This window comes from Protopterus annectens, chromosome 1.part2 (assembly GCF_019279795.1).
Source record: "Protopterus annectens isolate FY-2018-M chromosome 1.part2, PAN1.0, whole genome shotgun sequence".
NCBI classification, from domain to species: domain Eukaryota; kingdom Metazoa; phylum Chordata; order Ceratodontiformes; family Protopteridae; genus Protopterus; species Protopterus annectens.
Genome location: NC_056727.1, coordinates 837,844,502 through 837,988,680, shown reverse-complemented (window position 1 = coordinate 837,988,680; position 144,179 = coordinate 837,844,502).

Sequence of the window (144,179 nt, the reverse complement as noted above, 5' to 3'; positions counted from 1 at the left end):
ATTAACCCAGACACCAGTTTCGGAACAGTTGCATAACAAACAGAACACATGCATATATGGGACCACAGTGGTAATAAGAACAGCATGCAGGTACATTAAAGGCAGCATGCCACCAATGTTGGAATAATTCAATATAGCACATGCATGGGAACAATTAAAATATTTATCAAACAATTGGACATTATCAGAACATAGGTGTCATTACATACCAGTTGGGGTGGGTATGTTGATTATTGCTGGAGATATGGTGGGGGGCAGAAAAAGATGTCAATTAACAACTAGTATATTTCCTAGCCAGTGCTGTTATCTGTACCTTATAAGTCTTACTACACTACCTTATAGCCTTAGTTTGGACAGTGATATGGCTGTCATCATCATTACACATGAACTGGTTTTACATGCAGTATACACCTCTTACCTGGTATACCTGTGGAGGGAATGTTTGTTAACACTAACTAACTGTTTCTACACATACTCCCAGATTCTGGGTTGATGTTGGGCACATAGCTATCCAACTGTTTCTGCACAGACTCTGGCCATGTGTTGACCACATGCTTGTGTGCCGGGACATATCTAGAATATTGCTCTCTTCCACCTTTAGTGATCTGACATACACATATACATGCTTTCTTAGACAGTTATATTATGTAGCTCAGTGTGGGTGACAGTTATCAGTGATACTTTATTATTCATAGAAACTGCAACACTCACAATTCCCTACAATACCAGAGTGAACAGTACCAGTACACTTTATAATGGTCTTTATTTCTCAGCACAGTGTTCGTATCCGACATACCTGTGGGAGCAATGTTTGTTAGCACTACCTGACTGTTGCCACACAAACATCCAAATTACAAATTAGTATTATGTACATACATCTCACTCTGTTACTGTATACACTCTGGTCACAGCTTGACAACATAGGAGGGTAGATAGGACATACTTGAAATATTACTCTTCTAACAGTTTCAGGGGTTGTTACAATGACAGGTTTGTTCTCATAGATGGCTGACAATCACCTGTATTCCCTGTTTGCTGGCTAAACATCTGGGATCATCCCACAGACTTACCAGAGGGACAGGGGGACAGGCAGCAGATATGGGTCCATATAATGGACATTCTGGCCTCATCTGTACAGTTGTGGGGTATGATTCTGTATGCAGCTTACATCCATTCCCAGGATTCAGACCATGGCTGTGTCTGCTACAACTTAAACATTGTCCATCACAGTTGTGTCTGCTATATAGATATTGCTGTATATCTCCTATCTGCTTTCTGTCTTATTTATCCCCTGTGCTTTTGTATTCTGACCTTGTATTTCAACACTCTTATACAGATCTGCTATAAAGTAATATTCTGTCTGACAGTGTGGGTGACAGTGATGTGTAATACCTCATTATTCAGAGCAACTGCATCAGTCGCAATGCCATACAATACTAAAGTAAACAGTACCAGTACAGGGTATCATTCTTGTATTTTTGGGCACAGTGTTTGAATCTGGCAGACCTGTGGGAGAATTATTTGTTAGCATAACCTGAATGTTCCCACACAGTACCAGATTCCACACTAGTATTATGCACATACATCTCACTCTGTTACTGTTCACACTCTGGCCACAGCTTAACAAGTTGGGGTGTAAATGGGACATACATGGCTTCTTAGTCTCATAAGGTTTTGGGGAGTTGCTTGTGTGCCAGATTTGTTCTCATAGATGTGTCAATCAGTTGTATTTTCTGTTTGATGCCTATATGTCTGGGGTCATCCCACTGATTTCCCAGGGGGACAGGTTGATAGGCAACAGATATGGGCCACTTTACTGGACATTCTGGACATATCTGTACAGTTGTGGGGTATGATTCTGTATGCAGACTACTACCACTGGCAGGATTCGAACCATGTCTGTGTGTGCTAAACAAAACAACAGTTCACATCTCAGTTGCATGTGCTATTTGGGGTTTGTTATCTGCATTTTCCATGTTTTCTGTCTGTGTGTCTCTCAGTTGTGCTAAATGGCCTCTGGGGATTACACCAGTCATATACAGGCATTCCTACACATTCATTTTATGGTGCATGGTGTGGATAACAGTGCTTAATACAACAGTACTATTACATGATTGCAAATCTACATTGCCATATGATACCAGAGTATACACATGCAGTCCAGCAGTTAGACCTTTAGTGTCAGGCTGTTACTCTTTTACTTATATACATACTATATGAGACTTTTCCTGCTATATTCTCCAGTGTATGCAGTACTCACCTTGAACAATACTGGTTTTATACAGGTAATTAATTTACTACTACTTTTAGTTTTATTTCCTATGACAGTAATTGCATGAGTATTACTGACCTGCCTCACATCGCAACCTCGCCAGGTGACTGATGTGGGCCTCCTGGCTCACGGCCTGCTCCATTGCAGCTGTGGGGGGCATAAGAGGAATATTTAACCATACCTATCCATGATATACCTGAGCTGGCAATTATTACACACATAGTGGAGTGATACTTATACACAACTGAAACATCCCCTACCGCTCTAGCCTCTTGGATCCACTGCTCAAAGAGGTCCCCCTTATGCTGCTTCAGGTCAGCATAGTGATGCCTGACCTGCTCACCAGTTCGTGGTATGCCAGTGGCACTGGTGAGGTCAGAGGCGAGATAGTCCCAGATCTCCACCTTATATTGGGAGCCCTGGTACTGGCCCTGCTGCAGTCTTTGATCATGATCTTTGACAAGGAGCCCTGCCATGACTCTGGACCCCTGGATGCACCAGCGCTGCGCCCGAAAGTGCACACCTTCTCCCCTTACTGCCATTGTGCCTGCAAGGGGAAGCTACAACCAGTTATGAGATGTATTCATGCCTCTTGAGTTTAAGTAGGGCCGATTTCCTGCACTTTTCCATGATTGGCCAGTTTTGTAAAGGCTAGGCTATTGGCAAACCTGCTTACCTAGGGTTGGCATTGTTTAAAGGGGTATAACGCTGGACACATTGACTTAGCTGGCCTACACATTGCTTACACCTCCTAAGCTGGCCTGTGCAATGCTTAGCGCTGCTTACATTGGACTTTGCATTATAATTCCTTTTTGGCATTGAGTTATTATTCTTTACACCTTATATGTATGCCTGGTATCCATGATTCATGTGTGCGTACACTGTATAGGGTCCTTGTGTTTTATTGGGGACTTTAACACTCTATTACAATTACACCTGACTTCTGGGCTTACTGCTTTACTCCAGTTCACATATTTATGTTATGTAGTGTGCTAGGGCACATATGTCTGTATACTGATTCCTTTAACAGGTTCAGTTTGGTTTTACTATGGTGAAGACTTGTTTGCTGATGCCTCATGCTTCTGTACTTCTGTGATGGCTTGGTGGCTACCTACTGTGACTCTGGTATATAGGGTCCTGGGTTTGAGACCTGCAAAGCTGTTCATTTTGTTGATGGGCAGAACAAGGGCCATTGGATACAGAGTGATTAAGGCACTTTTGAGCAGTTGTAAACTGGTTTGCACAGGTTGGCGCAAGGGTAAGCAATGCTAACCTTCAGTTACATATGCTTACAGAGAGTTAGCTTCAGAATTGCTTAACCTGTGTGCCCATTGCTTACCCCCATGCAAACAGGCTTAAGCTCGCTTACTAGTGCTTAAATATGCTTACTACTGCTTATTGGTGCTTAAACCTGCTTACTAATGCTTTATTCATTATGACACTGACACCTCACATGTGCATTGACTGCAGTACTCCAGTTCATAAACATATGTTATTTTGTGGGTTATGCAACAAAAGTATTAGTCATAACATTCTTTGCCATGGAAAATGGAATGTGCTGCTGTGGGACTCAAACCGGGAATGGCTGCTCATAAGGCAAATGCTATGCCCACTACACTATTGCTATGCTGCTTCATTTTCATATATCTTCCTTGTTATCCTCTTCAGCCATTTAACCTGCATTAACCATAGCTAAGCGATGGGCACACCCTCGCACCTACGGTTAGCTTTAATTGGGTTTAAAAAAAATGGGTTTGTTCATTTTATTTCTCTATACTTTTGCTGTTGTACACAAGGGGGACAGTTGGTAGGGATATGCGGACACCTATGAGCGGTCTCACTCATTTCTTACCCCTTTCTGCTGTTCTTCATTGCAGGGGCGTGTATATTCTGAGAGCTCTGCTTTCAGACACACACCCTGAACTCTTACATGCTCGGTGTAAAATTAGGAGCTCAGGCAGTGCGCTTCATTACTATGCATGACGCGCTGCCATCCTGCTCCTAAACAGCCGCTTCCGTGCAGGACTAAGCTAGTCCTGCACAGAGGAATAGTAAATCCGGGGGACTGTGTGGATTATTCCTGCATTTATGTTCTTGAATTCACTTCATAAAGCCTGCTTTCAACTTGACTGTTGTTGTCAAGCCTTCCTTCAGTGCTAGCTGGTTTGTTATTTACCTCACAAGCACCTTTATGTACACTTCCGCTTATGAGATGTATTTATAGTGTTACACTAGTAAATCTTAGCATCAAAAAGGAAATAATATTTTGGCTACAATAAATACATGATTGCTAAAGATGGCAGAACTGATAATAACATGTTACATGTTCCTTCTTTATTTCTGGAATTGGTTTTAAATAATAACTATTTCCAATTTGAAGGGGAATTTTTTTTAAGAAGTCAAAGGGTGTGGCTAAGGAAGAAACTTCAGCACTTAACCATATATGCTAATTTAGTTTTATGTGGTTGGGAAATTAATTATTTACTAGATTTTATTTATTGGTCAAACATTTATTTATATTTATGCTACACTGATGACATTTTTATATTGTGGAAAGGCAATAAAGATTGGAATGATGACTTTTTCGCTTATATTTGTCTACTACTTTTTAAGTTTTTGTATATTACTGCAAGAGATTATATATTGACTTTTTAGACATTAGGTTATATAACTATGCAACACAACAAAATTTCAATCATTTCCCTAAAATTAATATTTTGCAATTCTTAATTACAGTATGATAGCCATCCCCTAATAAATTTAAACATGACATTATTATGGGTCTGATGGTACATCCCTTTAGATTGATTTCAGAACATGAAGTTTTCATAGGTAAACTAAATTGCATGGTTAATGCATTTCTGAAAAGTGTCTGTCCTAGATATTTGATTAGTTACACTGAAAATGAGTTTTTATTGGCAATATCAAAGAAACGCATTTGTATTTTATTGGCTCCATTACAAAAACAAATCACTGGTAAGAATGATGTTGTTCATTTTAACACCACTATGATCTTATTTTATTCTCTGGATAGTGTAAGTATTAAAAACATATCAAAAACATCCATGAATTACAATACTGTCCACAATAAGAATTCAAACTCTTAACACAGGTACTTTTCAATGTCTTTCTTGTCAACAATATAATTACATTCTAAAAATATCAATCATAGTTTTATCCAGTTATAATAAATCTATAATGTAATAGATATTTAAACTGCATGATTTTAGGGATTATCTATATTGTTGTTTTATATAGGAAAGACAATAAAAAATGATATATTTATGAATACTTGAACATCATTAATGCTGGCAATTTAAATAATGCACTAAATAAACACAGTGCCTCTTGACTGCAATTTAAAAAGTTTGCTTTTTTTTCTTTTCTGGAATGTGTCTTTAAAAATAAGGTAGAAACTGGAAAGTTTTTTTAAGTACAAAGAATTACATTTATCAAATTAGACTTAAGGCAAGTGTGCTTCCTGGTATAAATTAATGTGTTTCAATTAATCATATTCTGTAATTACAGCAAAAAAGTAAGTAAAAATAAAACATTTTTATTCTATCAGAAGATGCCATTTCTGTAGTAGTGGGTATTTATTTGGTGTATTTTATGTTTACCTTTATTTTGAAGAAATCCTGGTTATACAGGGATGAAAGCATTCAATAAACATGTAAAGAATGTTTATCTTTGTGTATTGATGATCCTTTTCAATGCCACATGGAAGTTTGTGTGGTTTGCATGTTGCTTGTGTTCATATGGTGCTCAAGTAAAACAACTTTTGGAATCCTATCAGTAAATGGCCAATCTATCCTAAATTTAACCCTACTTACTACACATGTCAGTAACTTAATACTTCTTAAATAGGTTTCTATGAAAATTTTAAAGTAATACACAAAATGTTTACAATGGGATATATGAATGGTTAGCATTCGAAAGTTTGCTGCATGAGCAGCTCACTGGTACGGTAACAAGTACACCTGAAATATGTAGATCAGTAATGACTACTAAAATATGTGTATTAACATTTAAAATTTAGAAAAATCTCTCTTCTTCCCAAGAAGAGTATTATTATAATTGTTAATTTCTTAAGAAAAGTCAGTGGTTATATTATTTGGATATATACTGAGTTTACCAACCTTAAAACACGAGGATAAAACGTATCAACAAATAAGAACAAAATTGTTGCTACCTAGCAATATAACCCCCACCACCACCATTTCAAACATGCTTTATACAATTTAAGTGTAAATGGAATGAGAAAAACTTTCTTACTGGAAAAAAATATATTGACAATGGAGACATGCAGCACTCATCTCCATTAACAGATATATTCAGTCAAATTGAAAATTATGTATAATACAACTTGTCAAACTGGCATTGTAAAATTTAAACGACACACATACACACACACAAACATTCAATCACAAAACACATAGACATGTGCATATAAACTGCTGTCCCCTTTATTCAGCATTGTAAAAACTTGAAGAAAGACCCAGCCATGCTACACTCTTTACTGTGCACTATCTTAAATCTCCTATAATAGAGGCCATGGGATATATGCAAATGACCCTTTCAGGAAATGCCAGTATTTCAGCTATATGGCTTCTGAATGCCCATGATTTTTCACTTTTTTTTTTTTGTGAATCTTTATGGCGCATCATTCAGACTAATAAAGCAAAAACCAAAAGTTGGAGGCATGTGGCGCATCATTCAGACTAATAAAGCCAAACCCACAAGTTGGAGGCATGCCATGCTTGCCACTTTTCTGAGAACATCAGTACAGCATAAGTAGACTGTTTGGCTGTAATATGTAAACAGAGAGCTTGAAAACAAGCCTGATATCCTTAAGCCTTAGGATGACAGCAATATTTCACAAATACCTTTATTTTTCATTATATGTATGACTACAGTAAGACCACATTAGTAGACAACATGCACAAAGTATCTCATCTGCTGTAGATTGTGCTTCAGAGAATAAAGCTGTGTCCACTCAAAATGTAGTGGGTGGCATTTCAACAAATTGGGTAAGCATAACTCATACTCATGATATAGTTACTCTTGAAAGTTACACCTGTATTGCATACTACACTATCAGCTGCGTTACTTCAACAGCATACCTGCACAACATTTGCCCCTAACCACATAAAAACTCCAATTAGGAAAAAAAATTCTACACAAAAATGCTGTCCACTGCACTTTAGTTGGACTAAAGAAATGATGCGACCCCAATGCAAACAGGAGTGCACTGCTTGTAAATCAAGACAAAATAAAGCTTATTGAAAAATAATGAGAATTATTGTTAGCCCTTTTGTTCAGAAACATGACATCACTCAGACTGTTGTTTTTTTCCTTCTTTTAATTAGAATATTCATCAGATAGGTGTATTTTGTGTAACTGTGAGATATTCTTTTAATTATACTATCAGTAATACTCAGTTATGGATAGAGACATCTAAATATGTGACACCATACTGTCAGGAATAAAAATAGTCAGCCGGCAGTACTCACATGTCTGTATGCTCTAAGTGAAAACATGGATAGAGAATGACACATTCATACTACTAGCATCTGTAAAACACTTAAGCAATAACCCACGCCTGGGTGTGGGTAATACTGGATTTACCCACGGTTGGTGTGGTTTGGTCACGAGGGTGAAGCCCGAGTGGCTGAACAAAGACAACCGTGGGTAAATCCAGCATTATCCACACCTAGAAGTGGGTTACTGCTATTATACAATGACATTATTTAAGAAAAAAATACTTACTTTCCTTAAATAATAGCATTGTATAATGCCTCCGTGCTGCCCTTCAGCAACTGTCCAGTATTCTGCAGCAGTTCTGATGTACTGCACATGCATATGCTTATGCAGTACATCAGAGCTGTGTGTGGAAGCAACGGAGAAAGGAAGATCTCCGTTGCTTTTTAAAAGGTGTCCCACTATGTTAAAAGAGTTTAACATAGCGAGATAGCTTTAAAAAAAAGTAACAGAGATCTTCCTTTCTCCGTTGCTTTTTTTAAAGCTGTCTCACTATGTTAAACAGGTTTAACATAGCAAGACAGCTTTAAAAAAAGCAACGGAGAAAGGAAGATCTCCGTTGCTTCTTTTTAAGATATCTCGCTATGTTAAACCCATTTAACATAGCGAGATAACAGCAACGGAGCTCTTCCATTCTCTGTGGCTGTCTAACGCACACACAAAAAAAAGACTTCTACTAATGGAAAAAGTCCGGGCGACCGGACCTTTTTCCATTAGTAGAAGTCTGATTTACAATGGGCACACTGACCAATCAGCGTGCATGTTTTGGAATATTAATGGGAGGGGTTCATTGCATAATTGCAGATTTCCTTGTGGTATTCAGTCTCAGCCGCAGATGGCATAGTTGAGTGTAAACTTATAGCATGACAGCTACTATGACTTGTGTAAAGTAGACATAAATCAAATGATTATGTCGAATTTGCTGTACCCTACTCTTTCCACCCTTTTTTCAGAGTTAAAAATTCTCTGATGTAAAATGTTGGTATCTCTGTACTGTAGTAAGCAAAATATATTATGTGAAAGACAGTACAATGGTCATGTACAGTGTTGTTAAGGCAATATGAATGTGTTTATTAAATACTCACCATTCCATTTACAAAGTATTACTGCAGGAAATACTTTTCTTGTTATATAAAACACACACACACACACACACACACACACACACACACACACACACACACACACACACACACACAGCAGGGATCTTGTAGCCAAAAATATAATGAATGCAGATATCTGAATATTTTGAATCTTTTCTTTTAATTATTATAAATCATTTAAAGCTATACATTTCCTAACAGAAATCAGCACTATCCTTCATCATATTATCAGCATCAACCTTCTTGAGGTAAGTTTATACCATTTCACATCATATCATATCATGTTACTCACTACATTTTTTATTACATTTACACACTTATTGCAACAAATGTGACAACTGTACAGAAACCAGTAATGGCACAAAACTGGAAAAGCAGTGTTGCAGATTATCAATAACATAATACATTATCACTAAAATAATATATTGTTCTACATAACAATTATCATTAAGTTGTACAACTGAATGTGAACTACTTCAGAAAACAGCTGTCAGAGAACAAGTTTACGTGCAAGAAAATTTATTTGTGCAAATGCATTCCACCTTTTACCTGTTGTGTGCACTCTTACTTTTTAAAGTGACATTCCAAAACTACATTTAGCTGAGCCACTATCACAAGCCTGCAATATTCACACAAAAATGGGTACTTTTGAAAGGCAGCTTACACACTACACTATACAGATCAGGAAGCATGCAAAGCTTTCTGAGGTTGTAAGACTTCTGAAGTGGTACAAAGTACAGTCATGTAAATTAAAATTACCACAACAGTAGATGCTCGAATGATCACTGCTTCAGTAACCTAAGCTATATGCGGTATATCCTCCAAGGGAATAACAGCTGGCCAGCTTCCAAAGCTTCAGGGCACCTTCCATGCTCCAAAAGCATTAGTCAGCTTGAGTTGAACAGAATAAAAACACAGGTTTGGGCACCAAACTCTTTAGAGCTGTCATGCCATCACAGAGAGAGAGGCTGAGTCCTGAAAGGACAATGCTAAGAAGAACAAACAATAAAAGTCCACACAGTGGAATATACAACACACTAAGAAACAAAGGAGTGGAGGGAGGGAGCAGCTACTGCAGCAGTGGTCATTTGAATATCTACTGTTATGGTACATTTACTTACCCAACTGTACTCTGTTACTCATATTGATCATTGTTGCACTTCCTTAGGCTGTATGTACTCACCAGAAAAGCTTACAAATTTTGGGAGTTTGATGTAGAAGTATCCCTGAGCCCTTGGAGAATGATCCTAGTAAAAGCCTAGTCTAGACTTTAAGACAGAATCAAGCAATTAGTGTTGTAAAAGTATGTTTAGAGAACCAACTTTCTGCTTCTAGAATACTTCTAGAATCCAACCCTTTCCAAAAAGTCATATATGAAGCCACAACACTGGTAGTGTGGGCCTTGATCCTGCCTGAAATAATTTTGTTGTGATGAGTATAACAAAAGGTAATACATTTAGGCAGCCATTTACAAATAGTCTGCTTTGGCACAGGTTGTCCCTTCTTATTACCTTCACAAGAAATGAACAATTGATCCAAAGACATGAAATTTTTAGTTCTATCAAGATAGCAGCTGAGTTGTCTGTGGACATCCAAGGTATGGAGTACGCTTTCTCCTTCACTTTTACATTCACAAAAGAAAGTGGGGGGATGGATAATTTGGCTTAAAGTAAACTGACACAACTTAAGGTATAAAAGAATGATTAGTTCTCAAAGAAGCCTTGTCCCTGTGGAAAATGAGTTTGGGTTGTCTCAACATAAGTGCTTGCAACTCAGATACCATTCTTGCAGCAGTCAGAAAAAAATTGTAAAACTGTTTCCATGTTAAGAACTGCAAGTCAGACAAGTTAGGTGGTTCAAATGGAGCAAGTGTTTGCTTCTCTAACACAAAATTAAGATCCCAAGGATGGGCCACTGGTTTTCTTGGAGTCCTGCTATGCAAACCCCATTTTAAAAACATTTGACATGATAATGTATTTAAAGAGGAGACTTAATGGGCAGACATGCTGAAATTACTGATAAAAGAACCTTGAAGGAGAAATAAGAAAGGCAAAAGGATAGTAACTCATACAAATATTGCAAAAACAGAGAACAATTAGCCCTGAATGAGTGCTGGTTATGTTTTTGCACCAACTACAAAATCTTTTCTATTTGCTAATATATAGTTTTTTAGTAATAGGCGTTCTTTCCTGCATTAGAGCCTGCTGCACATCCTCAGTAAATAGATGCCTAAAGGGAATTAAAACCCTATCATCCTGGCAGTCAACTGAAGTTGATTGGGCTCAGGATATATCAAACACCCCTGATCTTGTGTGAGTACATCAGTGTGCAAGGAAGCTTATAGTAATTACTCCTGGCCATTTCCAAAAGAAGGAAGAACCACTGTTGCCTATGCCAGAAAGGAATAACCACAGTGATCCTTTCAGATTCCTTCTGAATCTTCAGAAGTACCATAAATATCAGTGGAAAGGCAGGGTAATTATACATGAACATTCCTTCCCAAGGAAAAGAAAAGGCATCTGTTTCCAGACCTTCTTGCATGGAGTCTTGGTGCAGATTCTTGCCAACTGATTATTCAGAGAAGAGACAAGTAGGTCTACTTGAGGAACTCTCCAGAGATGGAACAAATCTTGAAAGGCTTCCAATTTCACACCAAAAGTATCTGGCACCCATTCTGTGTTGGGGATTTTTGAACTGATATCCATGATAAATCATACTGAATCATATTCATTCATCAAAAGATCTCTTTGAAAGTATAAAGTAACACATTTCAGCTTCCTAACAGAAGTAGTTAGCAAGATGTTAAGTGTTCCATAGTTTGCCTATTTGCTGTACATTTTAAAAGGTAGTTTTCCACATTCTGCATCTGAAAGGTTGAGCACTATACACATACACACACACATATATATACACACACATATATATATATATATATATATATATATATATATATATATATATACACACACACACACACACACACACACACACACACACACACACACCTAGCTGTACTTCTTCAGAACTCTGCTTAATTGTCTAGTCCCTCAATATGGCAGCAAAAATGTAGCAGCACTTAACTGTGCTTAACTGTGCTGTACTGTCTCCCAGTCCTATGATATGGCAGTAAAAATGTAATGTCAGCCTAACTGTGTAGTACTGTTTCCTGATCCCTTGATACTGCAGTATAAATGTATCTTCAGCTTAAATGTGCAGTACTGTCGCTTAATCCCTTAATACTGCAGTGTAACTATAGTGGCAGTTTACCTGTGCAGTACTGTCTCTCAAGCCTTCTATATTTCAGCATAAATGTAGTGGCAGCTTAAATGTGCTGTACTGTCTCTCAATCCTATGATATGGCAGTAAAAATACAGCTGCAGCTTATGTCCCCTGATCCCTCAATATCACAGCAAAGATGTGTTGGTAACTACAAAGGAAAATTCCTCCATACGGCAAAAGCAAATTTATCTATATGACAGAATGAAACATGCACTCTGTCTCCTTGATGTACAAAAATATTGCACTTCTCTAAGCTTCAGGAAGTTTCTTTCATTGTCTCAAAACTGCCTGGAGAGAAACATTGCACAGCTGCCAAAATAAAACAAATACTACAGTGGCACTAGTATAATATATATATTATTGGCAGGTAGGGGCCCCAGAGCCATGACCAGACCCTAGGCAACTGCCTTGGTTACCTTGTGCTGGATCTAGCCTTACATGTGACCCAGAATCCTGAGGTATTACCTCGCAGTAACAGAAGTCTGACTCGAAAACCAAAGACATAGACATAGATCTAGATATAGATCTATTTTTCCTGTGGAAGAAAAGCTCTTTGAACTGAGGTATCAAGCTGACACCATACGAATACAGTGATGTGTGAAGAAGTCAGAAAAGATTTCTGAGTGTACTCTTGGAATCCCAGCTTATGTAAGAGATCTCACACCCAAGTAAGAGATTCCTGACACTTTGAAAAAGACTCTGTAAAGATAAGAAAGACATCTAAATATAGAGAAATATGGATACCTGACAGCATGCAATGAGCTATAACTCTAGCTAAACACTCTGTGAACCCTCTTGGTGCAGTGGATAGTCCAAATGGTGAGGCATAGAACTGATAATGTGATCCAGAGATACAGAACCTTAAGAAATGCCTGATCTCTGGATGAATAAGGATGTGATGATAAGCATATTTTAAATCTAATGTTACCAAGAAACTTGAATGAATAAGAAAAGATAACAAATCGTGAAGTGACAGCATTTTGAATTTGTGCACTATCACAAATAGGATTCAGAAAAAAAAACTCCAGACATGGTCTCCAAGCATTTTCTTTATTTGGCACTAAAAACATCCTTGAATAAAGACTTGTTCCCAACTTGGGAAGGATAAACTAGTTCTCTCACTCCCTGAGACAGCATGTGATGAAGAACTGGTAGAAATAAAATATTCTGGCCTACTGGATGAGAAATTTCCTTCTGGAAAGGAGGAATTTCTTGCTACTACCATCTGTAACCTTAATGAATGATCTTAAAAACCCATTTGACTGAAAATGTCTGGTGCCTAAGAGAAAAGTGGAAATTCAATGATTCTGGAAGAGAAAATCAGCTGCCAGAGTGGGAGGGTGGACAAGGTCCCTTAAATAATCATTCTGACTTTTTGAACTGTGATGGATTTTGAAGAGTTCCTGAATTCATTTTAATCCCCCATTTTTTCCTTAAAAATCTATTTACTTATATTTTTGTTGAAGCTGTTTATACATACATACATACAGATATATATATATATATATATATATATATATATGTATATAGAGAGAGAGAGAGAGAGAGAATACATTCATTTGATCGAGCACACATTGCTCGATCATGCACAACACCGACTTTAAACCTTGAATTTTGGAATGCCGAATGGTCAGAATGTCAGAAACAACACAGAATTCAACAATTCCGACTGTTCAACCACCTAAACAAGTGCTACCATGGGTCAAAAAAGGGGCAATATTTTACGATTTGCAACTCTTACGATCGCTTTTTTGGGATTTTGCCACACTGCTTTCGACATGTTATACATCTGTAATATATCTGTTGGCTAAATGAATGTTTACCAAGATATAGATATAGATATATAGATTGTTTTAATCAAAATTGGATGAGGGGTTAGAGAATCCTTTAGAAAATTTGGAAAAGGAGGACTGAAAATCTTGGAAATTCCCTGTATCATATTACTTCTTTCATCACACTTTTTGAGCTCTACCCAAAAGGGAATTTATAACCTCATTTTTCACAACATCTGTGAGGTTCTGAGAGGGCATCCAGGCAAATCTTCACAAAAAAAAATACCAGTAGTCATAACTCTGGAAGAAGTATCAACTGAATCATATACACACACTGTAAACAATAAGTAGTGACTTGTAAAATAGAAGCAACTCAATTATTTAAATCAGATTTTTTCCTCACAAGAAGGAAATTCAGACAAAACATTCTTCATACTTTCACAATTAGTAAGAAGAAATTTTAACATATGAGCCTGATAATTCAAAAAAATTGTCAATCAAAGTTGCAGAAGCATAAATTGTCTTTCTATACTTATCATTTATCTTCCCATCCTTATCAGAAAGAGCCAGATTGGAATCAACCAAACATTTAGCAGCTGTAGGATTAAATAAAGCTATAGCTGCTTGGTCAGGTTTGGGAAGATTATAAAAACATAAAAGACAAGGGAACTTTATACATCCTATCTGCATTTTTAGGAGCAGCTGGCTGATGTCAGGAAAATAATAAGCAATAACACACGGTAGCTGGAATAATAGGTGAAAGTTCTGGACATTTCTTCTGTAACAGTTCATTGCATTTTCTGAGGGACTGAGAAATCTCAGTGTGTTCCCACTCAAAACATTGGGATATTCTGGAAACAGGCTCAGAGAATGATAAAACCCCCACAGTGCGAATCAGAAACTGAACTCTTCTCTGAATCAGAAATCTGAGGAGATAACCCATATTTGTCCCTTCATCTTCCTGTCCATATTCAGAATCTTGAACCTCTTCATGAAAAGAGGTATTACCACTTTTTTACCAGAAACTATTTTATACGAAGGATCAATATTCTGAATTTAACCCTGAGCCAGACCCGGTAAACTACTCCTTTCCAAGAAAATTTGAGGAAGAGTACATACATACTTAGTTTGTTTCTTTTTGCTAGAAAAATTGGGGCCAACAGTGGTATTAAAATAAAACTCCACCTTCTCTTACAGTTTAACTCAACTCTTAGATTGCTTTTCTCCCTGCAATATGATTCCAGTACTGTGTAGGTACATGAAACCTGCTTGTACTTTATAAAACTTTCATTTAATCACTTTGGTATCAAAGAAGGGAAAGACCACCCACTTTTTTAAGCTTAACTTCTCACTTGAGTTGCAGAAGAATTTGTCAATATTTGCATGACATTTAAAGACACAGATAAATTTGTATCAGGAGCTCAGGCTGCTCTAAATAAAACAAGGAGGTGTGAAACTGTTTTCCATTGTCTTTATTGCAGAGAGAAAGACAACTTACACTGATTCACAGCTGCTTCTAATGTAGCCATGCCTTTCATAGCAAAATAGAGAAATTAGATCAGTCAGTGGTTCAAAGGCAGTTGTCACCTCTTTTGCCCATTTTACATAAGCAGCATCACAGTATTGAAATGCTAAGCTTTAAACTTTAAATGTTTGCTTATACTACTTTACATATTAAGATGACTTGAATGTGGTATCAAAGATGTCTGTGACATTTACAGAAAAGTCAGAAAATATTTTTCCTTGTAATTCTTGTAAATTGTCAGCACATTTACCAACGTTTAGAGGGAAGGGCTCTCAATTCATCTTGGACTACAAAAATATACGTTGAACAAAAGCCTGCAATTTAGCAACTGTTGTGTTTGCAGCTGTATAATTTCTTAGTATATTGTAAAACAAGTCTTGAGACACACACAAATAAGGGCCACTCAAGAAATAAAAAAGCAGTCCTGTTACAGACAATATATAAGATGACAGTGATTGACACTAGTCCCATTATATGTCAATGGAATGGTAATACACCACTATTTCCTTGTGTCTAACATGACTCATATAACGCAGTCTTGAAATGGTTTATGGGAAAGAGAAAAGCTCAAAGAAAAATAAGATCACATTGGTATGTCAAGCCCCATTCACAGCCATTTTGCAGAAAACATTAAAATTCTATAGGAACAGAGTGATTTTGCAATATTAAAATAAATCAGAATACAGAGAAGAGTGAAAAAATGTTTTTTTTTTAGTTCTGAGTTGGAGTTTTCCTTTAATGGATGCAGCAGCTTCCTCAGTGATGGGCACCGCATTCTGACCAAACAGAGAAAACTTCTCTGTTCCTTCTCCCAGGATTGACAAGATTGTCTCTTCCTTGCCATCTGAGGTCCCCAAGAGCTGCAGAGAAAGTGACTATCCCCCAGTCAATATTGATTGGAGGTGCTACGTCAGAGAGATCCAGGGTAAAAGATGAGTGGTCTGAGGTACAACTAATGGCCATAGCAGAGTCACACACCTGTGGCTGAATCAAACTGAGAGCCTGCTGTGGCTGCAAAGGCTGCTTGCTTAATTTTTTTTGGCTGGAAGAAGGGCCAGCTATGGGACTAACACTTTGTTCCAGGTTCAAACCAAAATACTTTAAACAACTTTTAAACTGACAGGAAATAAAGCACTCCCATCCCTTTTCCTAGGGGAAAAAGCAATTTAAACAGAAATCTGCATTGTGCCATTAGAGTCAATGGCATGCAGAATAAAAACAAACCCTTGGAATAGTGGTTGCTAAGGGGAAAGGCTCAGTGTAAGTGCAGTAACAATGGAGTAAGGCAGTGGTGTATGCAAATGTGTCAGACTGCACTTAACCATGTAGGTGCTCCAACACGATTGTGTAAGCAGGAGAGCTAGATGACATACAGTCTCACGACAGTCATTAAAGCACAAATTCTTAGCTTTAAAATAATTTTCCTAAACAGGAAAGTGTTATTTATTTATTTATTTTACATTTGTTGACTGGGCTAGTCTAACTGGATACATGTCTATTTTCAACAGAGGCCCGTGGAGAAAAGCTCCAAGCATCTGCAGTGAGTAAACAATACAATATATAGTAATAGTCAAGTGGATTACAGTACATTAGCTACATAGTACATTAGCTAGATAGTCAGAACAAATGTTTACAGAATAAATTAGTAGATTTAAGCTAAGATTAAATACAGAGAACCAAAAAACATGAAGTTTTTTTTTTTTTTTTTTACTACAGCTAGTTGAGATAAAACAGAAGAGTAGAAAAGTATAGAGAGAGTAGGAGGTGAAAGAGATATCTGTCTGGGTTAGAGCAGGGACACGGCCAGTGAGTTGTAAGATATTCTTTCGTATGCTTTTTAAACAGAATAGTGGAAGCAAGGGAGGAAAGTTCAGTAGGAAGCTGGTTCCAGATTTTCCCTACTGTGTTGGTGAAAAGTGAGTCTCCTGCTTTGTTATTTGATTTAATAGTGGAAACTAGAAGCTTATTGGATGAGCGTAGCATAGCAAGATTTTTGTAGGGTGAAATCAGGTTAGTGAGGATAGGGGTATTTTTAGGGTGGTAAAGGATTTTTTGGGTGATAACAATTTGTTGATAAAGTAGTTGGTTCTGCAGTTCTAGCCATCCCAGTTGTTTTAGGTTGAGACAGTGGTGAGTTCTAAAGGTGGTGCCAGTGGCAAATCTGGCTTTGTTATTGTAACTGGTGGAAAGTTTGGTGAGATTGTTTTTTGATAGATTGGTATATATTGCCGAAGCATAGAACAGGGTAGTCATAAGGTGGGTCTGGGCAGTAGTTATTCTGGCTGAAGAGGAAAGGAAAGGTTTGATTCTGTAAAGAGTGCCTAGTTTTTTGTTGACTGACTTTATAGTAGAGTTAATGTGATAATCAAAAGTAAGGTTATTATCAATTGTTACTCCTAGAAGACGGGTTGAAGTATCTGGGGCTATGATGGTAGCATTGTTGGAGGTTAATGAGAAGTGCAGTTGAGGTGATTTATGAGTTGGAGCAAAGAGTAATAACTTTGTTGTTTTGGGGTTCAGGAGGAGGCAGTGTTGCATGAACCAATTTTCAACACTGCTAAATACTGTTTGGGTGAGAGACTGCAGAGAGGTTATGGACTTAGCTGAACAAATTAAAGTGGAGTCATCTGCATATTGTATGCAGGTGGCCTGAGGAATATTGGTATGTAGGTCATTGATAAACAATGAGAAGAGTAGAGGTCCTAAAATAGAGCCTTGGGGTACTCCAGTGTTCACAGGAAGGGATTTTGAAAGATTATTATCCCACAATACTGCTTGTTGTCTGTTGTCCAGATATGATTTAAACCAATTTAATGCTTGTGGGTCAAGAGATTGGGCTTTTAGAATGTCTATAAGGATATTATGGTTGACCATATCAAAGACTTTTGAAAGGTCAATAAATAATGCAGAGGAAAAAGTGTTATTGTTACGATTTTTGTTTATGGAGTCAGAAATGAACAGAAGGGCAGTTGTTGTGCTATGGAAAGGCCTAAAGCCATGTTGGCAGTTGGCAAGTAGATTATTTTGGAGAAGGTGGTTAAGTAGTTGTCTCTGTATGCACTTTTCCATTATCTTAGCAATTGGAGACAGTAAGACGATAGGCTGAAAGTTGGAGAGTTCAGTAGATGACCCACCCTTATGTAGTGGGATGATGTGGGATACTTTCCAAATGGAGGGGATTTTGCTTTCTAAAATTGTTCTATTTATAAGGATGCAGATGTGGTAGGCAATAACTATTGCTGCTATTTGCAGGTATTCAGCTGGAAGACAGTCAGCAGAAGGGGTGCATGGTTTTAGTTTTTAAAGGAATTTGCAAATGAGTGATATAGGTATCGGTTGTATTTGAAAAGGAGGAGATGGAGTCTTTGTGGTATTTAATGGGGATGTGGTAATAGGTGGTAAAGTACTGGCTAGGGTTTGAATGGCTTCAGTAAAGTAGTTATTAAAGGCATCAGGAATTTGGTTGGAGTTATTATGGTTGAAACCTGTTGAGGCAGGAGTTTTAGAGAGCCCTGGCTGAAGAAGTTTGTTTATGCCAGACCAGAATTTTTGTGGTTTTTGCTGATGAGTTTGTTGGAGCTGAAGATAATAGTGTTTTTTGTCTCTGAGAATATCTTTCTTGGTTGCATTTCTTACCTGTTTATAGTAAAGGTGATCTGATGGACATTTAGAGACTCTCTGTTTGGCCCAAATTTTATTTCTGAAAAGGATCTTTTGCCTAGTTTCTTTAGTGAGCCAGGGGGCAATTTTGGTCCTTATTCGGGAAGAACTATAGAGGGCATGGTAATCTAGGATCTGAAGGAATCTAGTGTTAAAGTAGGTCACTGCATCATCAAGAGGAAGATGAGACATAGGTGACCAGTCACATGCTTTCAGTTCATTTTGGAAGTTCTCTTGGTTAAAAAATTTTTTGGAACGAGAGGTTTTAAAATTATTAGTAGTAGGGCTATGGATTCTTTGTTTAATAATATAGGTTAGCATGTGGTCACTAATATCGTCAGGAAGGGTTCCTGGTTTATAAGTATCACGGTGGCTGTTTATAAGTATCCAGTCTAGAGTGGTTTCCTTGCTGCTTGGCTTATGGATTCTAGTAGGAGTGGTTATAATTTGTGAGAATCCGTAAAGATTTATATGATTGGGAGGATTAAGGGAACTGCAGGTAGCCCAGTCTATATTAAAATCACCTAATACAATGGTTTCCTGAGGTAGGTGGGTAGAGAGGTAACTAAGTAAGTTTTCAAGAGTGTTGATATTGTTTCCAGGGGGGAGATATGTGCAGATTAGATAGATAGATTTGGAGTTGTTGATTTGAAGTTTGGCACTAACAGTTTCTGAATTGGTATCTGATGGTAGGAGCACATTGAAGGGAGAAACTTGGAGTTCAGATTTATATAGAATGGCTACACCTCTACCCTTTTTGGTTTTAGTATTATCAAATAATACCAGTTTTTAAAATTAAATATTTTATTCCACAAATGGAACTTATCTGATTAGCAAAGGAACAGTGCAAGCAGACTATCAATCCTTTAAAGCCTCAGAGAAACCACACACTTTGGTGGCAGGAATGTTCTGAAGGATTTAGTGCCTAAAACTGTGTTTTTGTTAAGATCAGTTCAAGCTAACACTTTGGGCATGTGGAAGGTGTCTTGAAGTTTATGAAGGCAGCCAGCTGTTTTATGCTTGCAGGATATACCCAATGTAGCTTAGGCTACTGCAGCAGTGATCAATATGAAGAACATTTGTTATTCACAGTTGCAAAGAACTGAAGGAGATGCAGCACTCTATGTTTGCATAAATGTAAATTGTGGAGACCATGCATTTGGAAACTAATGCACTCTCACATATCCCACCAATCTAATGGTGTATCTCAGCACCGACAATTTTTCATAGTATGGAAAGTTGTATATACAAAATCTGAAAGATGCAAAGTGTGTGCTATGCATTACTGTATGATGGAATGTGGGTTATTTTTCTGCAGCACACACTATTGTGCAATGGTGTTTACTGTGGTAATTGTAGATGGCAAGTCATTTCTGTTCTATGCAAGTATACATCCGAGTGATACCTCTAGTGCATCTGCAGTTAACTCCTACTGATGGCTCTAGGCATCTAATATTGCTTGTTCATATTTGCATCAATAATTCCAAAATCATGCTATGTGCAAGGTTTTAAAAGATTTAATTTTAAAGCTTACACAATGTCAAAATCAGCTGCATTAATATTTGACCTCTGTCCAGCGCAGGTAACTAGATATTAACCATTGTTTTTATGATATTAATTTATACAGATATAATTTAACACTTTTCTAAATATCTCAACAACCAAGTAACAAAGAGGGAACTTCTTAGCCTCATATGAAAGCTCACAGCTAGATGAATAAAATGCTGGTTAGAGTATGTGTGTTTTTGAGTGGTTATTGAGATGCTGTAAGATGTTTACAAAATATTACAAATGTAATAGTTACTCCCTGGGATTCATTAAACTCTACATGGAGTGTAGGAATAGTGCAGCAGCTGCTGCATGGAATATGACCACCAAGCGATTCATTAATGGGATCTTGGGATGTGCACGAGTGCTCCTACACTTTTCCTACACAGACACCACTGTCTAATGCTAATTACCTCATTTGCTGGTGAAAACCATGCGAATGAGGTAAATTAGTGATTCAGCAAGCAGGCAGGTGTCTGTGCAGGAATAGTGTAAGAAGCAGAAATGTATTCAGCTGCCAGCTGAATACATTTCTGCAAAATAAAAAAACGGAGGGATGACAGCTCGAAATCAAGTATGTATTATAACTGTTAGCATGCACAAAATATATGACCACTGGCATGGTAAACAGTTTAAATTTTATGAAATGAAACATTTTTTTTGGCTAGTCTTGGCCATTTAAGAATAGGGCATCGGAGTGCAAATGGGATTGTGCCGAAAATTAAAAAAAGGGGAAAAAGTAATTTTAACAGAAATCTGCATTTTGCCATTAGAGTCAATGGCATGCAGAATGAAAACAAGCCCTTGGAATAGTGGTTGCTAAGAGGAAAGGCTCAGTATAAGTGTAGTAACTATGGAGTAAGGCAGTGGTGTATGCAAAAGTGTCAGACTTCACCTAACCATGTAGGTGCACTAACACGATCATGTAAGCAGGAGAGCTAGATGACATCAAAAGGGTGTGTGTCATGCTTGCTGTAAGCACATTGGGGCTCTGTGGCCCATGTTTGCCCTTAGCTATGCACAGGTAAGGAAGGAGGTGTGTCCAAGGTTGCTTAGTACTATTTACATTGCGTAAATGGGTGAGCGCGGCCGCACCGGGTTTTAAACCAAAACAAAAAAAAAAAGAGGAAATAGCAGAGCTGTTTACACTTGAGCACTGGGTATGCATGACATGCCTTGGTGCTTAAATGAGGAGGAAATGGGAAGGGAAAGCAGCAGAAGGAAGGCAATCAAGAAGAACTACCATAGCTGGCAGGTGGAATGTATCAGAATCAGCCAATTACGCAGACAGCAGCACAGCACACTACTATAAACTATGCAAACACCTTTCAGTCTGTTTTTCCCACAAACTCTACACCACCGGTGAACATATTCAGGGGAATTTTAAACTAACAAAACTAACAAAACATGTTAGGGACTGCTGCTGCTTTGATGTAGCAGTATGTGCTAGAGACTGAGGGTGGTAAGGAGGATAATGCTGACAACCAAAACAGACCAAGGAGAAGGAGAAGAGTGTTCAGACCCAGGGTAACCTACCAGGGACTACATGATATGGAGATAGTAGAGTGCTACAGGGTGGACATGGACATACTTCAGCAACTTGTTGAGCTGTGCCAGCCTTGCCTCAGACCCAGAACCAACAGAGGGGAGCCCATACCAGTGGATACCAAGGTATGTGTATCCTTAAGAATACTAGCTACAGGTACTTTCCAAAGACTATCTGGGGATATCATGGGGGTCTCACAGGCATCTGCATCCAGGATACTCCACCAGTTCCTGGATGCCATGTGACCACATGTCGCTGAGCACATTTACTTCTCCAGCACCTGTGAGGAGAGGGCCAGCAATATGCATCTCTTCCACCATGTAGCAAAATACCCGGAGGTACTGGGTGCCATAGACTGCACACACATCCACATCAAAGCACCACCCAGTAACCAGGGTAGGGTGTATCTAAACTGTAAGGGGTTCCACTCTATCAACTGCCAGGTCATGTGTGAAGGCCAGGGCATTATCATGAATATGTGTGCTGGCAGCTCTGGAAGCTATCACTACTTCTACATTTGGCATTCGTCACAGCCTTTCCAGGTTTTTGTCAGTGGAGACATCCCATATGGCCATCTGGTGGGGGATGCTGGCAATGCACTGCAGCTGTGGCTGATGGCACCCATCAGAAATGCACCCACACCCACACAAGAATGCCATAATGAAGCACATGCACAAACCAGGATTATTGTAGAGCATATGTTTAGGATGCTCAAGTCATGGTTCTGATGCCTTAACATATCTGGTGGAGCCTTGCACTACTCTCCAGCCACATGTGACACATGTTAATAGCATGTGCCATACTACACAATATGATCCTCCAGAAACAGCTGCAGCAGGAATAAAATGAGGAAGTGTCACACAGCCCACCACCATTGCCAAGGTCTCCACAGACACAAAGGGACTCGGAGGAGGAACATCATGAACCTGCCCCTGTAAGAAGATGGAGGCATGCCCAGTATGCCCTGTCCTTGGCAAAGAGACAATACATAGCACATACACTGACACTGTAGGGCCCCAGGGACTGATATCTCTTTGACTTGCACACACAGTAAAATGGATCCCAAACATCAAACCACCTATTCCTTACCATGTATAGGCAGTGTACTGCATGCATCCGACATGAGCAGCCAACAAGCGCCATCCATACAAAAGCCTCAGGCACAAGGTAAGTCAGTCTCTTTAACAAAATAAATGAATGGATTGGAATGTTCTAATAGCATATCTATGGTATTGATTCAAGCATGCAAGGTAATGGGGTGGATTACTGGGATAGCACCAGACAACTGACAGCTCTGTGGGACAGCAGGAAGTGTATTCCCAGTACTGGCCTACCCACATGTGCATTGATGTCAACGTGGGGGTCCCATACCCATCCCCCAGCCTCACCCAGCAGATCAGTTGTAGAAAACCATACAGAAATGCCTGGCAAAGGCCCCCACATGGCGACATCCATGAAATCCCCACACACAGACTTTTACACAATGATCTCACAGCAGGTCTGGCAGTGGCAGTATGGCTTTGAAAGGTAACAAGTCTGAAACTACAAATGTTTATGCCAGAACAATCCAACCTGTGGTTGATACTGTTATGCCTGTAGTCTCAAAGACTGGGCACACCACTATGCTAAATTGGGACCAAAATGTTAATCAAATATCAGCACAGTCTCTGCAAATGTTTATTCTGTACAGATGTGTCACTTCCCCCATAGTCCCATAGAAATGCAGTAACATGTCCCTAGCCTTAAGCAGCTTCCAGCTGTCAACTAGAATGATGGTTCAACACAAACAGAAATCAATTGTAATTAACCCCCACAGTCAACTTACTGGTGCCATCCCAGGGTTGTCCACTGCTGGCAGCCTGGGAACATATGATCATCAGAATGCACTGCCTTGCTACAGATGGCCTGCATCTGTCAGACCTGGCCTACATAGGTTCGTAGGTTCATAGGTAGGTACTAGGCTATCGGCCCTGGGGCCTACACAAGCCCAGCCAAAAAGGTACCCTGGCTTTTGCCACCCAAGAAAATTATTTTCCTGTGCCACTGTTGAGCAGAGCCACAAAGGTGATCCCCGGGTGAATTTCCTATTTCCCATCCAATCATCAAGATTTTTCTTGAAGAGTGCTAATGAGGAGCATCGTTTGATATAGATAGGTAGTTTATTCCAGAGTATGGGAAGTCTCTGGAACAGGAATCTACCTCTCCGGCATGTTCTGTTTATTGTGGTGACAAGGTTTAGGTCCCTAGAGCATGTAGCTCAGAGGGATTGGGATTTTTTTACGTGAAGCATGTCCAACAACTCTGGGTTTGACATAGCTTTGTATGTTAGGCAGAGATCACCTCTGAGTAGGCAATATGTGATGGTACCTGTGGCAAATGCCCATGCCTCACCCACAGTGTCCTGTTAGAGAGTGTCATGGGGTCCATAACACCAACATAACACGGTCTACAAAATGCAAAGAAAGGCCATGTCGCTAACTGCTACTAGAAAACCTTCCAGTGTCAGAGAGCCTAAAATTTGGACAAAGCCATTAATAATTGGGTTAAAAATGTCCAAAGAGAAGGACACCTTTGAAATACTGCTCTAATAATGTTGCAAAGTTGATGGAATGATTGTAGTAGCATGAAATGTCTGATGGGTGCAAAGTCTGAAACTGCAATGTCAGCTGTCAGTAATATCTGACTTCAACCCTGAGTGACTTGCAAAACACTTTTCCTTGAACACTACACTCGTTTGGGTAACCAAGATATGAGTCATGAATGTGTACACTCTGTGATACTCTGTACAGTCGACAGGCAGGGCTAGGAGTCTAAACATGGGAATGCACTCATTGCAGGCATCCTAACCCTGGAAGATGGTGACATGTCTGCACCCACAGAACCCTGGCCTGCAGTCATGGGGAGTAACACACCCTTCACTGATCACTCATCCTATGTAACATCCTGACCCCAAAATGTGGCCATCCAAGCAAAATGAGGTGGGCCATACATATATGTGAGACAAACACACACCTCCAGGCTGGTCAAACAGTATGACACACACAAGACCCTCCAAGTGCAGTCAACCTTTGAGAAGACCCCTGTGCAAAGTACTGGTAGCTATAGGCAAACATATCTGACCCAGGACACCCACCCACATATCTTACCCCCTACAAATCTATCTGGTCTCTGCCTGGCACCCTCATCCTGTCTGACTTATATTACCCAACTGTGAACTGGAAATCAGACCCGGCCAGGACAGAAATGCACAGAGATTCCACCATTGTAATATATCACCAAGGTGTTGGACCATTTCCACAGCACCAGCAGTCAATTACTTGTAGGTACATCTCTCACAAGGCTGGATTGTGCAAGAATGCATAGCATTTCACCCATAATTTTGATGTGTGCATCATCCATCCTGTATTCCTCTGGTAAATCACTGTGATGATCTGAGAAGATATGTCATGAGGTACTGAAACAATACATGACAGTGTCAAATGGCATATAAGTCAGATGTCTGCTAAAACAAACCCTGTAACTCTAGCAACCCATACATTACTGAGAGAAATAGTCACAACAATCACTGTATGGGCTATTGTCTCCCCATTTTGATAGGCTATCTCCAGATATCCTGCACCAACAAGTTGAGAGGTATGGCTGTAGCACAAAACAAAATGGACTGGACTACAACAATCACTGGAATAGAGTCCCACATGTACTATAAAAGGTCACACTGGGCATGGTCATACACTTAGAGAAATGTCTGTAGGATCTAGGAATAAACAGGCCTTCCTCACCCAGTGCTCTTCTTATTGCTCTACTTTAGTAGTCCTGACAATGTCTGTCACCATAGAAGTCCCTTTTGTCAGGCTTCAGCCCTATAAGCTCTGTGGCACATGTAATAACTGTGTAATTCTTTAGTACAAATAACTAGTTAGGTAGGAGTTTTAATTTCAGTTTTGGAAAATGTCAAAATCTGTGTGTGTTTACAAGTTAAAGCTTTTGGGTCCATTCAAACCCAGTACACTTCCCCTTTCCCTACTTTATCAGTCCTGCAGATATCAGTCACATTAGAAGTCCCTTTCATCAGAGCTGAGCCCCATAAACTCTGTGGTGCATGTGATAACTGTGTAACACTACAGTAAAAATAACAAGTTAGGTAGGAGTTCTAATCTCAGTTTTGGCAAATGCCAAAGTGTGTGTTTACAAGTTAAAGGTTTTGGGTCTATTCAAACCCAGTACACTTCCACTTTCCCTACTTTAGCAGTCCTGCAGATATCAGTCACCTTAGAAGTCCCTTTCATAGAATGTCAAACCCATAAGCTCTGTGGAGTGTGTGATAAATGCTTAACACTATAATACAAGTAACGAGTTAGATATGAGTTCTAATCACAGTTTTGGCAAGTGTATATGTGTAGTTTAAAGTATTTTGTGGCCTTTCTCACCCAGTACATCACCCAGTGCCATACTTTACAAGGCCTGGTGATGTTTCTCACCTTAAAAGTACCTTAGGACAACCTTTATGCTATAAGCTCCATGACATGCGTGATAAATGCATAACACTGTAATAATAATAAATAGATATGTAGGGGTTCTAATCTCAGTCCAGGCAAGTGTGTGTGTGTGTGTGTGTGTGTGTGTGTGTGTGTGTGTGTGTGTGTGTGTGTGTGTGTGTGTGTGTGTGTGTGTGTGTGTGTGTGTGTGTGTGTGTGTGTGTGTGTATGTATGTGTGTGTGTGTCTGTGTGTATGTGTGTGTGTGTGTGTATGTGTGTGTGTGTGTGTGTGTGTGTGTGTGAACAATATCCTGTCTGTGGGGGGGGTTGTTGTGTTTGCATGAGAACCATGCCATTGGATGGTGAGTTTTCCTACTTTTTGCTGTGGCTCACCCAGTACATGTCCCAGTGTCCACATTACAAGTCCCACAGTTGTCATCCACTGTATTGGGACCTGTAGAGACTCTGCAGTCTTAGAAGCATTGTGCCATGTGTAATAACTATGTGACAATATGGAATAGACAACAAGATAGGCTTCCCCTCTAATCTTTCGATATCACGCCCCACTCAGGAATCATACACAAACACACTCAGGTAGGCAGCCACCCCTACATCCGTAGGTGGCCTGTAAACCAGATCACAGATAGTACCCACAGTGTGAAAGCAGCGGACTCTATGTCAGACTGATGAACAGTCGTGACTGGAGTCCCACAGGTTGTGGACCTGGATTCCTTAATGTTTGAGATCCACAATTCTGAGGAACACCCCAATACAAAGGCACCTTAGCTGACAATGTTTGCAGATGACTACAAGGTGGATGCTACTATTACCCCCACGTGAGGTTGACATCCTTGACAAAGGCCTCTCTGAGACCTATGACTGTTGTCAGAACCCTGGACATAAGCTCAATGCCAGATGATGTCTTGCCATCCCCTTTGGGTACGATATGGTTCCCATAAAGTTATACATTGATGGTAGTCCACTCAATGTTGATGTTGGCATAAAAGAACTGGGAACACAGGTTGACAGTGAGCTCTATGGTGACCACCACAGTGCCACTGCCTTCCAAAAGTCCTTCCATGTGTCACTTCTCCTGACTCAGGGTGTTGAATACAGGAAGTAAAAGGACAGTGTTTCCGTGTACACTCCCCTCAGTAGGCCACTCAATGTGTACTATGGCTCATTTTCCATGTACCCCACTGGACACTGGCAACAACAGGAGAGGCTGCAAATGTGCCTCACAAAGAGGACCTTAGGTACTACACACTTGCCCCATATGGATGGACTCTAACAACTGCAACCCATCTCTGTCTCGTATTAGCTACTTAGGTGTGATCTCTGCCTGACATACACAGCCATGTTTGATCCAACCCTGTCAGGAATGCTACATCTGAAGAAACCAATCTGTCCACACAACATGCACCAGATACCTCAACCCCATCCTCACAATCAACAGGACAGTCTGGAGGGACAGGTTCACAACCCACAGACTGGCCACGCTATGGAATAGATGCCACATATATGTCAAGCTGAGCACATCACTGGCCCTCTTCAAGAGAAATCAGGAAGAGTGAATGGGGAATAGAATACCTACCCTGGTGATCACTCCAGTAACTATACTCAGTAGACACACAGGGTAGTATCGTCAGGTAGCATGATGCCAGTGTATTCCCGTGGGCTAGTCTTGTAAAGCCTCCATGGCCATTTGCCACATACACATTTATGACTCTTTGAACCTATGGATCTCAGTACTGTCAAATGTGTGTGTGCATTAGTGCATCTGAAAGTGTCCGTGAGTGTGCAAACATGGGTGAAAGTAGTTGGTGGCCCGTCTCACCCAGTACAACTACCATTGCCATACCTTACAAGTGCTGTAGATATTATTCACTATATAGGTACCTTGGGACACTCTACAATCTATAAGCTCTGTGGTGTGTGTGGTAACTGCATAACACTATAATACCAATAACCACATAGCTAGGGGTTCTAATATGAGTCCTGGCAAATGTATGAGTGTGTGTGTGTGTGTGTGTGTGTGTGTGTGTGTGTGTGTGTGTGTGTGTGTGTGTGTGTGTGTGTGTGTGTGTGTGTGTGTGTGTGTGTGTGTGTGTGTGTGTGTGTGTGTGTGTGTGTGTGTGTGTGTGTGTGTGTGTGTGTGTGTGTGTGTATTATCGTGTGTAAGTTTATATATGTGTAGGTTACAGTATTTTGTGGTCTCTCTCACCCAGTACATCACCCATTGTCATCATTTGCAACTGCTGGTGATGTCCCTTGCCTTAGAAGTACCTTTGGAGAAGTCTCACTCCATAACCTCCATGGTGCATGTGATAAATGCGTAACAATGTAGTAAAAATAAATAGGTAGAGATTCTAATCTCAGTCCAGGCAAATGTGTGTGAGAGAATAGTATCATGTATGTTTCTGTGTGAACAACATCCATTAGATGGCATGGATTCATATTTTATGCCATGGTACACACAGTACACATTCCTAACTCTGCTGTATGAGGTCCGCTGTTCACATCAGCCATAGTGGTATCTGTAGACACTCTTCAGCCCTATAAGCCCCGTGCAACGGTATGGAATAGTATGGTACAAATAACAAGATTGATTGGTCTGCTAATGTCAGTACTGGCAATTGTGTGTGTGTGTGTGTGTGTCTCTGTGTGTGTCTGTGTGTGTGTGTGTGTGTGTGTGTGTGTGTGTGTGTGTGTGTGTGTGTGTGTGCGTGTGTGTGCGTGTGTGTGCGTGTGTGCGCGCGCGCATTGGTGTGTATAGCAGTGGTTGTGAGTGCATAGACTTGTATGCAACACTATTATGAGTACTCTCACACCCAGTAAAGCCACCATTGCCATACCCCTCAAGGCCACATGATGTTATTCACCTTACAGGTACCTTGTAACACTCATCACACTTGTCGACCTGTGCCATCTGCAATAATCCCATAACAGTGTGATACCACAACTTGATGGGTAGTAGTTCTAAACACAACACTGGCAACTGTGATCCTGTACGTGCATATGTGTGTGTGTGTGTGTGTGTGTGTGTGTGTGTGTGTGTGTGTGTGTGTGTGTGTGTGTGTGTGTGTGTGAACAGTATTCTCTGTGCGTTTGGTAGACACAATATCCACTAGGGTTGAGGGCGTTAGCAATCTGAGGTGTGTTCCACCCACCACATTTGCCATTGTCCACTATACTAGAGCTGATGTCAACCACCATAGACTGAGATACAACCCCTCAGCCCTATAAGCTGTGAGACACGTAAGAACTGTTACACAAACCTGGGAAATGTGTGCAAATACAGCTGTACCCAGACAATGACGTGATTGATGTGTTACTACACCGCCTTACCCTGGTTGGTGATTCTGCACGGCCACATCCTGCTGATAAACAGACACCTGGAACACAAACAGAATACAGCATGTGAGAACAAATTTGCTTAGTGTTACTAACACCAGTAATGCATCATGGTTGAAAAGATACACACACACTCTGATGTGTACCCATGACAAATGTTAGATGACAGCATTAAATAGCTACACTCTATTAAAGTCACCCTGTGCTTCAGACCCATATAAGTATGTCCCTGCTTCGATGGTATGGATGGCATGGATGTGGCCCATGTATTATCATATGCACAGGGTGTTGTGTGGATTTGCCAGAAGCCTAGGCTGGGCCACATAGTTGACATCACGTGTGTGTGTTTTGCAGATGTTCATTAAATGGGCAGTGCAGGGGTGGTGTGTGTGTGTGTGTGTGTGTGTGTGTGTGTGTGTGTGTGTGTGTGTGTGTGTGTGTGTGTGTGTGTGTGTGTGTGTGTGTGTGTGTGTGTGTGTGTGTGTGTGTGCGTGTGTATGTACACAGTCACGCCATGTGGGCACCCTACACAGGGGTATTTGAGACAGCTGTGGGCTGTACATGGCAGGGTGTACAGTTCACTGTCTCTGGCAATAGAGATGGGAACTGGGCCTGCTGAGGGTATCACTAGCACCACCAGGGCTGAGTCTAGATGCAGTACTACTCCCTGCTGGTGACTGCTGCCTGGTGGATCAAAGTCTCTGTTGGGACTGGTCAGGATCACATGCCCATGGCCTGCTGCATCATGGCATGGACAGCACACCTCATTAAGTAGTGCTGGTGGTACTGCCAGCATAGGAAGGTGATGATGCATAGCTGTGTAGACCCTCAGCTGATTGTGGTGCTGCCCTACAGCCACATGGCTGCTGGCCAGCTTCCACCAAATGGTCAAGCACAGATATTCCATGGTTGAGGAGTGCCAAGGTCTCCCTGCACCATCTATCTGTGACCCAGTATGCTCACAGATGGCTGCAGTGAGTCCATATTGCTACAGACACCAGGGACGTACTCATCCATGACCCTGCATATATGTCTGGTATTACATTCATTGTGTGTCTATGCCCTATCACAGCCTGAAACATGTGTCAGGTGACTTCTGCCATGGCACTTGCAACAGGGGCATGACAGGCTGCAATCCTCCCATCTGCCTGTGTGGGACCTCACCACCACTCTGACTATGGCTAGTGCTTGCAGCCTCACTTGCCATAGTCATCACAGTAGCCTGTTCCGTGCCACCACCTGCCAACTGTCCATTATCTGTGGCCACTGGTGATGGAGTATGTGTGGGCATTGTGACTGTGTGCGGGTATGGGGTTGACAATAGTGGGATGCCAACCAATGGCACAGTATCAGCTCTTGACAAACTCACCAGTGCCTCAATATGAGTATCATCATGGTCAGATTCTGCAGGGACACTGACATCAGCATCAGAGTAGGAGGGACCACCATGTTCACCTGTGAGGGAAAAGCAACATATGTAAATTGCTACTGGCACTATAAGGTTTGCTGGTACACACACACACACACACACACACACACACACACACACACACACACACACACACACACACAGGTGAGGTGACTCAAAGGCATTACACAGACCTTACATTAGCCAACTGGGGGCATTCATGACACACAGACAGATAATAACATACGCACTCTGGATGGACCCTCAGCATCATGCAGTGCAGCCCTTTCCAATTACAGTTACTACTAATATACACCTCTAGGATATGTGAGTGGTGTTAGTAGGTGATGTCCCTTCACCTAGCACACACTGTAAAATTATTGCTGTTCACCTGTTTAGCACTGTGGCAACTCCTACAGAACATACCCCCAACTGTACAGGGTTTTGCTAAATGTCTACATGTGTGGCTCATATGTTTGGTCTGTTCCTCATAACTCCTGTGTTTGTCTAATACATTACTGGGTTGGCCTGTGTATTGGTGCCAATAAGTAATGTCCTAATTGGAGGTGGAGATGGCAGAACCTGCAGTGCATGTATTTTAAAACAAAGCCGGTTACTCAAACAACTTCCCAAGCTTACAGTGGATATAGTAAGTATACACACACTTGTTACCATGCCAGGTTTTCATGATATATCACATGAGACCTCAGAAATCAGGTCATAACATTTCCATCACTTCAGATGACATGTAACCTGTGCAATCCAACTGAAGAACATACACATCAGTTACAGCTAATATCTGGTAACTGAAATAGGTAAAATAGGCTGGTTGCATGAGTGTGCACACTCTTAAAGTAATACTCTGTTACAGCAACTTTTGATTTAATCACAGCATGCAGTCCTCTTGGAAAGGTGTCTATCAGCACGGCACATCTTGACTTGCCAATGTTTGCACACTCTCCCTTGCAAAACACCTCCAACTATGTCAGATTGCAAGGGCATCCCCCATGCACTGCCCTCTTCAGGTCACCCTGCATATATCCAATTGGACGTAGCTTTGGGCTCTGACTCGGCCACTGCAGAATGTTGCATATTTTTTGGTGAAGCCATTCTTTTGTTAATATGGATGTATGGTTTGGGCCATTGTTGTGTGGAAAGGTGGAATTTCTCACCATCTACAGCTATGTGGCAGACACCAGAACATTTTGGAGCCACAAGGGACCAGTGTTTGGAACTGTACATAATCCCCTCTAACTTGGGTACAGCCCCAGTTCCAGCTTGTGAACAGCAATCCCAAAGCAGGACACTGCCATCACCATGCTTCACCTTGAGGGTGATGGTGTTGTGGTGATGTGCAGTGGTGCTATTGCGCCAAACATACCTGTCAGAATTGTGCCCAAAGAGTACAGCTGTGGTCCCATATTACCATAACTCATTTTCACACTTACTTTTTGGAGACCTGATGTATTGTTTTCAGACTTTCACCAGACCTGGATATTGTTTGGTGTGAGGAACATCTGCCATCTTCCAACCCTATCCTATAGGCAGGACATATGAAGACCATGGAAGGTTGTTGTGACATGCAGTACACACCCAGTACATGCTGGAGATTCCTGCTACTCCTTCACTGTTGCTGTAGGGCTTCTGGCAGCCTCACTGGCCAGCTTTCATCTTGTATTCTCATAGACTTTGGTAGGATGTCTACTCCTTCATAATGCACTGTAGCCCCATATTTTCACCATCTTTTGATGACTGTCTGCACTGTGTTCCATGGTATGTGCAATACTGTGGAAATGTTTTGGTACCCTTCTCCAGGCTGATACATCTCGGACATGTGGTCTCTTAACAGCTTCATCAGCTCTATGTGAACCATAGCTGTTACTGTAGCAAGCAACTGGGTATATGTTAGGATAATTCTGGTAGGACAGCTGACCATTAGTTGCTGTTAATCAGAGTCTTTGTGATTGATGGCTGTTGTGTACCCAATAAGATGTACTGCTGTAGTTATATCAAAAGCTACCTTAACACAGTACTAGCTTCACCCTGTGCACACATATGCATCTAGGTTGTTGTACTATTGTTATGTGTCATTATTGTCCCCCTAACAGATTTGTTTGCTTTGCAATTGAATTGTACAGGTTATAGGTCACATGAAAGGTTGGCAGTATTCTGAACTTGTCTATTGTGCTCTCGTGTTTGTATATCACACATTCCTTACATTCTAACAGGTGTGTACACCATTTATATGCACTGTATACCACTGATTTCCACAATATGTTCCTAGTTTTGGGCCTTTGTCCTCCCATTTTGTCAGTTTTTCTCCAGGTGTCCTGCAGTGACAGGTTGTGAGGTATGTTATAGATATGTTACATCTCCTGCAGATAGGCCCCTGTCATGACCACCGTGATGCAATGCAGTAAACATCACCACAGGTGAACATGTTGATATTTCCAAATGGCTGATTGTAAGTTGTGTGCATGGTCACATGCATTAACTTTAGCATACCTGAGGTACTGATGAGCCACAACAGGGAAACCCCAATACTTACTGGGTTCAGGCTGCTGTCCCATGTGCAGACTAGAGGGTCCTATGTAGTTGTGAGGGAGAGATATTGTCAGCAGATTCACATTAGGCATTGGTACAAGATGAATGCTACATTTCTGCACAGGTACAGTACACACTATGATATTAAAAAAAATGCTGTCCTTCACCATAGATGTGCACTTGTGTGCATGACTACACCACACCCACTAATCCATTTTGCACTTACATATGCATCTGGAGACTCTGTATAAGACAATTTAAATGCTACCTCATTACATTGATGTGCACTTTGGCCTTACCTAGATGCTCCTCGACTGTTGCCTGAGTGCCATCCACCAACACAACTGCTGTTTCCCATGTTTGAGTTTGTGTAGGAGCTACCCCAAGGTTGGCAAGGAGCTTCCCTGTCACCGTAAGTGGGGCCTGTGTGGCTGGCCCCACACTGGTAGCAGTAGAGTCCCTTGCTGCAGCAGCAGCCCTTTGCCAGGCATGACGTATCAGGTCAGTTGCTCTATGCCTGACCTGATCGTATGTGTGTCCATGTTGGCCCAACATGTTCACTCTGTGAATAATCTCATCCGACAGGGCAGTCTGCTCCTGCAGATTCTGCTGGCTACAGCCAGAAAGGATGGCATAGTTTAAGACTACAGCTTCTGTGATGGCTGCTGTCTCAGCATCAGTGTAAGGCGGTTGCTGCTGCATGGCACCTGGAAGAAATACACAGGGGAAACACATCACAGGACCTCATACATTGGCCAGAGCTCTTTACAGAGCCAGCACATGCATATAGAGTATCCTTAGCTATAACTTACAAGCACATCATACCCCTGTACCTGGCAACACTGTATGAACATGCACTGTACTCCTGGTTCTGATGTGTCATGTTCCCCAGGTGAGGATCATTACATTGCATAAACCAACATTCATCATTCACATTTGTGTAGAATGATGAAAGTGGCTGTGTTCCTTGCAGATGGGATGTCAATTATGCTCAGGTTTTGCTTGCATACAGTATGCAATGGAGCTGGAAGCATATGGTGTGTGAGTATGTGCTGTGATTGACCACCATTACAGAGTGGGTTGGGTTGGTCCCTCTGAGACTACAGACATATGTGAAGATGGCCTTGTGATTGCCCTTAGTGGATGTGTCCAATTTGTACTCATAGTTAGCCTTACAGTAATCCACCTGTGACCTAATATGCTCGTTCAGACAAAGGTTGACATGCCACCCAGTTGGTGCCTGCTCCTACTTTGTCTTGTACAACGAATATAGCATCACTTTATGTGCTTTTTGCATTATTGCTGTCCAGAATAGGGGTTTTCTCTATTTTGGTGGAGACAGGTTTTACCAATAAGGTATTGCTGAGGCCATACAGCTATGTGGGTGGTCATATACCTGTTTGTAGTAGGCATGGACACAGGGTCAGAACACAGCTGGCCACCTCTACAATTTCAATGTGATACTCATGCTTATTATACCACCCATGTCTGTGTCATGGCAGTGACACAGCCAGTAGCTGTAGAGGTGCAACTCAGATGCACAGAAACTGAGGATACACACATGTACAACATGTACAGCTTATTCACCTGGCATTTTGCATCCCATGTCAGTTGTTATGAGGTAGCCAGGTACACCTGCCCATACATACATATGTACAGGTAATACCTGCTATACATGTCTGTTCTATGTCAGTATGGCACACTGTAATGACAGTTGTGCTGCTAGGTCAGTCATGTCAACCTGTTAGGGCAGGACATCTGTAGGACAATACACATACATGGTGGGCTATGGGCCACAATTACTGACACTTTCTGCATACTGCTGTAACACACATATGTCATTCGATAGAGCAGTAGCTTTTGCATTCACATACATATCCTGGAGGATGTCTGATGCTCATATGGCAGGCAGACAGGTGAAAGGCTAGGTGTGTGGTAGTGAGGGCAGGAAATGTTAATGTTGTGAGTATGACTGGTATGGGGACAGAGCCAGCTGATATGCTGGACAGAGGGAAGGTGGATATATTGAGTGTGCCAGAGACCAGATGGAAGGGGTCTACAGCTGTGTGTATTGGAGTCAGGTACAGATATTTCTATCATGGTGTGTATGTGAGTGGAAATGTTGTAGAGGTTAACCTGAAGGAACATTATGCCAAGAGTGTTTGTGGAGGTGATAAGAGTGTTGTGTAGAGTGATGTTCAAGAGGCTGGGAATTGATGGTGTAATGCTGACAGTTGTTAGTGCATATGCTCCTCTAATTGAGTGTGTGATGGATGAGACAGACATACTTTGGTGTGGTTGGATGAAGTGGTGATGCATGTACCCAAGGGTGAGTGAGTGGTGATTGGAGCAGATTTCAATGGACATGTTGTTGAAGGGGACAGAGGGGATGCAGAAGTGATGTGTAGGTATGGTGTTAAGCAAAGGAATGCAGAAGGTGAGATGGTGGTGGAGGATGTAACAGAGGTTGGACATGGGTGTGGTGAATACATAGTTTTACAAGACCGAGGGGCATAGGGTGACATACAAGAGTGGAAGAAGATGTACACAGGTGGATTATTGGTGTTTGAAGGGGATTAGTAACTGTAAAGTGGTGACAGGGGAAAGTGTGGTTAGGCAGCATGGAAGGTTGATCTGTGGGATGACGTTGGTGATCAAGAAGAGGGGGAGGAGTGTGAGGTCAGCACCACATATCAAATGATGGATACTGAGAAAGGGTGATTGTGAGGGTGAGTTCAGGGAAGAGTTAAGACAGGCAGTGGGTGGCAGTGAAGAGTTAGAAAATATCTGAGTAACTGCATCTGAGCTAGTAAGGGAGATGAGTAGAACAGGGCATGGTTTGACATCTGCACAGAGGAAGGAGGACAATGAGACCTGGTGGTGGCATGAGGAAGTACAGGGGAGTATACAGAGAAAGTGATTCGCCAAGGAGAAGTGGGATTGTCAGACAGATGAAGAAAGTAGACAGGTGTATAGGGAGATGGGGTGCATGGCAAAGAGAGATGTGGCAAAGGCTGATGATGGGGCATCTGAAGGGTTGTGCATAAGGTTGGACAACAAGGATGGAGAATAGGACCTTTACCAATTGGCTTGACAGAGGGATGCAGCTAGGAAGGATGTGCATCAGATAAGGCTGAGAAAGGATAATGGTGGAAGTGAACTCACTAGTGAGGAGAGTGTGTTGAGCAGGTGGAAAAAGTACTTTGATGGGCTGTTGAATGAAGAGAATGAGAGAGTGAGAAGTTTGGATGATGTGGGTATGGTGAATCAAGATGTTGAACAGATTATCATGTTGGAACTAAGGATTGCTATGAAGAGGTTTAAGAATGGAAAGACTATTGGGCCAGAAGACATACCTGTGGAAGCATGGATGTGTTTAGGACAAATGACGGTGGTCTTTTTAACCGGATTGTTTACTGTAATCTAGGAAAGTGAGGGGATATGTGAGGAGTAGATAAAATGTGTTTGGGTACTGATTATGAGAATAAAGGTGGTGTGCAGAGCTGTAGTAACTACTGAGGGATAACACTGTTCAGTCCCAGCATGAGGTAATGGTAAAGGGTGGTGGAAGCTAGGCTTAGAAGGGAGGTGAAGATTACTGATCAGCAGCATGGTTTCATGCCAGGAAAGAGCAGTACAGATGCAATGTTTGCTCTGAGAGTGTTGCTGGGGAGATGCAGAGAAGGTCAGATGTAGCTGTGTTGTGTCTTTTTGGACTTAGAGGCAGCATATGACAGGATGCCTAGAGAGGAGTTGTGGTATTGTATGAGGTGGTCAGGAGTGGCGGAGGAATCTGTAAGAATGCTACAAGATATGTACAAAGCTAGTGTAATATCAGTGAGTTCTGCATTGGGAGTGACAGGTGTGTTTAAAGTGGAGGTGGGAGTACATCAGGGATCAGCTATGAGCCCTTTCCTATTTGCAGTGGCGATGGACAGGTTAACAGACATGATCAGACAGGAGTCCCCCTAGACTGTGCTGTTTGCAGATGACATTATGGTCTGTAGAAAGAGTAGGGAACAGGTTGAGGAGACCCTGGACAGGTGTAGATATGTCCTAGAGAGGGGAGGAATGATGGTCAGCAGGACTAAGATGGAATATATGTGTGTGAATGGGAGGGAGGATGGAGGAATGGTGAGGATGCAGGGAGTACAGTTTTCAATGGTGGATAGGTGTAAATACTTGGAAACAACAGTTCAGAGTAATGGCAAGTGTGGGGGAGAGGTGAAGACATGAGTACGGGCAGGATGTGAGTGGTGAGGAAGAGTGCCATGTGTGATTTGTGACAGACAAGTACCATTAAGAGTGATAAGGAAGGTCTACAAGGGGGTAGTGAGAGCAGCTATGTTATATAGCTTGGAGATATTGGCATTGAAAAAAGAGGCACAAGTCAGAGCTGGATGTAGCAGAGTTACTGATGGTATGATTTGAACTGGGTGTGGCCTAGCAGTGTAACAGTCAGTATTATGCAACACACACTCCAGTAGTGGTCATATGTGAGCCATCCTTTCCTGGGGTGACTCAGGGCCCTGGGCTGTGTTCTATGTCATTGCAGACAGACAGTTTCTATGGCCATAGGTTCTGCTCAGCAATATACTGCATCAGTACAGCATGTGTTGTTGAGACATAATATTGTTTGAGCTTCCTATTTTCCACATTTACGTGCCCCCTACTACATTTCATTACAGGTTTAATTGTTTGACATAGCTATGTTTTATTGTTTTCAGTTCAGTTGGTATACTCCATCAGTCACAGTGTGTATGTCTCTCTGTTTGTTTCTGTGTGTGTGCATGTGTGTGCGTGTGTGTGTGTGTGTGTGTGTGTGTGTGTGTGTGTGTGTGTGTGTGTGTGTGTGTGTGTGTGTGTGTGTGTATATCTCTGAGTCAAAGTTTCTGAATTGGGTACTGTATGCATGTGTGCCTCTCTCTCCCTCTCTCTCTTTCTGACAGATGTAGGATTTACATCTGTTTTGTATAGGCGGCATCTTACCTTTAGTAAATAATGCTCATGAGCAGCATATGGCCTGTGCACCCACTGGAGTCCTCCACTTGCTAATTGCATGTAGAACAGCTGTGGTATCATTCCCATACCCAAAAGCATGGAAGCACACTTGTATAACTGAGTACTTCATGCGGGCGTTGCCCCTTTTCCTTGCCTGGGAGGAGTACTTCATTGATGTATGTGATGAACAGCATCACAGAGCGTAGTTGGGAATACCTCCTACAACAAACACTGTGGAGACAGCCCAACAAACTGAGTGAGAATGTTCTAGACATAGGGACAGAATGTAATTATTGCTGTCATACAGCTGAACTAATGTTAGTTTGCAGGGTTTGTGTGGATATGGCTGCCGTGCATGAATTTAAGTCTGATAGTGTTATGTGGTTGACATAACTTCCAGATGTAGGGCTATCCGCAGAACTGGCCAGAGTCTGGACTCTTATATTTGGTGTGTTACTTACATATTTTCTGGCCTTGCAAATTCAATAGCATACTCTAAGGATTGCAGTCAGTAAATGATAACATCCATGTGTGTTTCTGACTTCATATCCGTCATAACAGATATGTTATAATAACACTGTTACACTAGCAACTTTCTCAGTTTATGACAGCAAATGTCAATAATGTCCTTGTGTTTGGGCCTCTGCTCTCAAATATGTCAGGATTTGCCCAGATGTCATGCTGTAACAGGTGTATAGGTATAGTATAGCATTATATAGTAACTTCATTCCAGATATCATACCAGTGATGTATCAGACTGCCAGACATGTTACGTGTAGAAGGCCTTATATATGAGGATAAAGCCGGGACATTCTGTGGGACTCTATACAGTTGAGAGGACTGTGTATTTCTGGCAATTGCTGACAGACTGTCAGGACTGTGTAGCAGTGTATTGTGAATGTGTTATTTGGCCTGTGTAGGGAGGGGGGTAGATGTAAGTGTTGAGGGTCCTTTTCTATTTGACTTTGCATGCTGCTCTAGCTTACAGTGCTCTATCAGCTGTACATGTTGTAGGGGCAGACTGAGACATGTCCCATACCACAGTGAGGAGTCAGACTGCACTGTGAATTGGGCCAGTATATATAGGGATAGTGTGTAAGTAGAAAACATGCTGATGATTTTGTTCACATAGTCCATATACTCTACTGTTCCTGTGGCTTACCAGTATGTCACTTTGAATGTGGTGAGATTGGTTCTGGGTATGTACTTTCATGTTGGTGTCTGTTGGTCAGTGCTGTTACATGGCTGTAGTGCCTGATATATTTGCAATTGCATGTGTATTCCCCCATAGCAAAATTGGGTTTGTGTTGTGTCATCCTGCCTATAGTTTAGACAGTACTTGGTGACATGCCAAGCAGCTCAGTGTAGTTTCCCTACTGTGATGTTATGTCCTGATATTTATCAGATGTACTGTTGCCTGGTTCCCATACATGCTGTATATTTCTGACACATCAGTGGAATGATGTGAAGATTTATGTCAGTGAGTAGTGGGAAAGAAATTTGGTTTTGGACTTGGGCTATTCCAATAAATATATGGTACAACAGACAGGAGGGTGTTTCTGCATCATCTGTGTCACGCTATCTACTCCAGTATTTGGGGTATGTTCCAGTTTTATGGCTTTACAACCCCCCCAGTCAGGCTTGGTCCAGATAGGTATGCTCAGAACCCCTTAGTGCAACAAATTGTTTCAGACAGTCCAGGATTATTGCTCATATGTATGTTCTGTCCCACAGAATCATTATTTTCATTTCTGTGGTAAATCACTGTGATGATGTGAGGATTTCTGTCAGTAAATGATGACATACATTTCCAGTTTCAGAACTCAAATCCTTCTGAACATGTATGCTGGCACAAACCCTGTTACTGTAGGAACATTCTACATTTATAACGGCAGAATGTACATTATGTCCCTGTTCTTGGACCATTGCCCCCCCCCCATTTTGACAGCCTTTTTCCAGAATTATTGCACTAAGAGATGTAGAGGTATGGTGCTGGGTATGACTCCACTGCATGTTATGGAAATATATATATGGGTCTAGGATGTTTGCTCGAATGAGCAAACGTCCAAAACCCAAATGGCTGGGCATACTTACTCGAAAGTGCTTTTCACCGAAGAAGCACTTTTGCGTAAGTATGCCTGTTGCCAAGGCCGTACTATGGTGCAGATAAGGGAAAATTCCCTTTTTCCCAATGTAGTGCAGTCTCAGAGGGAGAATATTAAAGTAGGGGGTGTGGGGGGGCACAGTATCCCACATAGGGCGTGCAGGGGGGAAAGCCCCCCGCTAAAACGTTAATGTAGTGTTTTTTTTAGTATCATGCTTTAACGAAAGTGCTTTTTCGATAAAAGTGCTTTCGTTAAAGTGTGTTTGGTGGTTATGGATTCAGCGCAAACATCCTAGATCCATATATATATATATATATATATATATATATATATATATATATATATTCATTTTTTGATATCTATATATAAATTTATATAACAATATATATGTATATATTCTATATGTATTTGTTTTATATGTATAGCTCCTTATATCTGATGTATATACTTTTTTATATTTATCTATCACCATACACATCTATATGTGTATATTTATATATACTAAACACAACTTATTCCACAGTATTTGTTCACTACTATTCTATACCTGTACTGAATGATATATTTGAAAAAAACAGCATTCACTATTACATCTCAGATGGTGTAGTGGTAAATTGCCCGGCAGGGCTGATTCTTTGTTGCTGGGTAGAACAGTGGCTGATGGAGACAGGGTGATTAAGTCTGTTTTAAGCAGCTGTAAGTGGGTTTGAATGATGGTAAGTGATGCCAACACACTGTTAAACGGGAAACTGCTTAATCTGTGCAGGCATCACTTAGCATCATGCAAATTAATTTACTGCCACTTAATGCTGATTACTGCAGCTTACTCCCACTTACCTCATGCTAATTTCTTTAAAAGAAAAGAAGAAAGGGGTGATATGATATTGGTAAAAAAGGGGGCACACATAGGGAAAAACATTATGAAAGATAGCTAGGGATGTGCTGGATGGGTGTAGGGAAGGTCTATAGCTGTCTATTTCTGATACAGCAACAGCTGTGCATTTGTACAGAATTTGGAGGGGAATTTGGACACTCAAACACCTTAGAGAGAGGGGTGAGGAAAACAGTAATGTGTTGTTAAACCAGTGTGCGAAATGGACAGCTATGTATGGGGCAACATTTTTTTTTTTTGTGGGAACAGATTGCCCTTTTTTTTTATAAGATGGGAGTAGGATGTTGGGGAAGGATAGTAGGTATATTTGGGGAGGTAAGTTGGGTAGGAAGACAGACAAGACAGGCAAGACAGTAGACAGGGGACGTATATGACACATGTGGGGGGTAAACATCTTGGAAAGAAACGTTGGTTGGGAATTGGATGCACACGAGCCCCCAAATGGATACAGTGGGATTGAGGCCCCCACCCATGGGCAATCACCATTGCGACTTCAAGGCCCCAAAGGTGGCTGTGCTGTGGGCTGAGTAAGAGTGTAGGCTTACCCTCAAGATGTGCCACGAGGCCCTCAAGCTGGCATAGCAGATCTCCAAACTCCTTTTGACGCTTGCTACGTACTAATCCCAGGACCTGACTTCGGGTGACGGTGTCCTGTCCACGCCCACTTCTGGGGGGGCAGGCCCCATCCCCTGAGGCAGTTCCACCTGACGGTGGTGCAGGACCAGTGGATGAGAAGGTCCTGGGCTGGTTCCCAGATGGGCTGGGACCCAGTGCCATAGCCAGTTGAGGCAGGACAGGCAGATCCACTGGGATCGGCCTTCCCAGATGTGCTATGGTGTTGCAGTTTTATAACATATGTTGGTTAGTCAGAAAAAAACACATTCCAGGATTAGTTATATCAGCATGCATGGGCATTCCCATTAACCCAAAACAACAGATTTGGAACAGTTGCATAGCAAACAGAACACATGCATATATGGAACCACAGAGGGCATTCTAATGGCATGCAGGTTACAATGATAGCAACAGGCCACCCATGATAGTATTTGAACAGAGAACTTTAATAGTCAAATATTTATAGAACAGTAGGACATATGTCCCAACAGTAGGTTTGGTGAAAAATATGCCTATTGATTTATGTATTTAGATTATTGGTGCAGATAGGGTGGGGTAGAGAGAGAGATATATGTCAATTAACAACTGTATAGGCTTCAATTGCTCACAACTTTAATGATCATTGCTCTAATCATTACTCTCCAGGTATTACCTCACTTTACATTGACCTATGACCTTGGATTGGGCAGTGGTATGTTTGTATACAGTGTATAATTACAGCCTTCTTACAGCAGAGGAAGCTTCTGTTAACACTACCTGACTATTTCTACCCATATTCACATGATCAGGGTTACATATGTGCACTCATAGTGTGTGTGTGTGTGTGTGTGTGTGTGTGTGTGTGTGTGTGTGTGTGTGTGTGTGTGTGTGTGTGTGTGTGTGTGTGTGTGTGTGTGTGTGTGTGTGTGTGTGTGTGCTACTGCCATACTCTGCCTTCATTTCTATTGGTCACCCTGGGTGTTGGCGGCAGTGACCACTAGCTGTGACAGTGTGACACTTGAAGGACATTTCTTAGGGGAGACTACTTGGTGTATGTAATTATCTTCCTGTCATTTGCAGCCCTGGAGTTGGACAGTGAGTGTTGTACACAGTGAATAAGTACGGCCTTCTTACAACTAAGATATACCTTTTCTTACTTGGCAGACCTGTGGAGGAAATTTCTGTTGACACTACCTAAACTTTTCTACACATATTCACATATTCTTGGGTGATATTATGCATACATCTTACTACCACTCCCAGGATTCAAACCAAGCCTGTTTGTGCAAAAAATACAAGTTTGTGTTTCATCAAAATGAGCTATTGGTTAACACAACATTATTATTCCAGTATCAGATCTTGGTGCATGGAGCATTTCATATAGTTAATCTCCTGTTTTACAACTCCACAATCTTTCTCAGATGAGCCTTGACTATTTAATGCTTTTAGAGCTATAGTGGCTGTTCAGAAACTGTACACATTTCGATTCATGCTACCACATACCAAAGTAAACACAACCAGTCCTGGGTTTTGACTTTTATTGACAGGTACTGACACTTTTATTGATATATGCCCTGCAATTCACTATTACTTTGCTAATGTCTCGTTTATTTTTTACAAGCCATACCCATTTTTAAATATTGACAGGTGACATTCTACTCCTTTCTATTTATTGCCCTGAATACTACAAGCTAGATTTGTACTTGCCAGCATTGCGATGCAGCCTTAGCAGCCTGCTGGAATGGGCACCCAAGTTTGCAGCCCTCTGATCTGCAGCTGTACAGGAGATAGAGAAACATTTATGCATATCTATCCATCACATACACAGGCTGGACTTTAGAAAACACTTATTGATACTGATACTTACACACATCTGGGACATTCCCTGCCTGTGCATCTTGGACCCACTGGTCCAAGAGCTCCCTCTTCCTACACTTCAAGTCAGCAAAGTGGTACCAGACCTACTCACCAGTCCAAGGGATGCCAGTGGCACTGGTGAGATCATCTACAAGACGGTCCCAGGCCACCACTTTGTATTGGGAGCCCTGGTACAGGTCCTGCAGGACTCTCGCTTCATGGTCTTTTACTAGATGTCCAACCATGACCCTGGACTCCTGAATGCCCCAGCACTGCACCTGAAAGCACACATCCTCATCAACGCCAGCCATAGTGCATGCAGTAATGAGCTACAACTGGTTTTGGACTGTATTCCTGCCAGAGAGGTTTAAATAGGGCTGATTTCTCATCCTTTGCCATGAATGGATGGCTTTGAATGTGCTGAGCTAAGCTAAGTGACAGGCAAACCCTCATAGCACAGATAAGCATTGCTTAAAGGGCTTACCAGTGCACAAATCCACTTAGCTACGCTGATTATTGCTAAGCATACAAATTTAAGCAATGCTTACTCCGGCTAAGCATAACTATGCACAATTTAGTATTGTTCACATTTCATTTTATGGACTATCAAGATTGTGGGGTTGATTTCTTCTTAATGACACCTTATGATATGTATGTTTCCTTTCCATAACATCCCCCTATGTGCTTTCATTACACTATAGCCTTTTGTGGCTATACTGTATGGGACACTTGTGTTTATAGGGTCTATATTATATCATCGAACTCTTAAAAAAGTGAATGATGAATAATCGACCCCATGTAAGCAAAAGCTTACAATCTCGAAAGCTCAGAACAGCGATTTTATTTAGAAGGGAAAAAAATTGCTGTTCCAAAAAAAAAAAAAAAAATTGAAATAATACATAAAGTGAGGGACATCACCACCCCCACACCCCACACACCCCCTACTTAAATATACCAAATCCAAGATCGCACTACAGTGCCAAAAACGGCAAAATAACGGAAGTGGCCAAGCAAACTCTTTGCCTGGGAAAGAATTCACTTAAATGCTGCTTTGCTATTTTGCCTTTTCATTGTTTTAAGTTTGACCAAGACACATCCCATAGAATGCGTCTTCAGTCATCTAATAGGAACCCTGTTTATATGGGGGTTTCATATCTGTACTACACTGACACCTCACATTTTGACCTGCTACACTAATCTGGTGAACAAATATATATTATTCACTACCTATTTATAAAAAGACACTTGTAGTGCTGTTTTTACATATAAAAATGAATGGACTGCATTTGGACTCATACTGTGAATGACTGCATGCTAAGCAATAGTTCTAACCACTACACTATTTCACTTTGACTATTTTTGTTGTATATTTCTAATTAGCTCCTTTGGATGTTTAAGCTGTGCTTTACACAGGTGCACGACATGCACACCCACTCATCTATGCTTAAACTTTAATAGAGATGGGAAAAAAATAAATGTGTTTTATTTTTATTTACTTTTGGGGTATGCACATTGCTTTTCGCCTCTTAGGGCAGGATCATCTGGACAGCTACATCATACAGGGGGAATTAATTTACATGTTCCTCTCAGCAACATGCTTACTTATTTGGTATGCCAGCATGTACACTGGCATACCATCGTGGACATTATTTGTGCTGGACTATTGTGGGGGGCTGTGCTTCTGTGTGTATTCTAATGTATTTTGTCCGTGGATACTGTTATGTTGTGATATACATGCCCCTGCAATGAAGAACAGCAGAAAGGGGAAGAAATGAGCGAGACCACTCACAGGTGTCCGCATATCCCCACCAACATTCCCCCTTGTGTACAACAGCAAATAAAAATAAAATGAACAAACCTTTTTTTTATTTTTTTTTAAAAATCCGATTAAAGCTAACCGTAGGGGTGCGGGTGTGCCCATAGCTTAACTACGGTTAATGCAGCTTAAATTGCTGAAGAGGCTAACAAGGAAGATATATGCAAAAGAAGCAGCATAGCAGTAGTGTAATGGGCAGTGTATTCACCTTATGAGCAGACATTCCTTGTTTGAGTCCCACTGCAGCACATCCCGTTTTCCATGGCAAAGCAAGTTATGATTAACGTTTATGTTGCATAGCCCACTAAATAACATATTTTTATGAACTGCACATGTGAGGTATCAGTTTCATAATGAATAAAGCGCTAGTAAGCAGGTTTGTACACCAATAAGCAGTAATAAGCATATTTAAGCACTAGTAAGCAAGTTTAACCCCGTTTGCTTGGAGGTAAGCAATGCCTACACTTGTTAAGCAATTCTAAAGCTAACTTTCTGTAAGCAGTTGTAACAGCAGGCTAGCAGTGCTTACAGTCATGCAAACCCACGCAAACCCACTTACAAATTATCAAAAGTGCCTTAATCACTCTGTATCCAATGGCCCCTGTTCTGCCCATCAACAAAATAAACAACCATGCAGGTCTCGAACCCAAGACCCTATACACCATAGTCACAGTAGTTAACCACCAAGCTATTACAGAAGTACAGAAGAATGAGGTATCAGCAAACATGTCTTCACCATAGTAAAACCAAACTGAACCTGTGAAAGGAATCAGTATACAGACATATGTGCCTTAACCCGCTACATAACATAAATATGTGAACAGGAATACAGCAGTAAGGCCAGAAGTCAGGTGTAATAGTAATAGAGTGTTGAAGTCCCCAATACAACACAAGGACCCCATACAGTGTACATACACATGAATCATGGATACCAGGCATACATATAAGGTATAATGAATAATAACTCAATGCCAAAAAGGAATTATAATGCAAAGTCTAATATAAGCATGGCTAAGCATTGCACAGACCAGCTTAGGAGGTGTAAGCAATGTGTAGGCCAGCTAACTCAATGTGCCCAGTATTATACCCCTTTAAACAATGCCAACCCTAGGTAAGCAGCTTTGCCCATAGCCTAGCCATTTCAAAACTGGACAATCACAGAAAAGTGCAGGAAATCGGCTCTACGTAAACCCAAGAGGTGGGAATATATCTCATAATTGGTTGTAGCTTCCCCTTGCAGGCACAATGGCAGTAAGGGGAGAAGGTGTACACTTTCGGGCACAGTGCTGGTGCATCCAGGAGTCCAAGGTCATGGCAGGACTCCTTGTCAAAGACCATGATCAGAGACTGCTACAGGGCCAGTACCAGGGTTCCCAATATAAGGTGGAGGCCTGGGACCATCTCGCCCGTGACCTCACCAGTGCCACTGGCATACCCTGAACTGGTGAGCAGGTCAGGCATCACAATGCCGACATAAAGCGGTATAAGGGGGACCTCTTGGAGGACTGGCTCCAAGAGGCTATAGAGGTAGGAGATGTTCCAGTTGTGTGTAAGTATCCTTCCACTATGTATGTAATAATTGCCAGCTCAGGTATATCATGGATAGGTATGACTAAATATTCCTCTTATGTCCCCCACAGCTGCAATGGAGTCAGTCGCCTGGCGAGGTTGCAATGCGAGGCAGGTCAGTAATACTCATGCATTTACTGTTATAGGAAATAAAACTAAAAGAAGTAGTCAATTAATTGCCTGTATAAAACATGTATACTTCAAGGCAGGTACTGCATACACTAGAGAATATGGCAGGAAGAGTCTCATATCATTTGTATGTCAATAAAAGTGTAATAGCCTGACACTAAATGTCTAATTGCTGGACTGCATGTGTATACTATGGTATCATATGGTAATGTAGATTTGCAATCATGTAATAGTACTGTTGTATTAAGCACTGTTACCCACACTGTGCACCATAAACTGAATGTGTAAGAATGCCTGTATATGACAGATGTAATCCCCAGAGGCCATTTAGTATAACTGAGAGACACATAGACAGAAAACAGGGAAACTGCAGACAACAAAACCCGAATAGCACATGCAACTGAGATGTGAACTGCTGTTGTTTATTACACACAGCAATGGTTCGAATCCTGCCAGTGGTAGTAATCTGTATACAGAATCATACCCCACAACTGTACAGATATGTCCAGAATGTCCAGTAAAGTGGCCTGTATCTGTTGCCTATCAACCTGTCCCCCTGGGAAATTAGTGGGATGATCCCAGATGTATAGGCAGCAAACAGGAAATACAACTGCTTGACACACATCTATGAGAACAAAGCTGGCACACTGGCAACTTCCCAATACCTTATGAGACTAAGAAGCTACATATGTCCCATTTACACCCCAACTTGTCAAGTTGTGGTCAGAGTGTGTACAGTAACAGAGTGAGATGTATGTGCATAATAGTAATGTGGAATCTGGTACTGTGTGGGGGAATATTCAGGTAGTGCTAATAAACATTTCTCCCACAGGTCTGTCAGATACCAACGCTGTGCCCAGAAATACAAGAATGATACTCAGTACTGGTACTGTTTACATTGGTATTGTATGACAGTGCAACTGATGCAGTTGCTCTGCATAAAGAGGTATTACATATCACTGTCACCCAGACTGTCCTACAACATATAACTGTCAAGGAAATCTGTATAAGAGTGTTCTAATACAAAGTCAGAATACAAAAGCACAGGGGATTAATAAGACAGAAAGCAGATAGGAGGTATACAACAATGCACACACAACTGTGATGGACAATGTTTAAGTTGTAGCAGACACCGCCATTGTCTGAATCCTGGGAGTGGATGTAGGCTGCATACAGAATCATATCCCACAACTGTACAGATGAGGCCATAATGTCCAGTATATATGCCCATATCTGCTGCCTGTCCCCCTGGTAAATCTGTGGGATGATCTCAGATGTTTAGCCAGCAAACAGGGAATACAAGTAATTGTCAAACACCTATGAGAACAAACCTGTGACTGAAGCAACCCCCAAAACTGCGAGGAGATTAATATTTCAAGTATGTCCTATCTACATTCCCATGTTGTCAAGCTGTGACCAGAGTATGTACAGCAAGAGAGTGAGATGTATGTGCATAATACTAATGTGTAATCTGGAAGTTTGTGTGGCAACAGTCAGGTAGTGCTAACAAATATTGCTCCCACAGGTAGGTCAGACATGAACACTGTGCTGAGAAATAAAGATCATTATAACCTGTACTGGTACTGTTCACTCTGGTATTGTAAAGAATTGTCAGTGTTGCAGTTTCTCTGAATAATAAAGTATCAATGTCACCCAAACTGTACTACATAATATAACTGTGTAGGAAAGCATGTATATGTGTGTGTCAGGTCACTAAAGGTGGAAGAGGGCAATATTCTAGATATGTCCCGGCACACCAGCATGTGGTCAACACATGGCCAGAGTCTGTGCAGAAAGAGTTGGATAGCTATGTGCACAACATCAACCTCGAATCTGTGAGTATGTGTAGAAACAGTTAGTTAGTGTTAACAAACATTCCCTCCACAGGTATACCAGGTAAGAGGTGTATACTGCAGGTAAAACCAGCTCATGTGTAACGATGATGACAACCATATCACTGTCCAAACTAAGGCTATAGGGTAGTGTAGTAAGACTTGTAAGGTACAGATAACAGCACTGACAAGGAAAGTAATGTGGACTACAGGAATATACTAGTTGTTAAATGACATATTTTTCTCCCCCACACCATATCTCCAACAATAATCAACATACCCACCCCAACTGGTATGTAATGACACTTATGTTCTCATACTGTCCAACTGTTTGATAAATATTTTAATGGTTTCCATGCATGTGCTGTATTGAATTATTCCAACATTGGTGGCATGGTGCCATCAATGTACCTGCATGCTGTTCTTATTACCACTGTGGTCCCATATATGCATGTGCTCTGTTTGCTATGCAACTGTTCTGTATCTGGTGTCTGAGTTAATGGAAATATCTATGCATGCTGTTATACCTAACCCTGGAATGTGCTGACTATTACTAACCCACATATGATGATGAAATCTAAACACTATAGCATGCTTGGGAAGGCCGGTCCCAGCGGACCCACCTGTCCCACCTCAGCTGGCCATGGCACCGGGCACCAGAATGTATGGGGCCCAACCTGGGACCTTTCTGTCCATTGGTCCTGCACCACCTTCGGGTGGAACCACCTTAGGGGATGGGCCTTGACCCCCCAGGGAGTGGGCGTGGACAGACACCTGTCACCCATCACATGTTGGATTTGTGGTGCTTAGAGAGATCACCCAGTAGTTTGGTGATCCTCTACACCAGCTCAGGGGCAGCATGTCATGATTAGAGAGTCAGCCTGGCTCTGTGACTCAGCCCCCCAGCACAGCCACTTTTGGGGCTGTGAAGGTGCAGTGGTGACTGCCCATGGGTGGGGACCTCAGTCCCACTGTTTCAACTATGAGGCTCATGGGCTTCCGATTTCCAAACACCCCTCCCCATCAAGGTGTTTACCTCCCACATGTGTCAAATACCACCCCTGTATGCATCTTGTTTGTCTTGTCTGTTAACCTACCCAACCTACCTCCCCAAGTATACCTACCACCCCTCCTCAACATCCCACTCTCACCTGAAAAAAAGGGCAATCTGTTCCCACAAAACAAATCTCACCCCATACATAGCTGTCCATTTCACACACATGTCCACTGCACACATGTAATCCAGTCCAATTGGCATCACAACTTATTTTTGTTGTCCTCACCCCCTCCCAGGTGTTTATGTCCAAATCAACCTCCAAATTTAGTGTATATGCACAGCTGTTGCTGTAGAAGAAATGGGCAGCTATGAACCTTCCCTACACCCTTCCTGCATATCCCTGGCTATTTTCCCTGCTGTATTTCCCTATTTGTGGCCTTTTTTAACCACTTTCCTATCAACCCCTTTTTCATTTCTTTTAAAGAAATTAGCACGGGGTAAGTGGGGATAAGCACATTTAAGCAACAGTATGCCAGTTTAAGCCTGTTGTGTGGGGGTAAGCAATGCCTACACAGGTTAAGCAATTTAGAAGCTGAGTATAAGAAACTGTAACGGGAAGTTACCAGTGCTTACCTCCTGGCAAACCCACTTAAAGCTGCTCAAAACTGCCTTAACCATTCTGTATCCAACAGCCCTTGTTCTGCCCAGCAACAAAATAAACAGCCCTTGTAGTCTTAAACCCATGACCCTGTACACTAAAGTCACAACACTTACCCACTACAGCATGACCACTGTGATGACAGCTGTTGTTTTACCAGTATAGCTGTCAATACACATATTGAGTAGTATTGAACAATTGCCTTTACTTCCTAAATTGTGTAGTCCTTGTTAATAATATGACTGTTGCATCACATATATTGTTTTATCATAACGTACACATAGCAGATACATATGGTGAGACACATCTGGGAGGGTATACACAACCAAGAGGTTTACACATGACAGGAAAACGGTTATATACATATAATAGATCTATATATGTCTACATGTAAATACACATGAATACTCATACATATATCTGTATACACATCTGTATACTGCAACTTATATATGGCCATGTGTACATCCCTTCATATATACATATATATGGTTCCCTATTACGCTGGCACAGATGCAGGTTGTCAAATGTGTCTTTGTTGAACAGTAAAGCATGAAAAGGCAAAATAGCAAAGCAGCTTTTCAGTGAATCCTTTCCCTGGGAAAGAATTTGTTTGGCAACTTTTGCTACTTTGCCTTTTCGGCACTGTACTGCGATCTTAGAGTTGGTATAATTAAGAAAGGGGGGGTGGGGGGGCACAGCCCCCCACATCATGGGGTGAGGGGGTGAAGCCCTCTACATTAAGTAATGTTTTACTGATTTTTTTTTCAGAACAGTGATTGTTTTCCATTGGAAAATAATTGCTGTTCTGAAGGTTTGATGTTACAAGCTTTCGCTTACATGGGGTTGATTATCTGTTGTTCACTCTTCTGAGTGTGCAATATGACAATATAGACCCAAATACATATTTATATACATATATGTATATACAGATATCTGTATATATATATATATATATATATATATATATATATATAGCTATATATGTATGCACATCCTATGTGTACAGTTATGCCTAGTTATGTTGGTATATATGTAGATATGTACAACTATATGTGCATACATATCTATTGTGATATACCTACTACTGTCAATATATATGTAGATATCCATACGTATATGTGCATATGTATCACTAGCTGCATATGTGTAGACCTATATTGCTCTGTATATGTATATATCTGAGTGTTCACCATATGTCTTGAACATGGAGTGGAACCCTACCTCAGCCCCAATAGTTCCCAACTTTGTAGAGCAAGGGGATGTCAGGTATGTATTGCAGGTATATTTGTAGACTATTGCTACTTTAATAGGGATTGCCTTCACAGACATGGTGTGTGTGTAGGAGGTCACATCTGCTTTTAACATGTGCACCACTGGCTACTGACAGACATCCTAAGGACATTGTAGTACTGTACCACTGCTAGCACAGTAATGCTCCTGTGGATTCAACAGAAATATGACCAATATATGTGGACAGTCTGACACACTCTGGACAGTCTAGAGGTATTCACAGAACCCCTTAGTGCAAGACATGTGAACCAAGCCTGACAATGTGGATGTTAACAGCCATGTAGATGGGTATAGCATGTAACTACTGGTATACCTATGCCCCCATAGGGCATGCATTCACATACCCCTGTCTGTCCTGACACATAATAACCACTGGTACAGAGGTGCCATTGCCACATACTACCCACTAGTTACTGACATACATCTATACAGCATCCCACTGCTTTGTCTGACATACATGACTGTTATACTGGCTCAGCAGCAGTATATCTGGCAAGTATCTGGACATGACATCTCACTGGGTAAGTACAATAAGCTGCTAGGTATGTAACAAAGCACTGTGCAGGCTACAGGTAGACTGGCTCAACACTGGCCTACATTTCCTATGGGGGAGTACACATGTACCTGCATATATAGCAGGCTCTACAGGCATGTCACAGCAAAGAGTAACAGACACCTGTGTGAAAGTGCATAGCCACAACCAATGTGAACACAGCACAGCCACATATGGTAAGCTAGTGTACTATTACAGTATATGGACTATCTGTTCAACACCATCCTCATATGTGCCACTCACACTCTAACCCTATATATACTGGGCTGCTACACAGTGTAGTCCGATGCTTTCTGTGGTATGGGACATGTGTGTATTTCGCCCTACAAACATGTAAGCCAATAGGGTAACATACAGTGGAGCAGCATGTAACATCAGATAGACCAGGACCAAGAACAATGACATCTACCCCAGTCTGTACACAGGCCAAGGTACATATTAACAATACAACACACCGTCAACAATTACCATAAGTTCAAAGACCTCAGTACTGTACACACAACCACAGAATGTCCAGGTTATGTCATCAAATACAACCCCTACTATACATAATATGTGTAGCAGTCTGATATCTCACTGGCTTGTTATCAGATATGATGTCAATAAATATGGTGTCCAGCACATATGCACCTCTTACTGCATGACATATGTACAAAGGTTGGCAGAGTTCTGGCTGGAGGCACAGAGGGCCATTATTGACATGTTGCTGTGATAACCTCATACATTTACTGTTGTAACAAGGTTTGTTGCAACATATGTCTTGTGAGGAATATGAAGTCAGTAACTCTCATGGCTGTCACCATCTACAGACTGCAATCCTCACAATACCTTCTGCAGTTCACAGATAGGTGCTCTGTGGGTAACACAAGAAACAAAAGGCACCACCCACTGCCCAGTCTGCAGATGACCCTACTGATGGAGGTTTCCTCATAAGCATAGCACTGACATGACAGGTATTGAAACATATAGCACAGTCATATCCACACACACCCTGTTAAACCAACGTTACTCCAATTGCAGTATAGCAGCACTTGCTGTCTGTAGTCAAGTCAGGCATATCCCCCTCCTGTGTGTTAGCCTATTTACACAGTGTATGTTGTTAGAGGTAAATCCCCAATCCATCTCTTATGCTGTTTGCCAAACAACAGATCTAGTTCCTGCTCACAGTGAATGAAAAGGTCCACCACCAACATGATGTTCCTAGATACTGGAGTGTGTTTCCATGCAATTGGCTATGGGAATGTTACCACAGCTGTTCCACATGCAATCAGCTAGAGGAGGGCTGCAATTCATGCAGAGGCCATCAGCTGATCATGAGTATCACTTACAATACACATGCTGCTGCCTAAGCAAAGCAGGTGTAGGTCTCCACATCCACCAGAGAGGGAGTGAGAGAGGCAGACAGAGGCAAAGTAAAGTCAGGGAGGGGTGGTAGAGAAAAACTTAAGCATGCTTGTGTCACACACCTGCCGGCACAGGGTATCAAACCCCTGATGACTATGTAGTGCTATCACATTTATATGCAGTTATCTGATGCGCCACATAGGTTATATGTTGAGGAGCCCTCAAAACATATATGTGATGGTGAGTGGCATCTGCAACAGGGATATGATAGCTATACAGTAGGTGTAGTATACCTGCCTGTCTGCATGAACAAGTGCCAGTATCAACACAGCCACAATCTCACAGGGATGCACACACATTGACACACATGGCAGGGCCAGGAATACAACTCATCACTATTGAGATTGCCACAACAATGTGCAGGTATCACATGCACCACAGGGGTCATACAAAGGTTATATGGGCAAAGGGTATGTGGAAGTGTCTGACATTGGACAGCATGCTTCAGTATGCCAATGGGGGTTGTAGTGAATGTGAATGTGATCATACGCATCATACAACACACACACACACACACACACACACACACACACACACACACACACACACACACACGGTGCCAGTACTGACATGCATGGGTGCATTGCTTCACGGGTGTGTAGTGGTCGACTGTGCCATACAGCTATACAAGGCTAGGTGATGGGTATACCTTGGCATCAGCCCACATGACACTGGTCTGCATTGTGGCTCAGGGGTGTAGTTTCAGGATTTGCCCACACAGGTGGGTATTGTATTTACCATCCAGTCACCTGGGTGACTATTATGTGTGGCCAATGCTGTGCATTGCTTGGCATGTATGTGCTCCTTAGTCCATGTCATGGATGGTGTCTGGGATGTCCACACCTCCCACATGCATGTACAGTGAAATGTGGAACTGCAACCTGGGGTGTCTGGTTTATGTTGTGTACACAGATTATCATCAGATGTGCCAGTCCTGGCCTCATGTGGTGGGAACTGGTAATGGACAGCAGGTTTACCCTGTACCTACATTGATAGCATGATATCGGCATTCCCTGGTGTCAGTGGCATCTGTCCATACAGGGCATGTTTTCAGGCATGGTATGTCCTTTATGGGTCACATTTGATGGCACCACAGGTGTTGCAGGTGTCCAGTGGGGAACATGTGGAAGGTGCATTGTTGGCATGTATGTGCCTATTGGACAGATGGACAGAGTTCCATGCCCTCTGTAGCCCACTGCAATCACACCATAGTTACTATCAGTGGGTAATATGCAGGGTACTACCAACATAGTGGCTGTTGCCTAGGCAAGTGTGTGTGTGTGTGTGTGTGTGTGTGTGTGTGTGTGTGTGTGTGTGTGTGTGTGTGTGTGTGTGTGTGTGTGTGTGTGTGTATGAGACATGGGTTGAGAGTGTTCCCTGGGTAATACTAGGGTTGCTAACTTTGCTTGCCTGGCCTTGATGTCACATGTATGGGTATGGATTTGCACCCCAGTCTCTCAGCTATTTCACATCTGTTATCCCTGTACGTGGACATTGTGATATATAGACCACCATATAAGAAACTTGAAAAACCCTCTCCACATTGAGCCCAGTTGTTACACACTCACACCCACCTCCACACAGCCTACGAGTTACAAACACACACACATACACACACACTTGTCATGTCTGGGATTAGGACTTCTACCTAACTAGTTTATTACACTACAGCACCACGCAGTTATGGGACACGCCACAGAGATCACTGGAATACTCCTTCCCCAAAGGTGTATTTCACATTGGATGACATCAGCAGGATTGCCAAAGTAGGGTATTTGAACTGTAGTGAGTGTGGCTAGGCTAAAATGAATTGCTCCCTATAAAGACATTGAAACACACACAAAACATCCACAACTGACATGTGTGGGAATAGAACCCCTACCAGAGTTCTATATCACACTGCAGCATGAAGCTGTTATACTATGCACCATAGGGATTACTGGAGTACACCTTCACCAAAGGTGTATTTCACAATGAATGACATCAGCAGGATTGCAAAAGTAGGGCATTTGAATTGTAGTCAGTGTGGCTAGGCTAAAATGCCTTGCGCCCTACACAGACAGAGACACACACACACCCACACCACACTTGCCATGTCTAGAATTAGAACTCCTACCTAACTAGTTTATCACACTACAGCGGTACGTGGTTATAGGTTGAGCTATGGAGATTACTGGGCTACACCTTTCTGAAAGGTGTATTTAACAGTGTATGACATCAGCAGCCTTGACAAAGTAGGGCAATTGAATTGTAGTGAGTGTGACTAGCCTACAAAGCATTGCTCTCTACACAGATGGCAACACACACACACACACACACACACACACACACACACACACACACACACACACACACACACAGTTGCCATGTCTGGGATTAGAACTCTGAACTAGCTAATTTATTACACTATAGCAGTATGCAGGTATAGGACATTCCATGGAGATTACTGGGCTGCAGCTTTCCAAAAGATATATTTCACAGTGTACGGCATCAGCATCCTTAACAGCGTAGGGCATTTGAATTGTAGTGAGTGTGACTAGCCTAAACAGCATTGTTCTCTACACAGACGGTGACACACAAACACACAGTTGTCATGTCTGGGATTAGAACCCCTACCTAACTAGTTTATCACGCCACAGCAGTACGCAGTTATAGGAAGCGCCACAGAGATTATTGGCCTACACTTTTCACAAGGATGCATTTCAAAGTGGATTACCTCAGCAGGCTTGTCATACTACAGCTATGGGGAGGGCAGTGTGTGTGCATGGGCCATAACCCATTCATCTAGAGGTTGATACACCACATGTGGGCACATGCAGGGTTATATTCCACAGGTACGTGTATACAGCTGCTAGATGACTACTTCCTTGTAGAGTCATGTTGCACAGCTAGCACTTGCACCACATAGTCCACCATGCTGACAGAAACCAGTGGCGAAGGTCTACTGTGAGTGACATCTGAACCTCATGTGGTTGTAGCCATTTGGCTGTGTGTTGGGTGGGACAGTCCTCATAATGGATGTCACCTTGTGACAGTCAGTCTATTCCACACATCTGTGTACGTCTACTTTTGGCTTAATATAGTGTGTTCTCCTTGGATATATGCCTGTATTCCTATCCAGTGTATGTGCAAAGCATGAGTGTTGCATACTGAGGAGTGTCTGCACTAAAATCTGCAAATGCCAGATATGTCTGTTCCACTGTTGTTTGCAGACATGACCTTCATTTGTTTGTGTGAGCATGCCCAGTATGACCATTCAGTATGCTGTTGGCTGACATTGCCCTCATTTCTCTAAGTGTGTGAGCATGCCCAGTATGCCCTTCTGTACTGAATGTGTGGATCAATTCGAGGTAGTTTGTACTGCAGTGCCGACCTTTGTTGTACACCTACAGGTAGCATACTGTTTCTGCTGGGTATCCAGCAATCGTTTGGCAATATGGGGACAAATTGTGCAGGGTATAGTGTGTACTGTAGGTGATTGTGTCTGTGCTGCTTCAGCTGCATGGTACTGCTGTTAGCAGAGATATTCAGATGTGTACTGTTATACACAGTGATGTTTTCTGTCCTCATGTACTGTCAGTTGGCCATTCTTGCTCACAGTGATGACTTGTGGGACAAGGGTGACTGCAACTGTGTCTGGTATTGTGAGAAGACACCTACGTATTCATGGTAAGTTATGCCATTCTGGAGGGGGAGCTGCAGACATTTTGTGCTGGATTTGTGTATCCAGTTCAGCACCTTGGTACAGTGCTGGCAGAGGATCCCATACTTGTCCGCTGATCAACATGGCAGTATGGCCTTATCTTGCTGTGGCAATGCCTCACAGCTGTACATATTTGCACATGTTAGCCAGAGGCAGGGGCCATGGCTCAAGACATTTACCCTATTGTGTTGTACGGGCAGGTGTGTAGCCACCCATTTATGTGTTTGCAGCCAGGGATAGTGTGCACACAGCTTGGTGTCGGACCCTGCACATTCCATGCTTCCCATGTTCACACATCTCCCTCTGTTATTCTAAACTCTTCCATACATTATGCATACATTCTCTGATACCTTCCCTATGGGTATCACCACGTTAAAGGTGTGTGTTGGTGTTGGTCCACAGTTCATGCAGTGGGACATGGTAGATATGTTACTGCGGTTTGTCTACATGGCCTTGCATATGGCTTAAATAGAGTGTGTTATGTTGTTATTTGGGTGTCCATGAAATAACATGCACTGGCAGTATGTGTGAGACATGGGCCTTTGGCAGGCATCTGTGGGGCATTATGTGTTGATGCAGGCCAGATGTGGCAGGCCGTTACATTCTGTCAGTCCTACAGTTTCAGATCACCATACAGTAAATTCCCCTGGGGTGACAGGGTAGATGTGATAGTTGTTCATGCCAATACCTTCCATCAGTCTTGATGAGGTGGTGTGGATGCTGGTAGGATGCTACCTACAGTTAGGGACACAACAGCATGGGACACCTGCACTGCATGCTGAAGTCTTTCACTATTGCCATATACAGGTGGGGTCATATTGTACCCATTCCCCACAGCAGGGATATTGCCAGAGAGGTGCCTGTGGGTGGTGTTTGCATGGCTGGGTGCATGTGTGCTATGGACACTACTTGCATATGACACACAGATATGCATGGGGCATTACAGTTATGCTGGCATGTGCAGGTATATCGGCTGATTCCCAATACATCAGTCTTACCTCCTTTGTGATCTACAGGTGCTCAGGCGGACATCACTGGTATCCCCTACTACAGATCCTGTTACTGTGATGCATACGTATATGTACAAATCCATGGGTGTCACCATTTCACAGTGACACAATATATACTGTATGTCTGGGGTACTTTCCCCTGTGTACTGCTTGTATATGTGGCCCAACAGCCATGCCATGTCAGTCTTTCAGATAGTGACCCATATTACCACCATACATTTACAATGGCTTACTGCTACCATGTGTTATACTGGTGGGTATTGTCTTTGGCACTGCATTGATGAGAGCTTGTCCCTGTTATCAGCAGTAGTGGGTAATGGCCACCAGGTCTTACCTCAACATGCATACATACTGACCACTCTCACACATTTTGAAATGCATACCATCCTAACACACACAAGACCTGCATATTGTGCAAATGCTAAAACTTATACTGCTACATTGGCCACCTCTGGCCATCTGTGCTCCACTCGTATTATACCTACTCATACATGTTACTACATTTCTACACAGGATTGTGGGGCACACCTGAGTGTCACTACATTTCTGCACTGGATTGGGGGAAGGGGCAGCCTATCTGTTTCCACATGTCTACATAGTCATGGGGGGGGCACACCTGACTGTTACTACATTTCTACATAGGATTGTGGGGGGACACACCTGACTGTTTTTACATTTCTACACAAGATTGGGGGCAGGGGCACACCTGACTGTTACTACATTTCTTCACAGGATCAGAGGGGACACACCTGACTGTTTCTACATGTCTACAAGGGATTGGGGGGAGGGGGCACACCTGATTGTTACTACATTTCTACACAGGGTTGTGGGGAAACACACCTGACTGTTTTTACATGTCTACACAGGATTGGGGGACATACCTAGCTGTTACTACATTTCTTCACATGATTGGGGGGACACACCTGACTGTTTCTACATTTCTACACATGATTGGGGGGGGCACACCTTGCTGTTTCAACATATCTACATAGGATGTGGGGGGCACACCTGACACATGCACACATTTGCTATGAATGTAGTGGTATGTCAGGTACTCCATTTAATTCTGTATTCTAACCTATCGTTACTGACTAGAGGCAAATCAGTGTACTACAGGTCTTAGCATTGGTTGCCCTACATATTAGTGTCTGACTTCCTACACTTCAGAACTAACATCCCACTGCCTGACCTGCTGTAGTCTGTCTGTGTAGACCTGGGGGGTGGTTACCCATAGGCATCATTCAGAGGCCATAGCACTGGCTCTGTTTGGGTTTCTCTACACCTGTTCTGCTCGCTGAGACTGTTGTTGGGTATGTGAACCTCTGGCATGTGTGAGTCATATAGGCACACATGTCGCCCAGCACATTTCCTGCAGTGAGTTTTTCTCAGCCTGTGTAGTACTGGCTGCTATGGTGACTCTAGTATGTGTTACAGATGTCTTGGTGCCACTATGGGTGTCTACTATCTGCTGCCATAGCGTTCAGCCACCCAATTGCCTTGCATGCTCACATCCATACCATAAATACAGGTAATGACACATTCTACTCCATTTGGCAATTCGTAGGTTGATTGACTTACCCTGTGGGTGTGCCAGGATTGAAGATGGTGCTGGAGGGCTGCCTATGTCGGATGCACATAGTACACTCCCTATACATGGTTGAGCACAGGTAGTGTCATGTTTAGCATCCCTTTTACTGTATGCGTGAGTCAGAGGGAGGTGTCATTCCCTGGGTTCCTACTATGTCAGTGTATGTGCTATACATTGTCTCTTTGCCACAGCCTCGGCATACTGGACACACCTCCATCTGCCTACTGGGGCAGGCTCAGGTTGTTCCTCCTCTTAGTCACTCTTGCAGGCCTTGGTATTGGTGGGAGGCTGTGTGGACCTGCCCCGTGCTGTTTCTGCTGCAGCTGTTTCCGCAGGATCATATTGCATAGCATGGCACATACCATAACAATTTGGGTACATGTAGCTGGTGAGTACTACAAGGCACCACCGGATGTGCCCAGACACTGGAGCCATGACTTGAGCATCCCAAACATATGCTCTATTATAAGTCTGATCTGTGCGTGTGCCTTATTATGGCGTTCTTGTTCAGGTGTGTGTGCATTTCTGATGGGTGTCATCAGCCATGGCTCCAGTATGCAACCAGCATCCCCCGCAAGGTGACCATAGGGGATGTCCCCACTGGCAAATCTCTGGTACAGCTGCGTCAGGTGCCAAATGTGGGAACTGTGATAGCTTCCAGAGCAGCCAGCACACACATTCATTATAATGCCCTGGACATTGCACACGACCCTGCAGTTGATGGAAGGGAGGCCCCTGCGGTTGATGTAGGCCCTACCCTGATCACCGGGTGGTGCTTTGATGCATTTGTGTGTGGAGTCTATAGAACCCACTAACTCAGGGTATTCTGCTATTTGGTGAAATAGATGCATATTGCTGGCCAACACCTCACGGGTGTTGAGGAAATATACGTGCTCACTGGCATGTACTGACGTGGCATCCAGGAATTGGTGGAAAACTCTGGATGCTGATGCCCATGAGATCCCCATGATATCTCCAGTTAAGCTTTGGGAGGTACCCATGGCTAGTATTCCTAGGCCTACACATACCTTGGTATCCACTGGGATGGTTTCCCCTTGGTCAGTTTGGTGTGTCAGGCATGGCTGGCACAGCTCAGCAATTTGCTGTAGGAGGTCCCAGTCCATCCTATAGCACTCCACTATCTCCAGCTCATGTAGCCCCTGGTAGGTTACCCTGGGACTGTACACACTTCTCCGTCTCTTCACTGTGGGTTGATCGGCAGCATTCGCATCCTCACCTCCCTCAGCCTCTTGCACATGCTGTTCTATATTGCCTGCTGCTGCCCCTCTCATTTTGTAGATTTCTTTGTTAAAAGTTCCCAGCTTGTATACACCGGTGGTGCAGAGTATGGGAAAAAACAGAGGGGAAGGTGTTTACATAGTTTATAGTAGTGCTCTGGGCTGGGCTTGTCTCCTGCCTGTGTAATTGGCTGATTCTGATACATTTCACTTGCCAGCTATGCTAGTTCTCCTTGATTACCTTCCTTCTGTTGTTTTCCCTTCCCATTGCCTTCCTGTTTAAGCCCAGGGGTGCGCCGTGCAAACAGAGTGCTCAAATATGCACAGTGCTGCTATTTCCTGGTTTAACTTGTTTTTTCTTCCTTTAAAACCCGGTGTGCGGCACGCACACTCGCTTAGTCAATGTAAAGAGTGCAAGGCAGATTCAGACACACCTCCTTGCTTAGCTGTGCTAAGCTAGGAGCAAACCGGAGCCACAGGGCTCCAATCCACTTAGAGTATGCCTGACACACACACCCCCATGTTGTCAGCGAACTCCTAGGCTTGCACCAAGCTATTCCTGCTCTTACACTGTTGGGACCTGACTAGCATGCTGGGGAAAACTGGGATTCACTAACATTCCCATCATTTGCATAGGATTGCCTGGTAATGCATAGTTACATGTCTCACACTGAGCATCCCCCCCTTAGCAGCCAGTACTTACTGGCCATGTTGTCTTCTGCCTGCCATTGACTTGCATGGCAGAATAGTGATTTTAGTTAGAATGCTTATTTTCAGTTTATTTTATTATTTTCCCCCCGATCCCGTTTGCGCACCACTGCCCTATGCTTAAACAGCCGAGATTGGCAAAAAAAAAAATAAAAGTAGATTTTTTTTAATTTTTTATGTTGTTTGCAATGCCAGTGGCCTTATACTTGGCCATTGGCATGCTTCCTGTCTGACATGCAGAATTATTTGGAGCTGTCATGGCTCTGTTTTGAATTTTGCAGAAATGCACAAGGTTACTAACCGAGTACATTTTTGCAGATTGCACTAGTCCTGCACGGCCAGTTGCAAGCTTCCTGGATCGCAAATTCACCTCATTTGCATGGATTTCTCCTGCAAATGGGGTGATTTGCATACAGGGGCTTAGTCCGTCCAGGATTAGTGCAGGAGCGCACGTGTATGCCCCTGCAGGCTGTTCCTGGATCGCACGGCAGACATATTGCCTGCTACAGCTCTTACATTAATCCTCCACGCCGTGCAAGGCATACAGAATCCATGTTGGAGTCTTCTTACTAGCCAGACTCTGCAGTACTGTTCCTTTTTTTCCCTCGTATATCTCTCTCATGTTGTTACAACTTTCATGACAACGTGTTTATCTGATTCTTTTAACATTCCAAGGGCATTGACAGCTATGGAACTATATATGATTTACTAGTTAGTTGGTTTTAATTCACTTAAATTTCTGTTTAAATTATTTAATGTCAATATTTTTAGATGAAATATAAGATGTCATACAGTTTCCATTGTATTATATTTGATTTTTTTTAAGTTTTGCTCACATTTAATCTATATGGCTATTCAAGAAAACTTTTGTTTAAACAATGATTTGTAGAGTATTGTAGAAGAAAATAATTTGCATAAGCACTATTCATATGGTATTTTGAATATATATATATATATATATATATATATATATATATGTATTTATTAAATATTGCATTTGAACTATGTATTCCTTTTAATTTTTGAGAAGGTGCCCAAGTTATTGCTGAAATGCATACTTAGACTAGCTCATTTAAGTAGTTAAACAAACAATCATTCAACCAAATAAATAAATAAACATAAGTCTTTATATTAATGATTAGTAGAATCCATCTCCAGCTGCAGTCTTGATTTAAAGTAGTGTATCAAATTCTAAGCTGAGCTATGCTGAGTTCAATAACCTTTTATCTGGTATTGTGACAAATATCCTTATTAAAGTCTAAGCAAAACAGAGCAACTGCCCCTTTCTGGTATGCTATCAGTTACTTCATCAAAGAACATATTTACATTCATTTGCAGGAAGTTCTTTTTGTAAGACCATACTGCTCTGAGCATTATGCTTCATGGTCCTCCTATCTAAGGTTCTTTCTTATAGTTATTCTTCCATAATATTCCCTATAAGTATGAGCAGCCTGATAATTCATCACCATTATCTTACTCACAGCTTTATGAAGGAAAACAGGAATTCTCTTTTTCTAGTTGATAAGAATTTTACTACCCTCCCCTGCCTTATACAAAAACTTATTAGGTGTTATTCTTTTATTTTCCTAACTCTTTTTGGCTGATATTGCAGTTGTTTTTTTAATTTGTTTCTGGATCTTTGGAATGAATGCAATCAACTCCTCCTTATTCTGTGTATTAATCCTGACTGGAGTTAGTAAATATCTATTTTGTTCATTCAAGAGGACTCATCAGTAAACTGTAACAAGTCTGCTATTTTGTAGTCTTTTTCTTCTTATGCTTAAGCCTTGTATATCCCTGCCTTTGCCAATCTTCAGTCCTTTATGACTGTACTAAGGGTTTGTCTTCCTGCTTTATCTGCCAGAGGTAGGGAGATGTTTCATGCACTTAGAAACCACTGGGTAGTGCTAACGCCCTGGAGGAGACTAAGAAGCTTACTGTTTATTCCTGGGGGGTGGGGGGTGGGGGGGGGCTCAGGGATGCCTGGAGAGAATGTCCCTTGAGGAAATGAGTGGACATCCTCTGCTGCTATTCCACTGCGTGCCTCACCCCTACACCTCACTAGGTGCATGCATTAAGGATGAGGACAATTAAAGGGAAAACTCAGACTACCCCTCTTGTAGATCTGAGTGATGTCCTCTCCCGGCTAACCCTCACCCTAGTGATGATGATAAACAAGCTGATGAGGGACTGATAACTGATAGGGGCAAAGAGTGTAGAACATAATACAAGTGTAGCTGTGTAACCATGAGACCACTCATCACTACAGCTCCATCTGTAGTGCAGACTGGTGAATACAGGCATGATGGCCAGCATGATCAGCATGTCTTCATTTATCACATAAAATAAGAAGGACATGGATCAGAAGCCACTAGCACTACAGAGAATGCAATAGTGCAGGCTGGTGAATATAGACATGATGGCCAGCATGACTGGCATGTATGTATCTGCCACATACAAGACAAGGACATGGATCAGAAGCCACTAGCACTACAGAGAATGCAATATTTATTTTCAAAAACACTAAAATGAGCGTTTGAAGGATGTCTCACATTACCCACTACTGTGCACATGCATGGTCCCAGGCAGCACCCCAAAGTCCCTATGCATGCAGTACAGCTCCAACTGCATGTCAAACTATCTATTGCAGGTTAAATGGTGTCCCACTCAGTGCTGCCTGCAGTACCACGCTCTACATACAGGTAGAGCTTCTACATCACTGAGAAGATGGGCTCTGCAACTGATTTTACCTCATACATTGGCAAATATCTCAAATGTTCAATAACAAATCATTTTTGTAAGGGGAGTTCAATTCCCCTTCTGCACTCAGGAGTAGTGCTTCACAAGCCTCCATTAGAATATGCTGAATGGGGCCTGTGCAGCTCTATGTTTTGGACTTTAACACACAGATATGAGCATGTTATGTCATGCCTAAGATTTTTGGAATCTGTTTCCTTATTTCTTTTCTAATTCATGTTTAGTCATACATTGAAAATAAATATTCAGAATCTTAATACTTCATCACTTCTCACAGAACTCATACTTATCTAACTCTGTCTAGCCAAAACTTAATTTTTTAGTACTCTGATGAGCTTGTCATGAACAACAATTCTGTAATCTAGAGTTTCACAAAACAAAACGTCAGTGTCCTTGCCAGGTACAATGGGAAGGTTCAGCATCTAGAAGAATTTCTCTTTACTGTTCCATTTTATAACTAAATAATAAGTGCATCTCCTTTGCACCTGTAAATAAGCTTACTAATACAATGCTGTATATAAAGGCCTATGTAAAACTTTATTTTTTTCATATATCAGTCCAAGTATTTAGTTGTATCAGTATACCTGTCTTACAGCTGCAATTTTTATATACATAGAGACAGGTATTATAAAACAATATGCTGTTTTTTGCCTTTCTCTCTGAGTGTCTCTATTAGAAACTTTAGTATCCTCTTCATATTCTACTATATATAAAAGTATGACATTTTAAATAACAGAATTTGATACATTTTGCCTGGACCTAAACCTGAACCTATAATTCTGACCATTCACAGAGCCACAAATATACTTCTCTTTTCAGAAAGAAATCAATTGCCTTACTAACATCAGTCTGTACTTCTATAAAAGGATCCTCGATCACATGAATCTTCAGACATGAGCTCTGCAACAGTAATCATCCATATGCCAATTAGGTAATGTGAACAACAATCAGTTCTGAAAATGCATCTCAGTGTGCTACTCAGCTAAAGCTCTTCACCATTTCTAAACCCCTCCTTCACTAGTTTTGTTAACCTTTCCAGCCAGCACCCATACTTGAACACAACCATGATGTAAAACTTTTTATTTTATCAGCATGTTTTATAATTATTCAACCGTTTGGGGAAGCCGGAGCCTTTTGTTGGGCATTATCAGTTAGGTCATTTATTTCACCATTAACAGTAATATCAAACATCCTGTTGTTTGCAGATATTACTCTGATACTGAAGATTTGGTCTCTGTCACTTCCCAGCCTGGTATATGGTTACACCATGCTGTTCATGTCATTTCTCCCCTATTTCCAGTGGCCTAGTGATGGAACTACCTTAAAGATGTTACTTTTTCATTTGTCAGGTTACTTTCCAGTGGTGTACTGTTTGAAGGTTCTTAATATTATATTTTTCTACTAATAAGTAACCTTAGGATGACTTGAGTCTGCTAGCAAATCATGAGAACTATAGGGTGATACATACACCTATTTTCACTACTGCCATCCTCCCAGCTCCAACTGCAGGGAAATAATCCTGTTTTTAGGAAACGTGGATAAATTTTGTCACATGATTTGTCCCTGAATTATGGAAAACTACAGTGTCAATGGTCCTATAGCAAGATGCTGCTATTGACAAACTAAGAACTATAGGCTCATTAGCCTGACAAATCTGATTTGGAAAGCTGTGGAATGCACCATATCTGACCCCATAAACTATGATATCTAAAACCTTGTCAGGCTATAATCACGTTAGTTTTTTTTTCAAAGGCATGATCTTGCCAACTCAGGTCACTTAACATATTTAAGAATATCACACAGGTTATAGACAGCAGCTATTCTGTTCACACAGCATATTTGGAGCTGGCTAAAGCAATAGACAATGTCCCCTATACTGGCATCATTCATAAGCTAAGTGCCTTAAAGTAGATCCATATATGGTAAGGTGGATAGCTGACTGGCTGAAAATTAGATCTTACATAGTTAAGGTGACAGGTACCTCTTCAGACAGAATGAAGGTAACTAGCATGTGTCCCAAGGTCTCATCATCAGGATCCTTCCTTTTGACATTTACTTCTCACATCTCCAAATCAGTTATTAGGAGCTTTGGTTAACTAAGTTTGCAGATGACTATAAATTAAGTATTATTGTCAAAGCTTCCTATGATTCCCACTCATTACAGCAGGAACTAAAACTCATAAGCATGTATTGTATGAAAAAAGGGACTAAAATTAAATGTAAAAATTGTAGTATTGTCGCTTTTGGTAAACAACTCTCCTCTCTCTCTCTCTCTCTCTCTCTCTCAACATAGAGTATAGGCAATGCTCCACTCCAAAATGATAAAGCAATAAGGGACTTACAAATCAGGATTGATAATTTTTTTTCTTCAACCAGCATGTAGCAACAGTAGTCAGAAAGTCCTTATTTTTAACAAAACTAATATTTAAAGGCATATCATCCATGCCAAAATAAGTTATTATTCCTCTGTATGGAGGCCTAATTAGACCAACTATTGAGTACACTGTTCACTTCATGATACACCTTTTGAGACATATTATGAAATAAGAAAGGCCCCAAGCATTGCTATTCAAGAGGATTGTTGTAGTTAAATTCCTGACCTATTAGAAATGGCCTGAAGTGTTATCCATTTACTAGGTTTCTTATAGGCGTGCAAGGGGTGATCTATGGTATTAGGGACCCAGATCCTCTTAGCTCACCACTATCTTTGCAAATAACTCAACTAATGAGAGGACTTGGAATTTAAGTCTCCACTGTCACCTACATAAAGCATGCATGAATGGCAAATGCATTGCCCAGTTTTGACCCCATATTTGGAACAGACGGCCCCCGTAAGTTAAACAAAGTAGCACTCCAGCATCCTTCATATTAAATTTGGATGAGTGAATGTATGCCCATACATTTAAACTGGAACTGATTGGCTTTGCTTTCTTGAAAAGTGGAGTACAGCATTAGGGTGGGTACTGGCAATGTATAAATGGTCTTTTGACTCCATTGCCCTATATTTCCTATGATTTTACATTAGTACTGAATGACACTACTTGAGATTTCTAGTCCCCTAATTTTGTTGCAAATACTATGCTAAGATTAGTCCAGTTTCCATTAAAAGATGTGCTTGTAGATTGGGCAATAGTGAGTGCTTCAGAAGGTGTCTCTAAATACTTTTGCTCCAGAAACACTGTCATTAATCACTTCATTAATAATTTCCATTCAACCCATGCTTGATTATTGTTTTTCTTTGTGTACATGTTTGATTTTCAGTCCACTTGATGTTGTTAGAAACTGTACCAGCTGGATTAATGGAAGTCTTTTAAATGTGTCTCTGCAAAGCTTATCATTACCAGAGAACAGGAAATTCAGTATGGGGTTTCTGGCATTAGACTAATCACCTGACCACCATCACTATGCTCCTCCAAGCCTAGACAGAAGCAGTTAACAGGCGAGCCATAGAATAATTCAGTTGGCATGAATTTTTCTGTAGGACTACAATATCAAGACACTGAAGTAGCACATATTTTATCTGTTTTTTGCTATACTAATGGTTATGCAGCCTTCTAGGTAATCAAATAATACATTTTCATTTTAGTCTATCTCAATATGCCATGGTAGGGATGGATATAGTGATATGAATGTGTTTCTCTGCAGGGTTTTCTCTTTCCCATAATACACTCTGAGCCCCAAAACATGAGAGTATCATGCCTTCTCTGTTATGGCAGATCTCATTTTCACTTACTTAGAATGCCTGCATACTTTGAAAATCTCTACACAGATTGCTAAAAATGTTCTTCTCTTGTTACCCTTTGTGTTATGTTCTTTGCCATATTGTAAACATATTACACTAAACACGTTCCCCTTCAACCTTAAAACATTAGAGTATTTGAAAACAAAAGAGGAAATAGGAATCAGCTTTTCAAGTCAATCTTTTTGTCACTATCAGGTGTCTGCACTCTGAGGCTTCAAAGTGAAACAGTTTTGAATTCCCAAAGTGTCAACAGGGTGGGAAGTGAAGCAGCAGCAAACAGCAGTACAATGTAAAAGAGCTGTGAACTCCTGAACACTCAATATGTTTATGAATCCAATGGGTGTGAAAGAATGAGCTAAAAATATTTTGTTATGTAAGAATTTATTGCGCTGAAAACCTTAAAAAAGGTGAGACAGGCAAGATAGTGTAAGAGATTGAGAGAGTAATTGCAAAATAATGAATCATGAAATTTTATTTAGACCCAACACAGTGTGCAGTATGAAAACTGAACAGCAAAGAAATTCCAAAAAAGGGACATCAGCTGCTGTGTGTTCTTTATATGTGGCAATGTAAGGATAGTTATGTAGTGAATAAAATATATTCTGTGAAAAGGAAGTGTTGTATTTAGTATATAAGCTGTTATTTAGGCAATTATCCACCAAGAAACTGTTTACTCCAGTATAAGGCAAATGCTAAGTGAATTGCTCAGAACAACAGGTAAAGCACTCACAGACACCCTCAATATAAGCAGAGCTGAATGAATTACATAATACAAAAGCCTCTGGTGAAAAGTAAGGCAAATTATCCATGCTATATTAAAGTAAGTAGATTTCTTCTATCCTCTGTACTGCTCCTACTGTAATAATGCCTACTAGTCAACAGTCTCAACGTTCTTTAAATAACAGGAAGTGTAAAAGAAAGAAAGAAAAAAACATCTCTTTGACAGTGAATTCATCACAGAATCTGCAGAATCTATCATTATTGAGTCTAACAAAGAATATGTAGTCAGCATGCTCAGTATGTTTGGCTAGGTAACACTTACATGACGTTAAAGGAAAGTTTGTGCTGCTTCAGTATATCAATATTTTTCTGATATCGTAGAACAAGATATGTTATTATTATTAGTATTAATAATAATAATGATACTAATAATAATAGCTATTATTATTTAATACGTATTTAATAATAGGACATATGATATCTTCCTAATGCAAAGAACAGCAAAATCTGCAAAACATAAAATGTACTACAATTCATGTTGATCCCATTAATACTCAGGTTACCACTAAATTTAAATACATTTCTGAGCAGCAGGGAAAAGTTAGAATCCCAGCTTTAATATCAATATTACTTATTCAATATGGCAAGTCATCACACACATATAAACTTCAAAGCACATTTGTTTTAATGTATATTAAATTAGGCATCTATTATATGAATTAATGTATGTAACTAATTGCCTTAATGTGTATTTAAAAGCAATCAAGCCAATATAACATTTTATTCAGGACATATATGTAATAACCAAAATTAGAATCAAATGGCTCCATGCAGTGCATAACAGTCTGTATTTCCTCCTGCCTCATATACTAGTGATCTGAATATTTATTAACATCCATAATTATAACATCCAGTATTGGGCTAAGCATCCATGTTGAAAAGTGTATTGTACTCCACTGCAATGGCATTATATAGAAAATTGGCTTGTGGCTTCTGCTGTACTTGTCAGAAGAGGCAAAACGAGAAAAAAGTGAAGAGGCTATACTTGACAATGCACAGCCTGGATCCTGTCTGGTAACAGAATGGTCAGAATGAAGATGTCCTTCTCTGTATAGCATGTGTGATTATATGAAGGTTTTTCTTCATGTTTAAAAGATCTGTTATAAAAAGACACCACATTACTCAAAACCTGCTAGTAGGCAATTGCTTGACGTTGCTTATAAGGAACAGGAAAATTGTAATGCTTTTCTTGTTATACTGTGGAATACAGCGCTGCAGTATAGAGTAATAAAAAAGAAAACAGCAAAATGTCAACTTGTTCCCCAGAAATGTGTTTTTACTTTGAACTCTTTGCACAATACAGTCCTTTACATTTTATAATTACCACCAAGCTTACTCTGAGCTGAGCATATAAAAGACCTTTAGGTTTAGTCAAAAATTTCAGTAGTGTATCTTGGGACTATCTTTTTTAATGCATTAAATGTTTCATTTGCTGAAGTCCAGCTGAAGGACAGCATGATTCACCTAGCTAAACTCCCTGATCTTGAACCTCCAATCATTGTTTTCTTTAGAAATACTGCTGGTGCAATTTCTAAATGTATGCTGACAGTGACTATTTTCCTGTTGGCTTTCTCTTTTTTTCATATTTGTGCAATGGTGGGGTTGGTATCTATACGTTTAGAAGGTATGAGGAATTGTCCCTTACATGTTGTGTGCAGGAGTGGGGCTCCTCCCCTGCAAAAAAAAAAATGCTTATTAAAATTTTTGCATGGGTTTCAGTCCTTGGGCTGATTAACTTGGTAAATAGGGTCCTTGTCAAATTCTGCACAGTAAAAACTCAGTTAACTGGCACCGATGGAGACTGGTAGATGCTGGATAACTGTAGTTTCTGGTTGCTTGAGAATTACTATTAAAAATAGGCCTGACTAATACTGTATCTTATACTATTTATTTGGTTTGACTTGTTCTCAGGTTGGGGAGAGAGGGAATTTATTCCTGTATTCCTTTTTAAAACTCTAAAAATGTAAGGTATGTTTCTGGGGAGGAACAGGGAAAGTGTAACACATACAAATTGTACTGTATTTCGGCGATATTATTTGCAGGTTGCTTGAGTTCTGGTTAACTAAGAGTTTGCTCTTTTATTATTTTATGTTTACTGCTGGTTTCTCACAGATGCAGATTGCATAAAATTTCTGTAACTTTGATGTTTACTACAGCTCTCCACTCTATTATGTTCACTATTTGGTTCTATATGAACTCATACGCGTAGCCATATTGGATGCTAATATTACAAGAAGCATGGGTTAATGGCATGTCGGAGTGCAGCATAGATGTGCCTGGATATAGGCTGATCAGGAATGATGGAAAGAAAAGGGAATGGAAGTGGATTATCAATCCAAATAAAAGCATCATACTTAAGGTTAGGCAGTAGGATGCAGAGATGTACTACCCAAAGAAAGAGGTGTGAGATAGAATAGCTTCCTGCCCATAAACATAGAAGAAGGTGAAGAGGAGTCATGGAAGATCAGTACCATAAATCAGCCTCCAAACAAATAAAAGAGGATCATGAGAGAATAAGTAAGAGATTAAAATAGTGAAAAAAGCAAAAGAGCTTATATTCATAGAGACCATCTTCCCTACAAGGGAAACAAAGACAGAAGTCAAACTTGTGCTAACACAATGGGTCAGTAAGGGGAATAAATGCTTTCTTGCATATATATACAGCAGAAAGGAGGATGTAAAGGACAAGCATGATAGGTAATACACAAAGGCTGCAAAGAAACCAAAACTCCAAAAAGGCAACAAGCAGGCAAGAAGAATCCACTGTAGAAAAGAGCCAACGTCACTATAAGGCACTCGATGCTGTAGTAAAAAACTCCAAAAGGCAAAGTGCACAATAAGAACTGGATTTTATTAATGCCTCAGTACATCCACGTTTTCGTCGCCAATGCAACTTCCTCAGATACAAATCTAATGAGCATACCCAGGTAATATATACAATAGTTAATAGGATAATTGAATAAATACCCATTTAATATAAAGACATCTTTAAAGCTGTAACTACATTTGCATTAACATGAAATGTAAACATAAACTTTTTTTAAAAATAATAATGAACTGTCTAAAAAAAGTTTTTAGATACCATGAAATTATTTTAAAAACCAGTATAGACCACAATAGTACAAGGTAACTATCCATCATAAAATTGCATTGAATTAAAAATAAAAAATACATAAAATGAAAATGAACATATGTATAAATCCCAAATCTTTACTAATTTTTTAAAAATTATTTTATTGAGGTGCAATGTTCACCCATACAAAGTCTTCAATCCATCTACAATGTATAGATGCAATACATAAAATATGTATAAATGAACTAAAACCTACTTGCACCCATTAACTTGATTACAGTTGTTCTGCTTTGAGTTTTAAGTATGATAGGTCAAAAACAGGAATGATATTGCAAAAGAAAAGATAGAAGAAGGATACTAAAAACTGAAATAATACTTTGCTTCAGTCTTCATGAAGGAAAAGGGGTGACGTTGCTATGTTGGAAGGGAAGTAAGAAGAGAAAGCTTGACCAAATATCAGGGTGGGGGGGGTGAGGAGGTAGAGATGAAACTGTCTGAATAGGAGTGCATAACACATAGGGACCAAATGGGCTACTAAATGGAGTCCATGGTAATCAGGTTGTGACCTAGCAGATCACTAAAACTGTTAAAGGGATAGAAGGAAGAAAGAAAGAAAGTAAGAAAACAAAGAAAAAAAAAGAAGGAAAGAACTGGGTCCCTTGTAGAGAGCAGGAAAGATCTAGTCAGCCATAGTCCTGCTGTTCTACCACCAACAACAGTAAGAATATTAGGTAAAATATGTTGGAAAGGGTGGTTAGTTTCTTTAGGGAAGTTACCTAAAGGACAACCATAAACATAGGTTTATGACTAAAATGACCTTTTGGTCAGATTTGAAGATAACTTGATAAGGAAGAAGGAAGCACCAGCAAATATAGTCTAACAGAATGTCATCAAGGCCTTTGACCCAGTCTTATGAAGATGACTGGCAGAAAAACTGGTGTGTTTGTAGGTAGGACTGAGACTGGGGAATTGGACTGCTACATGTCAGAAAAATAGTACAAAGATGGAGAGAGAAAGAAACAGAGATGTACTGAGACAAATGATAGTAGGAATAAGAAAAATGACATGTAGAGTATCACATGGTTCACCCTAGGTTCCAGTCCTTCTTAAGTGTTTTTGTCATCCCTATCTAAAGGAATATTGAGTAAGATGAACCCCTTCACTCATAGCACAAAGTTTAAGGTTTGGAGGATAAAAGAAGATTCTAAGACTGGATTAAAAAAAAGATAGACCAATTACAGAGAAAAAAGGCAACTGAGGCTCATTGCAGGCATATGCAAAGAAGTGCTTGTGATTAAACTTGAGAACTTAGGTTCTCCTAGACAGTCTTCATGCTAGTGCTTTCAGAGATGCTCTAACAAAAGTTTAAGCTTAGACAAATCTTTCTCTTTTTAAGGTTGATGTGTTTTTCACTTTCCAACAGGCTAATTATTTGAATGTAACACTTTATAAAAAAAGAAAGAGGCACAGAGTTACTCACCTAAATTTTTACAAAAGAACTAAGTGGAAATACTTATTTGGGATACAGAAGCAAACATTCTTACTATGTCAAAAGAAATATCTTTTAGAGTCAGTGTCTGGGATGATCAAAGTGAACATCAGAAAATCATTTGACAAAAAAGTCAGGGAATTAAAAGAATGGTCCTTACTAGGCAATAGAATCACAAATTCTAAACCCACCGCCCTAGAAAACAATAATGGAAAAAAACTAAGGGTAATGCTGCTCAATGCCAGAAGTCTAAATCTCAAGATGCATGCCCTCGAAGCCCTCCTCAGTATGGAGAACATCGATGTCTGTGCTGTGACTGAAACCTGGTTCAAGGCTCCTGAGAGCACCCCGGCACTATCAGGTTTTACCTCATATCATGCGTTCCGGCCCCAAAACCCGGACCGTACCACAAAAGGAGGGGGTGTATCCATATTCATCAAGGATACCCACACCTCCAGGCTGGTGGCAACTCACGAAGCATCAGAGACCATTAAGGTGCAATTAACCATAGGCAAAACTGCTCTACAGTTTGTAGCATGTTACAGGCCACCCTCTCAAACTCAGGAACCCCACACAGCCTTCCTGAAGACACTGGAGAGTATAAATGTCTCTCCAAACACCATCATATTGGGTGACTTCAACTACCCAAACATAGACTGGGAACATTACTCAAGCCCCAATACCCTAGCCCAAAGGTTCCTGGAGTTCATAAACTCAAATGCTATGGAACAACTTGTCACCATTCCCAGAAGAGGTGAAAATATACTAGACCTGATCATCACAAACATGGGGACAAAATGCTCCACACCAGAAGTATAGCCCTCATTGGTGAGATCAGACCATAAACTAATCTCACTGGAGATCCACATCCCGCCCCAACCCCCAACAAAAAAGACCACAGTGAAGAACTTCTCAAAAGCCAACTTCACACTTCTTAAGACTGGTGTGGTATCCTTCAAGGCCCCTGAGCCATTGGAAACCACAACCCACACTGCTGAATCCCTTACAAATGCTTTCTACGAGCACCTCCAGGATTGCATGGATCAAGCAATCCCAAATAAAATCAAGACCCTTTCCACCAAAGGCAAGCGCCCGATCTGGTGGACCCCAGCCATAAACAAACTTTACAACAAGAGGAGAAAGCTACTACAAGATAGAGCAAAATCCCTAAAAGGGAAGACATCTCTGATCAATACTAGTAAAAAACTACGATCACTCATAAAATCATCCAAGGCCAACTTTGAGAGAAAAATCGCCAAGGACTCAAAAGACAATCATAAGGCCTTCTTTAGCTATGTTAGAAATCTGGATGGAAACTCCCAGATATGCTCAGAATTAGTCCAAAATGATATAAAAATCACTGAACCCACAGACATTACAAACATACTGGCAGACAGGTTCAGTGAAACCCCCCCCCCCCAAAAGGAGAAATATCTATCCCAGCAGAGTGTAGCCTCCCAATCATCTCAAATTCCCAGGTGAGAGCTGCTCTCTCTAAAGCTAAAAACACAGCATCAATGGGACCGGATGGTGTCCCCGGCTGTGTGCTACATGAACTCAATGAGGAACTAAACCCACACATAAGGCTGCTGTTTAATCTTAGCCTTACCACAGGATACATACCCAAAGAGTGGCGTACGGCAACCGTGGTCCCAATCCACAAAGGCGGTGCTTCTACAGACCCTGGTAATTACTGCCCCATAAGCTTAACAAGCCTGGTCTGCAAAGCTATGGAGAGGATCATAATGGAACTCATAAATAAAGACATAGGGGACCTACAGACATTGGATCCTACCCAATTCGGCTTTGTCAAGGGCAGATCATGCCTCTTAAACTTGGTCAACTTTTTTGAAACAGTCACCAAGGCCATTGATGAGGGTAAGGCAGTTCACACAGCCTACCTTGACCTTGCAAAAGCTTTCGACACAATACCCCACTCGGGTATCATAGAAAAGCTCACCAGATTAAATGTAAACCCATATGTCACAAGATGGGTTGCAAACTGGCTCAAGGACAGAACCCACAGGGTTAGAGTTGCTGGTGCCATGTCAGACTCCAAGCCAGTCACAAGCGGTGTCCCACAGGGCTCAGTCCTGGGCCCCCTCTTGTTCGGCATCTACTTTTCAGAAGTGCAGGCAAACATAGGAGGATTGTGGCTGACAAAGTTTGCAGATGACTGCAAACTGGGCGCCATAGTTGAAAATCCATCAGACACAGATATCCTTAAGAGAGGTCTCATAGAAATGGATAACTGGTGCCAGAGCCATGGCCTTAAGCTAAACGCCAAAAAATGTATAGTCATACCCTTTGGTAAAAACAAGGTAACCCCAAGTTACCACATAGGTGGCAATCCATTAAGCACAGAAGAGGTTATCAGGAACCTGGGGACCCAAATTGACAGTAACCTTTCTTTTGACACTCACATTGCCAAAGTGGTTAGGAGGACCTTCTACATTGCCCACCTGATTATGAAGGGATTCACATCCAGATCAAGGGAGGTCATTGTTCCCCTGTACTCTTCACTTATCAGACCAATGATTGAGTACAATGCCCCATTCGGAATGTATCTTACCCGACACCTGCAGCAATTGGAAAGACCCCAAAAGTTCCTCACCAAAAGGATAAAGGGGCTCAAAAATATGCCATATGCTGCCCGACTGAAGAAACTCCAGCTCTATTCAGTCGCATACCGTCTGCTCAGAGGTGACCTGTGCCTGACATACAAGGCCATGTCCAACCCGAATTAATGGACATGCTCCACCTCAAAAATCCAAATCCACCAGAGCCACAAGAGCAAGAGACTTAAACCTCAACACGGATATAAATAGGACGTGCTGGAGGGACAGATTCATCACCCAGAGACTCCCTATGCTGTGGAACAGAATCCCGGTCCATGTGAGACAGAGCACCTCTCTGGCTCTGTTCAAGAGGAATCTTGACCAGTGGATGGGAGATCATAGGTTTACCCCGGGGATCATCTCTGTATCACTGCTGGACAGAGGCACGGCAAACTAATGGGTATAGTATTCTTCAACCTAAGGGGTGGTGAAAGCCACACAACTCTGGCTAGACTTATAAATGCCGTAGGGCAGATAGCCTAGTATGAACCTATGAACCTATGAACCTAATAGCCTTGGAATTTTTCAAATATGATATTGGAAGAGTTTTGTTCCTATTGCTAACTGCTGGCTCATTTTGAGAGGGAACAAAAGTATTGCATGAGTTGCAAACTCTAACACAGTGTTCAGTGATATACAGGGCAAGAATATGAAACACATATCTGAAAGAAAAAATTGTATGTTGTGATAAACTGGTTAGTAAAAGAAGTGTAGATATAGTGGATTTTGCCCACACTTTAGTCACCATGACATGGCTCCTAATACTGGGAATTATTGGTACAGTTAGTCACTGTAATTGCTTAAGACCCAATGTGGCCCATATAAAGCAATGTTTAGCTTGTGTTTTATACTGGAAATAAATGTAGACTGTTGAACAAAGTTGAACAAGAGAGTACGTGAGCACAAGCATTTTGCCCATGACAATTTAAATAGATTTTCAATTGTTTTCAAGAAATATGTCTTTCTGTATTTGCTAAAAAGTGTTTTACATAGCAGGGGTATAAACCTTCACATAGAAATAGAAAAAAAAACAAGAGAAATGTACAGGCAACGTTTGTCAAATGACAACAAAGTTCCCAGTCTTAATTATGATTTAAACATTAATTAAATTGAAAATCATGTTCATTTGATTATTAATTTATGTTTTTTAATAGTCCATTATTGGTTGTATTATGACAGACCATTTTTGTATTTTTAACTCTTGTTATTTAGGTCTTTTACACTCCTTAAAGAGTATGTATGTGAATATGTATGTATGCATGTGTTTGTCATTACTTTTGCATGGTTAACTGTTTTGCATTTCAGGTGATCATATTTCTCACCTGTTGGTAGTGTAATTACACAAATCCAAAAAGTCCAGTTTATTTTATAGATGAAATTGGCAACTTTAATTACTTTCAAATAAAACATCTGGCAGCTGTGTTTCTATGCTGGTGTGTCTTATTACTTTAAAACTATGCTGCTTTAATCTGTTCACCAGTGTGCCAATCTGATGTTATGCTCTTTTCTGCTTGTTTAAGACCCCCCCCCCCCAGTTACTTATAACATGTTCTATACCTTTAGTTACTTATGCAATAGCACTTTAGAATAGGTTTGATTCTGACAAAATACCAAGTGACTGAAGAACTGTCTATTCCTAATAGTGTATTACAAGTGCGCAATTTTGAGATTTGTTAATCTGATATTGTCAGCCAGGAATGTTGATTTGCATCAAACACTAAAAGAGCTTTGCAACTGACATTCAAGAGACTTCCTCTTTAGCTGTTTGTGATAGGTAATGCTTTCTTTTAATCACTACAGTTAGATCTTGGGGGTTAGTGAAAATGCAAATCTTGTCTTGATTTACAGCTGAGACCACAGTGTCTCCCTTTCTTGTGGCTCCAGTTGTTAGTGATACCTAAGGTTTATTTTCACTATTAAGTTTTGTTCTGCTCTTGTCCCAAGAACTATAAAAACTATGAAGGGAATGAGACTGATATTGAGCTTGGATATGTTCCTGCCAGGAAGAGAGGTGAAGACTGGTTACTGATTTTCCTGAAAACTGAGGGTAATCCACTGCCGATGAAACCTGAAGTAAGTAGTGGTGACCAGTTAGTTGAAGATGATGTTCATCTATTGAATGCCATAAGAGAATTAGAAATAAACTTTTCAGGTTGAAACCTCTCCAATGGCAATGTTTACATCTAGAGGCATGCCTTTTTCACAAAGTAATACCTCATGGACTACGAGTGCTAGTCATGCCAAAATATGGAGTAATACATTGGGGTTTACTGAGTAAGTGGCAGCAGTTGAACCTGGAATTGAGTTTTAATTACATCCGTTTATTGACAGACTTTTTTAAAACTTTGGAAAAAGAATTGGCTGTTTCCATCGATAAAATGTATGTTGAGCTGTTAGATTTGCACAAGGATGATTTCCTAGTGAGAATGGACATGGTCATCAATAATGTTTCAACATATGAACAGCAATTAAAAAATCAAAAAATGAAGAAACTGTTAAGAGACACTACCAATTTTTCTAAGGGCAATGTGTTTACTCGGCCGAAAAATGTGCATGCGACTAATTCTGTGAATGATAATATTAATACTGTTCAGAAAGAGAAAGATGCTGCTGTATCTAATGTCCCTTCTGTTAATAAATGTTCTAACAGTAATACTGAAGGGAATGTTTGTGCATATTTGATCAATGTACCTAGTACATCTGCTTCTTCTCCTTTAAACCCGGCTGGCTTCATCAAGCCGGTGGATGCACAGCCAAAGTCTATAAATGTGATTGGTCCCACGGAGACACTCCCTTTACCACTTCCGATTTGACAGAGAGAGAAATCGTGTTAGTCACACTCTCACAGTGGAGGGAGGAAGTGACAGTGTCTGATGGAGAATGGCGGAGCACAGACTTTGAAAACCATGTGGATGGGTCAGACAATTCGGTAATATATAACATTTCCAAAAAATAATTGACTTTAGCACAATTATCATTGCTACAACATAGTTTATCTTTTATTTCAGCTCAGGGCTCTAACCCGAGCAAAACTATTATAGACATTAAGAAATTCGTTAGAAATGTTATGCTTAAAACCATGTTTGGTGACACTGGTGAAGTAGCTGAAAGTTTTGTTTTTAAAAGACTTAGTATTTTTCAACCATTACTGCATCCTATACTGGAAACATTTTCAAAGAAATGTGAAATTGATTTAATGGCTATATATAATGGTGATGGGATGAAAAAAAAAAAAGAGTTTAATTTAAATAATGATGAACGGCAGGCTTTATTAGAATTGTAGAGTGACACTGAACTGACTATAAAATCTAATGATAAAGGTGGATCCATCGTTGCTATAGATACAAAGTTTTATGATGGCAGCATTATGTGGTTGTTGTTGTTGTTGTGTCTTTCGGCTTTTTCCAGTTAGGGGTCGCCACAGCGGAACTCCAGTCTGCTAATGATTGGCAGTAGATATTTATGTGCCGAGTTGCCAGCCCTGATGCACAATCTTCAATGAAGGTACGCCCATTCATGCATGTCTCCACACAGAAGACGCTCTAGCTGAGAATCGAACAGGACAACATCTTACTGTGAGGCGACAATGCTACCGCAGCACCACCACCGAATATATGTGTTTATAGTGAAGTTAACTTTGAACAGGTTATGGTATTACATGACAGGGTGAATTCTAGTATGAGAGATTGCCTTTGTAGTGGGCTGATATCTAAGGAGTTATTTGACTATTTTATAGTTGAATACCCTGTTATTCTGGTATTCCAAGGATTGCCAAAGATACACAAATGTTTAGAGAAACCACCTTTCAGACCCATAGTGTCAGGCAAGGGATGGATCACCGAATCAATCTCTATTTTTATAGAGAAGAAGTTAAGGTTGGTTCTTAATATACAAAGCCAATTTTTGGGTGACTTACATGAGTCTACAAATGGGTTAAAGTTTGATGGAAAGCACTTCCTAGTGACTTTGGATGTTAAGTCTCTCTTTACATGTATTCCACATGATAATGGTATTAGTATGTTGAAGGAGTTTTTAACACTTAAGGGTGACTATGATGTAGTAATCATTGATATGATATGTCTTTTCTTAGAGATTGTATTAGAGAACCATGTTTTTATGTATAGTGAGCATTTATTTCTACAAATGTTTGGCATAGCTATGGGCACTAGTTGTGCCAAACGCTATGCCAATACTGTTATGGCCCAATGGAGGAGAAATACATCTTTGGTTCTGCTTTTTCATCTTATGTTACATTTTATAGAAGATTTGTAGACAACCTTTTTCTGGTTTGGAGTGGAACAAATGAACAACTGGTCGAATTTATAAGTTATCTGAATAATACAGTGTCATTTTTGTAATTTACACACAAGGTTTCAGTAAATGAGATGGATTTTTTTAGATGTTAAGGTTTTTGTTAATCTCTTGGGCTATTTAACTACTACTTTATACAGGAAAAGTTGTAGGAAGAATATGATTCTACAATGCAATAGTATGCATGTTGGGCATATTTTTAAAAATGTGGCTAAGAGACAATGCATGCATCTTTATAGACTGAATAATGAGGATAATTTATACGAGAGGGATATTAACTGCTTTAAGCAGGGATTACTTGACAGAGGCTATAGGAAGTTGGAAGTTGATGATGCAATTCACTTCACTAAAGAGAATAGAAGAGGGAACAACTGGTCGAATTTATGTAATTTACACGCAAGGTCTCAGTAAATGAGATGGATTTTTTAGATGTTAAGGTTTTTGTTAATCTCTTTGGCTATTTAACTACTACTTTATACAGGAAAAGTTGTAGGAAGAATACTATTCAACAATGCAATAGTATTCATGTTATTGTTGTGTCTTTCGGCTATTCCCAGTTAGGGGTCGCCACAGTGGAACTCCGGTTCACTAATGATTGTCAGCAGATTTGTATGTGCCGAGTTGCCAGCTCTGATGCACAACCTTCAATGAAGGTACACCCATTCATGCATGTCTCCACACAGAAGATGCTCTAGCTGAGAATCGAACAGGACAACGTCTTACTGTGAGGCGACAATGCTATCGCAGCACCACCAATAGTATTCATGCTGGGCATATTTTTAAAAATGTGGCTAAAGGACAATGTATGCATCTTTATAGACTGAATAATGAGGATAATTTGTACATGAGGGATATTAACTGCTTTAAGCAGGGATTACTTGACAGAGGCTATAGGAAGATGGAAGTTGATGATGCAATTCGCTTCACTAAAGAGAATAGAAGAGGGAAGGGTAAACCTTACTTTACTCATAGGATACCTTCAGCTAATGAAAGAAACATTGATTCTATTACTAAAGAGACACTTTCCATGTCTCTTTTTTATACTAGTGATGTGAATTAAATTATAAAAAATATTAAGAACAACTGTTCTATTTTACATCTAGACCATGATATTCGTTCCATTGTGGGAGAACAACCCTGATTTAGTTTTAAAAATAAGAAATCTTTAAAGAGACATTTGTGTTATAAAAATTCCTCTACACATCCCAGGAGAGATATGGTTAATGGACCTTTGATGTGCTGCTGATCTAGATGCAGTTTTTGCACATTTATTGATCCTTATGTAGATTTTGTCCACCCCATTACACATAAGAAATATTTATTGTATGGAAAGGATCAGTTGAGATTTTAAAGTCCTTTGTTGATTATTTGTGCAGTACTACCTCTTATTTGCATCTTATGTTGAACTACTCCTCTGAATCTATAGGATTTCTAGATGTTAATTTTAATATGAGTGAGGTGGGCACTTTTATTTTTAAGATCCACAGAAAGACCTGTAAAAGGAATAACTTTTTATACAGATCTAGCGTGCATCCTAGGCATGTTCCTAGGAATGTTGTTAAAGGTCAATTTTTAAGAACTCTGCATTTACATAATAATGATATTATGGCCATTGAATCTCTTCATTTAATCTGACTTTATTAATAGAGGTTATTCAAGTAAAGAGGTTAGTAGTTTAGTTATGGAGGTTTTGTCATATAGAGACACTACAGCAGTCTTTTTTTCGCCAATATAGCAGGAGGTACGAGAGATATAATGAGTACTGTGACACGTTCTGTCTTTCCTTGTATGGCTTTTACTTATTCAAGTAGTATTGGTGTAGTTTGTGATATAGTTAAGAAAAATAGTCTGTTAAAGAAGTTGTTGGTTTGGTACATATTTGCTGCCATTGAACGGGTAAACTTCCTTTTTGAAGATCCCAATCTAATACTGGAAATTAAAGAGTCAAAATGGCTAATCTTGCTTCATGCAGACAAAGAGCCAGGGCTTAATGGCCACATTAGTGTTAAACATATGCTGAGATTGCTTAGGTAGGAGGTGTCAACACAACACATTTCTTCAAAGTACACACCCACCCCCTCCCCAGTTACAGTATATTATCAGACAATATAAATGTAAGAAATTATAGTACTTTTATTTAAAACCATTCTGATGAAGTTTGATTATGTATAGTCTAATGAATAAAACCACTCAATGGAAAAGAAATGGACTGATCACACTTATAAGTTTTATTGATTACTAAATTACTTTTTAAGAACTGAACTAATTGATTTAACTGCACTCCTCTGCTTGCTGCATGTTGAATAAATAAAGCTGTATTTTAAAAGGAATACATGGCCTCAGGTTGCTTCTTCCTCATCTGGAAGTTTTGAAGTTCTTAAGTGTCTGCAGTATTCATCCTACTTGCAGCTTTTATGTATTAAGATGATTTTATCTATGACCTGACCTTAATGTTAGCAAGTACTGCAAGAAATTATACAATTTAATTTACTGTGACAGAGGTTCAAAGCCGCTAGTCAAGATTTTTGCATGATAAATAACAGGGGTTCAATGCCATAAATCCAAGATATTATGGAGGATAATCTCTTTCCTCCCTGAAAAAAAGATATTGTTAAAAATGCCATTGCTCTTGACACTGACTGCATTAAAGCCTATGAATAAATTATTTTCTATTTTTGCTAGTTTAGTCAGACACAAGTCAGGATTACAGTTAATTAGTAATATATATACTTCCCATGAGTCATCTAGATCATATATGGAAAGGTGGTTATCCAGCTCTTTCGCAACGTAGATTGGGAATTTAGTTTGGTTTATAATAATGCCCTACTATGAATATGTTTTGCAGAAATCAGATGTGTAATCCTAGAAACTGTTTTGCATTATAGTAAAAGTTTGCATCATATCATTGTATCTCTCCCAAATATTACCCATTCATGCAAAGTTTTTCTTTTACAAAAAGATGAATTAGGAGAAGGATGACCTCTCATGTTAATGTGTTGGCTATAAAGACATTACCTACAGGGCAAAAATACTTAAGTGAGAAACCTGAATTAACTACATAGCTTTTTAATCTGTGAATGAATATGATGATGGTGATGATGATGGAGATGATGACTAGGATGATACAGATTTTTTTTTTATTTTGCTTCTTATCTTTACGGCATGGTTCTTTGTTATTTTTTTATTTCTGACAAACTAAAGCATGGCATTTTAAAGACAGTGAAAACAATGTCGCTGGAAAAGCCCATTTATTTGTGGAACATGGACACAGAGATATCTATGAGAAAAAGCACATGCAAGTTTTAGACATACTGCCTTTATTATACTTCATATAACATCCATGTTCTGCACTGTGCCATTTCCTATTTATTTGTTGACCCAGGCAGTCTGATATGGGAAGAGCCACTATCAGTGGTGGCCCAGGGACAAAAAGGCCTCACAGAATTGAAAATATACACATATGTTCAATTGTTTTTGCTATAGTTCTATTTCTGATGATGAGCTAACACTAAATATCTATTATTAGGTTTTATCTCTTCTCATGGCTCCCATCCTGAAAGGCTAGCACAGTTAGAAGGACTGCATCCAGTTGGGCATTTTTACAAACAAAAAAATGGATAGCCACAGTGGTCTACCCTTGATAACAAACTTAACTAAGGTTACTATTTTTTTAGAATTTAAAGCAAGTAAAACAGCAAGAAAAAAAGCCTCTTACTTTACTCACAGGCTCTGAGGATTCCTCTGGTGTGGTTAAGCCCTGCTCTGCTCACCCTCAGGGCTCACTTCACACCCCTCCCTGCCCCTTATTTCCACCTGCCCCCAGTACCTCTGAATTTATAATGCCTCAGCCATACCCCTCCCTCTCCTTCACCAACCATTAACAGGAATTTATTTATAACCTACCCCTTCCACTATCTCCCCACCTAATATTAAACCTAGGTTTCCTAACTACCTGGAGTATATTCCCCCCATTATGTCTCTAATAGTTACTAAGTCTTCTAAAAATATCACCTCTACTCTAGACCCTACCTTTTAGTAATCACCCTTTATTCTCTCACCATCTATGAAAACCAACCCCATATAGGATTCAACCATCCCAAATGCCTTACAACCACCCCAATCCTCTCAAACCTTTCTGCCCACTAATTCATGTCCATCAACGCCAACTCCTTTACCCCTGCTAACACCCACTCTGTTATACCCAGATATCTTAACACCAAAACTAAATACTACCAAAAACTGATAAATACATTTCTAAAGCTCATGGCTAGTTTGCCCTACACCCTTACTATTGATGGGGATATCCACCCCAACCCTGGGCCACCATCCCTAGACAACACTAACTCTAATCATAACAGCCCAAACATAAGACAAAGCCTAAATAGACCCCCCAACTCACTATTGACCTGGCACTTAAACATTAGAAGCATCAACAATAAGGTCCACAACTTCCATGCCCTCCTGACAACCAACTCTCCCTACATACTTTGTCTCACCAAAACATGGTTAAAACCAACTATGCCAGATAATGAAATTTTTCCTCCAGGGTATAATATACTCAGGCTAGATCGTACTACCAGGAAAAGGAGAATGGTTGCTGTTCTCTATAAAACCACCATAAATGTTACTCTCGACACCCTTCAACCACCTATATTTAACAAAAGCAGAAATTATGATTTCCAAACTACAAATAAATAAAAACAAATGTATAAAAATAGCATGTGTCTATATTCCCCTAGGTGATAACTCAGGGACCCTAGAAGACATCCTCTACTGGCTATCCAATGCCTACCCCCCAAGAGACCATTGTCCTAGGGGACCTCAATATAGAGTGGATCACCTGCACTGCAGAGGCCCCAATCACCCACATAAACCTACATGGTTTTACACAAACTATAACCTCCCCTACTAGGATCAGCAAGCCTAACAGTAAAGAAAGTATCCTAGACTAGATACTAATTAATAGCCCCCACTACATGTACAAATCAGGTACTCTCCCTGAAGATCTAAGTGATCATATCTTAACGTATACTATTAGCCATAAAGTTGAATGTCCACATCTACCCACCTATAAAACAATAAGAAATAAAAACTTCAACCTTAATAAATTCTTAGAAGAACTTAAATTATGCAGTTGGTCAATTCTAAAACAACTACCACTAGATGAGGCAGTAACACACTAACACATTCCTGGCCATCCTAGACAACCATGCACCTGCATGCTCTATTAGAGTTAAAATAAAAGTTGCCCCCTGGCTCACTAAAGAAACCAAACTAAAGATCATCCAGAGAAATAATGCCTGAAACACCTGGCACTTCTCTAAAGCCCCACAAGATCAACTCAAATTTCGACAATATAGGAATGATACAAAAAAATCCATATTACTAGACAAAAATAATATTTCTGCCATTAACAGCAGAAACAACACAACAAGCCACAGAAGTTCTGGGCAGGTATTAACAAACTTCTCCATCCAGGGCAATCCACAACTCCAACCACCTCAGCCCCAACCCAAATATCGCCAGTACCTTGCCAACACCTTCAACAATTTCTTTACAGAAACCATCCATGCCCTTGCTAGCAAACTTAAACCCACTTGTCCTAACGCTGAAACCCCTAAACCCAGTGACATTCTCTCCTTTAGCTTCCAAAAGGTTCCGGCTTCTCTCATTAGAGCCCTAATTAAAAAACTCTTACCAACCACCCTTTCAGCTGATCTCCTCCCTGCAGACTACCTGCAAAAAGCTGCTGATGTTATAGCATACCCTGCCTCTATTTTGATAAACAGAATCACAACTAAAGCTTCTATCTCCTCTATCTGGAAAATATCACATGTCATACCCCTCCACAAAGGAGACAGCTCCACTGAGCTCTCAAACTATAGACCAGTAGCTATCCTTTCCCCTCTTGCTAAAATTATGGAAAAGTGTATCCATAAACAACTCTTACACTACCTTATTCAACATAATCTTCTGGCCAACTCCCAGCATGGATTTAGACCACAGCACAGTACCACCTCAGCCCTCCTCTCCTTTTCTGTCATAAATTCCAACTGTAACAGCAAAAAACTATTTTCTGCCCTGTTTTTCAATCTTTATAAGGCCTTTGACATGGTTAACCACCAGCTACTTTTACTTACTCTAAATAAAATATCCCTAAACAACCATGTCATACAATGGTTTCAATCTTATCTTAGTGGAAGACAGCAGGCTGTCTTTTGGCAGGACAAACTCTCCACCCCTCTTCCCGTTACTCTTGGTGTACCTCAAGGCTCCATGTTAAGTCCCCTTCTTTTCTCCCTCTTTATCAGTGACCTCCACACTGTAATCCCAGATGCAGCCTGTATACAATATGCCGATGACTCCACCCTGATTTGCTCAGCCTCTGTCCCTACAGATCTCCTTAGTTTAACCCAGAAAAACTTTAATACAGTGGAAAACTGGATCACTAATCAACTGCTGATATTAAACCCTAATAAAACTAAGCTCCCCTACTTGCAAATCCTCTCAACCTTCTTTTACTATAATATCTAACAATGGGACCATAATCTCGCCAGATATATATATATATATATATATATATATATATATATATATATATACCAAACTTCTGGGTGTTACAATAGACAACAACCTCAAATATGATATGCACGTAAACCAAACAATTAAAACCATTAATACAAAACTTGGCTCCCTATACAAAAACAAACTTTTTCTCAGCCCTCTAGCTAGGACTGCCATTGCCCATACCCATCTGCTTTCAACTGTACTCTATGCCTCACCAATACTCACTAACTTGAACAAAACTGATCTCAACAAACTCTCTAGCTGCTACAATCAAATTGCCAGGTTAGACACAGGAACTCCCTACAAGACACACCACTGTCAAAACCTAAACCTCTTAGGATGGTTAGAACTCCCCAGGCTAATTCAATATAATCAACTTACTGTAGCATCCAAGGTTATTAACCATCCAGAAAAAAATGCCCTCCCTTAAAAACATTATCCATCCCTACAAATATGCTAGGCCACTTTGTTCCACTATAAAACTTTTGATTCAGTCTGTTAAAGCTAACAACCTATCTGGAGAATCTTTGTTTGCAAATTCAGTAGGCAAAACCAGGAATTCACTCTCATCTGACCTTACTTTGAACCCCTCCCTTAATCATCTAAAAAAAAAATCTAACCCAGTATTTTAAAACTCACTGATTATGTCCTTGCTCTAACATTGACTAAAGCCTCATCTACTTCCATAGCCCTGCAGTTTTTATTTACAGCGATTTACCTCTTATACTAAAAGGTTTGAAAACAGATACTGTAACATCTTTGCTGATACTTTGTATATAGCTGCACCTATTGGTTTGATAAGAGAAACTGTAACATATTTGTATATATTTCTGAACATAAAATGTAGTCTTCATAGACTTGAAATGTGAGACTGTAACGTGTATGTTAATACAATATGTTTGTGCATGTACTGTAACTTGCTTGTCTTTATCTGTTTGTAAGTTTTGGGCTTTTCTCCCTGGGCCTCCACTGAAAATGGATATGTATCCAGTTGGATTATCCTAGTCAATAAATGTAAAATAAAATAAATAAGAATTAAAATGAAATGATGCCTAATTAAAATTGCATATAAACAAGTTTATAGTGCTTGCAGGTTACAGATACATCAGTAAGTATATACAGATACGTTGCATAGTGTAAGTTCATTACTTACCTAAACCTTTAAAGAATATATATTTTTATTCATCTAGGGAGGTACAGCAGAAGTACACTGTTATTTGATTTAGCAGACTATCATTTCAGAGTGGCAAAAATAATGTTGTTTAGGGAAGAGGGAAGCTATGAGGGAGGTTTGTTGTGGCTGGATAAAAAATGTGTTTAGAAAAGATGAGAATTATGAGGTAGATCTGATGAGGTTTGGTGTACAATTTGATTGAGGCAGCTGGTATTAAAGAAAGTAGCTTGCTACATGGCAGTTGCATTTCTGTGTAATACTTAGATATGCTTTTCGTAAAGCTGCAGACTTATATGGATTTCAGATTTGTCTTAATGGGGGGATGCATTCTAATTACCAGAGGTGTGTAGTACATTGAAGGAGCTTTTGTATCTAATGATGGACTATATTCTTCATGCAAGTTGCAAATAAGTGGATCTAATTTCTTTCTGAGAAGTATAACACTGCAGGCAAGACCAATAGCTAGTCATTTCTGAAGGGAGTGCAGGCTCCCTAAGAAACCATTGCCTAAGGTAACTGTCTAAGAATTTGTGTGTTCCTGTATGTGTAGAAGACAGTGAGGGAAGTGACTTTTCATCTTTCTGTTTACCTAATATTCCAGATACCAAATGTTGAGCAACAGTCTCACTCTCCATCTGAAGGATGTCACATCATTACCAAGCCTTGTGAGGGGCATAACGACTAGCATCTTCATCAGAGCCTCTTCCCAGTGGTCTGCACCTAGTATAGCTCCCATGGGAGACTCCCAGTGAGAAATTCACTAGATGCCCAAACCACCTCTATTGGCTCCTCTCAAACCTGAGGAACAGTGTCTGTACTCCAAGAACCTCCTGGATGACACAGCTGCTCACTCTGTCACAGAAAATGAGCACAGAGGTCCTATAAAGGAATCTAATTTCTACCACTTGTATCCATGGAGTCTATATTACATTGTCAAACTCACAGGAGTTCGAATGATGTAATATCAAACTGTTAAGTAGAAAACCCAAAAAGTACGAAATCACAGAACAGCGATTTTTTTCCCAGGGAAAAAAATTGCTCTTCCAGTACAAAAAAAAAAAAAACACGTACACTTTAAACCTAATCTGTGCCCCCACACTTAAATATACCAACTCTGAGATTGCACCACAGTGGAGGAAATACCAAAGCCACAAAAACAGCCCACCAATTTTTTTTCCCTGGGGAAAAAAAATCAGTGTTCTGTGGCTTTGCTATTTTCATGTTTCGAACATTTGGGTTTGATATTACAACGTTCGGACTCCTGTGAGTTCGACATTGTAATATAGACCCATATCCATGAGCCCAACCTTGCAATCACTATCCAAAGGTCATACCCATTGATGGCAATGAGGACATAGAATGACTCATGAACTGAAAGCTTCATTTTGGAACTCAGTTTTACGTTCATTACCACAGTACAGTGCAGTACCTGCAATACATCTGCAGCTGTATCCATCCAATGGTCAATCTCTAGATCTCACTTCAGCCCTGAGCAAGACCCCAGATACTTAAACTCATTCACTTGAGGTAGCTGCTTCACTTTCACCCGCTAACAGCAGTCTAGCACTCTAACAGGAGACAACTCCAACGTCTGGTTTAGATGTGCCATTTCTCATCACAGCCGCTTCATAGAAGTCGTATTCTAATTCTGTGACCCCTAATTACAAGTCCCACAATTAAGAAAAGAATGGTAAGATTACAGAAGAGCAGCACGTGTTAATCATCTCTGTTCTCATTTATTTATTTATTGCAGTCTTGAAAGCTACACGACTCTCCATAATATGTGTGCTGCACTGCCCACCCCCTCCATTTACCTCTGAGGTAATACTTCAGAGAAAAGGGAATACTCTAAGAAACAGCCATCCTGGACTTAATGTATGGAGGTCCAAATTTTTACACTTCATTCTCAGTATATCAAAACATGTAATTATGAACCTTGGAATTTAAAACTGTTACTGTCTTCATGTTCAGCAGCAAACCATTCCAGTGCAAGGTAGGGATCATACTCAATTAAGGCCTAGCAAACAACATTATCTGCAAACAACATAGATGCAAACTTTGCATTCCAAAACTGGATAAACTTCAACCTTGTTGCACCTTGATAAGTTGACCAATAAAGAAAAAAAAAACAGGAGGAGTAACAAGGCCCGCCTCTGGTGTAGTCCTATATCCAAATCAAACATTTGTACCTTAGTGGTGAGACTGTGTACACATTTCTCATTTCACAAATACAAGGACTGAATAGCAGACAACAAATGCACTTCTTCAACACTTTACTGGTACATGTTAATACTTCATATTCCAAAATTGGTGCTCCATTTGGCAAGTTCAATTGTTTGATGACAAATATGTCAAATGTTTTAAAACATAAGCAAAAAGGAAAACTTAAACAATTATTACACAGTAGTATTTAATTTTTTAGCTGACTTTGCACTTATAACCAAGTTTAAGCATAATAATTTTCCTTGTGTCATTTTTAAAATAGGTTCTCAATTATATTACAGCAGGGGTTAATTTATTTTTTATTTTTTTAACCTTCTCAAATTAACTGAGCTATACTATGAGCAAAATTCTAAATGGAAGCAGTAGAAAGTTATTAACCTTGCACATAATGCTCTTGCTGCTAAGAGCAATGAGGACATGCAACAAAAGCTGGTTGTCATTACTCTGTGAGTGAATGTTCAAGAGAAATGTTATTCCATTCTGTTAAGTCCGCTCAGTTTCTGGGCAAAATACTGGTGTTACCAGCAGTTTAAACATTAGAATGCTTTGGTTTATTGAAATGGCAGATGCTGACACCCATGTTTCTATTGACTCTGTTCTAGTGATCGAGAACAGAAATATTAACTGCAGGTCTTAGTTGACAGTCCGTCACTGTTTCAACTTGACTCATTTCAAGTCAGTCAAGAAGCTCATATAACAATGTTGGAAATTATCTCCTTGCAACATAGACATGTTCTTCTGAGAATCTTTTGGAAACCTAAACCTGATAAAAAGGAAGCATTATGCATCAGGACAAATAATTATCAAAGAGTGTTGGTAATGCATTAATGAGATGCAGTCTGCTTCTGAAAATCTTGTTTGGGTGGCTGTCATTATGTCTAAACTTGATTTATTTAGCCGGGCTGGGCAAAATACACAAAACATTATGCAAGAGCTGGAGGTGTTATAAACTGCTTGTAATACTTAAGCAGCATTACTTGTAAAACTTCAAAGCAAACTGGGACAATTTACGATGCTAATGAGAACCTTCAACTTGATAATGCTCAGCTTGTGCAATAAAATGAAGTCCTACTGTGCAAGGCCAAAACTTTAGACATAGAAACTCATAGTAGATTACTTAATTTAAGGATTTGGGGTACCGGGGTACAGGGATAACATTCAATCACTTACTGTGATAAGTTTTTCTCAAGATTTGTTAAGGAAGTGAAAAAGCCAGCTATAACTAATGATAACTTGATATACTGCACAGTCAGAACACTTAGTTTTGGTCAGCATAAGATTATTATTATTATTATGTGCTTGCCAACAAAGCAGAACCCAAATATACACACCAGCTTTAAAATGAAAATTGAAGATATACTTTTTATCAAGTGCCTGTGTCTGTTTATCTGTACTTGATCCTGGCATTTGTTTCCAGAAGATATAACTTCAATTCTGCATGAAAGCTGATTTAGTAACATGGCCTTGAATTGAAATGTTTGTTTACTGCTGCATTAAAAGTTTGGTATAATAATGTATTACCATTTTTTGCTACAGTAAAATAATTCAAGGCAGAAGTAGAAACCCTGGACATAATGCTGTAAAGCACTGTGATCACTTTGTCTTGGGGGGTCTGTATATGATCTATGCTATTTTCTTCCAAGGGCTGTTGTTTTTTTTTCCTTCAGTATGGGTTGGCTATTTGGGATAAGATAGGGAGGGGTCCGTCTTTCTGCAATGGTTTCAATGGTGCTATTTTGCATTGCTTGTTCAAAGTATGCAAAGTTAATATTTTGATGTAAATTATTTAAACAACTAAATTGAATGAATCTGTTTAAATGTATAGAATGTATTGTTTCTAACATCACTTGTTTCAAAGAAACACATTTAGTTCAAGGAAAACAGTATTTTGTTTCCTTTGAACTGTTAAAACATATTGAAATTAATTCAATAAATATGCTGATTGAGGGATATGTTTCAGAACTTCTGGATACATTTGTTTATTGCCATGGCAGGTTCCTCGTTGTTTATGTCCATTATGTGGAAATTTATTTTGTGATTTGCTCTGTTTTGGCCAGTATCACAGACTATAGAACACATTTGAAAATATTATTTTAGGTTTTATATTTGGACTATAACAGTGTGGGCACTCAGGGCTTTAATGTCAATTTAGATGAAGTAAACCCAGTGATGAATGAGAGATATATTTTAGATAATTTACAAGCTGGCAATATTTTTGATTTATGGTGCCATTTGTATCCAGATGACGATGGTTTCATACATTTATATCTCAGAATTAAGAAACATTTAGGCTTAGAGTTCTTATTTGTATCTTGATTTATTTATTTATTTTGACAAATGGTCTATCTTCAAAATATACCCTAGGTGAATTTTTGGGTTAATGTTTCTTTGAAATAGTGAGATAATGTTCAGAGTTTATACTTTTAAAAGTTGTAGATAAATATAAGGATTTTATTATTATATAAATTAAAGAAATGGTAACAGAACAATGCTCAACTGAATTCAATTTGGAAGAGCAAGGGTGTCATCTAACAGTTTTATAACAGTGGCCCTATTTCAATTATTCTACAAAAATACATCCCAATCAAAACTCAGCTATTAGCCAAAATTAATTGTGTATTGCAGGACTCGCATATGACAATGACTTTTGCTTCTTGGAAGGGGCTGAACTGATGGCAGAACAGAAGGAAAAGTTTTTTGGGATGTATTTCTGTAGGCCCAATTTTAGCTTACCTGCAGTCTATGTTGGGTTTCATTGGTCTTAACTACTGTAGAGGTAATCATTAATCCTGTTTTCTAAATACTACAGGATAATTTCTGAGCAGTTGGAAGACCCCTCTTTTTCTTAAAGAATACCATGTTTAGATATGTTCAGATGGTGTAAAGCAACACAATTTCCTCTTTATCAAATAACAAAGTGCCTAGCCCTTGCACATTCCTTTGAGAGTTTATAAAAGGATTCAAGGACTTTGGCCCCCTTCTTGGTGGAATTCATTCTTTAGATTGTTAAGCTAAAGAGATGGACCTTTTTCTAGCTAAAGTGGCATTGACTTAAAAAAGAAACAGGAAAACAATTACTGCTAAACATGGATAGCACGATAAGTGCAAAACTTTGATATCATCTTTTTATTTTTGTATTTTAGGCACCAAATCATTCATCCATCAATTCATCAATTTGGGTATATTCCATGGATAATAATAACCACAATTAGTCATATTCTTTAAGCCATTATTCAGTATTTGTAAATATGTTTAGCAGGGCCTTCAACAAAGGCAATGTTCTCATCTTTTGATGATTAAGAAGCATTTGATGCTATTAATAGACAATTTCTTTTTCACCTTCTTAAGCAGTTAAAGATTACCTGGATCCATTTTTGTTATTATCAAAGCCTTATTTCATAAGGCACAGTATTTTATTGGTATATTTTTTCAGGAATCCTTTACTAATGCCCTAAAGAGGTTTATGCATCAAGGATTTCCTTTTTTACTTACTCTATTTTATTGGCTTTGAATGCTAAACTTGAGGCCATAGCTCATGCTTGGGAAATTATGCACATAACTATAAAGGTCTTTGATATTACATTTTTGGCTTAGGTAGGTAATCATATGATAACTACTTTTTCCACAGATTTATAGTTATTTTCCTTCTTTCATCTGACTCAACAAATTCAGGCAGTAATAAAACCTTCATGTCATAGTAACCTAATGTCATGACATCTTAAGGAAAGTTTAATGAGTGGCTTGAGCACCTGTTTGAGCTGACAGGGGAAGTCGAAAGTGAGTGGCCACTGCCAGTTCAACTATCCAGAAGGAGGGAGAAGGTGTTGGAACTCTACTAGGATGATACTTAGTGAGAAGACTAGGAGTTACACTCATGGGGTACAGTCCTAGGGAGCATGATCTGCCATAGTGAAGATGCACATGCTGAGGGGACTCTGAGTGTGGAAGTATGGCTCTCCCAGAACGTAGCATGCATTGAGCAACTAACATGGAGGGAGATATTCCACCTAAGGAGAAGGTAGGCTGTCCTTCAGGACCAGGAGTCTAGACCACTACCTACCTCACAAATTTTGTTACTGGAGAAATGGATGAGGCAATAGGGCTTACACAGACAGAAGTAATAGGTGTTAGGGCTCATGCCTACTTTGACGATGCTCTGATCCCATCTCCCATGTAAAAAATAAGCCAACTGCCTACAGGTAGAAAAGCCACAGGCAAATGTATATAATATTCAAGTTCAAGTTGCCTCTAAATATTGGTGTTACACCTCCAAAATACTGAAGGCAATCTGGAATCAGGTTAAACAGTTATTTGCAAAAATGACAGAACTGGAAACATAGTGGTTAAATTTAAACATATATTTTATTGGGAAAATAAACATTTTAAAGCCTAGGATAATTTCCTAGTAGAACTACATTCCCTATCAGGGACTGATACTGATAATGGAATTTAGGCATAAGGAAATGGACAGGAATTGTTAAATGAAATTCAATTTAAATCTAGAACATATGTTGCTGTTAAAAGAGGGATAATTAGCACAGCATATGACATATAGCATAATAGCTATAAAAATCAATCTGCTGAAGTTAGAAATGGCTTGCAAGAGGGAACGGAAGGGCACTATTCAAAGGAATATTGGGAGGACATTTGTGTGACTCCCATGTATGTAATGCAGTCCAGATGGTTTAAGATGTTTTGCTTGTAAGTGCTTGCACAAATATTTTTATTCCCCAAGCAGACTTTAGAAAAATTTTCCTCAAGCAGATAACAAAGGTATAATCGGAAAAAGAGAGGAAATCGGGAATGTTTTTATTTTTTTTTTGGGGGGGGGGCAAATCAAAAAAAAATCTTGAAAGAATACTTTGCCAGAAATGTTGGGGGAGCAAATGGTTGCAAGTAAAGAAATTATTCTTCTGAGCTGGAAGATAGGATCTAAATTACCCAGGCATATCGCCTTATTAATTTTAATGCTATTGACTGCCAAAAAGGCAATTACTAGAGAAATGCAAATCAAAATCTAAATCAGTTAAAACTGAAGTACTGAATATTGTGAAGGAGATAAAAGATGGACATTGATTCTTTAGAAAAGTGAAGGAGCAAATTGCATAGAATTAATGGAATTTGTGGGGAAAATGCATGCAAAATAGAGTTCAGGAGGAGGATAAGTGAAATTTGGGTGAAGGCAAGAATTAAACAATTCATGTAATGTTGGAGTGAATGAGAATTATTAAAATACATAGTGCATGAAAACAATAAAATAAATGCTAGTATAGTTTGTTTTCTTTTCTATTATTATACATATACCTGTGTAACTTGCTAATGTCATGTTTAATAAAGATGTATAAAACTACATTACCCAACTTATACTTTCAGATAGGTTTAAAAATTATGAGAATCTTTTGGAAATATTTTGATAAGGGGAAGGGTCTGCCCCTATTTCTGCAATGACAGTTATGGCCTCAATTAATAAAATGGGGTACCAAACTGTGGAATTTGAACTTTCAATGAATGCTCAAGCTTGGATTAATTATTTTGAGTGGAACATAGAACTAGATTTCTAGTGGATCAAACTGTTTAGTTATATTTGAAAAAGTTAAGACCCCTCTCTGCACAAAGTTTTCCACTTGGGAGATTGTAGGGGCTCCATGTTTTATCATTTGATTTATATTTTTAAAAGAAATATGTATAAATCTTGCTTTCATTTCTTTTCCTTAACCTCATACTCTTCTCTTGGCATGGCTGCCTTTTTCATTTGTTTGATGTTATGTGAGAAGGCAATAATAAGAAAGTTTTGCTTATGCTGACCAAATTTTGTTGTTCTTGAAGAACCTATGGTCCAACCTTCAGTTACTTCAGTCACAAATGTTTTGACCATTATGGCTAGGAATTAAAGTTTGCAATTATCACAAACCTTTTCAGAGCCTTCTTTTGATGCTGCAAAAATGTATGGTCATGGAGGAAAGTTCTATTTAATTTACAGACAGAATAATGTATCACAGGTATCATTAGCATGGAATAAAGAACGTGTAGATATAGTGGAATGAGTGAACTTTACATGTCTTATTATAAAAAAATGTATTCATTCAGAAACAAAATTATACAACAAAAGATCTTTCACAAGGCCTAATAAGTACAGGACAAATAGAGGTTGCCAGCTGGTATAAAAGAATTACATTTCTGTAAGATTGTGCTTATTCATTCAGAGCTTCTTTGTGCCTGGTTTGGACACCTGTGATTACAAGACTTGGATTGGATCTACAACCATTAGTATATTCCTTTGCACTTATACTGTTTCAGTGACATTTAGTACTCTCTGCTACATTTATTGATTTGGTTGAATTTATCACTGTTGTCAGGCTTTAATTGTTAAATAAACTCCATCTGTTTATTACTGTACTGCTCTTAGATTGTTTTAATAGTATTCTGATATTTTCCTAATCTCCTCCGATACTGCAAAAGTTGTTCTGAGTTTGCTAAAGTTCTCCTGAGTCTTCCAAAATATTTCTAGGTTTTGCAACGTTTTTGTGTGTTGTGAACCTTTGCCCCAGGATTCACTATCCTTCCATGCAGAACTAGCTTAGTCCTGCATGAAAGAGGCCATTTAGGAGCAGGATGGTAGTGCGCCATGCATATTAATGAAGGTGCGCAGTCTGAGCTCCTAAATGTACACAAAGTGTGTACGAATGCAGGGGGCATGTCTGAGAGCAAAGCTCTCAGAATATACACGCCCCTGCAATGAAGAACAGCAGAGTGTGAATAAAAGAATGAGTGAGACCACTCATAGGTGTTTTAATACCCCCATCAACACCCCTCCACACACATTTACAAGAGCAATAGTTAAAACATTGAATATAAAGATTATTTTTTTTTATGAAACAGATTACACTTAATCATAGGTGTGCGGGTTTGCCCATTGCTTAGCTATGGTTAATGCAGCTTAAATAGCACAAGAGGATAAAAAGCAAGATATATGCAAATGAAGCAATACAGCAATAATGTAGGGGGCAGAGCATTCGCCTTATGAGCAGTCATTCCTAGTTCGAGTCCCACTCCAGTAGAATCCATGTCAAATCACTGTATGATCAATTTATTTTGTTGCATAACCTATGATAACATATATTTACAACATTTATATATTTATAACATATATTTGTGAACTGGAGTACTGCATTAAATACAGATGTGAGGTGTCATTGACATAATGTTGCAAAGGTCAATGTACCTGCATGCTGTTGTAATTACCACTGTGGTCAAATATATGCATGCATTTTGTTTGCTATGCAACTGCTACATACCTGGTGTTTCGGTTAATGGGAATATCTATGCATGCTGTTATACCTAATCCTGGAATGTGTTGACTATTAGTAACCCACATATGTTGATAAAACTTAAACACCATAGCACGTATGGGAATGCGGGTCTCAGCGGACCCACGTGTCCCACCTTAGCTGGCCATGGCACTGGGCACCAGCATGTCTGAGGCCCAACCCGGGACCTCCTCATCCATTGGTCCTGCACCACCTTCGGGTGAAACCACTTCAGAGGATGGGGCTTGCCCCCCTTGGGAGCAGGAGCAAACAGGAACCTGTCACCCATAGCCAGATCCAGGTCGTGTTGCGGAGCCACCTCCAGAGGGTGTTTGGAGATCTGCTTCTCCAGCTTGAGGGCCATATGTCATGACTAGAGGGTCAGCCTGGCTCTCTGACTCAGACCCCAGTACAGCCACCTTCGGGCTGTGAAGGTGCAGTGGTGACTGCCATGGGTGGGGACCTCAGTCCCACTGTTTCCACTAGAGGGTTCATGGGCTTCCAATTTCCCAACAACCCTCCCCATCAAGGTGTTTACCCCCCACATGTGTCATATACTGCCCCTGTATGCGTCTTGTTTGTCTTGTCTGTTAACCTATCCAACCTACCACCCCAAATATACCTACTATCCCTCCCCAACATTCCACTCTCACCTGAAAAAAAGGGAAATCTGTTCCCTGAAAAAAATCTCACCCCATACATAGATGTCCATTTCACACACATGCCCACTGGACACATGTAATCTGGTCTAATTGGCTTAACAACATATTATTGTTGTCCTCACCCTCTTCTCAGGGGTATGAGTGTCCAAATCTATCTCCATATTCAGTGTATATGCACAGCTGTTGCTGTAGAAGAAATGAACAGCTATGGACATTCCCTACACCATCCTGCACATCCCTAGCTATTTTCCCCTACTGTCTATCCCTCTTTGTGCTTCTTTTTCACCACTTTCCTATCAACCCTTTTTCATTTCTTTTAAAGGAATTAGTGCAGGGGTAAGAGGGACTAAGCACTTTTAAGCAGCAGTAAGCATGTTTAAGCCTGTTTGCACAGGGGTAAGCAATGCATACACAGGTTAAGCAATTGAGAAGCTAAATGAGTGTACAAAACTGTAACCAGAAGTTAGCAGTGCTTACCTCTGGGCAAACCCATGCAAACCCGCTTGCAACTGCTTAAAAGTGCCTTAATCACTCTGTATCCAATGGCCCTTGGTCTGTCCAGCAACAAAATAAACAGCCTCTGCAAGGCTCAAGCCCAGGACCCTGCACACCATAGCCAAAGTGATTTACTACTAAGCCATGTCAGATATACATAACCCTGATGTTTTAGCAAACCTATCATCCAGCACAGTCATTCAACAGTACAGGAAAGATATCTATATATGTAGATGTGTGTGTGTGTGTGTGTGTGTGTGTGTGTGTGTGTGTGTGTGTGTGAGTGTGTGTGTGTGTGTGTGTGTGTGTGTGTGTGTGTGTGTGTGTGTGTGTGTGTGTGTGTGTGTGTGTGTGTGTGTGTATATATTTATATCTAAATAGATATATAGGTACTTTTGCGTTAAACCCCTACCAGTTAGTGCCGCCGTAAGAAGGAAAACAAAATGAGCAGTGGTCACATTCTGATGGAAGACATGCATAGTATTAAGTACTGTATAAATGTTGTAAGGACAACCATTTTCACAGTAGTACTTTGAAGGAGGAGAATAGTTTTTTTATTTGAGGTGCAGCCTGTCTTCTAAAGGATTGCATCTAGTTTGCTTCCTTTCAACTGGGGTGGGCTGTAGCTCATGCCACAACAGGGATAAATGTTTCAAAGCTTTTTAGTGATTCTGGCTGAGAAGGGTAAATTATTCAAGAAGTGGAATTTATGGGGTATGAACAGCTTTCCTCGTCAAGTGGTACTTACAGATGTCCACTTTGCTCAAAAAATGTAGCAGTACCTGCCGCAGGAATCGGAAGCATCTCTCCCCAGACAGTGCCGCACTGAATTTTAAGGTGGCATTTTTGATGGGAATTGCTGTAGCAGCTGCTGCAGTCTTCTGATATCCTTTATGTTTTTTCAAAACTTAGAAGGGCAGCTGGTGTACTCTGGTGAAGTATTTATAAGCTGCCAGTGAAACACGACCTGCAAAAACGGAATAATTTCAACTGTGTGACTGCTTTCCAACAGTAGTGTGCTACATCTGTTGTCTGTCTCCTTGATGTGTGCCAATACACATCAAACCTCCATTCATGAATGCACAAATCTGTGACTTACATTCTTTTCCGTTAGATAGAAACTTGTTTGTCACTTGCACACAAGTACTTCACACCCTGACACTTGTGTCCGATACAGAAACACCATCACAGTACAGCAGCGCAAACTGGTAGGGGTTTAACGGAAAAGTACTGATATATACATATCTATATATTTTATATATACACACATATATATATATATATATATATATATATATATATATATATATATATACACATATATATATATATATATATATATATATATATACATACATATATGCATACATCTATAAATGTATATATATATATATATATATATATATATATATATATATATATATATATATATATATATATATATATATATATATATATATATATATATATATATATATATATATATATATATATATATATATATATAAATATAAATATATATATATATTTATATAAATATATATATATATATATATATATATATATATATATCTATATATATATATATATATATATATATATATATATATATATATATATATATATATATATATATATATATATATATATATGTATGTATATACAGATACATCTCTATAGATATAAAAGAGAACATAACAAATACATATATGACCACAGGCACAGTTAATGGGGGTGAGGGGGCCCAAGCAACATACGTCTTGTACATATTGATATCCCCCCCCCCCCAGCCAAACAGGTCTGCCCTGCAATACAATCAACTGTTGCAAATCCCATAACCAGGACCAGACACAACATGGGCGCAAGATGTTAACATATAGATGTTACCATATAGGTGGCAGTACACTAAACACCGAAAGTGTGATAAGAGACTTGGGGACACAGGTGGACAGTGGTCTCACCTCCGATAACCACATCGCCACAACAGTCAGGAAATCCTTCTATGTGGCACACCTCATCACTAAGGGCTTTTCATCCAGAAAAAATGAGGTCATTCTCCTACTGTACTCATCCCTCATTAGACCCATTATAGAATACAACGCCCCATTTGGTATGTACCTCTCAAGACATCTGCAACAACTGGAAAGGCCTCAGAAATACCTCACTAAAAGAATCACAGGCCTAAAGCAGATGTCCTATGCTGACCACCTTAGAAAATCCAGCTATACTCTGTCGCATATCGTCTACTCAGAGGCGATCTCTGCTTAACATACAAGGCCATGTCATACCCAGAGCTGTTAGACATGCTACACTTAAAGAAATCCTAATCACTCAGAGCCACATGCTCCAGGGATCTAAACCTTGTCATCACAATGAACAAAACATGCTGGAGGGATAGGTTCCTGACCCAGAGACTCCCCAGACTCTGGAATAGATTGCCCATACATGTCAAGCAGAGTGCCTCTCTGGCCCTCTTCAAAAGTAACCTTGATGACTGGATGGGAGAAAGGAAATTCACCCTGGGGATCATGTCAGTTGCCCTGCTAGACAGGGGTCCAGGGAAGTAAATAGTGTGGGAAGAAATAGCCAGGGAATTGTTATGGCTAGGCTTGTATAGGCCCTAGGGCTGATAGCCTAGTACCAACCTATGAACCTATGAACCAATGAACAGTAACCCATCCCACCTGTATGATGTCAGGCTGGTATCAATAACATGTTATGCAATGCAGTCTGGCTACCATAGAAAATGTACAATATGGAAGCAATAAATATTCCTAAGATACATATACACAGAGACATATATGCAGATACACATATACATACATATATATATATATATATATATATATATATATATATATATATATATATATATATATATATAAACACACAGACACACACACACACACACACACACACACACACACACACACACACACACACACACACACACACACACACACACACAGATATGTATAGGCAGATACATATTTAGAGGGTGCACACCATACATAACAGCCAGTATGCCTACATTTGCCACCTTACCAACTGGACACTGTATGAGTCACCCATACAAAAGACAATTTGTTTTTTCTGCAACATATACCCACAGAGAGGTCAAAGGATATAACACCACACACAGGTTTGCATACATGAGAAAGCTTTATTTGTGTACTATTACAGTTGTGTATGCCATGTCATATAGCTGTTTAGACTCTGAAATACATATAAACAGACTAATGCAACTGTCAAACAGATAAATTAATACAGTATTTCAGAAAGCATTACATATGTTGTTGTCTATGCCAAGGCCTTCAAGTAGTACAACGGTAAATCAAGACTGGGTCACAAGATAACAATGCATCAACAGTAAGTAATGCAGATGTATAGTCCAGCAGTCTCTATCTAAACTCTGTACACAATTCCCTAGGGAGTAAAGACCTCAGTTGACACAATGGAATGTATCTGTTACATAACAAGGCATAACTGAAACTATCACAATCACACTGATAAACAGAACAGTCTGTGTGGCAGGAAGCAGTAGGCCTGCATTTACCCAAGGTGAATTGTATGGTAATGTACATCCAGATAACTTAAGGCAGCTTACTCCTGATACCCCTCACATGTTGGAACAGCCTAGGTTAGGTATGGTGCATCCCCCTCATAGACTGACATACAGGGCCATATATCACTATTACATACACAGGCCTCTGGACTGCATAAGGGCACATGTGTATTGTGCAGATGAAGCCCACACATATATAGATCCAATCCTACAATATGTGTGGGTGCCAGAACCGCAGTTGAATGATGGCAGGAATGGCAGCATGACATACTGACAGGCCACCACATAACAACCTCTGACAGCATGTCATATGGACAAAGCCTGGCATGTAGGTGGAGGACAGAGGCTGCAACACAGGCCCATATGTGAAATAGTGTTGTCATACACTAAGCAAGTTGCTGGTGTTACATGATAGTCTGCAACATACACTTAGCCAGGAATATGAAGTCAGAAACACAAATGGATGCAGCCATGTACTGATAGCCCTCAGCACACACACAGTCAGTGATATATCTGACACAAGACCTGTGTGGTGGACAGGCAAAACATAACATGCACACCTCTGGCCATCAAGTGGATAGGCACACAGTTGAGAGCTATGCAGACAGACTGCAGTCCATGTTAAACTAGTATGTACACACAAACCTTGTAATACTGATGCTATACAATGCATACAACAACAGTACTCCCACTCTGTTTGTAGTTCTGGAACCTCATACAAATATGAAGCTGGCCTGAGTGTGCAAGTTTTCTTGTAAGAGGTATTGCTACCTGCTGTCTGTAACACTGCTGCCCACACACAGAAAAGGCAAAGGGGCCACGCCCACATGATGTAGGGATTTATAGTAGTGGGTTGCCATGACAGTGGTAACTGGAAGTACTACACAGCATGCTGCATGCAGGTAGCAAGTGGAGGACACTGATTGGTGCAGAGGTCATCACCTGATCATGTGTCTCACCCACAAAGGCCATGCTGCAATCTATTCCAAGCAGCTCAATCCATTTACTGGAGAGAGAGAGAGAGAGAGCTAAAGAGATGGAGTGAGAGAAAGAGAAGGACAAAACAAACAGAAAACAGATCCAGAACCACAACCACACCACAAAAGAAAACAAAGGAATCAGGCTAAGGCCATAGCTAAGGAGAGAAAAAAAAACTCCTACAAGGACACTATCCACAACAGACCTCATCCCCACAACAGGTATGTAAAGTATATATGCATGTATTTGACTGTAGTACTTGGTCCATAATACTGGGGTAGATGATGTGGAATGATATACATCTGCCATCATGTGTTGCTGTTGTAAAGATCTTCAGCTGAACAACTGCTATGGACATTTGAGTCTGTCCCTGTGGGTAGTGGGCCATACCTGTCAACTCTGTAGAGCAGCACTGACTGAAAAGATGTAAGCCAATATATTGTGTGTTGTGTAATGTAAGGGATGTGTATTACTGTGGCCAATAGCTGGTGGTGGAAGTAATGCCATAATGATGGACACGTGGATTCCAGAGCCCACCACTTTCAGGATACTCAGGTTAACATTTATTGTAGCATGCTGAAATGCCATAGGTGTGTAATAGGGTTACCTGCAATCTGGCCATCTATATACCCCTCAGTGTTAGGCTGTGTCCATATGTGGCATCTGTCTGTGTTGTAGGAAGGCAGAACAGTGCAGTTGCACAGGAAGGAGTTTTAAATTCATGCACCTGATGTCTGAATGTACCCCATATATAGGTATATATATATATATATATATATATATATATATATATATATATATAAAATATTATATATTATATTATATATATATATATATATATATATATATATATATATATATATGTATGCGCATGTCTACATATATACAAACACACACACACACACACACACACACACACACACACACACACGTATGTAAATGCATGTCCCCTATATTACCACCACAGTGCTGCATGCTATGTGTGAGGAAACAGCACACATAGCAATATACACAGATATATACAGCTGTAAGTGTGTGCAACATGGACGGGTATGTCACATGTAAACCCCTTGTTGGGACCACATTGCCCTTGTCTGTGAAGTAGGGAATGGGAATATGGGGAAGGATGGCAAGTATATTTGTGGAGGTCGTCCGGGTTGGTAGATATAGAGGACAACCTACAGGGGTGGTATATGACACATGTGGTAGGTAAACACCCTGAATGGTGTGTGTGGTCTGCGATGTGGAAGCCCCATGGGCCCTCATATGGAAACAGTGGGAACAAGCCTCCTACCCATGCTTACTCACAACAGCAGTCCATGACCCTGAAAGTGCCTGGCCTGGAGGCTGAGCAGGAGGAGCATGTGGACTCTGTGAATGTATACTGGGTGCCTCAAGGTAATATAGCACATCCCACAAGTGTCTGTGAATCCCGCTATGGAACAGACTCTGAACCTAACATCGAGTGACAGGATAATTTCTCTGTGTGCCCTCAGGGGGGGGGGGACATGCCCTGAGGTAGTTCAACCTGAAGGTAGTGGTGGACCAGTAGATGAGGAGGCCCCAGGGTGGGTCCCACATGTGATGTGGCCTGGTAACATGGCCAGATAAGGTTCATAGAGGTTCATAGGTTCATAGATTAGTACTAGGCTAACTGCCCTTGTTAGCCATTTTAAACCTAGCCAATTATCCCTTGTGAAACTCAAACCCTGCACTTTGTGTTTGTAAGCAAACACCTTAACCATTAGGCCAACCTCCCAACCCCCCTGGGATGAGGTTGGAGAGGTGTTTTTTTCTCGTAAATATTCCATAAACATGCTATTGTGTCACTGTGATAGAACATATGTGGGTAGTAATAGTCTACACAATCCTGGAACACGTCCAACAGCATGCATAGATATCCCCAATAACACAGAATGTCAGAAGTGCAGCAATTACATAGCAAGTATACCATATGCATATATGGAACCACAGTGGCCCTGACAATGGCATGCAAATGAATAATCCATAACAGGTCAGCAATGATAGTGTCCACACAGGGAACATGGCTACAAACACATAGCACAAAGTGTGGTACAATACAATATATGTCCCACTGGTAGGTAAGCTGTAGCCATACCTATTGATTGTGTGAACAGCTGTTGTTGCTGATATGGTGGTGAGGGTGACAGAGATGTGTATTAAGAACTATGATAACCTTGCTGTATGAGTTGCTCAGAGCTGTTTCCATCTTTATGTCTTTCAGGCAAGATGTCCCATGGATGCCTACCTGCATATTCAGCAGCTGAAAATGACATTGTGCTGAAATTCTTTATCCAGCACTACCCTGTCCTGTTTGGCAGGGCTGCCCATGAGCAGCAGGAGTGAACCGCCCAGTGGAATGATCTAGTCCACAGGGTCAATGATTTCGGTCTGCATAACCACAGTTATGAGCAGGTCCGGCATCATTGTTCAGACCTGCTTCACAATGCCCATCGGTGTGCTGCTGCAGTCCAGGGAGATCACCTCACAACACGGGGGGGGGGGTCATGCCATCCATCCCCCTCTGACATGTGTTGAGGAGCTCCTCGACAGCCTTGTGGAACCTGCCCGTCCGCACACCCAACAACTGCCAGACACCATTGTGGATGTGGGTGCTACCCACACACCGGCTAAAGAGCGTGCAGGTAGGGCCACAGGGCACATCAGTAGACCACTGTTGCGTATGCATCCACATCTGTACAGGTAGATCATGCATATCTGATATGTCAGATATACAGTTTGTAGTATCATAGTAGTAATAAACAGATGTGCATAAGTGGTAGTATTGTGGACTTGTACTATTTATGTACTGTAATGCTGCACCCACCCTGTAGCAAAGCCACAACTTTGGCCACTGACATTGCACCTCTCACACTCTTATGTAGGTCCATCTGGTATACCATCAAGGCAGCAGCCTGTAGCTGGTGAGTATGGTTTATGTTGATGCTTGCCAATACACTGGGCATGTAATGACTATGGTATATTCCATGCATACATCTAACACACTTACCCATAATGCATGCTGTGCATGTTCACGTATTGTTGCTGTTAAATGCATTGCATCACAGTGGTGACCATGATGGGATATTGGAAGGGTATGTCAGACACCTACAAGATAACTAACATCCTGTCATTGTGAAATGTGTTCACATGGATTAACATAATGGTGGGACACATGGCCTACATTAGGGATGTATGAAACATCACCCTTATACAGTGCAACAACAGTGTATATACCAGTATTACAATGGCAACTGTTACAGATCTACACTATGGCATAATGTTTTACTGTAGTCCACATTATTAGCTGAGACTAGGCTGTAACACATGGTGTTCAGTTTATGGGACACTGCAAACTGACACACATGTGTAGGCCATACTTGTCAAGCGTCTGCAAAAAGGCTGAAGTTGGAGAGGGTGTGTCAGCATGGCACACCACTGCACTGCAGCAGGGATCCTATGGATGCTAAGAATGGCTGTATCTGCACACAGTCAGGTTCAGGAACTGTGGCAGACATAACCCTACCTCCACAGCAATAAAGATGTCAGTGTGTGAACACCAAGGGATGTGCACATGAGTATACATGTGTAGGGCAGACTGACCGTACACTTGCAAATGCAGATGGCCCATGCTAATATACCCCTGGCAGGAATAGTGACTGCTGTAGTACACATAACAACAGGTGCAACAAACTGTCATGATAAGGGTCTGCACACATATGCACACATAAAGTGTATGCCTCTTGGTCAGCATCCGCACATCTAACACATTTCATAGACACTGCATGTGAATGTACAGGACATATGTCACATATCAGGCTCATGGACTGTTAATATATGTGATGATGTGATCAAATGGCAGATCAAGGAAAGGTATGTGATATCAATAAGGGTGTGTACACTCCCCGTAGCCATGGTATGGTCTGACGGTTGTCAGTGTAATAGTATTGGATTGGTCATACATGGTCCACTGATGTTGAGATCTGTAAACCAGATATCAGGCATTCACAAATTACATCTCTCCGCATATCATCCCAGGTATTTGTTGCTGAAAAACATAGGGGCTGTGAGCATTAGAGCTGACATAACTGACACAGTACTACACATTCAGCAATGAGTTGTACACCTGTGAGGTTTGGTGCACAGTAAATGGCAGGGTGAAGAACAGGTGCACAGCAATACTGTGTACATGGGTGTAGTGTTTTCCAGGGGAAGGGGCATCACCTACTAACACAGCCCATGTATACTGTTGCTAGCATGGATTGACTCTAGCTACACTGCATGCTGTTGTGTACCATATGTTATGCATGTTGACAGATGGGCAATGGGAGGACTGTGTGTACTATCTTTGTGCAACCTCACCTGTATGTGTGTGTGTGTGTGTGTGTGTGTGTGTGTGTGTGTGTGTGTGTGTGTGTGTGTGTGGGTGGTTACTTTGTCTGTAGGTTCAATCTGGTGAAGTTGAGGGAGGTTGATGCATGTAGGATATGTGTGCGCATGTGTGTGTGTTTGTGTGGGTGTCCATGTATACACATCTGTGATTGTGGGGTTGTTCATAAGGCAGTACTTCCCTTTGGGACTGTGCAGTACATGGACATGGACTGACACATGATACACCAGGAATACATGTCTGATATGTAATCACAGGACAGCTGATAGTATAATAAGGTCTGTAGCATGGAACATGCATTGGGAAGGAAAGTAGACACCAGGTATTCTCTTAATATCACATCCAGCAGAGAGGTGAATGACAACCCACATATACAGCACTACAGATGCATTGAGGAATTACTAGACAACACCAGGGAGTGTTTCCATATATTACAGTTGTCACATGATAGGTTGATTGAGCAGCATATCTGGTATGTACTGAGCAATACTTACACATGTCATTCCAGAGCATGACATTATGAAGTGAACGTAGTAGACCCTCACATATAGGGGGCATGCTCACGATGTCCAGACATACACAGGGTGAACAATGAATGACAGCAGTGAGGCCATGTAAAACCTATTCCACTCAGGTCAAGGAGGTAATGGAGTAACAGGTCTTGTGTTGTGATCACTTGTCTAGGCATTTAGAGGGATGATACATTAATGAGTGGTATTAATGAACGCATGTTACCAAGTAGTGATGCAGGATGGGGAACTTATGGGAATAAACATGGGACTGTCTGTAAAATCATGGACAGGTGGAATGTGTGTGTGTGTGTGTGTGTGTGTGTGTGTGTGTGTGTGTGTGTGTGTGTGTGTGTGTGTGTGTGTTTGTGTATGTGTGTACTGTTATGCAATGCTGTACAGGTCTTAAAGTGTGTTTCTTGTGTTCCCCCATAGGAGGCGAGGTGGGACAGGGTCCCTCCTGCATGCAACCAGATGTTGGTGTCAATACAGCCACCGAAGATAATAATAGTATTGTTGAGGCACAGGTGGGGTTGTCATGGGCTGAAACAGCACCATCATTTGACATCCCCCTCTTAGCCACCCCAACCTCACACACAGTTTCAGTGCCTATACATACCCCATCACTAGTGGCCATAGCAGAGGAACAGTTGGCGGTTGGTAGCAATGCACAGGAGAGTGTGGTATCCATGCCTACTGTGTCTAGTCACAGCAGGCATAGCCAGATGTCTGGCAGGGCACCACATAGACAGATGTTCCAGGGTGCTCATGGTAGGGCTGCTGGTCATCATGCCGCTGGCAGAAGCACCACAACTGGTACCATCAGGTGCATGTTTCAGGCTGTCATGGGGGTGTAGGCACATATGGAACTGTACACCAGACAGGGCCTGAGGCTGCAGAGGGCTGCTCTCACATCTGCAAGCGACAACTTCCATAAACTGTCTGGTGCTCTCTGTGCTCATACCGAGGTCATGGATAGATGGTTTGGTGACATGATGGGCTTCATCGACTGTAATTTGTCTATGCTTGAACATGTGGTGGGAGTGTGGCAACAGCCACATGGACGTAGACCAGCAACACCAACAGCTAGCAGTCAACGTGGATGTGCTAGGACACCAAGGCACTCCTGTTGTGGCAGTACCAGCCCCAGCACTGCAGGGGGGGCGCTGTCCAAACTGCACCACAGCAGGCCACAATCACATGGCCCTGGCCAGTCACAGGAGGGACCTGGTTCCAGCAGACATCTGTCATCATCAGGGGAGAGTAGCACATCGAGCCCTGTACCTGGATGTGCCCATGGAACCCTTGGCAGGCACAGTCCGCATGTCTGTGCTCAGAGGCAGTGAGCTGCACACCCTTCCAGGTATGGTCTGCAGCAGTCCAAATCCATCTGTATAGGGCAGTCACATGGCAGAACTGTGTGCATGCATACACACACACTATACAAACACACCTACGGCAACACCATACCTACACACACCACATCACTACATCCAGTTCAACTAATTACACCCCTCACTGACACACATGGTGTCAAATGTATGGCCCACCCTCGGCCTCTGCAAACCAACAACACACCCTATGCATATGATGATACCTGTGCCACATCCATGTTATCCATAACATCAATGCAGGGACAGGCTAATATGGTTCTGATGCACATGGTGACTGTACTACTGTGTACCAATGTACTTCAGTGTAAAATGTTGTCACGAGTAATGTTTAATGCATACATATCAGGTAGTGTAGCTGTCCAGCAATGATGCAATATAGCTGTTAGTAACACTTGGTGATTATGGTCTCCATAATGTTATCCATTTGTGTTGTAGGTTTATATGTGGCAGCACAAGAATGGCCTGTAGTCATATTCCACAAGGGATATGGCACTGTGGTGACACCATGGCTGTGACATATCCAGGGTACAGTTTAACACGTCACAGGTTTGTATAACAGTTATTGCCTCTGCCACATGGACAGGTGACCCACTGGGATATGTATAATCTGCAACCTGATGTAGGCCCATCCACATACATGCACACTCTTCCTTGGCAACACTGGGACAAGACCCCTACCTAGGTATGTAGTGCTACTAACTGTGTGGCTTTCATTGCACACACCACACATCATTTAAGGAGGTGTATTCCAGGTAACATGTTACATACAGAACATCCCCAGACATGTACAGTATGGTAATGGGGGATGTAATGCTTGTATATGGACAACACATAGTGTGACATACCATCATATACACATTAAGAGACACATAACAGGCAGACACGCATCCGAGAGACCTGGGCCTATCAGTGCTAACTAACTTGTCTTTGTATGTAATGTATTACAGGTAGGCTGCACACAGCCCATGCATAACTGGGCTGGTTTGTGGTATCAGTTACCTGTATGGTTGATGGTGACAGTGGTTGCCATAAAGTGGTACATGGGACATATACCAGGTGTACCATGGTGTAATGACAGTGTACACAATACCCACATCCCCAGTGGATATTGTACTCACTGGAACCCATTATGACACTCTGACATGCCCACCATTACACATTGCCCACAAATGTGATATAACCCACTGTATATCACAACCGTGGTACTACAGGGATATGCGTCTAATGCACATGCCACAAGCATAGTAGGGTGTTGCACTGTCATGCCTCACCTATGGGCATCAACAACACTATCTGTACTACTGTTTGGCAATGAGTATTGTAATAAGAGTATGTGGCCTCTGAATGCTGTACCCTACAGATATACAGACATGCACACATACACACACTTGCCAGAACCCAGTGGGTATCCCATGCCTATTGACCCATTTGTACAACACTGTTGTGCTGGTACTGCAAGGCTCATGTAGCTGGTATGGAGTGGAGCGTAACAGGGTGCATGTAATGTCCGATACAGCAGCAGCGACATCTGACTATAGCAGTGGGTGTTGCGGTAGTTGTGAAGGCCCTCATGGAATTCTCAACAACAGGTGTACTAACACTTAGACACTGCTATCCTCAGTAATGCACACATACACATGTGTCAGTACTGGGGTGTATTGCTGCAGGTGTTCATAGCTGTGTACCTGGCTATTGTCCATGGATAGATGGGTTGTGTAGGGGATGTGTGTACAGTGGTATCATGCCGCCTGCCATGTGCCAGCAGGCAATCTATCGACAGACACCACTGTGGTGACCCTCAGCATGAAAGGGACATGCATCAGCCAATCCCCTGTGTGCCTCCTGCACATAGCCACTGAGGTGATCCAGTTAAAATATATGCAACATATATTACAACACATGGCTAGTGTCTGTGATGGAGACCTGTACCCAAGCAAGTTCTGTTGACTGTTGTACCGTAGTGTAGTGGAGGTAACCATGGCATGTGGTGCGTACAGGGTGTTGTCTCCTATATGTGCCAGTTAGTACACAGCTGGGCAGACATGTCAGTGTCAATCAAGCATAGGTTGCCTGTTTGTATGCAAGGTGGATACCTGCCATCTGCACATCTGTACAGGGACTGACAGACATCAGCTTGGCAAGTAGCTATGCAGTAGGATGAATATGTCGACAGATAGACATTTGACAACAATATGTATGCCATTACTACATGTTGGAAGCCCTCACTAACATGTGTTGTGCAGACAGTAGTCTACAGTTACATTCCACATGTTGGATCATTATCCACTAGGGGATATATACTGTGACAGAGCTCACACACCAGGAATATGACAGTGAGGTCTCAGAGTCCAGCTATGCCTACAGGTGTGCTTGTTCTCAGTACTACATTTAGCACTCTACTCATGCCTGGGAAAGCACTGTCAACAGTAGTACTTCTATGATACACTACATGCCAGCAGGACAGCATGTACCCTGGGTTACTACCCCTGTATGTAACACATTCAGATGGATAACAGTGCTGTACAGGTCTCATATACTTGTGTGTCCCAGACATGACACTCACATCCCTTGCTACTGTAATGACAGCACATAGATGCATGTATTGTACATGACATTACATACACTTATTACAGATGTCATTACACTGCTATGTTATCAGACTGGGTGGTGATAACTGGTTACCAGAGCTAAGCCATGTTTAGCAGGTGTCAGCATTGCTGCAATATAACAGCTAAGCAGATTTGTGGACTGGTAAGCGAAGCCTACATGGTGTAAGCACCTGTACATTTAACCATATCTTAGCACTGCTTAGCTTCACGCAAACCCACGCAAACACACTTAAAGCTGCTCAAAACCACCTTACCCACTCTGTATCCAGCAGCCCTTGTTCTGCCCAGCAACAAAATACACAGCCCTTGAACCCAGGACCCTGTATATTATAGTCACAACAGTTAACCACTACACCATGACCACTGTGAAGACAGTTGTTGTTTTTCCAATATATCTGTCATTACACATATTCATTAGTATTGAACAATTGCTTTGACTTCCACAATTGTATAGTACTTGTTATTGATATAACTGTTGCATCACATATGTTGTTATATCAAAATGTACATATATCAGATACATATGTTGAGATACATCTGGGAAGGTATACACAACCATGATGTTTACACATGACAATGACAGGAATATGGATATATACATATACATATGTTGATATATGTCTACATGTACAAACACATGTATATTCATGCATATGTCTGTCTACACATCTGTATAGTGCATCATATATATGGCCATTTGTAGATCTCTTTGCATATATATATATATATATATATATATATATATATATATATATATATATATATGCACATCCTATGTGTACAGATACACCTATTTTATGTTGATATATATGTAGATATCTATAACTACATGTGCATATTTTATATATATATATATATATATATATATATATATATATATATATATATATATATGTATATGTGTATATATCTATATAGATATATGGAGAAATATATATACATATATGTTTATCATATGTCCAGAACATGGAGTGGAGTCTACCTCAGCACCAATAGTCCCAACCTCTTAGTGCAAGGGGATGTCATGTATGTATTGCAGGTATATATGTAGACTGTTGCTAATATAATAGGGCTTGTCTTAACAGACATGTTGTGTGTGGGAGGTCACATCTGCTTTTGACATGTGCGCCACTAGCTACTGACAGACATCCTAAGTACATCATATTACAGTACTACTGCTAGCACAGTAATGATACTGTGGACTACAGCAGAGTTATGACCAATATATGTGGACAGTTTGGCACTCTGTGGTCAATCCAGAGATGTACACAAATCCCCTTCATGCGAGGCATGTGGACCATGCCTTCCAATGTGGATGTTAATAGCCATGTACACGGGTATATCACATAAATACTGGACTACATATGCCCACAAAGTTTATGCATGCACACACGCCAGTCTGTCCTGACACACAATACTTGGTGGTGCAGAGGTCATATGGCCACATACTACCCAGTAGTTAGTGACATACATCTGTACAGAATCCCACTGCTTTGTCAGAAATGCACAACAGTTATGGTGGCCTGGCAGCAGTATGTCTTGCAAATAACTGGACATAACAGCACACTGGGTAATTACACTAGGCTGCTAGGCATGTCACAAAGCACTGTGCAAGCTACAGGCAGACTACCACAACACTGGACTGCATTTTGTATGGGGGAATACACATGTACCTGAGATTATTGTGGGCTCTACATGCATGTCACAGCACAGAGTAACAAACACCTGTTAGAAAGTGCATACCCACAACCATTGTAAACACAGCCACAGCCACATATTGTACACAAACTTAATATGACACTATATGGACTGTCTGATAAACACCATCCTCATATGTGCCACTCACACACTAACCCTACATATACTGGGTCATGGCACAGTGTGGTCCGATGGCTGTCTGTGGTATGGGACATGTGTGTGTCTGGCCCTACAGACATGTGAGCCAATAGGGTACCATACCCTGGAGCAGCATGTAACATCAGCTAGAACAGGACCAAGAACAATGACATCTACAACAGTCTGTGCACAGCCCAAGGTACGTATGCACAATACACATACTGTCAACAATCACCCTAAGTACACAGACCCCAGTACTGTACACACAACCACAGAATGCCCATGTTATGCCCTCAGAAACAACCCCTACTATACATAACATGTCTAGCAGTTTGATATCTGACTGGCTTGTTATCAGGTATGATGCTAATAAATAATGGTGTACAAAACATATGCACCTCTTACAGCATGACATATGTACAAAGGTTTACAGACTTGTGGTTAGAGCTATGAACACTGGCCCAATATTGGCATGTTGCTGTGATAACCACATACATTTACTGTCATACCAAGGTTTGTTGTGACATATGTCCTATGAGGGATATGAAATCAGTAACTCTCATGGTTGTCACCATGTACTGCAATCCTCACGCTATGCTTCGGCAGTTCTCAGATAGGTATTCTGTGAGTAACACAAGAAACAAAAGGCTCTACACACTGCCCAGTCTGCAGATGACTCTACAGATGGGAGTTTCCTCAAAAACATAATAATGTCATGATATGTAGACCAGCCATATCCACACACACCCTATTAAACTGACATTACTCCAAATGCAGAATAGCAACACTTACATTCTGTAGTCATGTCTGGCACACACACCCCCCGTCTGTTGGCCTGTTTCCACTGTGCATGTTCTTAGAGGTAAATCCCCAAACCATCTGTGATGCTGTTTGCCAAACACCAGATCTAGGTCCTGCTCACAGAGATTGAAAAGAATGGAAAGATGGGGTTGGGAGGGTGGCTTAACGGCTAAGGTGTTTGCCTTACAAACACAAGGTGCAGGGTTTGAGTCTCATAAGGGATAATTGGCTAGGCTTAAAATGGCTAGCAAGGGCAGTTAGCTTAGTACTAAACTATGAACCTATGAACCTATGAACACCAACATGATCTTCCTACATATTGGAGTGAGTTTCTATGCAATTGGCTATGGGAATGTTACTACAGCTGTTCCACATGCAGTCAGCTAGAGGAGGACAGCAATTTGTGCAGAGGTCACTAGCTGATCATGAGCATCACTTACAAAACACAAGCTGCTGCCTAAGCAAAGCAGGTGTATTTCTCCACATCCACCAGAGAGGGAGTGAGAGAGACAGACAGAGACAAAGTAAGTCAGGGAAGGGGTGGGAGAGTAAAACCTAAGCATGTTTGTGTCACACACCTAACAGTACAAGGTTTCAAACCCCTGACTGACTATGTATTGCTATCACATCTATGCAGTTATTGCATGCACTACAGAGCTTACATGTTGGAGACCTTTCCAAACATATATGTGATGGTGAGTGACATCTGCAACAGTGATATAGTAGGGACACAATAGGTATAGTACACATGCCTGTCCACATGAACAGGTGTCAGCGTCAACACAGCAACACTCTCTCAGGGACTCACACACATTGACACACTTGGCAGGGTCAGGAATATACTTCCAACTAGGTAGTTTGCCACAATACAGTAATGCACAGGTATCACATGCACCACAGAGATTATCCAGAGGTTATATGGGTAAAGGGTATGTGAAGGTGTCTGACATCAGACAGCATGCTTCAGTATTCCAATGGGAGTTACAGTGAGTGTGAATGTGGTCAAAAGCATCATACACCACACACACACAACCACAGGGTGCCAGCACTGACATGCATGGGTGCATCGCTTCACGGGTGTGTAGTAGTTGACTATGCCAGAAGGCTATACTCGGCTAGGTGAAGGGCATCAGGCCACATGACAATAGTGTGCAGTGTGGCTCAGGGATGTAGTGTCTGGATTGGCCCAAACAGGTGGGTATTGTATTCACCATCCAGTCACCTGGGTTACTATTGTGTGTGGCAAGTGCTGTGCAATGCTTGCCATGTATGTGTTCTATATTCCATGACATGGATGGTGTCTGGGATGTGCACATGTCCCACATGCATGTACAGTAACATGTGGAACTGTACCTGGGGTGTCTGGCCCATGTTGTGTAGACAGATTGTTATCATCAGATGTGCCAGTCCTGGCCTCATGTGGCGGGAACTGGTAATGGACAGCAGGTTGACCATGCACCTACATTGATAGCATGATACAAGTATTCCCTGGTGTCAGTGGCATCTGCCTATACAGGATATGTGTTTAAGGCATGGTATGTCCTTTGTGGGTCACATTTGATGGCACCACAGTTGTTGCAGGTGTCCATGGGGAACATAATGAAGGTGCACCGTCTGCAATTAAGTGCCTATTGTACTGAAGGACAGGGTGCCATGCCCTCGGTAGTCCACTGCAATCACACCATGGTTACTATCTGTGGGCAATATGCAAGGTACTACCAACATAGCGGTTGTTGCCCAGGCAAGTGTGTTTCTATATGAGACATGGGTTGAGTGTTCTCTGGGTAATACAAGAGTTGCTTACTTTGTTTGCCAGGCCTTGATGTCACATGTAGGGGTAAGGATCGGCACCCCAGCCTCTCGGCTATTTGATATCTGTTATCCTTGTAAGGTGGACATTGTGACATATAATAGGGCCATCATATAAGAAATTTGCAAAACCCACTCCACAATGAGTCCTGTTGTTACACACTCACAGCCACCTCCACACAGGATAAGAATGACAAACACAGATACACACACACACACACACACACACACACACACACACACACTTGCTATGTCTGGAAGTAGAACTCTTACCCAGCTAGTTTATCACACTACAGTATTATGCAGTTACAGGATGCGCCACGGAGATTACTGAACTTCACTTTCTCCAAAGGTGTATTTCACTGGGAATGACATCAGCAGGCTTGCCAAAGAAGGTCAATAGAGGTTGTAGTGACTGTGAATGGCCTCAAAAGCATTGCACACCACACAGACACCAACATCCACACTTGCCAGGTCTGGGAATAAAGCCCCTACCAAGCTACAATATCACACTACAGCATTATGCAGTTATAGGATGCTCTACAGAGATTACGGGACTACTCTTTCCCCAAAGGTGTATTTTACTGGGAATGACATCAGCAGGGTTGCCAAAGTAGGTCAATGAAGGTTGTAGTGACTGTAAATGGCCTCAAAAGCATTGCAGGCTACACAGACAAACATCCACATTTGCCATGTCTGGAAATAGAACCCCTGCCTAACTATTATATTACAGTACAACATTACGCTGTTATAGGACACGCCATGGAGATTTCTGGAATATGCCTTCCCCAAAGGTGTATTTTACTGGGAATGACATCAGCAGACTTGCTAAAGTAGGTCAATGGAGGTTGTAGTGATTGTGAATGGCCTCAAAAGCATTTCATCCTATACAGACAAACAAATATCCACACTTGCCATGTCTGGGAATAGAACCCCTACCAAACTACTATATCACACTACAGCATTACGTTGTTATAGGACTCACCATGGAGATTACTGGAGTACTCCTTTCCCAAAGGTGTATTTCACTTGGAATGACATCAGCAGGTTTGCCAAAGTAGGTCAATGGAGGTTGTAGTGACTGTGAATGGCCTCAAAAGCATTCCACCCTACACAGGCAAACAAACACACACACAAACATCCATACTTGCCATGTCAGGGAATAGAACCCCTACCAAACTACTATATCACACTACAACATTACGCAGTTACAGGATGCACCACAAAGATTACTTGGCTATTTCTTTCCCAAAGCTGTATTTCAAAGTGAATGACATCAGCAGGCTTGCCAAAGTAGGGCATTTGAATTGTAGTGAGTGTGACTAGTCTAGAAAAGCATTGTTCCCTACACAGACAGTGACACACACACACACACACACACACACACACACACACACACACACACACACACACACACACACACACACACACACACACTTGTCATGTTTGGTAGTAGACCTCTTACCTAACTAACTTATTACACTACAGCATTACACAGTTATAGGACACGCCACAAAGATTACTGGGCTACTTCTTTCCCAAAGGTATATTTCAAGGTGAATGACATCAGCAGGCTTGCCAAAATAGGGCATTTGAATTATAGTGAGTGTGACTAGCCTAAAAAACATTGCTCTCTACACAGACAGACACACACACACACACACACACACACACACACACACACACACACACACTTGCCATGTCTGGGATTAGAGCTCCTAACTAACTAGTTTATCACCCTACATCATTACACAGTTATAAGATGTGCCACAGAGATTACTGGGCTATCCTTTTCCCAAAGGTGTATTTCACAGTGACAGACATCAGCAGGCTTGCCATAGTAGGGCTATGGGGAGGGCAGTGTGTGTGCATGGGCCATAGCCCATTCATCTAGATGTAGACACTCCACGCTCATTCACACCCAGGTTTATATTCCACAGGTATGTGTATACAACTGCTAGATGAGTACTGCCTTGTACAGTCATGTTGCACAGCTATCACTAGCACCACAGAGTATTTAATGCTGAGGGATACCAGTGGTTAATTTCTACAGTGAGTGACATTTACATGTTATGTGATTGCAGCCATTTGACTGTGTGCTGGGTGGGACAGGCCTCATGATGGAAGGCTCTTTGTCACTGTCACTCTCTTCCACACATCTGTGTATGTGTACGTTTGGCATATTATAGTGTGTTGTCCTTGGATATAATTGTGTATTCCGCTCCAATGTGTGTGCAAAGAATGACTGGTGCATAATGAGGAGTGTATGCACTAACATCTGCAACTGTCAGATATGTATGGTCCACTGTTGTTGGCAGACATGTGCTTCATTTGTTTAAGTGTGTGAGCATGCCCAGTATGACCTTTCAGTATGTTGTTGTCTGACATTGCCTTCATTTCTCTAAGTGTGTGAGGATTCCCAGTATGCCCTTCTGTACTGAATGTGTGGATCCATTCCAGGTAGACTGTACTCCAGTGAAGACCTTTGTGTTTTACACCTACAGCTAGCAAACTGTTTCTGCAGGATATCTGTAGATCAGTTGGCAACGTTGGGTCAAACTTTACAACGGATAGTGTGTACTGTAGGTGATTGTGCCTGTGCTGCTTCTGCTACATGGTACTGAGATATTCAGATGTGTGTAGTGTTACACAATGTTATGTTTTATGTCCTCAAGTGCTGTCAGGTAGACATTTTTGCTCACAGTGATGTCCTGGGGAACACCGGGTGAATACAGTTGTGTCCAGTATTGCGGTCAAACACCTACATATTTCTGGAAAGTTTTGCTATTCTGGAGGGAGAGCTGCAGACACTTGCTGCTGGGTCTGTGAATCCAGTTCAGCATCTTGGTACGGTGTTGGCAGAGGATCCCATACTTGTACATCCATCAACATGACAGTATGGCCTTATCTTGCTGTGGCAATACCTCACAGCTGTACAGATTCACACTGGCTACCCAGAAGCAGGGGTCAAAAGTCAGGACATTGCCCCTGTTGTGGTAACTGGCAAGTTTGTACCACCCATTTTTGTGTTTGGAGCCAGAGATAGTATGTGCACACGGCTGTGTTTCGGACTTTGCACATTCCATGCTGCCTATGCTCCCATTCTACCCTCTATTATTCTATCCTCTTCCATACATTATGCAAACATTGTCTGATAGTTTCCCTATAGTTATCACCTCATCACAGCTGTGTTTTGGTTTTGGTCTACAGTTCATGCAGTGGGACATGGTGGACATGTTACTGTGGTTTGTCCACATGGCCTTGCATATGGGTTATGTGGAGTGTGTTATGTTGTTATTTTTTGCATCCATGACATAACATACATTGGCAGTACGGGTGAGATGCAGGCTTTTGGCAGAGGCCTGTAGGCCATTTGGTGGTGATGCAGCCAGCTGTAGCAGGCCATTGCATTCTGTCACTCCTACAGTCCCAGACTGCCATACACTATATTCCCCTGGGGGTGACAGGGTAGGTGTGTTAGGTGTTCATGCCAATACTTTCTATCAATATTGATCAGGTGGTGTGGATGTTGGTAGGGTGCTGCTTACAGATAGGGACACACCTGCATGGGACACCTGCACTGCATGCTGCATTCTTTTGCTATTGCCATACACAGGTGGGCATCATATTGTACCCATTCCCAACAGCAGGAATAAGACCGGGGAGAAACCTGTGGGTGGTGTTTGGGTGAGCTGGGTGCATGTGTGCTTTGGACACTACTTGCATCTGACTCACAGATATGCATGGGTCATTCCAGTTATGCTGGCTTGTGCAGGGACATCAGCTGTTTCTCAATACATCAGTCCTACCACCTTTGTGATCTGCAAGTGTTCGGCCAGACAACATCGTTATTCCCTGCTACAAGCCCAGATAATGTGATGCATACCTGTATATACAATTCCAAGGGTGTGTCCATTTCATGGTTACACATTATACACTGCATGTCTGGAGTTCTTTTCCCTGTGTACTGCTTGTATATCTAGCCCAACAGTCATGCCATGTCCATCTTTCAGATGGTGACACATATTACCGCCATACATTTACAATGGCTTACTGCTAGAATGTGTCATACTGGGGAGCATTGTCTTTGGCACTGCAGTTGTGAGGACTTGGCTCTGTCATCGGCAGTAGTGGGCAATGGTCACCAGGTCAAACCTCAACATGCATACATACTGACAAATCTCACACAATATGAAACACACACCAACCTAACACATGCATACCTGCATATTGTACAAATGCTACAATCTATCCAGCTACCTTGGCCACCTCAGGTCATCTGTGCTCCACTGGTATTTTACCTACACATACATGTTACTACATGTCTACACTGGATTGGAGAGGGGCACACCTGACTGTTACTACATTTCTGCATAGGATCGGTGGGGGCACACCTGACTGTTATGTGTCTACATCGGACTGGGGGGGCACACCAGACTGTTACTACATTTCTATATAGGATTGGGGGTGGGGAACACCTGACTGTTTCTACATTTCTACACAGGATTGGGGGGGGGGGCACCTGACTGTTTATACATGCCTACATAGGATGGGGGGGGCACACCTGACTGTTTCTACATTTCTACATAGGACTGGGGGGGGGGGGAAACTGACACTTGTACACATTTGCTATGACTGTACTGGTATGTCAGGTACTCAATTTCATTCTATATAGTAACCTATCATGCTGACTAGAGGCATATCAGTTTACTACATGTCTTAAGTTTGAATGACCTACTTAACAGTTTCTGACTTCTTACCCTTCAGAACTAACATCCCACTGCCTGACTTGATGTAGTCTGTCTGTGTAAGCCTGGGGGGAGGTTACCCATAGACATCAATCATAGGCCTTAGCACAGCCTTTGTTTGTGTTTGTCTACACCTGTCCTGCTGGCTGAGACTATTGTTGGGTATGTGAACCTCCCTGACTGGCATGTGTGTGTCATATGGACTCACATGTGGCCCAACACATTTCCTACAGTGGGTTTTGTCACCATGTGCAGTACTGGCTACTATGGTGACACCAGTATTTGTTACAGATCACATGCTGCCACTATAGGTGTCTACTATCTGCTGGCATCCCATTCAGCCACCCGATTCCCTTGCATGCTCACATCCATACTGTAGATACAAGTAACAATACATACTACTTCATTCGGCAAGAAGAGTGACTTACCTTGTGGGTGTGCCAGTATTGAGGATGGTGCTGGAGGGCTGCCTATGTCAGATGCACATAGTACACTCCCTATACATGGTTGAGCACAGGTAGTGTCATGTTTAGCATCCCTTTTATTCCCATGCTGTTCCTGCTGCAGCTTTTTCCGCAGGATCATATTGTGTAGCATTGCACATACAATGACAATTTGAGTACCTGTAGCTGGGGAGTACTGCAAGGCTCCACCAGATGTGTCCAGGCACTGGAACCATGAATTGAGCATCCCAAAAACATGCTCTATTATAATTCTGGTCTGTGCGTGTGCCTCATTATGGAGTTTTTGTTCGGGTGTGTGTGCAATTCTAATGGGTGTTGTCAGCCATGGCTCCAGTGTGTAACCAGCATCCCCCGCTAGGTGACTGTGAGGGATGTCCCCATTGGCAAATGTCTGGTACAGCTGCATCAGATGCCAGATGTGGGAATTGTGATAGCTTCCAGGGCAGCCATCACACACATTTATTATTATGCCCTGGACATCGCACATGACCTGGCAGTTGATGGAGAGGAAGCCCTTGTGGTTGATGTAGACTGTACCCTGTTCACCGGGTGGTGCTTTGATGCGTATGTGTCTGCAGTCTATAGCACCCACTACCTCAAGGTATTCTGCTATTTGGTGGAAGAGATGCATATTGCTAGCCAACACCTCACTGCTTTTGGGGAAGTATACATGCTCACCGGCATGTGCTGACATGGCATCCAGGAACTGGTGGAGTACCCTGGATGCTGATACTTGTGAGATCCCCATAATATCCCCAGTTGGCCTTTGGAAGGTACCTGTGGCTAGTATTCTTAGGCCTACACATACCTTGGTATCCACTGGGATGGGTTCCCCCTCTGTTAGTTCTGTGTGTTAGGCATGGCCGGCACATCTCAGCAATTTGCTGTAAGATGTCCCTGTCCACCCTATAGCGTGCCACTATCTCCAGCTCATGTAGCCCCTGGTAGGTTACCCTGGGTCTGTACACTCTTCTCCATCTCCTCACTGTGAGTTGGTCAACAGCATTCTCATCCTCACCACCTACAGCCTCTTCCACATGTTGATGTATGATAGCTACTGCAGCCCCTGTCATTTTGTTGTTTTTGTTTGTAAAAATTTACCCACTTGTATACACCAGGGGTGTAGAGTATGTGGGAAAAAAACAGAGGGAAAGGTGTTTGCATAGTTTATAGTAGTGTTCTGGGCTGGGCTGGTCTGCTGCCTGTGCAATTGGCTGATTCTGATTAATTTTGCCTGCCAGCTATGCTAGTTCTACCTGATTACCTTCCTACTGATGTTTTTTCTTCCCATTGCCTTCCTGTTTAAGCCTGGGGGTGCGTCACGCAAACACAGTGCTCAAATGTGCACAGAGCTGCTATTTCTTGGTTCACTTTTTTTTTCCTTTAAAACCTGGTGCTCGATGCGCACACCCACTTAAGCAATGTAAAGAGTTCTAGGCAGTCTCAGACATACCCTCTTGCTTAGCTCTGCTAAGCTAAGAACAAACCCGAGTCACAGGGCTCCAATCCGCTTACAGTATGCCTGACATCCCCCCATGATGTCAGCTAACTCCAAGGCTTGCAACAAGCTATTTCTGCTTTTACACTGTTGGGTGCTGACTAGCATTGAGGGGAAATCTGGGATTCAGCATCATTCCCTTCATTTGCAAAGGATTGCCTGCTGATGCATAGTTACAGATCCCACACTGAGCGTCCCCCACTTAGCAACCACTATTCACTGGCCATGTTGTCTTCTGCCTGCCATTGAGTATAATGGCAAAATAATGATTTTGGTTAGAATGCTTATTTCAGGTTTTTTTTTTTTTTTTTATTTGTCGCCCGATCCTGTTTGCTCGCCGCTGCCCTACACTTAAACAGCCGAAATCGGCTAAAAAAAAATAAAAGTTATTTATTTATTTTTTTACTGTATTCCATGCCAATAGGCATATAGTTGGCCATTGGCATGCTTTACACAATATATACACCCTTTATTTGGACCTGTCATGGCTCCATTTTGTAGTTTGCAGAAATGTACTCGGTTACTAACCAAGTACATTTCTACAGATTACACTAGTCATGCACAACCGGCTGACAGCTTCCTGGATCACAAATTCATTTAATTTGCATGGATTTCACATGCAAATGGGGTAATTTGCATATAGGAGCTGAGTTCGTGCAGGACTAGTGCAGGAGTGCTCATGCACATCCGTGCAGCTTATTCCTGGATCACACGGCGGACATATTGCCTGTTGGAGCTCCTGCACTAGTCCCGCACACCGTGCAGGGCTTGCTGAATCCAGGGGTTGGAGTGAACACTGAGCTTCCACACATACGGCAAGTGCAACTGAGGTTCATTATAAATTCTTTAATGAGTCAGGAGTTAAATGCCCATTTTAGTGTAAAAATTACACTAAAAATAACAAAAATAACAAACTGATTTTAGCACTATGGCCTTCATAAGTGTGTTAAAACAAAATACAATATACATCCATTAAATGAAGTATGTGTGTATATGCAATGAGGTTTAGCATACTTAAGTCAGAGCGATTAGGTCCACCCATCCCATTAGCTAATTAAACAAGTTAAAGATGCTCATTCATTACAGGGAAAGAAAGGCCTCCCAATTTAATTATCCAAGTTTTTTCTTTTTTATTAAGGATATTTTGTTTTTGTTTTAGAAGCTGTGGTGGTACAGCCTGTCACAAGTGGTGTCCCACAGGGCTCAGTCCTGGGTCCACTCTTGTTCGGCATCTACTTTTCTGAAGTACAAGCAAACACAGGAGGGTTATGGCTGACAAAGTTTGCAGATGACTGCAAACTGGGCGCCATAGTCGAAAACACATCTGACACAGATATCCTCCAGAAGGGCCTCACAGAAATGGATAACTGGTGCCAGAGCCATGGCCTGAAGTTAAACGCCAAAAAATGCATAGTCATACCCTTCGGGAAAAACAAGGTTACCCCTAGCTACCATATAGGTGGCAATCCACTGAGCACAGAAAAAGTCATCAGGGATCTGGGGACCCAGGTTGACAGTAGCCTTTCATTTGACACTCATGTTGCTAAAGTAGTTAGGAAAACCTTCTATATCACCCACCTGATCATGAAGGGATTCACATCTAGATCAAGGGAGGTCATCGTCCCCCTGTACTCATCACTCATTAGACCTATGATTGAGTACAATGCCTCGTTCGGAATGTATCTGACCAGACACCTGCTGCAGCTTGAAAGGCCCCAAAGTTCCTCACCAAAAGGATAAAGGGTCTCAAAAATATGTCTTATGCTGCCCGACTGAAAGAACTCCAGCTCTATTCAGTCTCATACCGCTTGCTCAGAGGTGACCTGTGCCTGACATATAAGGCCATGTCAAACCCAGATTTGTTGAATATGCTTCACCTCAAAAAATCTAGATCCCTCAGAACCACAAGGCGGAGACTTAAACCTTGACACGGTTATAAATAGAACGTGCTGGAGGGACAGATTCATCACCCAGAGACTCCCTATGCTGTGGAACAAAATCCCGGTACATGTGAGGCAGAGCACCTCGCTGGCCTTGTTTAAGAGGAATCTTGACCAATGGATGGGAGATCGCAGATATACCCCAGGGATTACTTCAGTGTCACTGCTTGACAGAGGCACAGCAAAATGATAGGCATAGTTTTTATTCAAACTAAAGGTGTGGCGAAAGCCACATAACTATGGGCTAGGCTTATAAATGCCCTTGGGCAGATAGCCTAGTATGAACCTATGAACCTATGAACCTATGAACCTATGAGCTGTACCGTTGTTGCCTCACAGCAAGAGGTTCTCCTGTTTGAGTCCCGGCTGGAGTGCCTTCTGTGTGGAGTCTGCATGTCTCCCTGTGGTTCCACTTGAAATCATCGAATTACCATTTCATCGAATTACAAATCATCGAGACCAAATCGTCGAAAACTCATTTCATCGAAAACTCATATCATCGAATCTCAAATCATCAAAAATTATAAGGCAACTACAAATAACATCCCAGACACTGTTTACTATGTTTATGCAGGGGGGCAAGCACCCCCCACACCCCCCGTAATAAAATATACCAACTCCAAGGTTGCACTACAGTGGGTTAGGAAATAATCACTTTCCCCCACTGTAGTGCAACCTTGGAGTTGGTATATTTATTTACAGGGGGTGTGGAGCCCCCCACATGGGGGGGTGCAGGGGGGCTTGTCCCCCTGCATAAACGTAGTAAAAACTTTGTGGAATGTTATTTGTAGTTGCTTTATAGTTTTCGATGATTTGAGATTCGATGATATGAGTTTTCGATGAAATGAGTTTTCGACGATTTGGTCTCGATGATTTGCAATTCGATGAAATGGTAATTCGATGATTTCAAGTGGAACCCTCCCTGCGGTCGAGTGGCCTCCGAAAGACATGTGTGAATGGGCGTGCCTTTGCTGAAGATTGGGCTTCGGGCTGGGTACTCGGCACCATAAAAATCTACTGCCAATTATTAGCAGACCAGAGTTCTGCTGTGTTCACCCCTACCGGGAAAAGACAAACAAACATTAAGGATATTTTGTTTTACATTTAGAGGTTCTTTTGCATTCTGGTGGGAGCAGAGAGCTAAATTCAACCCATCCAAGGTGGGAACTATTGTTCAATAGCTTATTGTGTTTTTATCTGATTGGCCTGAGGGTTTAACTTTATCAAAGTCTTTTACCCTGCTGTTATAAAGCCTCACACAAATGCAGTTCCCTGTGCTTCCATATAAACAAGCCTCTCCAGTTTTCAATCCTCTATAGGAAATGCTGTCCATAGTCTCCCATTGCTCACAGCTGCTCGAAGTGTTGCCAGTTTGTGCAGAGGGTGGTACCACTGCAGGCCACCTAATAGTGTATTATTAAGCACTCACACCTTGGCCATAAAGAGACTCTCCCCTATTCTTTCCCATCTAGAAATTGTGTTTCCTTACCTTACATAGCACAGGCTAGATTCAGACCTGCTGAATCTAGTCTGTTTGGTATCACTGTGCTCTTAAACCAGCTATCTTACATTAAGAGGGCCTCCCTGCACACTTGTGGCAGAAGTGTGTAGCTCAAGACCCATCTGAGTTGAGGACTTGATGGAGAAAGGCTCAGTTTGGGGCGTTCCCATTGGCAGTTGTGTTAAAACTGTTTAAATTTTCCTGTATATAAGCCTCGCATTTGCGCAGGCTTGTGCTCAGCTTACTGAAGCTGCTCAACATTTGGTAACTTTAGCCAGAGGCCCAAAGTACATCTGCACTGAAATCCAAGAAATCCACTGAAAACAATAACAAAAATAAATCTATTTTAAGCCACTACTGCACTTTGTTAACCATATTTCATTGAAATACTGCTTCATTTTTGCTGTTTGTAACTGCTTTTTACTATGCACTTTGAAATAGTGTTTCAATGCCTTATATAGCATAGGCTAGATTCAGACCTGCTGAATCTAGACTGCTTGGTATTACTGTGTTCTTAAGCTAGCCATCTTATATTAAGAGGGCTTTTCTGTACCCTTGTTGCAAAAGTGTGCAGCTCAGGATCCATCGAAGTTAGGGATTGCTGGAGAAAGGTTCAGTTTAGGGCTTTCCAATTGAGTGTGTTTATAATTGTTTAAATTTGCCTGTATATAAGCCTCACAGTTGCCCATTGCTGCACACCATGCAATGAGGTTTAGCAGTGCCCTGTATAGAAGCAAACACCTGGGAACATTATTTTCCCTAGAGACCTTCCAGTAGAACCTCCCAAGCTTCCCTGCTGAGCAAAGGGCAACTTAGTTGTGCTCTAAGCAGAGTTCTCACACATCATCCACAACCTACTATATGCACACTACCTTTGCTACTCCCAAGTCAACTATCCCACTAGTTAAGTCAAAGTCCTAAGTCTAGCTAGCCCACTTCTTCCTCCCTCACCCAGGATGATGCCACAATATAAACAAAAAATGAGTTACTACAACAAGTTGTTTAGTTTCTGATGTCAGTCAAGGAGGATCCAGTATCTGTCAGCCTGGGAGGACATGGTAGATATACTTCACTGCTTTGCTAGAGATGGTCTGCACCTGTCCCCCCAGACTTTTGGATACTGGCAAATGTCCTTGCCTCCTTCATAGTGCCTTTTTTAGGCATAACAAAATCTAGTAGAGATAAAATCAGGGTTGTGCTGCTTAATGCCAGGACTTTAAACATGAAACTGCACTCCCTGGAAGCACTCCTCACCTTGGAGGATACTGACATCTGTGCAGTTACCGAGACATGGTTCAAAGCCACTGATAGGTCCCCAGCCATGCAAGGCTGCAATGCCTTCCACTCTTTCAGACCTCAAAATAACTGTGAAGGAACCAAAGGTGGAGGTGTATCCATCTTCATTAAAACCAAATACACTTTGAGACTGGTCAAACAGTACTACTCTCTCAAACTACTCCATGTCTAACTAACTATTGGGAACTACAATACCGCATCATTGCTAGCTATACATCTCCAAACCATGAACTGGGATAAGCACACTGCCTACCTCAGTTTACAAGAATACCTCATGATAGACCCCAAAACCTTAGTAATGGGAGATTACAACTATCATTCCATAGACTGGGGGACATACACAAGCAAAACACGCTCGCCCAGAAGTTCCTGGACTTTGTTAACATAAATGCTCTGGAACAGATAGACTGCACCCCCACTAGGGGCTCTAGTGTTCTGGATATAGTACTCACCAGCATGGGGGGAGGTCACTGTACTTCCCCATGCGGGATGTCCTCCCTGTTTAGGTCAGACCACAAATCAGTCTCATTTCAAGCAACTACTGGAACTAAAACCCTCAATGGAACAAAAATTATAATAAAAACTTTACCATAGCTAACTGCAGCCTACTAAGATATGGTATAAAAAGCATCATACCACCTGCAATTGCAGACATCAGTGATAACTATGCAGACATGTATGAAAATGCCCTGTATAAACACTTAAGTGACTGCATAAACTTTGCTGTACCTGACTGGATCAAAACCAGGTTTTCCCACAAAAACAAGCCACCATGGTGGATCTCAAGAATGAACAGATTATATAACAAGAGGAAGAAACTGTTGTCTAAAAGCAAGAGGGCTATCACTCTGCAAAACAAGAGTCCCCTCCTAAGCTAAACAAGAAAATCAGAAATCTTGTAAAGTCTTCCAAAGCAAATTACAAAAATAAAATCACATCCCCAGCCAAGGATAATCATAAGGCATTCTTTAACTACATCTGAAGTCTAAAAGGGAATGTCCAGCTATGTGCTGAACTGATTGTAGATGAGATCACTCATAATACACTGGAAGAAATTGCCAACTTGCTAGCTGACAGATTCAGCACAAACTTCACCCACTCATCCCCACCTACCATATCCCAAAGCATACCTGACACCAGCCTTTGGCCTAGTATCGCTAGAGAATATGTCATCTCTGCACTTACCAAGGCCAAAAACATGGCCTTAATGGGACCAGATAATAGCCCAGGTCATTTAATAAACAATCTAAAACAAGACCTGGCAGACCCACTTGGCAATCTCTTTAATCATAGCTTGAGAACTGGCTATGTTCCTGCAAAAATGGAGAACAGGAAAAGTAATCCCTCTGCACAAAGGGGTGCCATCAACTGACCCTGGGAACTACAGACCCATAAGTCTAACCAGCCCCATCTGCAAGGCCATGGAAAGAATTATCATGGACCTTATCAACAAGGATATAGGCGACCTCCAAATGCTGGATACAACTCAGTTTGGCTTCATTAAGGGTAGATCATGGTTATTAAACCTGGTATAGTTCTTTGTGAATGTTGCCAAAGCCATGGATGAAGGTAAGACAGTGCACACAGCCTATCTTGACCTTGCCAAGATGTTCAATGCAATTCCTCACTCTGGCATCACTGAGAAACTCTCCCAGCTAGGGATTAACCCTTACATTACTAGATGGGTAGCTAGTTGGTTCACCAACAGAACACACTCTTTCAGAATTGGTGAATCCACCTCCACCAGTAGACCTATCACAAGTGGACTATCACAGGGATCTGGACTGGGCTCCTTACTGTTTTTCATCTATTTCTCAGAAGTCAAGGCCAAAGTAGATGACCTCTGGCTCACCATGTTTGCTGATGATTGCAAACTGGGAGCAATCACTGAGTCCCCCAATGATGTCATCATACTACAAGAAGAGCTAACACAAACAAACAATTGGTGCCAAAGCCATGGTCTAAAATTAAATGCAAAAGAATGCATTATTATTCCCTTTGGCAAAAAGGAGTTATCTATAAATTACAATATTGACAGCACCCCCGTGAGTTCCAATCCAGTGGTCTGAGGCTTGTAAACACAGATTGATAGCAATCAACTTCGATCACAAAGTTTCCACAGTGGTAAGGAAAGCCTCCTGTAGAGTTCACCTCATAAGCAAGAGGATAGCATCCAGGTCAAGGGATGTTATAACTCCAAGGTACTTGACCCTCATCAGACCACTGATAGAGTATAATGCACCCTATTGCATGTACCTCACCAGACACCTGCAGCAGCTGGAAAAACCTCAGAGGTTTCTCACAAAGAATATACAGGGACTCCAAACCATGACCTACGTGGACAACCAGAAAGCCGTGTCACTTTACTTTATATCTTATAGGCTGCTGAGAGGTCACTTTTGCCTGACCTTTAGGGCAATCTATGACCCTATCATAATGGAAATGCTGCGCATCCACACGTCAGATGGTACAAGAATCATTCACTCTAGGTTCTCAACCTAGCTTGTGACATTAACAGAACATGCTGGAGAGATAGATATGTCTCACAGAGGCTGCTGCTTTTCTGGAAGAGACTTCCTATTCACATAAAGCAAATCTCCTCACTGACCTTATTCAAACCCAACCTAGATAACTGGATGGGAGACCTCAGCCCTGGGGTGGCACCTATGTTCATCATAGACAGGGGTAGCCAATGGTGATCATCCACTCTGTTCATAAATTCATTCTGCAAACTACTCAAAAAGAACAAATGGGAATACTTGGTATTAACATGGGTAGGCTTGTAAAGGCTTTAAGGCCGCTAGCCTAGTAACCTCCTGTGAACTTATGAACCTATGAAACAAGTAGAGCATGAACTTGGCCCTGTGAAACCTGTTCTCATATGTGATAGTCCTGCTTCTGGATTTACCTAAAGTGAACCAAGATGGATGTACCTTGGTTTCTAAATGTAAAATTCCTTTATTGTATGATCTATGGGTGTTAATTCTATGTGATTCATTTGATTCATTTATAAAGTTTATTATTCTGATTACATTTGTTAACTAAGCGAATTTTGATATCTGAGCAGAAGCAGGCTATTTTTGCTAGATGACCTGCTTCTATTAGCTCACAGCATTAGAGTCAATAGATCTGTGATAGGTAGCTTAGAAGGTCAGCAACTGGGCAGGTATTATTTTGCACCACTATTTCTTTTTATTATTTTTTTCAATTTTCATCTTGTTATACTAATTCATATGTGCCGTTTTCTCCTTTATTTATAGTATGTCAAAATACAGATATTTAAACATGTAAATATATATAAAATCACACCGCTGTCACTTGGTGTGTGTTAGAAAAAAAAAAAAAACATAGGGGTCATTTATTTAACAGTGTTATTAAGAATTAAAGAAAAGACATGTAATCATATTCAAAGGCCTCTACAATCCCAATAATCATTCCACCCATAACTCTAATTAGTTTATAACTGTTTCTCAAAAACATTTTCAAAGGTAACCACTTAAAAACATAATTTTGTCAAGAGGTTTTCTTTACAGTTTGACTTTAAGTTCTGTTTCATGGAACATTGTTATAGCAACTAGTCTTTACTGCAGAGATTTTTTTCCAAAATGTTTTTATTTATTTTATAACAAAATAACTTATTTTTAATCACTGCAGTGATCCCATTTCCAGAAATAAAATCAATCTCAACACTAACTTTTCATATTACCTTCTCAGAGGAGGGTGTCTACTACTTTCAGGAGTCCCTCAAAGTATTTCTTTTCCCTCCCCTTAAAGTCTGCAGTGGAGACCAGTAATTTCCAGGGTATTATCCTCTTAGGCCTGTCCATGGTGGTCAAGTGCTGATATTACTGATCGCACACATATTGGTTGAATGGTACCATCAAATACAGTTGTTTGTTGAGTGTACACATTTGTCAAGATTTTACATGCACAGTAAGTTATATGCTCTGTCTTATTTTGTGTCTTTTTGTTCCTATATGAGACAGATTTCAGGGTTTGTGTTTGGGAATGGTTGTATAAGAAAGTATGTGCTGTAGGTGCTTAAAAGTGATTGCATGCAGGTAAGGTGTGTGGTGTGTCTAATCTGTTATATACAGGATCTTTTAGTGTGTGTGTGTGTGTGTGTGTGTGTGTGTGTGTGTGTGTGTGTGTGTGTGTGTGTGTGTGTGTGTGTGTATGTGTGTGTGTATAGGTGAGGCTTGCATTGTTTGTGCTGTATGTGTTGCTTCGGTAGTGATGTACCCAGATGTTTGTGATGTTTTTGTGTGGTCATGTCCTAGCAGTGTTTGTGCTTTTATTTTCATGGTGCATGAGTTACTGGGAATTATAAAATTATGGTGTATACCAGCTGGGCAGAAATGTACTTGGCTGTTTGCAGTGTATGTGTGGTATTAGCAATGTCCTTCAGTCTGTGTACATGGAAGACAGGAAGTGAGCAACACAGAAAGTATATGTAGATGGAGAATGAGATGTGTGGTTGGTGTGTGACTGCGTGGAAGGTGAGTGTGGGCTGTTTAGAGGCTGAGCTAGAAAGCTTGTTTGTGTGGCTTGTGTCCCCAGAAGCACTAATCCTAAGGTACATGATACATGAGATATTGAAGTTGGTTATGTCATTGCTTGGGGTGCAGGTGCTTGTTTCCTACAATAAGTGTCTTCTTGGGTGTTTGATTGAGGGTAAGTGGAATGTTGAGTGACTCTTCTGTGTTTTGTAAGTATGTATATATCTATATCTATCTCTCTCACTCCCTCTCTCTCACTATATATATATATATATATATATATATATATATATATATATATATATCTATATGGATCTACTTTGATATCCTGAATTACCATTATACCGAACCACGCAATATTGATACACTAATCCTGAAAGTTTAAACGCCTGAAATTTACAAACTCAAATGTAAAAACATTGAAAGGGAATGTAGGTTGAAATCATGTTTTTAAGTAGTGTGCAGTCACTTTAAGGAGTTGTACGTAGCGCCAAAAAGAAAATATGCTCATTTTTCAATTTAGTGCAGTCTCGGAGTTGGTTTATTTAATTTAGGGAGGGTGGGGGGCAAAACCCCCCAGAAGGGGGTGCAGAAGGGCTTGCCTCCTTCAAAAACTAAAGAAAACTATATTATATAAAATTTTACATATTTTATTTATTTCACGTCATGTCTATGTCAAATGTCAAATGTCAATGAGAATGCCCACTGGTTTGTAGAATGTCCTGAGAGGTAGTGTACTATTTTAAAGCCAGGTAAGCTTGTAAAATGCTGATGTATGTTTAGATATGCTGTTTTGTGGGAAAGTAAAGATATTCTGATTTTAATTTAGAAGATGTTTAGGTTTTGTGAGATATGTTTCAGCGTATGGCAAGATGTTAACATTTAATGCAGGTTTTTTGATATTTTGATGGTCGAGCTTCAAGTGTTTCAGTATTGTAGTAGTCGAGTTTATAAAGTTTCAGGCATTTAAACATTTGGAATTATTGTCTCAATATTGTGAGGTTTGGTGTAATGGTAATTTGGGCTATCAAAGTAGTCATACACACACACACACACACACACACACACACACACACACACACACACACACACACACACATATTATACCTCTCAACTGTACAGATTTTTGCTCATATTTTTGGTCTGTTTATTATAAAATTGTGGTTTCCTGGCAAATCTCTGGCAAATGACTGGCAAATCATTGAGGGTTGAAGTCAGAAAATAATGACACACATTTGAGTTTCACACTTCATACCCTTCAGATAATTCAAACCTGTTATTCTATCAACTTCATAAGTTTGTAACAACATTATTTTAAAACTGTCTCTTTTTTGGGCCTCTGCCCCCCCCCCATTATTTATGGTTTTGTCCATATTTCTTGATCTAAGAGCTTGAGAGGTATGATATATATATATATATATATATATATATATATATATATATATATATATATATATATATATATATATATGTCTATATATATATATATATATATATATATATATGTGTGTGTGTGCGTGTGTGCGTCAATGCGTCTGTGTATCTGTATGTCTCTCTGTCTGTGTAAATCTTGGTGTTTAAGCTAGTCAGTGAGTGTACTTAGATAATCTCCATGACCTTACCAAACTACTGACATACCTAGTCCTTCACCTCAGTATCTGCTAAAGCTGATGACTTCTTGGCTTGGTGGTAGTTATTGGTCAAATCATGAAAACCTTTATAAGCATTTTGGTGAAGACTTTTTTCTTTTGCTAACTTGATCACTTGTCTTATCACTGATGTCTAGCAGCAACCAAAGCCATTTTAGACCACAGCAACTTGCCATCTAGTTGACTATTAATGCCAGTCTTCTCTCCCAGATTGCTGATACTGAAGGTTTTTCTTATTTTGCAGAACACGATACTTCAGCTATGATTTGTTAGTGCAACCAGAATCAACAACATGTCCAGCTCATAGTTTGCCAATCAAATGCCATTGTTACTTATTATTTGTCACCTCAAAATCTTTTACCTACCATTAGTGTAAAGTCTCTCCCCAAAGATAAAAAGATAATATCCAAATGGCCAGAATTTGTCTGAGACTCCTAATGTATAAATTTTGCCATTACCCATACCTTTATGCATTATGGTCCACATTTCTCTGCCTTTTCAAAATGATGTAATCTTTTTGCCACAACCAAATTTCTAAGATACTAACAATGATAATATCTAACTATTTATCTTACATGTAATTTATTATAGAGGAGCTTATTTCAGACATCTGTTTTCCACTGCTGAGTAACAAGCAGATATACGCTGTGCATAAGTAAGAGGAGAACAAAAATTATTGAAAAGAAACAAGCACCATAAATACACATTTACATGCATACATTTATAGATACATGCATACAAATATTTCAGACACATACAATAATGCCCAGCTAGCCTGCCAATATACAAAAAAAATCACTCTCATAATTAGTGCCTGAGTTGTTCATAAAAATATCCAAACTAGTGCTTGGTTTACTATAATCCAGTAGTGTAGTCCATGTGTCATCTACTCTGTCAGAGCACAAGAGAGTACATCTTTCATTCCTATATAATCTACAAAAGGTGTCCAATGATTCTTTTACTCTTCAATAATCTTAAAAAACATTCCTAGTGCTAGTTCATTTTAAGTGCTGTATCTATCTGTCTATATCGATATATGTATATATACATAGAGAGAGTGATGAAACACTAAGCAATTATTTTAATCTTTAAAAATAACTTACATTTTCACATCCACGGATGCACTTGGTACATATTCTCTGTACTCTTTCCAATTTCCTCAAGCTGGTTTTCTTATAAGGTTTCCATATTATTATTATTCCATACTCTAGATTGGGTCTGTGGTAACTTGCATGCAATGATTTTGCCATTTCTGACTTCCTAGAATGTATAAATATTTTTATACAACCTATAGTTTTATCATTATCATAACCCTATTGATTGATAAGAAAAACTCAAAGATGAATTTTCCCATATACTCAGGTCCATAAATGAACCTACAGTTTCAATCACTGTGTTCTGTATTAAACATTCACCCTTCAGTTTGTGTCTCCAAAATCTCATACGCTTAGTTTTTGATGTTTTTATCACCATATTATTCTCTTATGCCTAAATTGTCAATTTAGTCAAGTTCTTTTGCAGACATGGCATGTCTGTAACAGATGTAATCAGTTTACCCATTTCAAGTCATTTGCAAACAGACCCTAGAACACCTCAGATGAAAAAAAAAAATAGATCTGAAAGATACAGCCTTAACAAGATTGGTGCTAGGATAGAGCCCTGTAGGATCCCCTGACAGTAGCCTATAATTTCACCTGTCTGATTGTGATTGCTGAATGATACTTGCCATGTCCTATTTGTAAGCCATGCAACTATCAATCTTATCAAGATTACATTAATACCTACTTGTCCTAATTTATTGCCAGTTTTGTGTATTATCATATCAAAGTTTGAAGTTAAGTCTATATAAATTGCATCAGAGCAGCACACATTTTCATTTATATATGTTAATTTATTATTATAGAACGTCAAGCTACAGGCACTTACAGTTTTATTTTCAGTATGTCCATATTGATATATGGTTTCAGTTCCCAGCCTTTCCAAATCCTGTCAATAATTAATCCAAAATTATCTTCTCCATTATTTTTCCGCAACAAGAAGGTAATCATATAGGTTAGGTCTCTATAACTATGGGGTATGTCCTATTCCCCTGTCCCTTAAAGATGTGTTCAGCAAGTGTATCACGAATCTTACAGAATCTCCCCTTACTTAAACGACTTAATGAATAATAACTATAGCGGTGCTGTAAGCTCATATGCATACCACAGCATATAAAAGTATTTACAATCCATCAGACTGTCCAGCCCTATCTCCAATCCTAACTCACTACTACCCAAATAGATGGCTCAGATCTGAAAACCAACATCTCTTGCAAGTTGACAAACCTAAACTCCCAGCAGGTCAAATGCTGTACTCCTTCTCTATTGCCAAACTATGGAATGCATTTTCATTAGCTATTAGGACTATCAGCAACATCTGCTCCTTCAAAACAGCTCTGAAGCAGTATTTCTCCACTCTCTGGCACTGTAGATGCTCTAACTTCCATCTTCCTAAGATATGACTCCTCTTCCTTACATCATATCACCTTTTTTCTCTACTTACATCCTACAAAACCTAGATCCCTATTACTTCTCCATAGTCATCACTCTTAGCACCAATATCTCCCTACTTCCTACTTCTAAGAGTTATTCAAATTCTTCCTATATTATTCAACATCTACACTCATAATTGAGTGTACACTCACATTAGAATGTATTATGATGTACCTTGGATTTACTTCAGTGCCTTGTGTTTGTATATCATCTCTCTGTATCACCTATATTTTCATATTTTTAGTATCTGTACTGCCTGTTATAACTATGCTTCTTGTTAATACAAACTGTTCCAATATTTTGTAATTTTATTCTAACTGCTTTACGTGGAGCTTTTCTCCCCATGCCTCCACTGAAAATGGGTTCTTCTTGGCCCAGTGGACTTTCCCGGTAAACAAATGCCAATAAATATCAAAGTGTTCTCTGATCATTTTTATTAATTATGTTTCCTGTTTGTGCTTTGTTTGGGCCTAGTTTGCATAGTTCATTTTCAATATACTCTCAAGATCAAACATTTCCAAGAAGTGTTTTAAGACAAATTACTTCCTACTAAGTGATGGCATAAGAAGTTTCAAAACCCCCTTGAATGCAGATAACATGGACTCCTATGCAGAAGTGTACACCAATGCCCTGTATAACCACATAAGTAGTTGGACCTGACAGGATTAAAACTAGGTCCTGCCGAATAAAACAAGCCATCCTGATGGATCCCTAGTATAACAGGCTATACAACAAGAGGAAAAAAAACTAATGTCCAAGAACAAGAGGGAACTAGCTCAGCAGAGGATGAAATATCTATTTAGCTTAAACAAACAAATTAGCGATCTTCTCAAGTCCTCCAAAGTTAATTACAAAGGAAAAATAACCTCCTTAGCTAAGGATAATCACAATGCATTCTTTAACTATGTCTGAAACCTAAAATTGGATATCTAGCTATGTACTGAATTAGTTGTGGCTGGTACCACCTATAATCAAGTGGAGGTAATAGCCAACCTGCTAGCTAACATATGGAGCAAGCTTCACCCCCCTGTCCCCTGCAATCATATCACAAAAACTATACTTCACACTATTCCTTATCCTAACTATATTAAGAGAGCAGATCATCTTGGCACTCTCCAGGGCCAAAAAACACAGCAGCAATGAGACCAGATAACATTTCAGGTTGCCTTTTAAACAACTCAAAACATAAGCTAGCAGACCCACTTGGATCCCTGTTTAAAATGCAGCCTGTGATCTGGCAATGTTCCAGCAGAATAGAGGACAGTAACAGTAATGCCTTTGAAAAAGGACCTTTAACTGACCCTGAGAATTATAGTCCCATAAGCTTAACTAGCCTCATCTGCAAGGCCATGGAAAGAATGGAGAGATGATAAATCAGCAAGCAAAAGAGAACAGTACTGCTGGAATTGAATTCATCCCTCAAGTCTTGGTGAGTATATTCACGAGGTGGACTCATTTTTTTTTTTCACAAAATTTCACCAAGATGACACTCATATATAGACTGTATTTTATATAGTATATATTATGGCCAGTAGTAGGTTACAAATACAAAAAAGGTAGCTGGGTGCACAAGACCCAGGATATAAAAGTGCCCAAACCTGGAAGTTGCGCTGGTGCCAGGAATGGAAAAAATGACAATGTAGAATCCCCAAGAAATGGAAACATTCCTACAATGGGGCCAGACCAGGTCCAGGGAGAGGATGGCCCCCCTGTTGTAGAGTGAACTAGTAGTCCACAAAAGTCACAAAAATTGATAGGCCAAATAACAGCCATAAAAATGATAGAGTGGACTATGGAGGATAAGAAATAAATTATGTATTGTTACTATTATGGAAGAAGCCCAGAATTTCCAGACAAAGGATACACAAAAAGATTAAGAGAGAAATTAGAGGAAAGAAAACTACTCATACAAGAAAAACTGTAAGAAGCTTGAAATAAAAAAATGTCTTCATTAATATAACAGATTAATAAAAAACTTTATATAGACCAAGGAGCATTGGGCTTTTTGGAAGATTGATAAAAAATGTTATATAGACCAAGAAACATTGGGCTGTTTGGAAATAGAAGTGACTGAGGAAGTACGAAAGATATAAAGAAATAAATCTAGAGATTTTTGAAAGCTATAAAAAAGAAATATGGACATGAGAAAGAAAGAGAAATCTGATATGGTGCAATATTTAAGTAAAGAAAAATGCCAAATTAATCAATACAAAAAAGCAGTTCCCAAAGATATTCAAAGTGAAGTAGAGACAAAGGCTTCCAGATATGGACTTTTTCACAATACAAAATATAAGATCACAAAGAGGGAATATAGAACAAAACATTAGTAAAGCAGAAGTTTTAAAAAATAGAAGCTGGAAGTTATGGAATACCTGAGAAGTGAAGGATTTACTGTAGAAAGTCTAACACAGCTTATATCCCAACATGATGGAATGAGTCCACCAAGTAAGGAGAAACAAGAGGAACAAGAGACATCTGAAGAAGAAATATGGACATGGAAATGAGAAAGAGATTTAGTATGGTGCAATGTTTATGCAAAGGGGAAAGCAAAATGAATCAATACAAAAAGAGCAGCACAGAAGATATTTGGACAGAAATACAGGCAAAGTCATTCAGATAAGGAAAATTTACAATGCAAAAAATAAAAAACATAAAATAAAGAAGAAAAGTAGAAAAGAGGATTAGTAATGGGGAAGGGGTCTATATAATTTTATCAAAGGTTTATTCCCACGAACCTTTGGTCATTGAAACATATACAGCGATCATTTACTTCTGTGAGCGTTCAGTTCAACAAATTACTTTCCCAGGGAAAATAACAAGCTGCCCAGCATCAGAAATTTGCCCTTTTCCCCACTGTAGTGAGATCTCTGAGTTGGTATATATAATTGAGGGGGTGGGTTTAAAATACTGTGCTTTGTGGGACAGTCCGAATGCTGGGCAACCTGTTACTTTCCCTGTGAAAGCAATTTGTTGCATTGAACCAATTTGTGCTTCCTGTCTTAATGTATAGTTTTGGAGTGATTGACTGGCTCCAAAAGGTGTTGGATAGGTTGGACAGGAAAACAAGAAGGATGTTTCATACTCATCAAATGATTTATAAAAATCAATGTATACCAAGACTATATATTCCCCATTCTGAAGGATGTATGGATCTCCTCGAAATTGATTACATCTGTAAATCTGCAATTGTAGGACTGCATACATATCTGCTGACCTCACAAGTCCCAACACAGTGAAAGTTTTAAAACATGAGGAGAATAAGTCTAAGATGACTTCCCTGCTTAGTCTAGCAGAAGCATATCACCAGCAAGCGGCAATGGAAATCAAACCAGAAGTAGATACAATTCAGACTGCAACTGAATATACCACAAAATAAATAAAAAAGAATATAAGGTGAAGGATCAGATGAGAAGGCAAGATGTGGAAAATGCATAAATATAGTTGCAGGTATAGAAAACTCTTGGAACAACCTTGTGTTGATCAGGATCGAACACATGAATGGTTAAGAGAGGTCAATTTAAACCAAAAGACTAGAGATTAATATTGGCGGCTCAAGAAAGTGGACTACATACACACTGGTTTACAAAGTCCTTTCAACATGTGGGAGAAGCAGACAAATGTAGGTTTTGTAAAACAGAATTACTAACAGTCGCACATCTTGCTGCTGGTTGTGATATTCTACTGGCAGAAGGACGGTATACTGAAAAGCATAATAATGTGACAAGACTGTTGCATTGAGGATTGTGCAAACATTATAAAATTTAATTAGCTGAAAAACACTACAAACATGAGCCAAAAAGCATTATAGAAAATTATGAAGTTTATATCACATAGGATCATTACTAGCAATTCCAAAAATAGATGCAAGAAAACCAGATGTAGTAGTCCATGAAAAGAAGACAAAAGTAGCATTGATCATTGAAATTGCTACACCCACTGACTATAGTGTCTTACGCACAGACAGACATAAAGTCATAAAATACCAGGATTTGCAGACAGAAACAAGGGCAATTTAGAAGAAGGATACCCAAACATTTCCAATAGTAATAGAAGCAACAGGTTTTATAAAAAAATTTTACAGTCATACTTAGATACTGATACATGTAATTCTATATGAACTGTAGAAGGAGTAATTACTGGGCACATTGCACGTGCTGTGAAAAGCACTTCGGGCTAACATCAAAGACTGAAACAATATTAAAGATTAAAACAATATTAATTTCGTGAACCTTAATCATACTTTGACTTAAGAATGGTGTCCATTCTCATCATGGCATTAGAAATCCAAAAGAATTGGAGAAATTAAAAAAAAAATGGACTTATTAACAAGGACAGGGGTAATCTCCAAACTCAGCACCCAACTCAGATTCGTTAAAGGTACCTCTTGTCTTGTTAAACATGGTTGACATCTTTCATAAAGTCACCAAGGCCATGCACTAGGGAAAATCAGTGCATATCACCTAACTTGAACTTCCCAAGGCATTTGATACAATCCACCACTCAGGTATTATAGAGAAACTTTTCCATTTGGGAATTAACCCCTACATTACCAGATGGGTAGCCAACTGGTACACCAACGGCACACATACTGTCAAAGTGGGTGACCACTTCTAGCAAAAGACCAGTCACCAATGTCATACCACAGGGTTCTGTGCTGGGCTCCTTACTATTTGGAATTTATTGCTCAGAAGTCCAGGCAAACTTGGATGACCTATGGCTGACCAAGTTCTCTAATGATTGCAAATTGGGAGCAATCATTGAGTCCCCCAATGATGTTAATATACTGCAGACAGGGTTAACGCAGACAAATGATTGATGCCAAAGCCATAGATTAAAGCTTAATACAAAAATGCATTAGTATTCCCTGTGATAAAAGCTGATATCCTTGCTAATTACATTATAGACAACACCCCCTTAAGAGTAGACCCAGTGGTACATGATCTGGGTACTCAGATTGATAGCAATCTGAACTTTGACTACCACATCGCCACAGTAGTAAGGGGATCCTTCTATGTGGCACATGTCATAAGTAAAGGCATCACATCTAGATATAAGCATGTTATAATTCCATTATACTTGGCCCTCATCAGACTGATAATTGAGTACAATGTTTACTTTTGCTTGTACTTTACCAGACACCTGCAACAACTGGAGAGACCACAAAAGTTTCTTACCAAGAAATTACACAGTACAGAAAACAAGTCTTACATGGAGATATTGAAAGACCTGTCACTGTATTCTGTCTCCTACAGGTTGCTAAGGTGTGACCTGTGCTTGGCTTACAGGGCAGTCTCTGACCCAGCCTTGACAGAAATGCTACACATTTGTAAATCAAACTACATGAAGGTCACATGCTCCAGGTATCTTAACCTAGACTTTGACATGAATAGATTATGCTGGAGAGACTGATACATCTCCCAGAGACTGCACTTTTCCTAGAGAAAGCTTGAATTTCACATGAAACAGAGTACCTCCCTGACCCTCTTCAAAAGCAACCTAGATCAATGGATGGGTGACTTCAGATTCACTCCTGAGGTGGTGCCCCATGTCCCTCCTTGACAGAGGAAGTCAGTATTAAAAACCAAAGACCTTTACCTCTGTGAACTACAACACCTAACCACCAACTGAGGCAACTTGGGATAAATATGGCTAGGCTTGTAGGGGTCTGGGGCTGTTAGCCTAGTAACTTTCTACGAACATGTGAACCTATGAACCTAATTTAATTTCAGCACCTGAAGTTACTTGTATGTTGCTATCACAATTTATCACCCTCACTGTGGAGCCAAACCCTTTTGCATAAGATTTTGTAAATACATCTATGTTTGTAATTGAGAAAAAACATAGTAGGTATAGAAAGTTTACTAATTTGGATGCTTACACTCCTAGCACATTGTATGTTTCTATAAAAGGGATTCCTATTATGCTCAATATTATTATATAAATGTTATTCAAATTTTTCCTGATCTTG